This window comes from Mastigoproctus giganteus, chromosome 14 (assembly GCF_048544385.1).
Source record: "Mastigoproctus giganteus isolate SK-2022 chromosome 14, ASM4854438v1, whole genome shotgun sequence".
In the NCBI taxonomy this organism is placed as follows: domain Eukaryota; kingdom Metazoa; phylum Arthropoda; class Arachnida; order Uropygi; family Thelyphonidae; genus Mastigoproctus; species Mastigoproctus giganteus.
Window position 1 is genome coordinate 73,313,219 of NC_143588.1, and position 144,179 is coordinate 73,457,397.

The window sequence follows — 144,179 nt, forward strand, 5'->3', positions numbered from 1 at the left end:
CACTTGGCGACAACACAATTATATTAATTTATTTTATTTTTTTCCTTACTTTGGGAATAAAACAGATTAAATTAAAGAATTTTATCTTGAGAAGAAACATTACAATATAAATTCGAATGATAATATCAACGTGTCAGTATTCATAGCATAATTACAAACTACACGAAAATATATCCAATATTTTTTTCACATCATTAGCTTCTTTTCTCTTATTTTTTTCTTTACTTCTTTTAAAATAATTGGATAGCTACCAAATATTTCGTGACTAATTATGCTTCCTTGTGTGCAAATGCGGCTAATCCCTCATTAAACTGTTGGAGTAGAGAGGTGTGAAAGCGTAGAGTCAAATACATGGGTGGTGTAATTACCAGCGAGATAAAATTAGTAGTATGGTATTTGCAGCTCTCTCTCTCTCTTAGAAGAAACTACAGCTTTATTTTTTATGTTTCATTGGGCATGATTTCCAACAGGTCAATCACTGTCAATGCTCCATATATGAAAATCACCAGACAGGTCTACAGAGGATGCCCACAGGGCTCGGTTCTGGGCTCATTCTTGTGGAATCTTGTCCTTGATGAATTCCTTGGCATGGACCTGGGAGAGGTCACCTCTCAGGCCTATGCAGATGATCTTATTATCACCGTTACTGGCGATTCTGGGGCACGACTGGAGACTTTGGCGAATAATGCACTACAGAAGCTACAGGACTGGGCTAAACACCATAACCTCACAATCTCTGCCACCAAAACAGATTCTATTCTTCTCAAAGGAAGTCTCAATGAAGCCAGACCGCCACAGATAAAAATCGACAACAGGACCATAAAATTCTCCACTCAACTTAAGTATCTATTAGTTATTCTTGACAGCAAACTAAATTTCCAGCCACATCTTAAATACCTAAGAAGAAAGATACGCAATTACACCGCCCTTGTCACCAGGGTCTCCAGACGGGACTGGGGACTCAATAGGCACACTCTGTCCTTATTCTATAAAGTGGTATTTACCCCGATTATAACGTACGCAGCAGGCATCTGGTACCCGAAAGCAATCACTATTAGTGGTAGAAGAATCCTCGACTCTCTGCAAAGAAACATCCTGCTCGCTACTACCCGTGCCTGCTGCACTGTCAGTACCCATGCTCTGCAAATCCTGGCAGGCGCCATGCCACTGGACCTGGAGGTGGTCCGCCGCTGTGGACTACTCTTCCACCTCTCCAAAGCAAATTCCAAGACCATCTTCGACTTCACAACAGACCCCGTAAACGACAGAACAGCAGAAAAGAAGCGTCTCCTCACGCATCACGCGTGGCAAGCGAGATGGACTACTTCCAGCAAAGGCGAAATCACTAGAATGTTCTTCCCTTACATTAACAGGGTGTTCCCCAGGCTTCTCCCCTGGTTTTCACCTTGCCTTTATGATACATATCTGTTAACTGGCCATGGATCATTAAAAGGCAAACTGACGGCCCTGGGAATCATCGATGATCCCACTTGCACCTGTGGTGGGACTGAGAGTTGGTCGCACCTTATGTACGACTGCCCCCTGTATGAGGATCTCCGCTGCACCTTCATCACTTCCCTGACCTACATACCCAAAGACCAAGAAACACACACCTGCTTGATAGTAGGGAGGAATATACAGCTTTTACGCGTTTCGCACAAGAGCTCTTCAGCCGAAGGAAATCCTTATCTACAATTCCTGTACCAGCACCACAGCGGTCCCAAGGAAGACAACAGACGGTTTGAAACCATAATGGACTTTCATCCAGACTAGACAGTCATGAACTTGACCGTCACACCATCAAACGGACAACTATCCGACGATTGGAGTTTGAAAGCTACCATTGGATTGAATTAAACCCTTGGATTGGACACCATCCGATGTCAATGACAGAGGCACCAAATGGCGATCCTATCTGTGCTCCCTTGAACAGCCACTTTCGACCCTATTCCTTCCCCTTTCTTCGCCTTCGCCTGATGGAACTTAGTGTCCATTGATTTCTTGGGGATACCTTCGCCTATATCCTCTTACTCTTACTTTCATTCGCCCTCTTCTTCTGTACACCCTGTACTACCTCACTCTATCTAATCGCTTTTTATTTATTTATTTTATTACTATTATTTTTTTATTATTTGTATTGTTTTTTTTTAATTTATTTATTTTATTATTATTATTTATTTTATTTTTTTTATTATTTGTATATATATATATATATATATATATATATATTTTTTTTTTTTTTTTTACCTTGGTCTCCGCTCAGGAAGCTGAGGCGACCCTGACGGAGACTAGCCAGAGAATTATGGGCAGCCTGGCTACCTCCTAGTGGTGTGTGCGTGCAACGTGGGGTTCCACCAGGGGCCCTGCGGACAAATGCCAGGACACACAACAGAACCCAACACAATACTACACATCGAACATCCAACACTTTTCTGGCATCTACAGTAGTACTGTATTTCTTCACAGTGTACATATGGCGCAGATGTGGGAAACCACAGGTGGCGCCTGACCCTAACACTATGCACACTATGGGCATGTTTTCTACATCGCTTCTCGGCCTTTTGGCTAAGATTAAAGGAGGCATGATTTCCAATAATTTTGATACTATAATGTGATTTTATGCAATTTTATTATCACTCAGTATCAATATTACAAACACTGTTACTCCTCGAAATATCTCCCTCTTTATTTAAACATTTCCACACTTTTATCATGGCGCCTCCGTAGCCAGGTGGGAAGGAGCAACAGTGTGTAACACATGCTTCTTCATTAGACCGGAGTTCGAGCCCGTCACCCCCAAATACGGAGGATGCGGAAAGGTCAGGGAATGACCACCGCATATTCCAGGAGCAATATGTCCTTAGTTGCTAATGCTCCTAAAAACCAAAACAACAACTTCTATCATCTTTTTGCTAACTTCCGAATGCCTTTTTCAAAGAAGCTTTTTGGCTTGAAATTGCACGACTTCAGTGATTTTGCTCATTATTTAACAATTTGTTATTCTCTGTTATCGTTTGTTCAAACGATTAAAATTCTTCTAACAAATAATAATCAGAAATTGCTAAGTCCATATAGCAGGGAGAGACAAATGAGGATGCACCCTATTTGAGATACCTCATGGTATACAATGTTTACACCCGGATAGTGGTCATATCTGCTTATGACTTTAAACGAGTTTCTACCCTCCCGGGTTATTTACATTAAATGATAATTACAATTTAAATGACTGCTACACCACGATAATTACCTTTATAAAAAAGCATCACGTTCCGGAACCAATGATCACATGCATAACTGCTATCGATGGTCGAGATATCTCCTGGTACTTTGTGATTATGTACGTCGTACATTCAGAACGTTCTTCGAATGACTGTTTTCGGACATTTCATTTGTGGACATTTCTTTCAAAGAAATGTCCATAAATAAATGAACTGAATGGTCATACAAATGAAAAATTCCTCCCTTTTATCGCTAATTGTGCAATTATTGGTAGCCATCCATGAAGCCATTTTGTGCACTGTTTTGTGGATATTTTGTTACTGTAGTTTGTACTTCAGCAACCTCTTTGAAACGATACCCTTTCTGCAGTTAGAGTCAAAGATTTTCACTGACTTACCCTATGTTACATGTAAACGCGTAAACCAAAGCATGATATTAAAATTCGCCCATCATGGCAGGATGTTGGTGATTGAGAAATTGACAAGATCAAGAATTTCATAAGAATAATAATTTTATTATTCTTATAAAATAAGAACAAAATATTATTCCTATCAAAGAACAGTGAGACCTGAACTGTAGGAGTTGTGGAGAAGAGAAGACTGGAGGCATTTCAGATATGGTACTATAAGACAGTGGGCCATATGATTCCCTAGGGGGCGGCGAAAGTTTTTCCCAACTGACATCGACTATGAAGGGTGGGGCTACAGAGGGCCACGAGCAAAAAAAAAGTTGAGAAACACTGCGATAAGAAACTATTCCATGTATTGATAAAGTTGAAAACGAGGAAGTACGGGCTAACGAGAACTTTATGGAAAACAACAAAGAAAAGAGATGGATTAACTGGACATGAGAGTCAGCTAGGGGCAATTGTGGTGGAAAGAGTTGAGGGAAGCAGAGGTAGAGGAAAGGCCAAGGCTCGTCTATAAACCAGATCATAAACGATGCTAACGTCAATCTTTCTTTTTTCCGAAATGAAGAGAGTGGAAGAGCGCAGCTCTTCCTTTACTAAAGGTCATTCTGATGCATCTTGCTCCAAGAGGTCGTTACCTTTCCTGGCACACTTAACTGTCTTTCATAACCCCGTTTTCTTATCATCTTTGGCCTTCCCGTTACTTCCATTCTTAACTATTTTCCCTATTACTGTCTAGGCCCCTTTTTATCACTCCCTACATTTCTGCACTACCCGACTTACTTTATTTTTTTGTCTCTTCATCTTTCTTCTTTCCCCACCCCCCAAACTCCTCTCTTGTTTTTCGAGAGAGATTTCTTCTTGTTTTTCCGAGAGACGACACTTTCTGTCGTGCGCTCTCTCTTTTTGTTCCCCTGAATTCCATACCGCCCTTTTTACTGGCCCGCCTCCGTTCGGGACTTCAACCAATCTTCCCCTTTCTATTTAAATTTACGTTCCGTTTCATTCGCTAATATCATTTTCCCATGCTGTCCCTTTAGTGCGCGATCCAACCTTCTTTTTGAATATCTTTAGTTTCTTCGCAGGCTATGCCCCTTTGATGTCGACCGCCCCCTCCACAAACACTAAATTTCCATTTTCGCACCTTGTCTTCAAGACGCCAGTCTTAATTTGAAACAGAATATTTGACGTGCACCCATTTCTTGTTTAGTCTGACGGTGTCACCGATCAAAGGAAGCGCTTCGACTAATCTGGTCTCCCGTCCTATTGTTTGCTCCCGAGCAACCCTTTTCCCGCCTATTCACAAATGACTCCCGCTACCTATTCCTGCTGTCCCTGTTTGTTTTTGTGTATATTGGGAGCTGCAAGTTTATCCGTCTGCTACTAGTTACTCTCACGCTTACCCCATCCCTTCATTTAATTTTCTCCTGATTTAATCTCACCTTGCGAAAAACCCACTATCTTTATTTTATTAAATTTGTAACATTTTTCATCTTTCAATATCACTATATCTAACGTTTTTTTTCTAACTAATCTCTTAGCTTGCGAAAGACAACCCGCTATCGTCATTTAAATTAACTTGTAAGATCTTATATCTTACAGTCTCAAGGTGCTGAAACTTCTTTCAATGGTACAGGTCGTAACAGGTAATGTCATACCAATAGTTATTGCCGAATTAATAGAAGGGAAATAAACACAATGTTCCAAAACTTCTGGTAAAGTTTGGGGAATATCAGTCGATGAACAAAAAACAGGAACATATGTTTTATTGCTGCAGTAGATGAAACACGTGTTCTATGGTTACCCCGGCGAGGGCCGAAACCGGCCGATCCGTAATAAAATTTTAAGGCCGACAAAGTGTCCCATGGTCGAGGATGTAAGGTTACATATCTCAATCACTTTTACGATTATAATTTGTGGAATTTTTTACTCGATCCCAGGGAGGGGAAAGTGCCCCGTTTTCCCCCCTCTGCGGACGCCCATGTTTGCTGGATAAGTGTCCTCTCAAAGTTTCTAACCCCCGCATTACTACATTGGCTGGCTCGATTAACTGTCAGGGGCGCCTCCGTAGCCAGGTGGGAAGGAGCAGCAACAGTGCGTAGCACACGCTTCTTGATTAGACCGGGGTTCCAGCCCGTCACCACCAAATACGGAGGATGCGGAAAGGTCAGGAATGACCACCGCATATTCACGGAGCAATATGGCCTTAGTTGCTAATGCTCCTGAAAACCAAATAACAACAACAATAACAACATTAACTGCCAGGTACAATATGTACTTTTGGAATCCCTCCTTCCAAAAAAAGGGGTCTCATGCGAAGGCAGGGCAGGCCCAGGTTCTTAAACTCTTAGAGTGCAAATATTGTATGTATCCTTTGCCTGAAATTCCAGCGGATAATTTCAGGAATTTGACCAATTTGGAGGGGACCAGGGAATGCTCAACCAGACGCCGATTTAAGAAGTCGATTCTTTAAGCATTATTCAGTGCTGTCTGCGCGGTAGCACAGTGGTATCGTCACCGTCCTCCCCACACCGGGTGGAAAAGGCCTGGGTTCGAATCCCGTCGATGACGCGAGGAACTTTAATGGGCTTTTTTCACTCCGTGGCTGAGTTAGTTGATCTCAGACGTAGATAGCAAGGTTTTTCTCCCCAGTAACTGTGGTTTTTTCGTCCAGCAAAACAGGCAAATCAACCATAGAACATACGAAATTTACAGACACAAATACGGGTTAATGTATTTAATTACGGGCAACCCTATAATAATAATAATAATAATAATAATTACTCAGTGCTGTTGGAAGTAATAAAAGCTAGTTGGAATTTTCCTGGTTGATAGTCAGCCGAAAGAAATTATTCGTCCGGAACCTGTCAAATGTAAAAGTATCATTATTTTAGCTCCTGTAGTGTTATTTGAACTCTTGACCTTTACACTGCATATTCTATCTGCATCGGCAAGAAAATCAGGGATTGCATCCGTGAGAATGTGCAAATATTGCCCGACGAACAAGGCTGATAACAAGCCATTTTGTGGAAAGTCAGTGTGTGTGTGTATTGATTTGTTGATGATGAATTTTATCATCTTCGAAGGTTAGAAATCTCTTTATTAGCAGATTCCTCAGAAGCTTCAAAAATTCCTTATAAACAAAACTTCCTCAAAGATACGAGGAGGCTCAATTTGGACTGAGTCAAAAGCTGACCTCAAGTTAAGGAATGCAATGTGTAGAGCTCTCTGAGTTCCAGGCATGTAGAACATTTTTGTGTAAGTGTATGAAGGCAAGTAATGATTGTTCTCCTCTTCATTGCATAATGGGAGTAGTCGGGTCTGTTGCCAAAAATTGTCTGGAACATCCTGGAAAATTCACTTTTTCTAACATTTTAAGAACTGAGACCCAATTGACTTTAATCGAAAGGAAAGAGTAATTGGATGGTAGATAAAAGTTATTGGATCCACCTTCTTCTATAATGGCACCGCATGGCAATTGAGCCGATTGGAAAATATTTCACCTTGTTGGATGAGCCTGTTGTAGGGATTAGTAAACTCTTCTCTAACAAAAGAAGACGGTCTTGCGAGAAAATCTGAATGCCTTGCAGCCTGGCTTGAGTGTCGAAGTTTATGCCCGCTTTGAAACCAGAGCACATGTTCGCTCCATTATTCTAACTTGAAGTTTTAGGGAAAATTCTGTTGCCATCTTGAGAGAAAGTCTGCTTGCCTTACCAAAGTCTATTGTTCATATTTTCGTTAAAGTCTTAGCTTTGTGGTTACGAAAGAGCCTGGTGCACGTGCAGTTCTGGAAAAAATGAGCCGTTCAAAAAATGAGCCGTTTATTTTTTTCAGAAAAATAAAAAAAATGATGCAAAAGTGAGAAGAAGAGTCCTGGGGGCATCACATGTATGAGTGCCCTGCCTATGACAACAGTAGAATCAAATTTGTTACCGCAATTCAAAGGAATCCACGTAATCAAGAGTCCTCGCTGCTGCTCTATGAAGGACACTAACTGTGTATGCGCAGGAAATCTTCGCACTGAGGCTAGCCAAGATTGCTGAAATGAGAACAACATTGGATCATGCTGCCCAAAGCCTGAATCAGACTGGCGTGGGTTAGCTCCTTCTTTGCTAGAACACTGCCCTGACAACTTGCTAATCCTTTAAGGGTAGGAACACCGCTGGCACCATTTAGTGCGGGACTGCTGACACTTATCGAGTGCGGGATACTGCTGCAAACCCCTTATAGGATAGGATCAGCCGGCACCGTTCTGATGCGGGATTGCTGGCACTCTGGAGAACTCCTGAATGCGGGATACAGAGTCCACTGGCCTCTGGTGATCATGCAGGGGCACCTGTCCCCTGCTACTTTAACTCCCACACCCTTATTTTCACCTCACAAAGAGCGGACTGCTCCTCAACTTCAGTCCGTCCTCCTTTTCCCTCTTTCTGTTCCTTCTAACTCGTACCCCTGTTCTATGTCCCCCCCCTTTTTTTTTTCACTTAGTCTTTGTCAGGAAGCTCAGGCAACCCTGGCAAAGGCCAGCCAGAGTATAATGGGCAGCCTGGCTCACTTCCCAGTGGTGGTGGCGGGCAACGTGGGGTCCCACTATGGGCTTTGCGGCCAAGCAGCCAGAGACACAACAACAAAACATAACACTACTCTGACAGAAACCAGACATTACACTTTTTCTGGCTTTTACAGAGATTCTGTACTTCTTCACAAAGTACCATGGTGCAGATGTGGGAAACCACAGGTGGCGCCTTTCACAAAACACTATGCCACTATGATGCAAAAGTGAAAGGTAGCGTATTTAGCAGGTATCGCAGCACAAGGATCATGGGATTTTTAAAATGATAGACAGTAATTTTGCTATCACGAATAAGGAGGTGATTATCCCATTGTACATGGCAATGATCAGACCACATCTTGAGTACTGCATACAGGTCTAGGGGCCTCATTTTAGCAGGCATGTGGAGCTGCTGAAACGAGTACAGAGAAGGGCAACGACATTGGTGAGCAAAAGAACAAAGGGATGCTCTTACCAAGAAAGGCTTTAGTTGTGTAAATTGCAGTCTGGAAACTAGGTACTGCGAAGTGATATGATTGAGATGTTTAAGGCTTAGAATGACTTGAACAAACTCAGTGCTGATGGGGATTCTTCCTCTTGCTCTGAAAATGCACATGAAGGAGAATAAATTCAAATTGAAGAAGGGTGGTTGCAGAATAAATGTGCTAAAGCTTGTGTTCAGTAAATGAGTGGTTGATTGCTGGAACAAACAGGCTACTATGCAATGTGGTGGAAGTGAATAGTTTGAATAAATTCAAGGAAAAACCAGACAAGCTATTGAAACTATTGAATTAATGCTCTATTCTCTGCAGAAGTTAAACTTGTTAATAAATTTGATATAGTATTATTGAATATTTAGTTTTCTTTCATTTCTTGGCAAACCATTGATGGAATGCCAAAAATAAGGCCATATTCGAAATCAGCATACCCAAATTTATAAACACGAAGAAATATAAATAAACAGTACTTTTTTGAAAATTTGTTATAGTGTTACGCCCTCATGTTTAGCACAGTTTGTAGAATCGTTGTCCTTCCCACACACCGGGTAGAAAAGACCTAAGTTCAACTCCGTCGATGGGAGGGGGAATTTTTATGGGCCTTTTTCACAACGTGGCTGAGTTAGTCGATCTCAGGCGAGGGTAGCATGATTTTTTCTCCCGGAAACTCGGGTTTTTCGTCCAGCTAACAGAATCTGAGTTCAAATCCCGTCAATGATGCAAAGAATTTTTTGGATATTTTTCACAACGGCTGAATGGCTGAATTAGTCGGGCTCAAGGAGAGTATCATGGTTTTTCGTCCAACAAAAAAAAACAGCAAAATCGACTCCAGAACATACGCAATTTACAAACATATTATATACGGGGCAATATGGCGTAAGTTTATGATGCGCCTAAAACACTACAACAACCAACTTTTCTTGGAATAATACTACTAACAGAAAAGCTTTAATATTTTATATTGTTTTAACTGAAATGCTTTTAATGTGCGATGACCTTTCTGGTCTTAATTTACGAAAAGTAACTTACATTTTATTTTTGATGGCAATTTTTTGACATTCTTTCAGTTGAAGCATGTTTTATTGACTTTTTTTTCTAATTGAATTGACAGCAATATTAGTTTGACTGGTGATTATTGACTTTAAGCAGAACTTGTTTTCGTAGTAAATCGTGCTAGCGCGTTGAGACCTTCCAATTGAGAAAAAGAATGCTTTTAGTCTCATTATTTCACATGTGAGACAATGTGCGTGGCTACTTTTCATTGAAAGTATAAAATTCTGCATGAGTCAGGGAAAGTAGGCTAATGGACATGGTTAGATTTCCGTCTTGTGTTCATAAAAATAGGAAGTTAAAAAAAAAAAAAAAACAATTGCGTGTATGAGCCGTTCTCTGATCACTTTAACAATGACGGATTTTGAAGCAGTTTTAGTTGTAATACTAGGTCCACTGTAATGAGGCAAGTTATTTGGAGGAAAATGACATATGATTCGTACATAAAGTATGTTAAACAAAGATAGAAGAAAACAAGACAGATGAGGGAGAGAAATCATTATTATATCCTAGTAAGAGTTATGCTTGTTTTTGTGAATATTGTATTTCATTTGTCGTTGGAGATATCGTCATGAATAAAGTATACTTTCCCATAATTGAAATGGAATCGTTCAGGTACACCGAGAATTATAGAAGTGTATAGTTGTTTAATGCAATTGACTATTAATTGAATTGTTAACATATTGGCTAAATTATTTAAAAAAATACAATACATTAATTTTATAAACTTGTCTCTTTTTGACATGCAGCGATAACCGCAATATTTTGCTGTTATAAAGAGAAGAGAGATTTACAGGGGTTACTAGAAGCTACGCTGTTCGCTCATTCACTACGCTGCGTTTAGTTTTTGATTGGAATCATTAATGTTGTAAATTATATGCAAAACGTTTTATGCAAAAAGTTTTCTTAATGATATGCAACTAAAGATATGCAGTTACTGCGCAATTAATTTTCATCCTAGTCTAGTTCTCTTGTAAAATTATAAGCGTTTCTAAAAAAAGTGTTGTAGTTTATTAGTTATTTTTGTAAATGATCACAGAAAGAGCCAACCATTTCTCCTTGAGTTTTTGAGAAGGGGAGGCGCTCTTTTCTACTTTATGAGATTATCATTTAGTGGAAATTTTCTGCAATTAAACTGTAATTGTTCTGCCTTTAACGAGGAATTTCATTACATTTCCCATTTAATGTCAACATACAAAATTTCATTGCTACAGGTGCAATACCTATCGGATGAGGCATCTGATGTTGGTTTTTGTTTCAGATTTTATGCTTGTTCGCATAAAAAGCGTCTGTTAATCGACATAATCATGTATTTATGTTCGCATGCAACAACTGTATTCTTAGTGGTCAGATTTTCATAAACATTTTTATTCAAGTCTTTTTAAAAGATTTATCGAGCCATTCTAAATTGTATTGTTTTTTGTTTTTTTTATAGGCTAACTTCCCTGCTTTCCTCTTACCAAAATCTATATATATTTTCGAGTGTGCAGGCATTACTCGAAAAGAAAATGTGATTTTGAGAGAAAAATTGGCGCGTATGTTTTGTTGATCTCTGGGAAGGTTTCATGCCCAATTCTGATTCTTTAGACCGCCCCACCCTCAGTTTTATCCCATGAAATTTACATACACAAATGAAAGTGTTTTTCGGACATTATAAAATATAATAAGTATTTTTACACACAGAATGAGCTCTTTTAATATACTGGCATTATTTATTTATTTATTTTTGAAGAAGGAAAGGTCAGATCGACACAAAATTTTCAGTTTATTTTTATTATTATTATTTTTCTTTCCTGGGGCGATGTTATACTCAATGTTTCGGTAGTCTCTTCCTCGTTCACCCCGAAAAATTTTTGATATAAGTTCGATTCTTACTAAAATATCAGGACTTGAATATTCTTAGAAACCTTTGTGGACATCACATGGTGAAGATTTCGCATACACTTCTTGGATACAGAAAAGAAATTTTTAACCTCCGAGTATATATCTAATAATCGAATTGCCTGAAATGTAACTCAGGGGTTCTCAATTGTGGGTCACAAATCCCTGGAGGGATAGCGAGAAATCTAAAGGGGAATCGAATAGCATTTTTTTAAAATTTTGCCTAAGGCAGGTAGTCGAGATCGGACTTCGGATTATTACTATGCTTACGAATCGGTTTTCTCTCTGCTTACTTTCCTTACAAAGGCACAGGGTTCTGTGGACCTCCAACAAAGAATTCTTTAAAATATTCTTTACGCTATAGAATATTATTTTGAAACGAACTGTTCTTAAACTCGCATATCTATTTATTTTAAGATATCCGATAAAGTTTTGTAATTTTCCACGATTAAAGCGTAACCATTGTAATCAAAAGTAGTAGGTATATTTATTTTTTTACCCAACTCTAACAAAAATGAAATCATTAGTTTTATTCATAGGTAGGGGAAGTTGTACAAAATCATTTATCATTTTAGGAAGTTGCGAAATCATAAAGTTTGAGAACTGCTGACCTAACTTGTTTAACTTAGATACCTACACTATAGGGCGCTAGTTAAAGTCCATGCGTCAGCCACGCACCCAGAATACAATTATACAAAACGCCTGTTTTTATTTCTGTGATGTGCGTTGTAAGCATTCGAAAATCTTGTCCATTTACGTACTGTTAGCAACAAATCTTACGGTGGTTTTGTATTAACAGCACATGTGCGTGATGAACATCATCATAAAAGGAGGTCACATAGCTGCAAGTGACGAGAGAAAGCAGACCACCATAATACACTATCCTTCACATGAAGCGCTAGTTTCGAGAAAACAAGTAATATTTTACTTTCTTTGCTTGTTCCGATGGAGTAGCTATCACATCTTACTTCGCTGTATTGCTGCGTCTTAAACAGTTTAATAGCTTAGAGTTTATGGGTTGTTTCTGTATGTTACAGCCTTCCCACATATAAAGAGTACTGTGTTCGGCACGGTGTTTTGTCAAGAAAAGAGAGAGATCATACTGATAGAACGGAGGAGAAGAGCGAGAGAAATTCTTGACGTAAAGTCTTTAATGTGGTGGTGTTTAGGGGAAATGTAGGCGCTAGGAATTGCTGATTTAGAGAACAGCGAATGGAGGGGGAGACGATTAGACTGATACTTTAAGGCTATTTTCATTCTTCTGTTTGCTTGCGAACAGCAGTAAATTTAGTCTGTTAATTGCTGCCATTTTATGGACGGTTGCTTGCATTCGGGGTGAAAAATGCGTTTGTGATGATTCCATAAAAGTACCTCTCTCCAGACAGAAATCGAACTCAAACATTTCCCATGTGTCGTGGAAGAACGGTGGTCGTTTGTCAATGTGCTAGGCGCGAGAGTTTCGTTACGATTCCTAATGGACCACGGAAAGAAAATATATGTATACGAATTAACAAAGAACAGTAGAGCATATTGAAAGAAATAGAAATATACAAAGACCAACAGTACTGAAATTGTATAGAAAATACCTATCGTTACATACCTACAATCTAGCTGACGTTTTCAATGGTCAACTTCCTAGATTGAAAGGACAAAACAACGATAAGGGATTTTTCTGTGTCTCTGAAAACCAGTATGCTATAGGGTATATCAAAAAAGAATTGAAACTGTCCTAAATATTAAGAAATATTCATAAAAGTTTTATGATATTGAGATATAAATTTAATAAATTAGTTATATTAAAATGCATGCATATTGATCGTTATTGACCAAACATGGCACCAAATCAAAATATCTGATAACGAAAGCGCTTTGAAGTAGACTTACCATGCCCAAGAAAGGAACCACATGGACCGCGGCTTCGTAAGAAATAGTAAAGTGGATCCAAAATTCGTTAGCAACATCTAGGGAAAAAATTTTTTGGATAAGGGAGACCTCTGTGTCAGCTGTCACGTAGCATGATCACAAGTTTCTTTGTATCAGATAAATACCGGAGCTCATCAGTTGACTAGTCATGGGGAACACCTGTGCATCTTTCCGATTTTCAGAAAGGTGTTATTCTAGAGCACATTTAGCAGGAGTCACAATTGAGAGAACAAAGGAAATCGCCGTCGTGTCGAAAGCAGCCATTTCAACAGTATACGTTGAGTGGAAGACGAAAGGAGAATGCAGCTCTAAAAGTAAGAAATGCGGCAGAAAGTTGATACTCCAAGGAGACCGCAGGAACTTAAAGTGTAATTTTCATCAAAATAGATAGTCCAGTGTGCAAATGACTATAAATTGAATTAGACAAAGAAAGACCTATTTTCAATCGAACTATACGGCGGAGGCTGAAGAATCTCGCGGATTTGATCGGCGTGTGCCTATACGAAAGCCATTTCTTTCTGTAAAAAAATCTAAAGATTCGACTGGAGTGGTGCCGGAAACGGCAAGACTGCACTGTAGTGCAGTCTTGCGGAAAATCCTATCCATAGTTTTGCTGATTGTAGCACATTGCATTGCTGCTTGCAATTTGAGAAACATTGCCCTGCCCCAACCGCTTCAGCTTCTGGAATATCCGCTACCAATTCCTTAAATGCTGATCTCCAGTGGAGCAAATATAACATAGTTGATTTCAATCCTAAAACTCAGTGATGTCTTAAATCTCGTAAAAGGTTCTCAGTCTCGGTTGGTTTTTAGGAGCATTAGCAACTAAGGCCATATTGCTCCGAGAATATGCGGTGGTTTTCCTGACCTTTCCGCATCCTCCGTATTTGGTGGTGACGGGCTCGAACCCGGGTCTAATCAAGAAGCGTGTGTTATACACTGCTGCTCCTTCCCACCTGGCTACGGAGGCGCCTTCGCAAAAAGGATTCGTCTGGTCCTATGCTTATCTTCGATGACAGTCCGATTTCTAGGCAAGATCATATATTTCTATTGGGGATTACCCTGACTTCTAATCCCCCTTAGCATAAGCACGTTTCAAATATTGCTTCCTCTGCATCTAATAAACTAGGTTTCTCTATCGTTCTGGGCGTTAGTTTTCTTCCAAACAGCCGTTCACTCCATAAATTGAAAATCCGCCCTGCCATGGAATATTCCGACATCTGGGGCGGTGCCCACAAAACTCCCCTTAGGCTTCTAAATTCCATTCAAAAGAGGGCAGTTAGGTTAATTAATGACCCATCTCTTGCTGAGTCTCTCTACTCTCTGTCTCATAGACGTTCTGTTTCTGCTGCATGCCTTTTCTATAGATACTTCCATGGGCACTGTTCTTCTGAATTGGCTTCTATAATTCCCGCTTTCTCTTCCACAGTAGTTCGAACACGTGCCGCAACCAGTCAACATCCTTTTACTGGCCAACTTCAAAGTCACAGAACCAACTTTTCTTCTTCTTCATTTATTAATTCAACTTCCGTTTTCTGGAACAACCTTCCTTCATAAGTATTTCCTGAAAATTACAATGCAGAGAAATTCACGTCTAATATCAACAAGTATCTTCTTTCATCAACTTAACCTTCAGCTCATGCACGATACTAAGTACAACAGGTTGCAATACCTCTTGTGTTTGGGTTTTTCATAATAAAAAAGTGTACCCTTTAAAGAGTATGCGTCTGGTGTCTCTAGTAGTTCCTGCACAATTTCATTTTCAGTTAATGGTATCACTATTTGTGCCATTAGAGATCAATTCAGTTATAATAAATGCAGAGCAAAAGAATCACAAGACATGGATATGTCCAGTGCTTTTTTTGTAAAAAAATAGGTGCCGGTACTCATTCTTTACTATCAGGAAAAATTGAAAATTAAAAGGATATGAAAAGTACTCTAAAAGTGTTTTTTTCCTGATAGTTACTTTTGTAGTAATGTTTTTGGAATAAGAACAACAAATTTAGTATATTAACACAGTTTATTAAGTATAAATTTATTATTCAAATATATATAGAAAAATAAGTAAAATGTGAATAAAATAAGTAAATAAATCGGTCAACTACTGAGTGCCGGGGCACTCAGGATGACACGAATTGTCGTTAGTGTAGTATCTCAAATAGAGAGCTTTATTTTAACTGAAAAAAGTTTCTAGTACCCCGGCTTGGCCTAAAACTTAGGAAATAACGAAAACGTCTATTTGAGTCTTTCCAGTTGTTGTGAATAACAGGGGTGGGAGAAGCGACTCCGACTTCTTCCTGCAGAAGCGATTAAAGTCTTGGGGAGAAGCGACTGACAGGTGAGGTCCCTGCAAGATTCTGCGCAGGAGCCTCCCCACCACCGCCTCAACACTGGCTCTCTGCGCCGGCATTTTTAATTTTAAAAATAATTTAAAATTATATTTTAAACATACTCGTTGAGCTCTTTCCAAAGGTGTAGCTATAGGTTGTCGACAACATTTTTATCACCCCACATTTTAACCCCACTCCGTTTCTCAGACAAATTTTTTGTCAACAATGATCAATATGGCGTTATGTTGGCCCACTTGATGTGCAAACCCATGCAAAATTTCTAGTCAGTAGGTTGAGTGGTTCCAGAGATACAGTGCTGTGACAGACGGACGGACAGGCTGACAACCGAGTGACATTTTAAGGGTCCTTCGTTAAACTATGGCCCCTAAAAATAATAAGTAAAAATAAATAACATAAGTAAAAATAATTTTATAATAAAGTTTTTTGTAGAATATTCCAAATTTTTATTAAGTTCTCATCCGACACCCTATGCCGACTTCTTTTCTTCCTCTTTGTGTGTCTCTTTCTGAATGACCTTTCCGAAGCAGCCACGAATCGACATATTTTGCTGGATCGAAGCGGGTCAGCGGTGGGCCTACAATTTTAAGAAACAGTAGTGAAGAAACTGTTTTTGTCATCAACGAAGCTCTGGTTGGGCTGGCGATTAGATTCATTTGTAAAAATCCTCATTCACATTCACTCGATGAAATTGGTATTATACTCCCAGTGTCCCTCAAATTCTTCAATTCTTCCGAAACCATCTTTTCAGTTAGGTACCCTTGAAACTGTTGATATTTTAAGGAGTCCTTATGTGCTGTGATGTAATGACTAGGTCGTGGATATAGCTTAGCTTAATTTTTCCGCACTCACCTCATAGTAATCCGCTTAGTTGGTGGAAAGTTTTACCACGTACATAGTGGTTATGAGATTCTAATAACTTACTGGGATTATAAATTTTAAAAACTAAGTTATGGGCTTTAAAAATTTTTCTAAGAAAGGAAAGTGAACCTTCCATTCTATGGTTGTCTAATTAAAATAAATTAAATGAAGTGAGATAAAAACGCCATGAAATATTGTGAAATTAAGGAATTCTGCTGTGGGGTGGGGATGGGAAAGCAATAAAAGTTCCTTCCGTTCAGATGAAAGTCGAACAGTGATGTTTTCTACATTTCTTCTTGGCACAGTGATATTCATTATTATCTTTATTTATTTATTTATTTTTTTTTAAGATATAGAGTGGGTGTCACTTATTGTGATCACTTTGGGACACAGCTTGATTGATAACAATAACGGATACAACAGAAATGCAGCTAATCAAAGTTGTCTATTGATGCAGAGCGGATATGTGCGCTTAAAATAGGCGTACTGTACGTGGATCTGCCAACTTTAGTCATCAGTAAAAGTGTAACGTTCTTAATGTTTCTGGAAATCCATCAAACCATTAAAAACAAAGACAGTATTAAAATCAAGAATTTGAAAAGGGTTGAAGCTCTACTGAAAACCACTGTAAAATGCACTCTACTGTAAAGTGGTCAGTGCGCGCGAGTGTAGTAGCACGTGCATTTGAGTTGACCGTGGTTCGAGTTCATATCACTCACTGCTAAATATTATAACGATTGTATTGTTTTCAAAATGATTGATTAGTTGTGAATGTTGTCGTTGTAGGATTTTAGGCGTGTCAACCACTTAGACCATATTGCGCTGTATGTATTATGACTGTGAGTTGCGTGTGTTCTCTGGTCGAATTTATGTTTTCGGGACGGAAAACCCGAGTTTCTGGGAGAAAGAACCACTCACCATCGCCTGAGACCGACTAACTTAGCCACGTTGTTAAAAATGCCCATAAAAATTCCTCGCTTCATTGACGGAATTCGAACTCAGGTCTTTTCCACCCAGTGTGGGAAGGACGGTGATTATACCAGCTCTACTACCCACGAGGGCTGTTGTGAACTGCACTGCCCATATATGTGTTCGTGGTGGGGTATAAACCGAACATTTAATTCCGTTTCGATAATTTTGGAGATACGCACTTTGAAAACGAATTCGTATGTTAATTAAACATTCTACTAGCAAATTAAAATCCGCAGTCAAAGACATTTAATGCAGTTCCACTTTTCATTCCAAAGATTCTTTGAAAATGGCAGTCCGAGGTGAAATAGTAGCAGCAGTAGTAGTAGTAGCAATGGAGGCATGTGACGCAAGAAAGCAAGCATATGAGCTTACGTAGCATCAGCCAAAAAAAAAAAAAAAAAAAACCAATATCACTCATCCATTCCCTCTAAAAGTTTGTCCAGTTCCACTTTGAATTTATTGAAGCTATAAACTTCCACAACGACAGATGGAAGTTTGTTCCAGCAATTAACCACCCGCTGGCTAAAGGCAAATTTCCGCACATCTATTCTACATCTGTCCTTTCTTAATTTGAATTTATGACCCCTTAGGTTCGTAATCTGAGTAAGCGGAAGAATCCCATCCGAATTCAGCCTGCTCAACCCATTCAAGGTCTTATACGCCTCAATCAGATCACCTCGCAGGTGCCTAGTCTCCAGCCACTGCAATTTGCAGAACTTAAGCCTCTCTTGGTAAGAGGATCCCTTCATTCCCCTCACCAATCTTATTGCCCTTCTCTGTATTCGTTCCAGCAGGTCTACGTCCTTCCTAAAATGAGGCCTCCAGACCTGTATGCAGTATTCAAGGCGTGGCTGACCATTCCGTTATACAAAGGGACAATCACCTCCTTTTCCCTGCTAGCAAAATTCCTATATATCATTGACAAAACCCCATGATCTGCCCTGGCCGCCTGTCTGCATTGCTCAGAAAACTTCATATCTGATTGCACAATTACTCCCAGGTCTTTTTTCATTTTCTACCACCTTAAGTGTAGTACCACACAGTTGGTACTTTTCTCTGGGGTTACTTCTACCCATATGCAGTACTTTGCATTTGTCAAGGTTAAACTTCAGTTGCCACTTCTCAGCCCATCTGCCCAAATTTTCTAGATCCTGTTGCAGTAGCACACTGTCTTTACTGTCATTAACAACCCTGCTAACCTTTGAATCATCTGCAAATTTGGGCATTAAGCCTGATATACCTTCATCAATATCATTGAAAATATACAAAACAACAGTGGGCCCAAGACCGAACCCTGGGAGATTCCACTAATAACATTATTCCAGGAAGAGCAGCGTCCATTGATTACCACTCTCTGTTTTCTCCCACTCTACCACCCTTTTATCCATTGTAGCAACTTACTCTTGATACCATACTGTTCCAAATTGTACAGTAGTCTTCCATGTGCAACATTGTCAGAAGCATTTGAAAGAATTCCACATTCCTCCAATCGATTAGAACAAAATGCAGTGACTAGCTAACACTGGTTTTTGGTCCAGTTCCATAACCAATTTATGCGTATTCATCTTTATTCATCCCGCATACTTTCATTTTATGTAGGTTTGTCTTCCTGGAATAAAGCAACTCTTCTGGAAAATTATGCAGTGTAGAGAAATGCGATTATGCTGCCATCTGTTATGCTGTACGTGTACTAAGTCACCATGGCGCAAATTTGAATAATAATAATAAAAAAAAAAAAACTCTTCAACGTTTTGAAGTTATAAATAAATATATGTAAAAATATAAGCGGATAGTAATAGAAATAATTTACGTTATAGCCAGTTAAAATACCAAGGTGACTTTCTGGTGATTAGTTTTAATAAGTAGTAGTATTTTTACAAAAATCTGAAACCTTTTTGCAATTTTTATTTCAATTAGATCACATAATCGAAGTAAAGATTAGAAAAGCAAATATAATATGAAATCTGTACTGCAATAAATATAAATTTTTACTATTATTATAGTATTTTATTATATGTAATACGCTACAAAAAGTACTTAGACACACGTCGGTTTCACATTGATGTCACTGCCACTTTTCCCTAGTGAATGACAGACTGTAGCGGGTATAGTCCTCTTTTCGTTCTGTAGAACGCTGACCAGTTGAGTTTCTGATGCGAGACCTGTTGGTGTGGCCCTCACTCGATGTTCCATTTCATTTCATAGGTTTTGAAAGCCGAACTCACCACCGGTCATTCCAACTTTTGTATATTAATGTTCGTGAACCATTCTCCAACAGCACCATTGGTATGGCATGGGTATCCTATTCTATCGAAATAAACATGGTCTGTACCAAAGAGCTTTCACATCGTAAGGTATATGGAATTGTTCAAAACACAAAGATAGGCTTCGGCGTTCGTGGTTTTCGCACAAGCATCAAAGATCCTAGGGCACACTGTGAGAAACATCTCCACACTAACTCCACCTTTTCCGAACTTCATTGTTTGCACAGTGCACTCTGGCAGCAGATGTTCTTCAGCATCCTTCACATTCATACTTGTATATCCGATCGGATTAAGATTTAATGAAATTGGTCTTTCCATAGAACCGATTTACACAGCTTTGTAGACCAATGTGGTGTTCGCTTTACCATGCAAGGCGCGGCTCCTCTTTCTGGTTGGTGATGCTTGTGGCTTATGCGTCATCGTCGTTCTCTCATGAAAACAGAGACTGTAGAGCTCTGTATGTATTGTGTTCGTACAGACCTCAATCCCTGTTGACGACTTAAACTCCTGTTTACGCTTTTCAGGGATGCCTGACACGATTGTCATACCCTTCCGAGGTATGACAATCGTGTCAATGTGCCCTCCTCCTTCGAGATAATAATATCGAGATAAAAATGATTATTATCATAAAAATGATAATAATCATTTTTATCAAAACAAATTGAATTTATCTACGTAAAATAAATGAACATTTTCTTTCAAACAAACCATAAAATAAAGTACAAAATTTAAAACAAAATAACTAAAAATAAACAAGAAACACATCTGCCCATACTTTCTACTGGATATGGCATCAACTTTCATTAATCTTTGTTTTTCATTATGTAATCCAACACAGTTGAATAAAAAATTTACGGCACACGCGAGAATACTTTTCGATGTTACCATCGAAAAGTATTCTCGCGTAATAGTGGTAAGACGATTTTTTTCAATTTTCGGATCGCCGGGAAAAGAATCCGGAAACCGGGACATTCGGCAACCCTACTTTAACATCACTTGCTGATGATCTAGTAATGTGTTTTGAATATCAAGTAAAGCGTTCCAGAGGTCAAACTCTCGTGGGTAGCAAAGATTGGCTTCTCAATCATACAATGCTCCTGCACACATTACACTCTCCGTTCAAGAATTTTTTTTACCAAAAAAACATTCTTTAGAATTAGTAGTGGCAAATGATGGAAGAAAGCAAACTTAGTGGAAGTTTGTTCCAATAATCGACCACTCAATGGCTGATTGGAAACTTCTCCGCATCTGTTTTGCAGCCATCCTTATTCAATTTGAATTTATGTCCCCTCACTTGTATAGACTAAGCAAGAAGAAGAATGTCATCAGCATTGACCTTGCCCAATTCATTTAAGCCTTAAACATTTCAATCAGATCACCTCGCAGGCGCCTAGTTTCCAGACGCTGCAGTTTGCAGAACTGAAGCCTATCTTGTTAAGACCATCCTTCTGTTTCCTTTTCATTCTTATAGTACTCAATCCTCCATATTCATCTGGCCATATCCCATGCGATTTTTCCTTCTTATCCAAACTCAAGGTGAGTCTGAAAGGACAAAATTTGACGCTATTCCAACTGTTCAACGGAATCCAACAACAACAAAACACCGGAGAAGGGAACTACTTTGAAGGGTTGCATATAAAAATGTGTGTATTTTAATTTCTGTTTTTTTTTGCCCCACAGAACATTTTGATCAAACCTCGTACATCGGCGGCAGTCATTTATGGTACGCGTGCAATGATTCTGAGAGCATGATAGAGGTTCCGTTTAAAACCTAAGAAATTTCCAATGTAGAACAATAATATGGGCGTTGAGAGCGGATGCCAGTACCACTGCGACAGTTAGAATACTGACTTTTTGTGCACCAAAATTTTACGAAATGTTGAATCACTACCAATAAAACGGCAATCAGTAGAAAAAGTGTGTTCGAGCTCAGAAGGGTGGTAGGAACTGCATGAATTCAAGGGCACGCGACTCTAGTACCACATAACGCCCCAGTACTGCCCAACTAACCATTTCTGGGACACCATTCAGTTGTTATTGTTGTTGAGTTTTAGGAGCATCAGCGACTAAAGCTATGTTGCTCCGTATATACTACACAGATATATCTAAAGTCTACTTTAGATATACATAGTCTACACAAATATATCTAAAGCATTTGATAAAGTCCCGCACGAAAAACGTATGGAAAAGCTTAAGCTATATTACGCATCGTTCCTTGAGCGTTATCATCAATCAAGTGAACTCAGACCGTTTTATACCACTAAGTGGAGTACCTCAAGGCTCTCCCCTAAGCCCTCTACTTTTCATTGTTTTCATAAATGATCTTCCTTCTTTTATCTGCACCTCCAATATTCAAATTGCTCTCTATGCAGATGATCTTAAGATCTACTCAGCAGTGAAGGAGACAACGGATTCTCAACAGCTTCAGTGCGCCCTCAATAAATTCTCTCTGTGGCTATCTCTGAATGACTTGTCTGCTAACCCCTCGAAGTGCAAAGTAATCTCTTTCTCATCCTGCAGATCTCCACAACTAATAATTATGGAGTACACTATTAACTCTGTGATCATCGAAAGGTGTGACCAAGTTAACGACTTGGTGATTCTCTTCTCCAGCAGTGCTAAATTTGATGCCCATGTCCTTAAAATCACCAGAAAAGCATTCAAAACACTGGGATTTATCAAACGGAACACTACAAGTTCAAAAACTACAGATATGCTGTCATCCTTTATAAAACTATAGTTCTCCCAATACTGGAATTCAGCTCACCCATCTGGAATCCTCACACGAAAACTTTAATTAACAAAATTGAAGCAGTCCAAAAAAATTTTGCTCGTTACCTTACGTTCCGTAATCCTCTATTTCAGGGGTGGCCAACGAGTCGATCGGGAACTTAATTTCGGTCGATCAAGACGAATTTTAAATATACAGTCATCCCTCGATTTGTGCACCTTGTGCAATGTAATTTTTGAGATTGTAGATCGCGGTATATTTTGAAGGAAAAAAGCAGATCGCATCACAAATTAAGTAGGCCAATCCTGCTCTATTTTATCACACAGTGTACTATGAATCGCTGTGTGATTACTTTCATCTGAGGCCTCTGTGCAGTAGAAGAATTACTGCTGACATCACCCTTCTAGCCAAAGTAATCACTGGAACTTATGAAGCATCTGATATCCTCAATAAAATCAACTTCAATGCTCCTTGTAGACAAGTTAGGAACCTTACATTGTTTCGCCTTGACTCTGCCACTACGGACTTTATGAAGTTCAGTCCGCTGAACATAATCGGCAAATCAGCAAATGACTTTCTCATTGACTTCTTTGACAACCCTCAATCACTGATGAACTCTATCCAAACGTTTGCCTCTTCTCTTCATATGCAAAATGACTAGCTCTCATCTAATTATTGTAGTTTATTATTATCATTATTATTATTTAAATTATTTTTCTATTCTCTAACTAATTAATTTATTATTTATTTTACCGGTAACTTAACTTACTGCAAACCTCTTTTGTACATATCATTTTGATTTTTAAATATATATCAACGTTTATTTTCCTGTTGGATTTCATATTATTGTTATCAATTGTGATCATTGTTCTGCTCTTAGATACACTGTTAATGCTCACCTGTTGTGTATCTTGTTGTTAAGAAAATAAAATTACCTCTAAATGTTTGTCCAGTTCCTCCTTAAATTTATTTAACCTATCAAGTTCCACAACGACAGATGGAAGCTTGTTCCAGCGTTTAACCACCCGTTGGCTAAAGGCAAATTCCAGCACATCTATTCTACCTCTATCTTTCCTCAATTTGAATTTATGCCCCCTCAGGTTTGTAATCTGAGCAAGAGGAAGAATCCCATCAGAATTGAGCCTGCTCAACCCATTCAAGGACTTATACACCTCGGTAACATCACCTTGCAAGTGCCTAGTCTCCAGACGCTGCAATTTGCAGAACTTAGGCCTTTCTTTGTAAGAACACCCCTTCGTTCCCCCTCAGCAATCTTTTTGCCCTTCTCTGTTCACGCTCAAGCAAATCTACATCCTTACTAAAATGAGGCCTCCAGACCTGTACGCAGTACTCAAGGCGTGACCTGACCATTGCCTTATACAGAGGGACAATCACCCCCTTTTTCCTGCTAGCAAAATTCCTGTATATCATTGACAAAACACCATGACCTGCTCTGGCAGCCTGTCTGCATTGCTCAGAAAACTTCATATCAGACTGCACAATTACTCCCAGGTCTTTTTCATTTTCTACCACCTTAAGTGTAGTACCACACAGTTGGTACGTTTCTCTGGGGTTACTTCTACCCATATGCAGTACTTTGCATTTGTCAAGGTTAAACTCCAGTTGCCACTTCTTAGCCCATCAGCCCAAATTATCTAGATCCTGTTGCAGTACCACACTGCCATTACTGTCATTAACAACCCTGCCAACCTTTGTATCATCTGCAAACTTCGACACTAAGCCTGATATACCTTCATCAATATCATTGATAAATATACAAAACAACAGTGGACCCAACACCGAACCCTATAGGACTCCACTAAAAACATTAGTCCACGAAGAGCAGCACCCATTGATTACCACCCTCTGTCTTCTCCCACTTAACCATCCTTTTATCCATTGTAGCAACTTACCCTTAATACCATTCTGCTCCAATTTGTACAATAGTCTTCAGTGCGCAAAAGTGTCAAAAGCTTTCCTGAAATCCAAATATATGATATCAAAATTATTTTTTGCATTCAGTTCCTTTGTAACCACATCATAATATCCAATAAAATTTGTTAGACAAGACTTTCCCTTAACAAACCCGTGCCGTGTCTGAATTATTGCTGCACTCTTGTCTAAATGATCCTGCAATGCATCTTTAACCAGTGACTCCATTATTTTACCCGGAACAGAAGTTAAACTAACTGGTCTGTAATTACTGGTGTCACCCTTCGATCCCCCTTTGTGAATTGGGGATACATTTGCACATCTCCAATCCATGGGGACCTCACCTGTGTCCAAGGATGCTCTCATAATTATGGTTAAGGGTTTACCGCCTACTTTAATATAACTGGATAGATCCCATTCACCCCAGGTGCCTTTCTTATGTTTAACTTCAACAATTTCTTCTCCACTTTGTTCTCAGTTATTACAAAATCATTAAGCACCCTGCTACAATTTGATAACCTTCTGCCATTTTCAAACCTTAATAACTCCTCATGTGTGAATGTAGATGCAAAATACTCATTGAATTTGTTTGCTATCTGAGCAGGATCATCAACAGTTGTAACGAGGGGATTAAGCCCCATGACGTTTCGTTTTATAATATATCAATTATACTATCGCACATTGTAAAAGCTATTAATACATATCTACTACTAATAGTGTTACATATCTTTAACTGAGTGCTCTCAAAGCAGTTTTCCACACCAGTGGAAGGAATACCTAGTCAAACAAAGGCCAAAAATTTGAGTTCCATCACTTGTGAAACACTACAGACCGATTTCAAATTCATCCTGCCTATTGAAACTGCTAGAAAAAATACTGCTGCCGATCCTCACTAAGCAAATCCTGCCAGACAATTCTCCAAAAATCCACTATGCACTCTCACACAGATCAACTATGACCAACCTTCTAGCAACAACTAACAGAATCCTCACAGCTTTTGAGAATAGAGACGAGCTGGCAGCCACCTATGTAGACATTGAATCTACATTTGATGCCGTGCATATCCCGTCTCTCCTAAAACTACTATAAAAGCACTATCGGATAGGAGGCGACATCTTAGCTTTCCTCATATCTCTGCTGAATAACCGAATAGTCAAATTATCTGTAGATCATTCACGATACTGCAAAGTAATCTCAGTTGGAGTCCCGCAAGTGGCAGCGCTATCTGGCCTCCTCTTCACCGCCCCTATTGCTCAACTGGTAATCCAAAAGTTAAATATCCTGGTATATGCTGACGATCTGAAGGTACTCACGCCAATAAAGGCAAGCCAAGACCCTCACCAAATCTCAGAAGAGCTAACCTTCACTCTCTCCTCGATACGTATCTACCTCAAACAATTTGGTCTGCGTATCAATCCCGAGAAGTCAGAAATCATGGTCTTCTCGTTAAAGAAACAGCCAACGAAAATCTATCCAACCCTCAATGGAGCTTCCATCGCTCTTGTCCAACATCACATCGACCTAGGAATCAGATTCAACCCAAAGCTTCTTTTCGGCCAGCATGTAGACCTACTCCTCACAAAATTCGCCAGACTGAGATGGATATGTAAGCAACATCTGCACCATGTAACACAAATCCACCATGGTGAGATCATTTCAACAATAGTGTATCCGCCACTTCTCTATGCTGCAGAGATTTGGGCATCTCCCTCTACCATCAAACCAGTTTTCTCATCGGAGTACTGGCTTCTCAAGTGGGCGTGCCACAAACTTAGCCTGCCTCCCCAGCTCAGGACCACCGATATGGCCAATGCACTTAACATTCCAAGGCTCATGTCCCTCATTAATGAAAGGAGGCTCGTCACAACCGTCAAACTGATAAACGGTCTCGTCTCCCCCCCTCCTTCTGGGAAAACTGTGCATGGAGGATCCCAGCGGCACGTCTACGAGCAATCCCCCAGTTATGTCCTTTGCAAAGACTCCTTCATCTGTCGGACTGGTTTCTTCCTCAGCAGATGCTATCTCGAGTCCTGGACTTAGATGTCGACTTCAAAAAGTTCTGCCGAAATCGACAATATAGGAAAGGAATACTCAGTGGGGTGGCCAAGGCTACTACTATTGTAATTTGAGTCTTGAGCAATATATATTCTTAACCAAAACAACTATGTATATATTTATGCATTTCAATGTATACCCTTATACTATGTATTTTGAAACAAATGGTTGTACATTCACTTAATGTTCTATACAGGGTGTTTCAGTTAAACGTTTCAGAACTTCTAAGAGGGGTAGGGTACATCCTGACAACTCGAAATCATATAGCAATGTGGGGTCGGAAATGCTTTCCTGAAGCGGTGTTGTACACAGAAGCACCATAAAGAAAAGAGACCGTAAGTGAGAAATCGTTTTAATAATACATGAAAAGAAGCAAAAGGTACATGGATTAAAGTAAGTGTTCGAAGTTTCTTCCACGGGCTACAATGCACGCCTCACATCTCCGACGCATGGACATCCGAACATTCTGGAATACTCCAGGCGAATTTCGAATTTCTTCGGCAGCTACTGCGATTCTTGCAACCAGCTCCTCAGCATTGTCAACAGGGTGTCATAAACTAGCGATTTCATATGACCCCAGAAATAAAAATCAAGACATGATAGGTTGGGTGACCGAGCAGGCCAACGCACGGGACCACCACGTCCGATCCACTGTTGACCAAATGTGACATCCAGGTAGTTACGAACATCTCCACTATAATGGGCAGGGGCTCCATTGTGTTGGAACCACATTGTCTGTTGCGTCGATGCAGAAATCTGTTCATCTCTCAAAAGTTGTGGCAATACTTGCTGCAGAAAGATCAAGTAGATAGGTCCGGTTAGACGACACGGTAACAGGTAAGGTCCGATGAGGGGATCTCCCATAATACCGGCCCATACATTGACCGAAAATCGAATCTGCTGCACGACGTCGTATTGCATGCGGGTTCTCAACCCCCCAGATATGGTCGTTATGCGTGTTGAAAATTCCTTCCCTTGTGAAGGATGCCTCATCGGAAAACAACACTTCAGCAGGAAAAAGGGGATTTGTAGCACATTTTCCAAGGTACCACTGTGCGAAAGCAATACGAGGTTGAAGAAACTTCGAACACTTACTTTAATCCATGTACCTTTTGCTTCTTTTCATGTATTATTAAAACGATTTCTCACTTACGGTCTCTTTTCTTTTTATGGTGCTTCTGTGTACAACACCGCTTCAGGAAAGCATTTCCGACCCCACATTGCTATATTATTTCGAGTTGTCAGGATGTACCCTACCCCTCTTAGAAGTTCTGAAACGTTTAACTGAAACACCCTGTATATGTAATACATTCAAGTCATTTCTACATTTTACCTTACTTTATGTCACTTATTTACCATTCTATTATTTATTTATGTATTTTGGCTTTTGAGACAATGTGTCCGTAGTACAATGTTAACCCCTGGCCACTGTGCCGTGACGAGCTGTTGCAACTACTATTATGTAAATTATCATTCTAAGCGTTGCAATAAAGATTCTTCTTCTTCTTAATATGGAACTTACCGTCCCCTCCCCCAAACAAGAAATTTGTTTGGGAGGGAGTTGCGCTACTTGTGAAAGAGAGCGACAAACCTTTTTTAACTTGCCTCAAACTCCCAGTTTGTTGTGGACAGACAATTTGAAATCCTGCTTAATATCAAAATAATAATAATGACACATTTTCTATTGATACTATGGCTACCTCCAAAGATTTTTCTTTCTCTGATTGAAGGTTTCTTCTGCTGGAAGCTCGAAGTAGCTGCATTTAATACTGAACGTTGCCTACTGTGAAATTAAGCCGGTATATCCTATGAACTGTAAAAATAAAGTGACTGCTAATAATAATTTTGCCATTTCTCTCCTTAGCCATTATTATGACAGCATCCTCGAATTCAGGGGAGGGAGACTTCTGTAGACTGAAGATATGCAAATATGTCTCCTAATTTACAAAATGGGATCGAAGGTCTTTGTGGCATCGGAGCAAGTTACTGCTATGGATTAAGGGATGGTTGAGTGGCAGAAGACAACGGATGGTTATAAATAGCGCTGCGCTTCTTGGACTAATGTTCGTTATTAGTAGAGTCTCAGAGGACTCCACTAATAATAATGTTGTCGTTTACAACATATACAAAATATTGTTTACAATATTTATTAACGATATTGATGAAGGAATATCAAGCTTATTGTCTAAGTTTACAGATGTTACTAAAGTTGGTACGGGGTGGTAACTGATAGGAATCAAGGCATATCACTGAAGCAAGATCTAGAAAAATTAGGTAGGCTGAGAAGCGGCAATTGGGGTTTAACATTGGTAAATGCAAGGTACTGACATATGGGCAGCTAATTCAAGAATAACATATCAGTTTGGTGGTATCACCTTCAAGGTGGCGAAGAATGAAAGAGACCTAAGGACAGTTGTACAGTCCGACATGTACTTCGGTTAATGATATACAGGAACTTTGCCAGAAGGGCTAAGGAAGTGATTAAACCATTGTATAGGACAATGGTTAGGCCACATCTTGAGTACTGCATAGCGAGCTGGTAACCCCATTTTAAGATGTAGATTTCTTGGAACCGATGCAGAGAAGAGGAACTGGATTAGTCAGCATCACAAAGGGGCTCTCTTACCACAAAAGACTTCATTTTTGCAAATTGCAGTGCTTGGAAACTAAACACTTGCAAGGCGAACTGATTGAAATTTTTAAGGCTTTAAATGGATTGAGTAAACTTAATGATGATGGTGTTATAACTCTTTCTCAACACCCACAAGAAAACATAAATTGAAAAAGGATGGCTGCAGGGCAGATGTGCAAAACATTTTCTTTCAGCCAGAGAGTATTTAAATTTGCCATATGGTGTTGTGGAAATAGTTTTTTTTTGAACAAATTTAGGGAAGAAGTCGACATATTATTAGAAGGGATGGAGAGATGAGGAGTAGGTTTTTCTCCTTTTGGTTGATGCTGTATAAGCTTGCTTCCTAACATCATAATTTGCCACTACTACTATTCTTAATACTAATAAGAGTTGTGGAACAGTTCGTGGCGGAAGAATTCACATTGAAATAGGCAAATATGGATGAAACTCATGTCACGTTCAAGAGCAGATTCTTATAAGTTCTGTTGCCGTAATTTTTATCTTCACTCAAGACAGATTTTGTGTTTACTGAAAGTCTTTCCAAACAGTGTAAAGGAATAATTAGAAGAGAAACAATTGCTAAAACTGTAAGGAGAAATTGGAATAGTCAGAAAGACATTTCTTGGCACACAAATGATGTGTGTGCGTTAGCCCATGCATAAGTAAACGCCTTTAGAAATTGGTCCGAAATCGTGTTGTCTAGTTAAGAAACCAATGATCACTAAAAAGTGAAAAGAACACATTATGTGGACCATACAGCACCAGCATTGGTCTCCAGAAGAATGGCAGAAAGTGTTGTTTAATGATGAAACAAAACTTAAATTGAATGGCAACAGTGTTTGTTGAGTCAATTTCAGTTGCAGTGAAGCTTTACATACTTCCTATACGATCAAGACTGTGAAGGAGGCAGCAAAGGAAGTAAGCAAACCCTTAGCCATAATTATGAGAGCTTCCTTGGACTCAGGGGAGGTACCCATAGACTGGAAATGTGCAAATGTGACCCCAATTCACAAAGGAGGATCAAAGGCTGACACAAGTAATTATAGACCTGTGAGCTTAACTTCTGTTCCAGGAAAATTAATGGAGGCACTGGTTAAAGACGCACTGCAGGATCATTTAGACAAGACTTCAGTTATAGCTCAGACGCAGCATGGTTTTGTTAAGGGGAAGTCTTGCCTGACCAACTTGATTGGATACTATGATGCAGTCACAAAAGAACTGGATGCAGGGAATAACTTTGATATTATATACTTGGATCTTAGAAAGGCTTTTGATACTGTTGCACATGGAAGACTGCTACACAAATTGGAGCAGTGTGACATTGGAGGCAAATTGCTGCTATGGATAAAGGGGTGGTTGAGGGGGAGAAGACAGAGAGTGGTAATCAATGGACACTGCTCATCGTGGACTGATGTTATTAGTGGAGTCCCTCAGGGCTCAGTGTTGGGTCCATTATTGTTTTCTGTATTTATAAACGATATTGATGATGGTATATCGGGATTAATGTCCAAGTTTGCAGACGATACAAAGGTTGGCAGGGTTGTCAAGGACACTACTGACACTATGCTGCTGCAACAGGATCTGGAAAGGTTGAGCAGATGGGCTGAGAGGTGGCAAATGAAGTTTAACATTGACAAATGTAAAGTACTACACATGGGAAACAGCAACCCCAGAGCAACGTATCAACTCTGTGGTACAACACTGACAGTGGTAGAGAATGAAAGGGACTTGGGGGTGGTTGTGCAGGCAGATATGAAGTTCTCTGAGCAGTGCAGACGGGCTGCAAGAGTAGCTCATGGAGTATTGTCAATGATATACAGGAATTTTTCCAGCAGGGATAAGGAGGTGATTATTCCATTGTATAAGGCGATGGTCAGGCCACACCTAGAGTACTGTATACAGGTCTGGAGGCCTCATTTCAAGAAGGATGTAGAGCTGCTGGAACGAGTACAGAGAAGGGCAACAAGATTAGTGAATGGAACAAAGGGGTGCTCTTACGAAGAAAGGCTTAAGTTTTGCAAATTACAGTGTCTGGAGACTAGGCACCAGCGAGGTGATCTGATAGAGGTGTATAAAGCCTTGAATGGTTTAAGCATGCTCAATGCTGATGGGATTCTTCCTCTAGCTCAGAATAATCACCTGAGAGGGCATAAATTCAAATTGAGGAAAGACAGATGTAGGATAGACGTGCGGAAATTTGTCTTTAGCCAGCGGGTGGTTGGTTGGTGGAACAGACTTCCATCCCTTGTGGTGGAGGTTGATAGCCTAAATAAGTTTAAGGCTCAGCTGGACAGGTATTTTGAACGAACAGAGGGGTGAAGTGGAAGTGGTTTTTTTTTTTTTTTTTTTGGCTGATGCTGCATAAGCTTGCTTTCTTGCATCAAATGCCTCTACTAATGCTAATGCTAATGCTAAAGATTCACAACCAGTGTGTTGATCAGATGTGTCTCAGCCACCGGTGTTGTGGAAAGATTAAAGTTGTTTCATAGTACTGTGAATGCCATAATATACAAAGATGTAAAGAATGTTAAGAAAATTTTTGTCTTCTAAAAATGCGGAATGAAATACCTCAAGAAAAACCTCGTGTGCTCTATATTGACTCGTAACATTTACCAGCATACATTCTCAAATATCTTTACGAAAAAATCTTTGCTCTCAAATATCTTTACAAATATGAAAGATTAAATATAAGAATCCAATTTAACGTTCAGTAATTTGTTTATTTATATTTCGTTGTTCAATTATTCTGACAAAAATTCACAGAATAGTTAATAGAGATTGATAGCAATAAAAAAAACTTCTGTTTAATGTGCAAGTTGATTTATTAAGAACGCTTATGAAACTAGTCTAGCCATTACATCCATGGTTCATCTCTCGTCGTGATGCTTATAATAACCAGATTTACAATGTCAGTTACTTAATATCATATTTAAAAATTAACTCATGAAATTCTGATTAATATCAAACTTGATTCCTGATTGAGACTTTTCGAATGATATCTGGTTCATTTTTGTAGATGCAGAACTCGAGGCCAATATCGTGAACAAAGATGTATTCAAGAGAATGGTTTTCGTAATATGGGTAATAGAAGATTGCGTCGGTAAGTTTATATAATTTCTCTTCTCTCTGTTGCACGCATTCACTATTATGAGGCGTGCATATTTATTATGCATGAATAATATTTGTGCGTGTATTATTATTTTGATCTGCAACAGTAATTTTTCCTTTGTTATTCAATATATACTGTCTTGTTCCTGGCCATATGTAACTATGCCAAACTTGCAACTTATTTATGGAAAGGTCAGTTTATTGATCAAGTCTGTTTAACATAAATACAAAGATCACCATTGCCCTGATTGAGTTTCATTACCAAAACTTCTGTACAGCTAATGTGGCATATAAATAATTTAATTAATATGACACTGCTCATTAGAAAGCTCTGAGAGGGTATCCTACCTTCTAAATACAGTGTACGCCACTTATTGTAATCGGTAATTCGATTTATGTTATCGCGGTTTACGCATGTGCAGTGGAAGCAATTTAAATTAACATTCCGATTTGTTCATGAGCTCCGGCACGTTGCGTGGCTATTTACTGATTTTGCTTTGTACAGTTGGTATGGTTGTTAGTGTCGTTACTCCGTGGAAGAGAGTACTCGATCTGTACTACAAATCTGATTGTTTTGCAGTAGAGCCTTATCCATTTTCTAACCATTTATTAATTTTAATATTCTATTTGTTTTTAATGATTTGTATGGATTTCCAGAAAGATTATGATAGTTTCGTTTTTAGTGATGACTTTCTCGAAGAAATTAGTGGATAGTCAAATTAAAGTACAGTATTTTATATTGCGTCATTTGCATGTTTTCTTTGTGTCCATCAGCTAATGTTATCACTTTAGCTGAGTCCCGAAGTGATCACAATAATCGCGTCCAATGTAAATAGTAAAATAACAACACTTATGTACTTTATGGTGTTCTGTCGCTTTCGTGATACAGTACTGACTTACAATTGATTCATTATGCGAGGGTCGCTCAAAAATAATCTCTCTTTATTTTTGCTTTTCTCAGCGAACGTCTTGGTCTGAATCTCTAAGTTGCTTTCTAAGCTCACCACCAACCATTATTTGTAACTTTTCAACGGTGGGCGGCATTTTGCAGATCTCCGTAGGCGGTTAAGTTCTCCTGCAGAAGCAGGTGATGAAGACGACGGATAGGTTGGATGCTGTTGCTGGTATTAAGACGAGAGATTATGGTATTTACAGGACATACAGCCATCCTAGGAGTTTTGATGAAGTTGAGGCAGTTCTTCCACAGTATGATCTGCTACCAGCCACGTTGTGAAAAATACCCATAAAATTCCTCTCGTCATCGACAGGTTTTGAACTCAGGCGTGTTCCATCCGGTATGGAGTGGACGGCGATCCTACCAACTGTGTTACTCATGAGGGATCCGTGTGTTGTCTGATATTCGCTGTTGGTTACCTGAACAGTCAGGAATCGTTCCAACCATTTTGTGTGTAGTTTCGTCCTGTATATTGTCATGTCCGTTTCTAGTTTTGTTACTTCGTAGTATGCTCGCATGATGAACGTATTCATTTTGATGCTCCACTTCATGCGTTAGCGTCTTCTTCCCTTCTCGGTGGTCACTAGCGCAGTTGTACAGGAAGCACTTTTAGTAGTTTGGACTGAGTGGACTTACCCTTCAGTTGTGTTAGCCATACGGGAGATCGCGCCACTCGCTCCAGTGTCGTCCGTGGGAGACTGTCTCAGACTTTTCGAAACGATCTCTCTGCCTAAGGCCTGAACGAGAGTGACTTTATCCGCGCCACACTTAGTATGTTCAATATTTCTACTTCTCATCTACATCCAGCTGTGGAGTTGGACCTTTTTTGCTTTGGCATCCAGTGGTAGGTGGTAGTGGTACCAGATGGCGGCACTCTCTGCTTCAACCTTGACCTTGGGGATGGTATGTCCAATTAAGCAACTTTCGCGATTTTTTCCCTTCCTCCTTTATTGTTATTATTGTTTCTTTATTATTGTTTGCGGTTGCCTTTCACTATAGCCTTTCATCCCAAGATAATTTTCTAGGAGTTTGACCTTTCAACATGTTCGTTAATACGCTCTATCCTACGATCGTCTTTTCGGAAATCGCGAAGAATATAATGTTATTGGCATATGAGTAGAAATCATGATATGTTTTCAGTAGCGATTCCAAGGCAGCTACGAATAGCACGGCTGATAAAACCCCCATCTTTAGCCCACCCTGCCTTAGCTTAATAGTTTTTCATATGGTTTTATCGGGAAATAATCAGGTGTCTTTGAGGGAGAGTAGAATTCAGGAAGTTAAGTGTGTTATCCGTTAGTTTAAAGCACACTTTCAATAGCAATAGAAATGCTTGAAAGAATATGTTGTAAGCTGGCGTGATTTCAAAATATATTATGTCTGTCTGTTCTGTTGTTAATGGTTTACTGAATCATAATGGAAGCGTTCAGGTGATTAGTAGTTGTGGATCTTTGATGAACTATAGCGTGTACATGTGCAGATGGATGAACGATGGTGCTCCGCGATTACTGACTTTATTAATTTCTCATAAAATTTTCAGCAGGAGCGTCTAATCGGAATTGGCCCTAAAATCCTTAGTGGAGAATAATTTGCTTTCTGCTTCTTCACTTTTTTGAATAAGCTGTTAAGTTGTTTGAATAAGGTGTTAAATGGAAATTAACGGTGTCATGGTGAGTGTTCTTCCAGCTCCATAATTGTTGAGTTACTGTTCATAGTCTTTTCCATTCTCTTAACCCGTGGAATAAGCTTCCGTTTACCATCATACTGCATAAGGCAGAACGTAGTGTGATTCATCAGTTCAGAAATGTTCTCCAATCGTTAGTGATATACCCTCAGTCTCCTTTTTGTCGTGTGTGTGATTGCTACAAGTTTTTTCTCAATAGTTTGCCAGTGCTTGTAACCCTGTGCAAAACTTATGCCGGAAGTAAATGTCACTTGATAAGTTCTTTTGATTTTTTCGCCAAGGAAACGAAGGCCACGAGGCGTGGCGTACTCTTCTGTGAATTGCTTATCCTTACGCGGTCTGTTTGATGGACAATCGCCCATGCAACCATCATATGTACTTGTGCATATGTCCATTCTGATATTCCCTGTCAGAGACTTTACAATTTTCAATCTCCGCTCCTCGATCTTCTCTCGCTTAAAATTTCTCTGCCACATTCTCTCAAATCCTTCTGTTGCCTCTATCGTTCTCCCAACTCCACTAATCACTTGGAACACTTTTACTTCTTCCTTTCATTGAAACTTGACTTTCTCTGGTCCACCTTTCCTAGCTGGTCGAGATGCTGAGGCTTTTGCAATTACTTATGACCTGCGCACATATTGTTCATTACCTTCTAGAAAATCATAACCTCGCAGTCAACAAGCTTGATATTTTTCTGACAAGCAACCATTCTAAGTAAACGGTCGAGGTGAGTGGGCCTCTAGGCACCTCAGATCGCAATTTGGTGATGGTCTCTTTTCCAGTGGTGCCTTTCTCTCGTGGCCATTCTCAACCTTGTGTTTTTTTAGGACGATCTGCAAGATTTATTTTCTTTTCTTCTTTTCCTTTCCCGGATTACTGTTTCAAATCTACTGATGTCAACGTTTGCTCAGATCGTGTCTGTAATATTTTTCTTATAGGGATCAATTCCTTTATTCCACACTACACCTTAAAATCTCATCCTTTATTAAAACCTTGGTTTTCCAATAAATGTGCTAAGGCTGTTCCAGCGAAGAATGTTTTATATATCGTAATTGGCTTGTTTCCAAATGTTCAGGTTCATTTTCTGTTTACACCAAAGCTCTCAACAATTGTAACGCAGTTACCGATCAGTTCAAACTAGATTCCAAACAGGCTAAGAGTAGAAAACTTGCTTCTAATGCAAATAGTAGTCGAGCATTCTGGTCTCTTGCTAAAGCTACTGGCCGCAACTGTTGCCCATCTCTGTTTCCACCTCTGTAAAAACCAGATGGTTCTATTGTCACTTCAGCCAAAGATAAAGCTGATCTGCTCGCACCCTGCTTTTCTTCCAACCCGTGTATTGATGATTTTGGTAAACCACCTCTTAGCATTCCCAGTACACTACATTCAATTCCTCCTGTGGTCCTCCGTCAAAAGGATGTCAGAAGGAATCTGAACAATCGTGATGCTAAGAAAGCTCCAGGTTTTGATGGCATTTCTCCACTTGCTCTCAAAACCTTTGCTCCTGAAGTTATTCCTGTTCTGTGTTGCCTTTTTTCTCTTTCTTATTCCAAAGATGCTTTCTCTTCTGCTTGGAAATTTGCTCATATCCAGCCAGTTTCTAAAGAGGATGAAAAATTCGACTCATTCAATTATGGTCTCATTGCGCTTCTACTCTTTCTAAAGTAATGGAGAAACCAATTAACCGCCAACTCTTAAACCATCTAGAAACCTTCCATGTGATCAACGATCGCCATTATGGATTCCGTCAGTGTCGATCCACTGGTGATATGGCATATATTACTCATCTGTGGACAAATTCAGTGGAAACGTTTGGTGAAACTCAAGCAGTTGCTTCTGGCATTTCAAAGGGTTTCGATCGTATTTGATATAAAGGTGTTCTATATAAGCCTCCTATGTTTGCCAAGTGTTTTTTGTAATTGGGTATCCAGTTTTCTCTCTGACCACTCCCTGCGTGTGATGGGATGGCTCTCTGTCTTCTGACTTCTCCACTAATGCTGGTGGTCCCCCAAGGTTCAGTTCTTTCTCCCACTCTTTTCCTCTTGTATATTAATGACCTTCTTTCATTGACCGGAGATCCTATCCATAATTTTGCTGACGATAGCACATTGCATTCCACATTTCAGTTTGGGAAACGTTGCCCTGCACGCACAGCTTCAACTTCTCGACTATCTACCACCAATTTCTTAAATGCTGATCTCCAGGTAATTCTCCAATGTGGTAAAAACAATTTAGTTGATTTCAATCCTTTTAAAACTTCGTCCTGTCTTATATCTTACAAAACGATTCTCCTGCTCCAATGCTTATCTTCGATGATACTGATTTCTAGGCAAGATAATATATTTGTATTGGGTATTACTGACTTCTAATCTCTCTTGGCATAAGCACGTTACAAATATTGCTTCCTCTGCATCTAAAAAACTGAGTTTTCTCTTTCGCTCTCGGCTTTACTTTTCTTCCAAACAGCTGTTCATTCTGTACAAATCGCAAATCCTGACTACCATGGAACATTGCACCCTCATCTTAGTCTCTCAGGCTTTTAAATTCCATTCAAAAGACAGCAGTTAGACTAATGAATACTCATCTTTAATAGAGTCTCCTTCTGCTCTCCGTCTCATAGACATTCTGTTTCTGCTGGATGTCTTTTCTATAGTTACTGCCATGGGCACTGTTCTTCTGAATTGGCTTCTATAATTCCCACTCTTTCTTCAAAAGCAAATAAATTGTGTAACAAAATCAACGAAATAATCAAAAGCAATTTCATTATAGCGCATTATTTATTTACAGTAGTAGTACAGAAGAAAGATGCTCGTTCTGATAAAAGCCAGTGAGATGATACATTAAAAATGAATTAGAAGACGAAATGCACAAGGCATAATTTCTTATGGGTTTAGGTAATTAACTATTTTTTTTTTGTAACTAAATTTAGGCAAAAGTTATTAACTGCTTAAAGAATCTAAGTTAAAACAGGCAGCATTAATTTAGCAATACATACGAATATAATGTTTTTCTTAGTATATTATAAAGAATTTTTGTTTTCATATTTATTTATTTACACAACACATTGCAGGATTGCCCTAACAAAATGCGTTATAACGAAAGACATAATAGTTGTGATTATCGCACAAGTAAATGCGCAAAAAATAAAGTGTGAACGACAATCACATTGGGTAACAAGACAGTCATGTGTGGTGATGTTTTTGACGTTAAAAACGTTTTTATTGGCGTTATTCCAAAAATTTCGTAACGAAAAACCGTCATGCGAAAAGCGTTACGAAAATTTATTCCAGTTTAATTTATCTCCTACTGGACCAAATTTATTGAATTTTGCACGGAGCTTCATCCTAGCTGTATTCTACAGGAAATATTTTCAAACCTCTGAAAATTGTAGTAGTTTATCCAGGATAGTGGAAAATATGAACATGTGATCAAGGAAATTTTCTCACGTAATAAACGGGATAATGTGGACGTATAGCATATCGTTGGAAAGCTAAGGAATTTAGAAACAGAAATATTAAGGTTTTAAGATAAAAAAAAAAAAAAAAAACCCAAAAAACTTTCGGAAACTCATGTGGTTTCAAGTCACCTGGTGTTTTCAGACTGAATGTAGTTTTTTTTTCTTTACAATTAAACTCTGAGGCTGAAAAAGAGTTGTGCAGATTTATGAAAACATCCTTCAACTTGGACATGCCATCAGATCTTTCGATAAATACCACACGTAATGGAAAAACTATAGTGGTGTATTTAGTCGTGAACTCTTCACTGTAGAAATTATATAACCTACTTTAGTCATCGCAGACCAATACTTTCAGTAACCGATATGTAATTATTATTAATAAAATAAAAACATTGTTATATTATTATCCATCAATTTTATTAATATCTGAAAATTAAAATGTTTTGAACGCCTGCCGATAACTCTTAAATGTAAAACACGTTAAATATGCTAGTGGCAAGACACATTATGTACCTGGTACAGAATTTTATTTCTTCCTTATTTGCTGTAAGGTAGTAATAATAAAGTGGGGGATATAAAAATGACATGAGGGGAGATGCAATGAAGCTGTGAGGAAAGTTATATATTAAATCAATTTATAGCTTTCCTCACTCAGTGTTACTAATGTTTTTGCTATGGCTTAAAATAAAACTCTAGTTCTCCTTAAATCCGTACAAACAACAACAACAAAAAACACGCCTTAATTTTTTTCAACCTATGTAAATTTATTTTAATTTTTTTCATCAATTAATGTTCTTGGAGCATCCGCCGTCCTTGCACCCCTCTCCTTACTCTCGCTCTCTCTCTGGCATCCTCCTCCTTTCCCAGATGCTCTGTTAAAATCGGTTATCTAATATCGTTTCATGTATTGTACTCAAGTGATACTTTGCATCCTTCATATTTATACTGCAGATCAATGAGTTTAAAGCGAGGATCATCAAGATGTTTCATTCCATAATCTTAACAATAACACCAGAATATAAAAAATGCGGTAATTTATATAATTATAGTTGAAAATGATTTTTCTCATCTTTTCGGGAGTCAGTTCTTCCATGCTGTAGATATACTAACAGTGAGAAATTCTTTCATCAAAGCATCTTCCCGGATATTAGCCTTATACAAAATTAAATGTGAGTCCATTGGTAGTGAGAGTGTTATCTGTTTGTTTGTGTATTTGAGTTAATCAATATCACACTTTACTCGGTGATGCAATTGTCACTGCTGCAGCAGCGTCTTTTTTCTGCCACCAGATGTCGCAGCTGCGTAGGTTGGCAAACGTATGTGTACGGATCCAGGAAAAATCGATTAGCAGCAATAGCTCTACGTGGTGTCCTGGAAGTGAGGGTTGAGACAGAGAGCAGCCACAAGATAGGTAATGTTTCTTTCTTTTTTTTGGCACACACAAACATAACACACACTGGTTTAGGTTAACTTTGGGCACTCTGTGACTGGAATATGAATACCTCTAACGTCACTCCACTTATTCTTAAGCGCGGGTCTCAGAGAAAATCTCCCGTTGATAGTGGAACGGTCTAGCAAGAGAGTTACTGACGAGCTATGGCAGAGGTGTTTATTTTTCTTTTATCCACTTCACAGATGATATGCTCATACCAGGGTCTGTTTCGGTATTTTTAGTAACAACAGATTCCCGTCATTGGGAATTTGTGAATTGGAAAGGTAACAGCTTTTCATCGACCTGCGCGTTAGAATAATGAGATGTTAATAACGTATATTCACTCTCAAGAGGTACCATTAAGGTAAGGGAAAATACTGACCCTCTCTTGTGTACAAATGTAAGTTTTTGTGGCTATTCTTTTAGTGCTATGTAAAAGCTAGTTAATCTACTTATCAGTGTTCATTTTCCACTTACTGATATGCGTTTCAAAATATATTTTTCTGATACATATTGCTTTACTTTAAGCTAATTGGTGTGATAGTACTGATGAAGTATTTTTTTTCCAGAGTGTAAAAATTCTCCTCAACATTGTCAGATCAGTCGAGAGATAAACAGCTGTTTTATTAGCTATAGAATGACCAATTTCCTGTTTATTAAAAAACTATGAAATCACTTGGTGCGATATGCATTCTGGAAAATAATAAAAAATGGATTGGAATTCCATTGTACGAGTCGAACAATACCAGTGCATGCAGTGTCACTGGCAGCACACCATGTATTGCAATATGAACATTACACAGACCTGTAAAGGAAGGGTCTTAATCTAAAGATTTGTATAATTACGGGCACATGTTGGTATTGTCAACGAAAGGTCCATTCCAGAACCTTATTATTCAACGAGAATCATTATTCAATGACGATTCCTCTCTCTCTCTTTCTCTCATTTATTTCTCATTGAAAATTATTATATAGCTAATTAATGCGCTTTGATAATTATGTAAATATGAATTTATTTGCATTATGCCATTCTGGCATATATCTTTATCAGTTATTTCTCCTTCACTATAGTTTGTTGTTAAGAAACAAATATCACCGTCACAATTAAAAGCAATATAAATATATATTCCCAGAGGACTCTGCTTTTTTCTTTAGTTTATTTTTTTCTCTCTCTCTCTCTCTCCCTTTCATTTATGGAATCGATTAAATTTCTACGCTAATAAGAAGCCATTAGTACCCTTTTATTATTTATTTTTAACAAAAATATTCGGTGTGTGTGTGTGTGTGTGTAAAGGATTGACATTTCCATCCCATTGTACGAAGAAATGGTATGATGTGTCTGATGTGTAGTGGCCGTTAACATTACACAAGTAATTGATTGAATGAAGCCTTATACACAGTACGGCCATAAATTTGATGAAATACCTAGCACAGTTAAATCCCAAGCCTTAGTATTTAGTATATTCTTTAATTCATATCAATATAATTAGTAGTAATCGTTTTCTTTGTACAGATCAGCATGAAGTGGGGTAACAGAAAGTAGCTGTTATAATTTTTGTAGCCCTATACAAAGTAGGGCGCTCTATGTCCAACATTTTAAGATTTCTCCGTTCATTAGAAATTAGCAGAAAATTTGTTTATAGTGCGATTAAAATAAAGGAATAATCTGAGAACAGATACTCCCATCGCCTCTAGATCAGGTCTTCTGTGCACAGATGATCAAAGCCGTTAGTAACCTAATTGAATGATATCCCCTCTGTAAACGAAAGGCCGTGATCAGGGGAGTAGAATATCACCAGAATGGTGATGTTCTACTAAGGAATATTGTAATATTCCACTGTGGGGAATATTACGTTGAACAAAAAAAAAAAAAAAAAAAAAAAAAAACAACACCATTTTTCCGAGAGAATAAACCATGCTACCCTCTGCACTTTTGAAGAAAACATTACGGTAATCAACAAAATTATAAAACGTATATCCACTGATTCAAGGAGGTTGGTAGACCTCTCCGTGTTGTTATTTTGTTATACATTACCAGTATGTTACTGTTACAATAACATTTTATATTAATTATTATTGGGTCTGCCTGTTGCGATGTATACCGATTAAGTTCCCACCTCTCCTTTGATATCAGGAAAAGAAACAAGGTCCGTTAATATCCAAGGTGTCTTAAATTTTGTATGACAGTTTTCACTGGAGCTGGTGAAAACCATAGAGCAAAGTGCGATTTAATTCATGTGATTGTATAAGGAGGAAGTTGTTTATTTATTACTACAGTATACTTGGTTAATTGTATAGTAAAGCATATGCAGTAATAGATCAGAAGCATTAATAGTAAGGTATGAGAACAATCCACACTATTAATTTATAGTCATTCTGTCTCATTTTAACTTTGTGATCACTTTTTTGTGAACAGAGAAAGAGGGTGATAGCATTAGTGTTAACGATTTGAGGAATATAGGTCAGTTGTCAATTAAATGATTGTTTAAGTAGGCTAATGGATGGGAGGACCTGCACAATTCAAAATAGAATGAACCAAAAAAGAAAGTTAAGATACGAGCAAGTCCAAGTCTACTTTTAACAGCTTATGAATATCCTGAGAAGCGCTCAGTGATAAAATAAATAAAAAATAAATAAATATTCTGTTTATACTCCGGAGCGACCACATGCGATGAAGCTATTATTATTAAAAGTAGATGGGTTTTCTACTGGCTTAAAATGTTATTGTTGTTAAAGCGCATGAATTTGAATTAAACGTGTGCATTATATTATTATGATATTCTAATAGACGTATACCCGATAATGAAATACAGGATGTCCACAAAAGGAGGATCCGATTTCAAACTTTATTATAATTGCTCTTATATTATTTCTCCCTGATTGGGGAATTAGACCTTGTGACGGGTATTGTTGCCAAGTACACAGGGTGGTTGTTGTTATGTCTGGTGTTACTGTTGGTCGAGGAACTCTCTGACAATCCTACAGGTGTTCAGGATTGCGACATTCTGGAGTTCCTTGTAGGTGTTCGCTGGCAGACCTATTGCTGCTAGGCTGTTATGTAGGGTCTTTGGCACCATACCTGTGGTTGACACGATGATCGGGATGGTCGTAACTTGTTCCATATGCCACATCTCTTTGATCTCCTGTCTTAGGTTCGTGTACTTCCTGATTTTTCCCCATAGGTTTTCTGCAGGTTGCCAGTGTTGGGTACCGCTATGTCAGTCAGATAGGTAGCCTTTTCTATCTTGTCCACAAGAGTTATATCCGGTCTGTTGTGCGGGATTGTCCTATCCGTTATTATGGCGTGGTCCCAGTGCAGCTTGTGGATTGGCGTCTCTAGTGCTGCCTGGGGTTCGTACTTGTAGTACGGTGCACTTTCTTCGATCAACTGGTATTTCCTTGCTAGCTTCTGATGTATTATCCTGGCTACCTGGTCGTGTCTATGAGTGTACTCAGTCTAGGTGATCACTTTGCATCCCGCGGTGGTGTGTTGGATCGCTTCTGAGGCCAGGTGGCATCGTCGACATGTGTCATCGGACACTCCGGGCTCCTTGGCGATATATTTTCTATAGTTCGTGGTGTTGATTACCTGGTCTTGGATGGCGAGCATGAATCCTTCAGTCTCGGGGAAGAGCGTCCTGCTCGTGAGCCATCCATTGGAAGCAGTTTTATCTGTGTGATCTTGATGGAGATCACTGTAGTGTCTGCCATGGAGTGGCTTCTCTTCCCATCTTTCTAGCTTCGTTTGTACCTCCTGGTTGGGAGGGGACTCCTCGCTTAGGTTGAGTGGGGTATAGCGCTTGTCTATCTTCCTTGTGGCCTGCTGGAGTCCTGCTGGAGTCCTGCTGTGTGTTTCTGGAAGTAATCCTTCAATTTAGCAATCGCTGTCTTCTGTTGCTCAATGAGGTCTATCAGGCCCCTTCTTCCTTCTTTTCGGGCAATTGTCAGTCTCTCCACGACTGAGTTCCGGTGGTGTTGGCTGCTCTTGATCATCATTGTCCTTGTCTTTCTCATGATATCCTCCAGCTCGGTGTTAGTCCAATCTGTGACCCCGAAGGAGTATGTTAACACTGGGACTGCATAGGTGTTTATGGCTTTAACTGTGTTCCCTCCGTTCAGCTTTCCTTTCAGCAGGCTTCTGAGTCTCTGATTTTTCGGTCAGGCAGACCTTAATTTCCTTGTGCTGTAACTTCTGAGCCTGCATCATCCCCAAGTATTTGTAGGCCTCTCCCTCTCCCTCTGCCATGGCTTCGATCTCTTTACCAGTCTGCAGCTGGTAGTTTCGGTTGACTAATTTTCCCGGGTGCAGTCCGTGTGTCTTTCATTTGTCAAGCCAAATTTCACCCTAATATCATTGCTGAATTTTTTGGTGATCTGGAGAAGTTGCTGGAGGTGCTTCTCGGTTCCCGCGTAGAGCTTGATGTCATCCATGTACATCAGGTGGGCGAAGGTGTACAGATTCTTCCCTCTTTCTTTGAGGTTATATCCGTACTTGCTACTGTTAAGCCTGGTGGATAGCGGGTTAAGTGCTAGACACAACCACAATGGGCTCATGGCATCTCCCTGAAAGATTCCTCTCCTGATGGAAATTGGCCTGGTTGTGTTGTTGTTTTCGACCTTAATGGTGGTACTCCATTTCGCCGTCGTTTCTCCTAAGGATTTTGTCACTATCGGATTGACTTTGTAGATGTTCAGTACCTCTATGAGGCACGCAGTCGAAGGCCTTGCGGTAATCGATGTAGGCTGTGTAAATGTTGCGGCGCTTCTTGTGGGCTTGCTCCATAACCGAGGTATTTATGGTTAATTGCTCCTTGCATCCTTTGCTCAGCCGCTTGCATTCATTATGCAGCTGGTCTGGATCTTGTACATTGTTGGGAGGCAAGTGATTGGCCTATATTTCCCCGGGTTTCTTGTATCTTTGTCTTTAGGCTTCAGATATATGATTCCTTGAGTGAGAAACTTCGGGATTGTCTCTGAGTGCCTTATCATTCGGGTGAACTGCTCTGCCAGGTGCTTGTGTGTACAAGTGAGCTTCTTGTACCAGTAGATGTGGACGTTATCTATTCCTGGAGTTCGCCAGTCGTGAGAGTTCTTGATCGTCTGTTTTACTTCTTCTTCCCGAATATCCCACTCTCTCATTTCTTATACGTCCTTGGTTTTCTTGCATTCTAGTTCTATCCAGGTGGCTCGGCCGTTGTCTTACTTCCCTGCTCCATATGTTTCCCCAGAACTCCTCAATCGTTTTCTGCTCAGGTGGTCCGTTCCATTCTTTCTGTAGAAGCCCCTTTGGTCCTCATCGAAGATTCGGTTGTTTATTTTCCTCTGGGAGCTCTCTTTGTATCGGCGTAGTCTCTTACTGAGTGCAAGGAGGTTCTGCTTCAATGTGTCCAAGTACTTTCCTATTCTCTGATTTTTTTGTCTCATGTATGCTGTGGACGCTGTCTCTCTTGAGGATGCTCTTCACTTTTCCAAATAATTTCTTACTCCTATTGTCCCGTTGGTACTGGGTCAGTTGGCCTATCTTGACTCTTAATTCTTCTATCTTCTGCTGAAGTCTTCTTTCCCAAGCTGGCGGTTCCTTTTGTTTTCGGTTCTTCTGCTGCTGTCTCTCTTTTCTCTTCCATTAATCCTAGAGGCTGCTACGGCAGCACAATAAACGGCTGTGTGGATGGCCTCCAGTGTTGCATCATTGTTGTCGAGGTAATGAGGTATTATTTGCCGATTGAGGTGGTCTGTGACTCTTCACAAGGTTCTGTTCGGTCTCTGCTTCGGTATCACGTGAGTCTTTGTGGAATCCATTCCTTCGAATTCTGCTAGGGCCTTCTTCCACTCGCCCTCTATTCTGGATATCATGACCTTGTCTCTTTCCACTTCAGCTGCTGTGGATTGTATTTCTTCTTGCTCTTCCTCCTCTGGTTCCGTATTCTTTATCCTGTATTATTATTAACAATAGCCTATGGATAACGTGTTAAATATTTCAATAGAGTTAAATGGAAACATATAGTCCAGGGAGGTCATATTACGCAGCTTAGATCTGTATGGGAGTGCATTGGTAAGGTTTCTATTCTGACCTGACAGTCTGTCAACGAACTCCCAGATATCAGGCGAGTTTAGTTTTCCGGCCGCTAAGAGAAGATAAAGAAGTTCCTAGAGATGATGTGAGACTTCCATGGTAGCCAATTTAGATTGGAGAGCATGACAGATTTTGATATATTAGGTAGTAATCCTGCAATCTTATCGAGCCATTTTAAAATCCAGTATTCAAGGGATAAAAACGTGGTTTAGTATGATGGCGATGCCGAGGACCATATAGTAGAGGCATATAAGGGAATTGGGCTTATGCAGTGAAGAATATAGTTGCTGATAAGATGCAGATTATGAAAGTTTAACAGTTCCAGAACATGGAAAATAGACATATGTAAATTTAATCACGTGATGTACACTGCCTAGCCACTTTATTAAGGCAATGGAAGTTGGGCTATATGATTAAGCAAAGATGTTAACCAATCTATGCAAAAATATGTAAATAGAAGAAATCATATGTTGTAAGACGTGCAAGGAAGCGTTATAAAGTTATCATGTTACCCAACTAGTGCCCAAATGAGTTCAGTTCACCAGCAGTGTGTACAATGCACAGAATCTCGCGGACTTTCAAAGAGATATGATTGTTGATGCGCACTTATTAGATGCAACGGCATGGAGGATGGTTCCGCATAATTACACTTCTTCCAGCAGCCTGTACCATCGGTTGTGTACCGATAGTACAGGCTGCTGGAGGAGTTGTAATGAAGTGGGACATGCTTTCGTGACATATTCTTAATCTTCTAAGGGCACTGTGAATGCGAGAACATGCGGATTAGTTATATCGGGTATAACTAATGCATATTTACAATATTGCATATTTACGCCTATGCACAGGGGTGCTCTCAAGGAAACACTATAACCATCCACCATGCGAAATGTGTGATAGAGTGGTTGAGGAACAGAGACTTAAAGCATCTTCCTTTGCTAGTCAATCTCCGGATCTCATTTCCATTGAGAATCTGTGGAATGAACTTTAAAGGTATATTCGTCATCACAATGTTCTGTCCATGTCATTCCAGGGATTGAGGATAGTTTTGTTATACGAATAGCCAAGTGTTCCTCATGTCGCTTTTCAACGCCTTGATGACTCTATGCCATGCCATAGAGCAGTATTTCAGATCAACACGCTATTAGCTCATGGTTCTAACAAAGTGGCTAGGCAGTGCAGAATGTTTTTATATGCAATATTTTTTTCCCCAACGCACCAGTATAAATACAGCATGAAGTGAACAAGAGATATATAGGTTAATTCACACTCATTCATTTCCGAATTATCATAAAAGCTGTGACCTGTTCAACTGAGCGGCTGTGTGTTGCGTGCGTTGGCTGTGTATTGCGATAGATAATTAAAATTATTTTATTATAATTTCATACACAGTACAAATATATATTTTGTACTGAAATTATGAAATTATTATTTTTATAATTTCAATGAAATACAATACAAATATTATTTTATTGTTTATTACATCATAAAATAAAGTAACAGCACATTATTAATAACAAGACAGAATTAAAAGATGCCTTTAAGTACAAAGAAACAGTTATTCTTTGTAACAGTATTTGTTTTTATTTTGCTTTATACTGGCATAACCTTGACCATTAGAAAGAGGCAGCCTGATTTCTCTATCATAATGACTTTAATTTTAGTCGAACATTATTAATGAAAATAAAGGGATGAGAACGCTGCATTGATTTCTTAAGAACAAATGACTAATTGGTGTCACTTGATTATTCACTTTATAAAACAATTAATGTACAAATGAAAGAATAATACGAGGGGAACGCAAACTTTATTTTTCACCTTCATTGCTAAATTAAACAGAAGTAAGGAATAAATGTTGAAAAACGTTTTGTTCCATTCTTTAAGTAAATTCAAACATCAGTCTTATTCGCGTACCGAAACTGGTGCCCATGAGATTCGAAATAACAATTGGCGAAAATGTCGGTGCGTGAGAAGCTGTATTCGAATTCGTAGCAGTTTTGTGATATTCAAGTTCAAAGAAACTTTAAAATAACCTACAAGAAAGGACTATCATCAATCCGTGTTTGGAATAAACTTTTTAAAGAGATAATGTAATGTCCTTTACCAGAAAGATGGAACATGTCTTGAAAGAACTTATTGAGCTTGTACAACGATGATTCTCCCCTAGTCTATACAATGCCAAAAAGGGCATAGTCCGTCAGTTACAAATGTCACAAAGCTAGCTTTAATTTTGTCTAGTTAGGCGAATAGATAGGCAAAGATTCAGAGATAAAAAAAAATCCCCTTCCGCAGTTTAAGAAAATGCAATATAAGATAGTCCAAAAAGTGATTGTCTGATGTGAACTGTTTCCTGATGACTAATTGGTCTCACTGCAGCAAAATGGCTACTCGGCTTTGTGCCTGTGAATTCCAACAATTACGTGGCTACAATGATCCCCTTCGTGCTGGGGTTTCAGTTGCACGTTTCTCTCGACTTTGATTCTTTGGTTCTTGGATTCCTTGGCCACTACAACATTCACCTAACATTCTATTACTGGATTTACTTTTGTGCGACGACTTTAAGTACGTGAATTTTCTAAATTCCAGTAGTGACCCATCAATGGCTTTACGACATCGGCTATTACAGCAGTTGAAACCATCGATGCTGGAATGTTGAAATGCAGTTGGTTTGAAATCGATCATCCATTAGACGTGTTACGCATAACTCAAGGTGCCCATGCATATTGCTCTTATCATGTTAATAAAATCTTTTTGAGTTTAACTAATAATCGGACAACCCTTTTTACTCTACTTCACATACTTTTCAAATTTAAATTTAGCAATGAAGTTGTAAAGGCAATTTGTTTTCACCCTGTGTATTTCTAGGTCATCCCCTCTATTTTCACCTGATAAAAGAATTTAGACAGAGTCGCCCAATTTTGTAGCTGGAAATGTTTGTTTCAGGCAAGTTCATTTTTTAGTATGAAGAATTGAAGCATTCCCTGCTTTCTTTTTATTTTCTGCAACAGTTTTTATTCTAATTGCACAGAATACAGTAAATTATGAGCTCCACTTGTTCACGACTTTGGTTTTATATACCACAAAAATATGCGTTAATTTCGCAGTATTCACATTTATACAGTATCTTTCGTTAAATGAATCTTTCATTTTCTGGATCTCCAGTCAGTATTTACGAGTGAATAAAAACACACAGATGAGCTTTTTTGCGAACTGGCCGACTTAATTTTTAAACTGCGAAACTTGTGCCCAATAGGTAAGTATGGGGTATATATCACTTCGCATCCTTTCTCTGTAAGGATTGTTATCGCATTTCTTATAAAGATCGATCTTTATTTTTTTGCAGAAGGACAATTGCTAGCTCATATGCTTACATTCCATGTTTCCACAAATGTCCTCGACTTTATCAAGAAATTAAGGATTAATCGTAGTATTAGTATTAGCAATGGCCACATGGTGCAAGCAATCCTATGGCTTATGCTGCACCAGCCAAAAAAAAAAAAAGAAAAAAGAAGAATATAATAATAATAATAATAATAAAATATACAGTGGCGGACAAAAAAACTGCATTACTTTTTAAAAAAAAGGTACATTTATAGTGAATCGTATAAGATATTGTTTGATTAGTCATTTTTTTGTAGCAAAACAAAGGTATTGTGTCATATAACGCTTCTATTGCATAAGACAGCAATCGCAAGGTATTGCATCAGCCGTTTCTATAAATATGGCGTTGGAAGGGTATACACGTTCATTAGTATCCTGTTTTGCGGAGGTGTAAGCATGGCTCCATATGTTCAGTTGACACCAAGAAAAAAAAAGTGTAGCTGTTGCTCTGCCCCAGGAAGGGCTTTCTACGCGTGCTATCACTGATAAAATAGGCTGCCACCAATCAACAGTATCTCGGGTGCTGAAATTAAAGCGTGAACCCGGTAATGTGAAGAGAAGACCTGGATTAGGCCGTACGAGAGTGGCTGTGCCTTCTCAAGATCGATATTTGAAACGGCTGTGTCTTCGTAATCGCCATGGTAGTGCTCCTGATCTAAAACTGGATTTTGAGATGGCCTCTGGTGTTGAAACAAGTGCACGATCTATCCAAAGACGGTTTTCGGAATGTGGTCTTCATACCTATCCGCCCAAGAAGCCTTTGTTGACTCAACAAATGAGGAAGAAGCGACTTGCTTGTGCTAAAAAGCATGTTTAATGGACAAAAGAGCAATGGGACACCGTCATCTTTTCTGACGAATCGAAATTCAACCTGTAAAGTAAAGTGTAAAGTGTATTGATGTCTAACGGCACCAGGGGTTCCCCCCATCTCCGCGTTGCTTTCATTGTGGGTGTACCAGTTCACTGGGAAGGCCAGAGATTTAAAAGTGTATGGATTTTGTATAAGTGTAATGTTATGTATCGTTGTTCATCTGGCCATTTAGCCGCTGGACCCCTACTGAGGCCCAACGTTGCCCACACTTGGCCCCGTGGAGGCAGACCAGGTACACAGTAGTATGGAGCTTTACTCTGGCAGGCCTTGCCACCTAGTTTCCTAAGATTTCAGTGGCTAGGGCCTATGTAAAAAAAAAAAAAAAAAAAATTGAAATGCAACACGCGGCGATTTTCAGGGTAAGACGCTAAGAGATTATTAGAGGCCAAAAGGGCATGCGTGACTTGATTTGAACAATTAAAATTTTGGTAGTGTGGGGCATACGCTATGATATTTAGTCAGAGTGGGGAGGAGACTGAAGGCTGGGGGGAAAAAGTCAGAAATATGGGGTCAATAGGGAAGACGGCCCCAGAGAAGGTCAGTGGGGCATGCCCATGCTCCACCAGGAGGAAAAGAGGGGTGGGCGAGGGGAAGAGAAAAACAGCAGAGCCGTCCCCTCTCTCTCTCCCCCGCCCAGGAATTGGAGTAAAAGCCCTGTGCAAGTGAGCACAGGTGTAGGATAGCCTTGTGGCGTCGGCAGCAAAGCTGTGTGTAGTCCCAGTAGTTGAAGTGTCCAAGCCGTGAAAGTTCGTCATTCCTGGGACAGTCCCGACCTGTCTAGTAGTAGTACTGTATATCCATTTTTGTGCAGGCGATGCATGAGCGGTTATCCTCACACTCGTCATTCATATTTCCGCGTCTCTATCAGATAGGTTGTTGTGCTAAGAGTCCGCGAGGTCCCTCCTTATTGAAGTTTCTTATATTCAGAAGTTGTGTTTTGCGCTGGAGGGGTAAGCAACTCTTGCACAAGTTTCTCCTTATTATTATGGTTCCCTGTGAACAGCAATTCGTGTTTTTCGCCGGGTGAACAACTCCTGCGCGAATTTGGCTAGTGCCCTGTACTCTTCGCATGAATCTAGTAGGTGCGACTCGAGATGTCTTGGGAAGTATGTGGTTGCTGTCATAAGTCTGCAGCGTAGGTCTTCATAGCTGGTACATTCATACATTATGTGTGTCCAGGTTTCTGGCTCCCCACAAGAGCAACGTGGGTCCTCTAGGATTCTGAAAGATGCTAATTTCGCGTTGAACGCTCCGTGGCCTGTCAGCAAATAGGTTGTGAAAAGACCGGGTTGAAACCAGGGTGGGGGCTTGGGGCACACCCTGTCTATGGTGGGCAGAAATTTCTTTGTAATTTCGCCTTTGGTTGTGGCAGTCCATCGATCCTGCCATACCTGCTGTAAGTGCCTTTGTAGTCTGATTTTTTCTTCTTTCTGATTCGCAGCTGTGTTTACTGTAAAGCCAAGGAAGGTGCAGGGTTGTCCTTTTGCAATGCTGTGAGTGATGCCGCAGCGAATAGCCTCTAAGTCCAGAGGAAGGGCCCCCGTTAATACCTGTAGGGCGGGAGTGCTGGTGGTACAACAGGCACGGGTGATTGTTAGCAGTACTGTCCGTTGAGTGACGTCCAGTGTCCGTCGATTTACGCCGGTTACGGCTTTTTGAAACCAGGCTGGAGAGGCGTAGGTTATTGCTGGTAGGAAGGTTGTTTTATAATACAGGGACAGGGTGCGTTTGTTGAGCCCCCAATCTCGTCTTGTGATTCTGGCCACAAGTGCAGAGTATTTCTTAATCTTTGCTCTGATGTATGTCAGAAGGTGCTGGAATGACAGTTTAGAGTCAAGTATAAGGCCGAGGTGTTTTAGTCGGTCCACTAGTTTGATTGTCTTATTTTCCACTTTGATTTGTGGTGGCCTGCGTAGGTCTAATGTTCCTTTGAGCAAAATCGAGGAAGTTTTGGTCGGTGATATCTTCAGTAGATGAGTCTGTGTCCACTCCTGAAGTATCCTCAGGGCCTGGTTCGCCTTGTATTCCAGTTGGGCCCTGCTGTCTGCAGCGACCGTCAAGATTAAGTCATCCGCGAAGGCCTGGGAGTGGACTTCGCCCAGGTCCATGGCCAGGAACTCATCAAGAATCATGTTCCATAGGAGCGGACCAAGAACAGAGCCCTGGGGGCAGCCCATGTGAACAGGTCGATCTAGTTTTCCATAAGGTGCGATGACGCTTATTATCCTCTGTGAAAGATATGATTTGATAGTCTTGTAGAGATTTTCTGGCACGTGGGCCCGCCGTAGTCTCGCCAGGACGCTCGGCCACCAAATGGTGTCGAATTCCCCAGCAAAATCGATTGATATGACAAGAAAGTATTTGCTGCTGCATGAGGTTGCGGAGCTTAGTAGATTTCTTAGGGCTTCCACAGTAGATGATTGTGGTTTAAAGCCAAATTGGGTTGCCATGTCAAGTCCAGCTGTTTGGTAGTGTTGGCTAATTCTTGTATATAGTAGTCTCTCAAATAGTTTACTTATAACTGGTAGCAGTGCGATCGGTCGATACGATTTCGGCGAGTCAGGTGACTTCGCCGGATTTTTCAAGACTAGTTTTACATTCGCTTGCTTCCATTGTGTTGGGAAGGTGCCAGATTCAAGGCAGCGGTTATACAGATTGAGTAGTAGTTCCGGTGCAATTTCCGTTACCTTTTTAATAATTTCCGGCTCCAGTAAGTCTGGGCCAGGACATTTATTGTTTCGTATGAGGGTTGAAGCCTGTCGGAGTTCCTCCAGGGTAAATGGTGGTTCACATCGGTCTGTAGTATATTCATTGTTCTCAGCACAGATTTGCAGTTGTTCTGGTAAGGTCGGGATGGCTGGTTCTGGGAAGATAGTGTCCAGTATATTGTTTATTGATTGGTGCCATGTGGTAGTCGGGGTGCCCTGCGGTGTCCTTGTTGTCATGATGACCTCCTCTCTGGGGAGCTTGTTTGTCGCTATCTTGTACACCACTCCCCAGGGTTGAGTGTTTCCGGTTGTGCCTACAAACATCTCCCAGGCCTTACGCTTGCTTCTAGTTATTAGGTTTGTGTACCTGTTTCTTGCGTCTTTATAGCTTTCCCTCAAAACTGCAATTTCTGCGGCCGGCCATGAGCTCCTCGCTCTCTGAAACTGTTTTCTTTTTTTAATCACCTCGCGCCGTAGGTTTTGGATATCTGCAGTCCACCAAGGAACCGCACCCGGTGTTGGATTTTTTCGTTTCATTGCAGCTTCGCTAATGCTGGTTAAGATCTTGGTGACTCTCACTTAGGTGTCATTCGGGTCAGATTGCGGGTTCATATTGGCGAGGTGCTCGGCCACAGCAGGTGCAAGCAGCTCCCCAAAGAGATCATGTTGGCTTTTCGAACCGCGAAGCGGTTTAGCATCTGCTTGGGTACTGATGTCCTGTCTAGTGATTGCTCGGATGGGAAGCGATATGTCAGAAGACGAAAATCGAAGGCATACCATCCTGACTGCATAACACCAACTGTAAAGTTCCCCGCTGGTCAGATGGTCTGGAAATGCATAACAAGCAAAGGGGGTGTGGCGAATTAAGTTTATTAACCGAACGGTGAATGCAGAAATCTACACTACAATCTTGGAGTAGTGCCTGAAACCCGTTATTAGGGATCACCACACAGATGTCCAAAACTGCATTTTTCAACAGGACTCAGCAACTTGCCACAGAGCAAACTTGGTAAGTTTTATTCTGTTTATATTTAATGATGAGTTTATCTTCTTGTCTCACAAGGCTTAAAACATAATTACACCAATATTTTCCTCGTTTTTCTCCATGAAGGTGCAGTCATACCTCAAAAATGCTGGCATTACAGTGTTGGACTGGCCAGGCCAAAGAACAGTCCATATTTCAACCCTATTGCAAATTGCTGGTACGTAATGTCGCTAAAATTGCTCAGAAGAACCTTGAGTACTGTATACAGGTCTGGAGGCCTCATTTCAAGAAGGATGTAGAGCTGCTGGAACGAGTACAGAGAAGGGCAACAAGGTTAGTGAACGGAACGAAGGGTTGCTCTTACGAAGAAAGAGAAAGGCTTAAGTTTTGCAAATTACAATGTCTGGAGACTAGGCACCGGCGAGGTGATCTAATAGAGGTGTACAAAGCCTTGAATGGTTTGAGCATGCTCAATGCTGATGGGATACTGCCTCTTGCTCAGAATAATCACCTGAGAGGGCATCAATTCAAATTGAGGAAAGACAGATGTAGGATAGATGTGCGGAAATTTGCCTTTAGCCAGCGGGTAGTTGGTTGGTGGAACAGACTTCCATCACTTGTTGTGGAAGTTGATAGCCTAAATAAATTTAAGGCTCAGCTGGACAGGTATTACGAACGAACGGAGGGGTGAAGTGGAAAGGTGTTTTTTTTTTTTTTTTTTTTTTTTGGCTGATGCTGCATAAGCTTGCTTTCTTGCATCATATGCCTCTACTAATGCTCTACTAAGAAGCCAACAAGTACGATTCAGCTGCAGAAGTGCATTGTAAGGGTGTGGTACCACGAAATTGGGCAACCCGTATATCCAGAAGTTGATTAATTCTATGCCAGATCGTTGGAAGGCTGTAATTGCGGCTCGAGGAGGAACAACAAAATATTTAGCAATTATTGCGCTGATTTACAGTACATAATACTATTAGGTTGTCTTATCATTTCAGTTTGTACACGTAAATGCAATAAAATGTATGTTTGGTTGTCATGATTGCAATGTGCATGATTTCTAATATTTCCATTAATAACACATTTTACCTTTTTCAAAGATATTAATGGCAATTAGGTACATCAGATGGAGTCTTTTTATTGGACTTCATTCACAGAAATATATATCCCATCTAATAAATTCATTTCGAACATTTCTGAAAACCGCAATGCAACGCAAAACACATTATTTGCAAAATTCATTTGCCCGCCACCCACTGTATAATAATTAATAAAAGAAAAAAAATAGACAATCTATGCGTTTCCCTCCTCCCCTAGGTAACTATCCAGCTGACCTCTAAATTTCCCCAAACTGACTGCCTCTACCACCAATGTAGGTAACTTATTCCAGTAATTTATAACTCGCTGGCTAAAATAAAACGTCCTGCAAGCTAGTCTAAACATCTCCCACCTTTATTTGAATTTATGACCCCTAGTTCTAAAATCATTTATAACCGTGAAAATTTCGTCCTCATTCACTTTACTGATGCCTCTCTTTCCTCATATGGATCCCCCGCCCTTTGCCAATCTCACCAGGCGAGTTGCCCGTCTTTGGACCCTCGAAGAATCTCAATGTCTTTCTTTAGGTGCGGTCTTCCTACTTGAGCACAGTGTTCCAAGTGTGGTCTAACAATAGCCTGAGATAATGGGATTATGACATCCTTATCTCTACTAGCAATTGTTCGATAAATCATTGATTGGACACCATCGGTCTTTCTTGCAACCTGTCTGCAATGCTCGGAGAACTTCATGTCTGACTGTATCGTAACATCCAAGTCCTTTTCCTCCACTACTGGCTTTAGTTCAACTCCACCAAGTGTATAAGTTATTTTGGGGTTACTGTTTCCCAAGTGTAATATCTTACACTTTGCTGGATTAAAGCGTAGCTACCATTTTTCTGACCGTCCCTGAAGTCTATTAAGGTCTTAAGAAGCTCTGCTTGACGCTGATCATTAACTACTCTACCAATCTTTGCTCATCTGCACATTCAGACATCGCGCTCTCTATCCCTTCATTGATGTCATTTATGAAAATCAAAATCAACAGTGGTCCTAATAATGATCCTTGGAGAACACCACTTATAACATCAGCCCAATCTGAGGAATAACCACTAATAATAATTTGCTTATATAAGGAATAACCATTTATCCCAACCCTCTGCCTCCTGCCCTGAAGCCATCCTACTGTCCCTCTGTGGAATTTCTCTGTGATTCCAACACGATCCAGCTTATAAAGTAACGGCTCATGTGGGACTGAGTCAAATGCTTTGCTGAAATCCAAAGTAACAATGTCGAAATTATTCCCTAAATCCAGCTCATGAGTGATCCTGTCGAAATAGCGAACCAGATTTGTTAAATATGATTTTCCCTTTACAAAACCATATTGCGTATCCTTCAGAATTCCATTTCTATCTAAATGATCCCGAATTCCACACTTCATCGTTTCCTTGATTTTTCCTACTACTGAAGTTAGACTAATCGGCCGAAATTTCCCACTTCACTCTTAGAACCGCCCTTATGTATTGGAGATAATTGGCACTTTTCCAGTCCAAGGGAATCACTCCCGAGTCTAGTGATGCTCTCATAATTAGCCTCAATGGTTCAATTCACTCACTTGCCTTCTCCTCCTCCTTACGATTATAGGATATATGCCGTCAACCCCAGGAGCCTTACTGACCTATAGGCTCCAAAGTTTTTTCATTAAATAAACGTGTGAAATTTCAACATCATTAATTATATATTTTTCAACTTCACTCCTATAATTTCTCTTTGACGTAAAGGATTTTTCTTCTGCAAATATCAATGCAAAGTAAATGTTGAGTTCATCTGCAACATCAGCTGGGGTATCTAATACTGTCCCACGTCCATTACATAATGGTCCGATTTGGTTTGCCCTCTTCTCTTCTTTGCATGTGAAAAATTCCTGAAACCCCCTCTTTGCTGCCTTTTCCAGCGATTTCTCGTAATCTGCCTTTGCCAGCCTAACCTTTTCTGTGGCACTATTACAGATCAATTTGTAGCTGTTATAGGCTTCAGTACTTTTTATTGGTCTGTTACTTTTCCATGCCTTCTTTTTCTGCTCAAGTAATCTGGCAACTTCACTATTCATCCAACTTGGAATCTTTCTGATGGAGTATTTGTTTAATGGTATATAAGGCTTCTATGATTAATGTTTTAAAGGTATACCTTAATTCAATTGTATTTGCTCTCTGTGCGATATTTACCCAGTTAATAGAGGACATCTTGACATATACTCTGATGACAAACCTTACAGGGAAAAAATACTAGGTAATATGCACTCGCATACTTGCGTATGTAGGAAGCGTGAGGGAACATTTGATATTGTCATACTCAAAGGCCTTGGTTCCATTTTTGTCAAGATGGAAAAAAAACTTTTATTTTATTTTCATACTGTGGCGTATGAAATATTGTGGATATAAGGCGAGTTTTATTTTTTCGTTGTTTTCCTCCCAGAAATCTAAATGTCCACACTATATTCTAGAGCAGTGTTTCTCAACCTTTTTTTAATTATTGCCCCCTAAAGGGCTTTTTTTCGACAATTTTTTTTCATAATTGCCCCCAATGAAATTTTAAACAAGAAAATACTTTATACTTACTCCTTTTATTCAATGGGATCCCCGAGCCCGATGCTTCTTAGCTGAAAGTTCAATGTTCAGTATGATGTTAGTAAGTTTAATTCTAATGTCTCCTCTCGAACATATGTCAATTCTGTTTCTTTCCTTTGTTAATATTTTATTATTGAACTAAAACAACTTTCAACCGTATAAGACTTTGGAAAACAACGAAGTACTTTGGCCATTTCAGACCACATTGTTGGATAAAGAAGTTTAGTTGCTTTTGATCCCCACATCTCAGCCATTCCACCTTTTTCGAATTTATATTTGCATTCTTCGTTATATTTTAATTCAACGAGTTCTTCTTGAATTTCTTCACTAGCAGACCGAAAATCACATCCAATTGGATCTAACATCCATAGCTTCACTTCAAAAGAAAAAATTGAAAATCTGTTTTTCATTTCATCTTTTAAAGAACACAAATGATCTGAATGATTCTTAAGATCATTCTCGGTGAGAGATTCATTGATTTCAGCTAACCCTTGCATACCATAAACTTTTTTCAAACATTTCTAGTTTTCAGTGAAGGCTTTTAATACGCATTTGCAGTCTGTCACTGTATTAATTTCCCTTGAAGTTAAAGTGATACTTAATTAAGTTTTCGAAAAATCCAAGCCATATAGTATAAGCTGTTTTGTGTTTGCTGAACTCCCTTGCTAAATCCTTGTTTCCTTCGCTTCCTAAAAAACTAATTATCGTATCCAAAAAGTTTACGAATCTTGTTAGACACTTTCCTTTACAAAGCCATCTGACTGCTATATGTAAAAGAAGCCTCACATACTGTTCTTCATTATCAACACAAATATTAATGAAAAGGCGATCATATTGCTATGTGACTTTATTTTATTGATGGTTTTAATAATTATACTGAGAGATTGATAAAGAACTGGACTAATAATGTTTGCAACCAGATGACGTCGGCTCACAATGCAGTGTATTGCAATAACTTCACTTTGGGACATATTTCGTTTAGGTGGGCTATAAAACCTTTGTCTTCCAACCATGGAGGTAGCACCATCAGTGGAACACGATACCAAATTTTCCAATGGTACTTGTTTTTCATCAAACCATGCTTTTACAGCAGCAAAAATGGATGCTACAGTACAATCAGTTTCTATAGTTTTACAAACACCTCTTCTTGCAATTAACAATCACCATCGAAATAACGAACGTATGCCATTAGAAGAGCCTTATTGTCAGTAACTGTGGATTCATCAATCCGAATAGAAAATTTTCTCGTTTTCAGTTTGTCTACTAGCTGCTCTTCAATGTTAACTGACGTCTTATTGATTCGATTTCGAATTGATTCGTTGCTCAATGGCAATGCTTTTACAATACTGGAAGGATTTTGATGCATCGCTGTTATATATTGACCAATGGAACAAAAGAATAAATAAATAAACCATGCCTACCACACCGCCGCCAAGATCGCAGCTGTCGGAAAAGCTCTAACGGCAATGATTTCGGAGACATGACCTCTGAAAGCACTTAGGCATTTAATGCCTACGAAAAGCAAAGGTGGTTGAATTAAATCACGCTGACTATCTTCCTTTTATCAAAATTTCTAACTCACTCCTAGTATATAGGGTGATTCACTACCAGTGCGACAAACTTGCAGGAGGTGTAGGGGGCACAAAGACGAATCGGAATCGCACAGCATTGCAGGGTCCGAAATTCCTTCGTCATGCGGTAGAGGACGTTGAACGGGAGGTCGCGTGAACAGCGATCCCGCTGGAAATCAGCATTTGCGAACCGTTTCTGTTGGAGAAACCAAGTAGCAAAAGTCCTCCGGAGTGGATAATCCGCAGGCTCCAATGATTGGACGCATTGCAGATGGTATGAACTCATTTGGTTTGTTGACAGTATCCTCCATACAGTGGATTGGGAAATACCCAATCGTTGGCCTATCGCTCGAGTACTCGTACTCGGATTGCCTTCTGTAAGACGTAGGACATTCTCCTCATTGTTTGGCGTCCTCGTCGTTCGCTCTCGATTCATGGTACCTCTCGTGAAACAAGCAGTCTCACGTAACCTTCTCTGCACACGTGCGAAAATCGTATGATGAGGAGCACGCCTGTGCGGGAAACGTTCCTGGTACAAGCGCAGAGCGGCGCACCCGTTACAGTCCGCAGCTCCATACGCGAGCTGCATGTCGCGGCCAGTTCAACGTTTGAATACTCGTCCATCCTACTGCCTCGGGAACCGGTTCGCAAATGCAGACTTCCAGCGGAATCCCTGTTCAACGTCCTCTACCGCATGACGAAGGCATTTCGGACCCTGCAATGCTATGTGATTCCGATTCGTCTTTGTGCCCCCTACACCTCCTGCAAGTTTGTCGCGCTGGTAGTGAATCACCCTGTATATACTTATATGTTAAAAATCAGTTGTCTTAGGGGAAAAGAAAACCCAATGAGAGAAATTAAATATTAAGGAATAAGATGTCGTCGGATAGGATTGAACTTGAGGGCCACAAACCATCGAAATACCCATTATTTTTTCGCCCACCAAAAGCCCATTTTCGCCCCCGTTGAGAATCCATGTTCTAGAAAACGAGAAAATCTAATCAGATGGTCTGTACCCCTTTGAAATAGGATTCTCTTAATGATATACGGGAGTTTTGTAGGTGAAAGTAAACAGGTAGTTATTCCATTCATCAGGTCAGGTCACATCTTGAGTACAGTACTGCACAGGCCGGAAGCGTCGTTTTGGGGAATATATCGACTTTCTTGAAAGATACAACGGTGAACAACTAGTCTAGTTGTGGATGCTAAAATATATTCTTGCATGAAACCACTACAGTTCTGCAAGCTAGGTGTGGAACTAAGAATTTCACTCCCGAAAACTAGGTTTTCATTCAGCAAAACTGAAAAACTCATTGTAGAATACAAATATTTGCAGGTTTACTGATAGTAACTGCATTTACGCAAAGTTTCCGGCACTGCCCCACTTCCCCCCCATACTTTTCCTTCAATTCATGCACGGTACCAAGTACTATAGGTTTTAATACCTTTCGTGTTTGGGGTTTTCATAAAAAAAAAAAAAAAAAGATAACGTGGAAAATCAGTAGGGCGTGCAATTTAAGTTATCTATCTCATAAACATTTAGGTAGGCCTGTAATCTCGATTCTCTGACAAAACTCTGTGCATGTTAACACATGATAAGCTATCGAACGTTCTGTGTACGCATGCGCTTATTTATCTATGACTCACACACGCTATAATTAAATTTTTATATTAAAATTCTCATCTCATAATTGTATTGTAATATTTTACTGTCAGAAATTCTAGTAAAAAAGGCCTACGTGCTCTGGATTCATTACGAAAATTTTTTATTTTGTTTCTCAGAGCAAAACTGGAAATTACAATTAATAAGCTTTCGGCTGGGAGGCAGCCTTCCTCAGATTGAATACATGAATTCATGTATTCAATCTGAGGAAGGCTGCCTCCCAGCCGAATGCTTATTAATTGTAATTTCCAGTTTTGCTCTGAGAAACAAAATAAAATTTTCGTCAGAAATTCTGTTCTGTTACGTTATAAGAAACAAGTGAGAACTTGTTTCTCAGATGGGCCAGTGTGAATGTTTGACAGCCTATTCTCAGATCTACACTGCTCGACAAAATTCACAGAACAAAATATTTTTCATGAATATTTTATTGTGAACACTGTCGCCGAAGGCGAATATTTGATATAAAAGCGTCGTGGCATGCAAATTCCGAGTATCCAATAGGAATTGATCCACCCCTTACAGAATCGCCCATTATGGAAATCATTCATGCCTACAAAAACACAGGTTGCTACTACATCACGTCATTCCCGTTTTTTTTTTTTTTTGGCTTGCTCAGTGGGATAGCAACATCTCCAGTACTCGGGATGGCGAGTCACCATCGTTTAGATGATTCTTTGAAATGGCGAGTCGTCGGACGACTTGAAGCTGGGCAGTTGCAGGCCGAGGTGGCATGTTGGCTTAATGTGTCACAGTGTCGTCGTGGCATTATGGGAGCAGTTTCAGGAGAGAGGAACTATTTCAAGAAGATCTGGTCAGGGTTTCCCGAGGGCTAAATAAACCAGAACAGGCCACTATCTGGCTCTAACAGCAAGACGGAAACCTGCGATGTCCTGTCTCTTGAGATTGCTGCAGCCACAGGTGAAAGCATTTCCAACCGAACTGTGTTAAGAAGGCTCAGTTCAAGTGGACTCTACGCAAGGAAGCCATTGAATTTTATCACATTAACCCCAAACCATCGCAGAGTTCGTCGAAACTGGTGCCATGAATATGTGACTTGGAGCCCTGACAAATGGGTACAGTTCTGTTCTCTGATGAATCCCGTTTTAGTCTACAAACAGAGTCTGGACCTTATTTCATTTGGAGACAAAGGCGCCTCCATAGCCAGGTGGGAAGGAGCAGCAGTGCGTAGCACACGCTTCTTGATTAGACCGGGGTTCGAGCCCGTCACCACCAAATACGGAGGATGCGGAAAGGTTCAGAGAATGACCACCGCATATCCCGGAGCAATATGGCCTTAGTTGCAAATGCTCCTAAAAACCAAAAAACAAACAAACAATTTGGAGACAAAGAGAAATGCGGTTCCGTCCCTCCAACATCAGAGAAAGGGACACGTGGAATAATGATCAACGGCCGCACCCTCTTCGTGTTTTTCATAGGGATACCATAACTGCACAGATGTACCGAGAACATATCCTCGAACCCTATGTGCCACTTTTTTAGAGGTGTGGTTGACCCAGATTTTCTTTTCATGCCATCGCACTTAGAACTCAAGTGGTGGAGGAATATCTTGAAACTTAAGATATCTAAGGACTGCCGTGGCCAGCACGATCACAGACTTAAATCCGATCGAACATGTGTGGGACGCCCACAGCCAACTCCTCGGTCACTTGGAAAGCTAAAGTCGGCTCTGGTGGAAGAATGGAATTTGTCGGCTCTGGTGGAAGAATGGAATTTGTTGCCACAGAATCTTGTAGACACCCTTATATCGAGCATGGTTCATCGCTATCAGGCCTGTTTAGCTGTTGGAAGGGGTCATACGTCGTCCTAATGTCATATGACCATATTTCCGAGTATCTTGTATCGACTTCTGTAATGTGACTCCTATAAATGTCCTTTATAACTGTCAGAAGTTTCTTGCTGTCTTCTCGTTACATTTTTATTCTGTGGTACACCATCATACCAAATTTTGTCCCGCTTCATCGCAAGCTGCATGAGTTACACCACGTTTTCTAAGTGTTCCGTTAATTTTGTCAAGCAGTGTAGATATTAAATTCAAACCGTAGCCTTCCCGCAAATTTGACAAGACAGAATTTAAATAGCATTTCTAAGCCAACTTAAAACTTTAAATAGCATTTGTAAGCATTATTTCTAAATTTAATATTGATTTTTACCTATTTGACAATGATAAGGTTTGCCCACAATAGATTTAAAAACATCTTGCTTATTGGTATCTACATCATTAAATGCATAAGCCAACTGCAAGCGTAAATCACGTACACTACTGCACTGTTATCTCGCGTTAATTTTACATTTTATCTCTAGTATGAATTAAAGTATTGTATTATGCAACCTATGGCTTTAGGAAACATTAAAAACTAACCAGCATCTTTAATGATTTTTGCACATTCCATTATAAATGCAAATGCCTATGTACCCTTGTGTTTACTTGTGCTACGTCATCATAGACAGAGCTTTTCCGTTTTTCCCAAAGTTTCCTTTTATCGGAATTCGTTGCCATGGTTATTAGGAAAACTAAATTGCAAACCGAGTTTTCTTACTCGAAAACTGTAGCTGCCAAAAATTTTTAAATGCATTCCTATCGCGTGTCGTCCTCGTTTGGATCTAGAGTATTTTTAAATGCCGAATGGCTATCCATTTCCATTTGATAATGGCGACTACAAGGACACTGATAAACAACGATGCCGTGATCTGTGTCATTACATCAGGCTGCTGTGGCAGATACCATAACCAGATCAATATCAGATAGACGTGCCTAGTGCACTCCCTACACGTACTTTACCTGTGTTTCTAACGCAAACAGCTTGCTCCCAGATAAAATACAAGTAAATGATAAGAGACACCTTTCCATTCATTCAAACCAGGAGGCGAAATCGTGTATGCGTTAGGATTAACCCACACATCGAAAGTAAAGCTAGTTGCACTTCTCCCGTGGTTCCTGATCTGGACTAGAACTGTTGTTGCTTTTCTTGGAAGGGTCTATACTCCAATTCCAAAAAACTACTGATTAAACATCCGGTGTATAAACTAAAGCAAAAGAAATCCAATACATTTTTCTACCATCATTGTTGAATGGAGTGATTTAGAACTGCTGCACCTACAAATTTATATATTTCTTTTAAACATATATTTACTGTGGTAGTGCGTATAATTCTTCTATATCATAGATTAATGGCTTAACAATACAGCTAGTTGCTTATTCTTTCAGCAAAGTGACTAGTATGTAAGTATCGTGTAATCTCTTTGATTCTCTAAACATTTTCTCAAAATCCACCATCGTCCTGATTCCGTCTTCGTAGACCATATTCAGTTGCTTCTGAAGCCAAGTATGCACTATGCACCACGTCTTTTACTCCTCCATCAATTAAAACTCGGTACCCTCTTAACTTACAATTTTTTTCTTTGAGAGAATCAGATGGGGCAAGATCAGAACTGTTTGCGGTGAGGGAGAAGCTCAAACGATGAAGGCAATGGACTTCGTCGAAAACACTTGTTCTATCACATTTGTTAATTTAAATACAGAATGGTCATACAGAATCCTTTGCCATTTCTAAAAATTAAAAATTCGAAAACTTTAGGTTGTTCTGTACAACGATTTTTTGCATTTCAATTAGTATATGTGGGGGTTCTTTAAGCAATAAAAATATTTGAAATTTAACCACCAGAGGGCTCAGCGATTTATTCCCTAAATAAATTAGCGTTTGCATTTTATAAAAATAAATGACTCATTGGAGAATCCTAGTGTTTGCTCGTCGTGGTCTTATTCTTTTTCGTCAAGACAAAAAGCTTGAAGTTATCGCCATAACTTCAGTAGTGAGGTTTGATTTAAAGAACGCTACCTAACTTTGAAGAACGCTACCTAACTCATAAGCCTAGACGTGGTCATCGGCATCACAAGAAGCAATTCGAAGACTTGGTGAGGTGCGTCAACAAGCCCGATTAATTATAAATAAATAAATATAATTGTTATTGTGGTAAGATAAATTACACACAAATTCCTTCACAGCTAAGGAATGCCAGGGGTTTGCAATTTGAGTGATGCAGTATAAACATAATAATTAGCTTAATAGAACAATTCAACAAAAGGATAATGCGTAATTATAATATAAGTAACAAATATCACGCGTCTTAATAAGATAATGACATGTGAAACTTATAACAATGGATTCTGACTTGGATATATGTTGACCATGGGTCAACATAGACTACTGTTTACAGTCTCATGGAGGAGGCTCATTGGAAGATGTTAGAAGGCATATACAGGAGTCATCAGAAATGAAAGACAGGTTACTGTGAAGTGCCTGAAGTACTTTAAGCTGCTTCAGGTTGCTGTTTAAAGTTCTTCAAGGACTTCTTCATGCAAAACAGACGGATTCAAAAAATCTCAGTGTTGTTGGTGTGGGTACTGTAACGTTGATCTTGGGGGAGGGGTATTCTCTGTGGTGAGGAGAAATGGGCTTTCCGTACTTTTTCTCTTTCAGAAACTTGTCAGCATCTTCAGCATCTGTTTTACTGAGCATGTCGAGCATTTGGTTCGGAAAGAATCTATCAGCCAGGACAAGTGCGTTGGTATGGCTCACGAGCATTGGAGTTGATCTGAGCCGAGGTTGTGGGATTCTTCAGGAGTACGGGTCCCAGATGTTATGCTGGATGTAGCGATGGAGTTTGGTATTGACCGACTTCAGTATCCACTGCTCTATGGCGTAAATTCTCTTCAGGTTAGCGAGAGATGCTGAGGTCCAATTTTCGAAACCGTACAGGATTGCTGGATGAATTGAAGTAGTAGTAGTAGTGGCATGTGATGATGCAAGAAAGCAAGTGTTATGAGCTTATGCAGCATCAGCCAAAAAAAAAAAAAAATTAAAAAACAATTCCCTCTAAATGTTTCTTCAGTTCCTTCTTAAATTTATTTAACCTATCAATCTTCCACAACGGATAGATGGAAGTTTGTTCCTCAATTTGAATTTATGCCCCCTTAGGTTCGTAGTCTGACAGGTGGAAGAATCCCATCAGAATTCAGCTGCTCAACCCATTCAAGACCTTATACACCTCAATCAGATCACCTTTCAGGTGCCTAGTCTCTAGTGACTACGAACCGTGTGAGAATGGAGAAGTTCCGATCGCTAAGCAGTTTTTGCTTGGTGGGGTGTATATCTAAACCGAGAGCCAGGTAGCTGTCATATCAATGTAGTTGTCGAATGTCATTTTGGCATCAAAAACCACTCCGTGGTCAGTGTAGGTTTGCACATTTGGAATTCCTGTTTCTCCGAGAGAGAGAGAGAGAGAGAGAGATTTGATTTTTTTTTTTTTTTTTTTTGATTTGGTAGTTGTTGGCGCATCGGCTTCTGTGGCCATATTGCACCTCCCAAGGTTTTTGCAGTACTTTGATCCAAGCCCGAGGCGGGAATCGAACCCGCGACCTTTGGGTTGCCGGGCAGGTACTTTACCCACTCGGCTAGCCCGGTCGGCGAGAGAGAGAGAGAGAGAGAGAGAGAGAGAGAGAGAGAGAGAGATATTAAGTAGTGAAGGGCTGTGTTTTAATGAGAAGTCCGTTTGTCACTTTAGAGTGGATTTATGTGTAGGAGTTAAAACATGACAGTTACGCTTCATTGTCTTTGACTGTTGTGTTTATGATATTCGTGACCTGTAAGGGACTAATTATAGGACGCGAGTGTGTGTGTGTGTGTGTGTGTGTGTGTGTGTGTGTGTGTGTGTGTGTGTGTGTGTGTGTGTGTGTGTGTGTGTGTGTGTGTGTGTGTGTGTGTTGGCTTGTAGCACAAGCACCCTTTCACAGAGCAATCAACCTGGGAACCAAAGGATATCTCCCCATATATTGCATAGTGTGTATCTGCCAGCGGTACCAGTGGTCCCCCACAAAACCGCATAAAAGCGTCACTGTGAAATAGCAAAATCTACCAAGGCTAGATGAAGGTGTGAGTACTGTTAGTATTGTGAGGTGTCTGCGCGGGTAGCACAGTGGTATCGTCACCGTCCTCCCCATACCGGGCGGAAAAGGCCTGGGTTCGAATCCCGTCGATGACGCGAGGAACTTTAATGGGCTTTTTTCACTCCGTGGCTGAGTTAGTTGGTCTCAGGCGTAGATAGCAAGGTTTTTCTCCCCAGTAACTGGGGTTTTTTCGTCCAGCAAAACAGGCAAATCAACCATAGAACATACGCAATTTACAGACACAAATACGGGTTAATGTATTTAATTACGGGCAACCCTAAAATAATAATAATTTGTTAGTATTGTGAATATAGTGTTGTTGTGTTGTTTATTTCTTGAGCTTGTAGGAGCGGTCTTCTCTGTTGGTGAGGAGAATTGGTTTTCCATACTTTTTCTCTTTCTGGAATGGAATAGCATCAAAAGCTACATGGATGTCCATATAGGTGATGGCCATGGTTGGTTGGTTGTTTTAGGGTTTTAGCCTCATCAGCAACTTACGCCATACTGCTCCACATATAATACGTCTGTAAATTGCTGTTTTCTGTTTAACTTGGCGCAATATAGCCTCAGATTCTGATGCGCCGTAAAACCCCTAAATAAACAAACAAACAAACTGTTTTCTGGACGAAAAACCCGAGTTTCCGGGAGAAAACATCATGCTACCATCGATACTGATTGACTTAGCCTCCTTGTGAAAAAGGCCCATCAGGATTCCTTGTGTCAATGATGGGATTCGAACGGGTATTTTTTACTCAATGTGTGAAGGATAGTGGTTATACCAACTGTGCTACTCATGAGGACGTGATGGCCATTTCTGCTTTTTATTCAAGTGCTTGAAGCATGAACTGGGATTGTTATGTTTGTGTTGATTGATTTGCCAGGGATAAAAATGGTCCAGATTATCTAGTGTCCACCATACATCTAGTGTGATTGGTACTCCTTCGTGCATGATACGTATAGGCTTAAAGGCGGCTTTGGCCTCCACATATTTCTCTATAAAATCAAACATTGCATTATTTGGAATTAGAAGGCTATCAAAGCGAATTTTGTCCTGAACACTCTACCTATATCGCCAGCGAAAAGCGAATGCCCCACACAACGTAAAAATTTTAAATGCCAAATTCGACACTCTTGCAACCTCTTTCGGCCTAATTAAATTCAAGCCTTTATCCCCCCCCCCTTTTTTTTTTATAGGTCCTAGCCACTGAAATCTCAGGAAATTAGGTGGCAGGACCTGCCAGAGTACTTATCTAAAAATACTGGTGTACCTGGTCTGCCTCCACGGGGCTAAGTGTGGGCAACGTTGGGCCTCAGTAGGGGTCCAGCGGCTAAACGGCCAGATGAACAACAGAACACAACACTACACATGTACAATATCCATACACTTTTAAATCTTTGGCCTTCCCAGTGAACTGGTACACCCACAATGAAAGCAACGCGGAGATGGGGGAAACCCCTGGTGCCGTTAGACACTAAATACACTTTACACTTATGGTGGACTCCCATAATGTACTCGAAAATTTTGGTAGGTGATTTGATCAATTTACCACGTCCAGCCCACTGTTTGTCAGAAACTCCTCCATCCTTGCACCATTTCCAGCACCCCTGCGCCTCACTGAACCAACAGGCTGAGCGGCAATTGAGATCGGCTGAAATAACAATCCTTGCTCCCTCAAGCTCCCTCAACACTTGTTGAAGATACTGTATTCCTGGTAGAATGTCCTCCCCGGGCCTGCAATAAACGGATATCGCATAGAGCTCACCCAGAGAGGAAATGATGTGGACGCAAGCAGCCCATGGGGAGCAGAGATGTGAAATCTGTGTCACTGTAAGAGTCGGGTTTCTGACTACACCCGCTGCCCAGGGTGCGGCGCCAGGGGCCTGAACAATTTTATACATCAGGGGATAACCCCTAGCTTTATTCAGATAGGTGTAGGGCTCTTGAATGAGTAAGGCATCGATGTTTTCCTCTTCTGCAATCTTTGTAAGTTGGGCAGCAACAGCTTTAGCCCGTTGAGCGTTGATCTGTAAGAATTTTAGTTTGTCTACGTTATATTTTTTAGGGAGAGTACCCATAATTGATACGTTGTTGGTACATACTCTTCATTTTAATATAAACAGGGCATTTGTTGTCTCTTATTGAGTGTGTGTGAGGAAGCTTCTGGCTCCTGCAGTTAACACAGATGGGTTGGTTGGCCTTGTTAGGGCAGGACTCAAAGCCATGTCCCTTCTCGGCACAGTGTCCACATATTTGCTCCTTCAGGGATAGGTATGACCGAGTTTACAGCAGCGGAAGCACTTTGGCACCGCTACGTGCTCCCTGAAGCGGTGTGAGCCTCAGTGTATATATGTACGATTTTGGTGTGTGAGCACCTGCCAGGCTGTTGGAGTGAGTTACACCACCCAGTTGGCGGAGTTGCCCGATCTGGACGTAGTTTGGAACTTGGGAGTTATGAACTCTGTTGGATCAGTATCCGGGAACGCACGTTGTAGGTTGCGCCTGTAAATTTAATCCCTTACGGAGATTGGCTCCAGATCTTTCTGCACATCAAAAATTACGATCGATGGTCCTCTTTTTCGTGGGGGGGGGGAATGGTTGGTTGTTGTTGAGTTTTATTGGCGCATTCGGGAGGGCTGAGAAAGTAAGCCCATGGTAGGTATTTTGGCATTTGTTATGATTTTTTCTGCATCCTCTTTTGTATCAGTTTCAATTATTCCAGTATTGTGGGTCTTTCTTATTGATTTGATTCTGGTATGCTTCAGGTCATCTGAAAGAGTGGTCATTATCGTCCTCTTTATTTCTTCACTTGACTTGGGTGCCTCAACTGTTACAGGCTTGAGTATCACTAGATTTGGAGTGGGCAGCAGAGTCTTCCGTCTCTGTGGCTGTAGTTTCTTAGGGCTTGGTTTGGTCATCTTCAGCGCGTCAGCAAAAGATGGGGTGCGATGTGGCATTTTATTTCTCCCATCAAGGTTTAGAGCCTCAATTGTTGCGACCGCTTTCTGGTGCTTGAAGTGAGTCTGGAGGAGTATGGTCTCCACCTTTGACCAGAGACTTACGATGTCAGCTCTCAGATTTGCAGTGACTCTATTATTTGAGTCCTTCATTAAGTTTTCTAGGGCTGTGCGCAGGGTAAGGGTCTGCTCCAGCACAGACACATCCGTTAGCATCCGATCCAATTGGGCTGGTTCATTAGGTTTTGGCTGTTGTTCTATCTTGTCCTGGCGCGTAGCTGGCAGCTCCTGTAGGACCTTGCCTTCACTGGCACTCCTCATGCTCCTGTCAGATCTAGGAACAAGTAACTTACCTTTCTTCTTACTCGTGGAGGTGAGTTCCTGGTCCCCGGTCGATCCTTTATTTGTCACGTCCGTCCTTTGATCACACTGCGTGACTTCTATTTGACTCTGTAGTTCAGTTGCAGTACGTTCTGAATCAGTAGTTTCTAATTTCGACATATTCGGTTTATCGGGGTTATCCCCCAAGTTGGGGTAGTTTCTCACATGTAGGTAATTTAAGAACGATCGGTGTTTGCCACAAGTCCGTAGCACAATTGCACGTCACTAAATACACTATCAAAATTTGGGCTGTGCACCACTAAATGCAGGGGGGGAGCAATACACTGTGCGTCCGCGCTAGAAGGTTTGGGCTATCCTCCGCTGGTAATGCGGGGGGGGGGGGACAGAAGCAATAAAACGTGCGTCCGCGCTGGAAAGCAGCCATCTTTTCCTCCTATAATTTACCATATTGAACATTAATTATTTATAAAATTATACGATATTGGATGTGTATCGATGGCCAGACTTAGTTGCCCTCCACCACCAATCCGGCACGCTGCTACTGTCACGTGATCAAAACAAGACGAACAAAAGCCTTTGTTCGCCTTGCTGGGGAAGAAGCAATAGCAGTTAGTTACGAACGTAATTAATACACAACATTGATTCACAGTATAACTAAGGCTGGTCGGAAACCTCAAGGAATATTCAAAAATTTTTAAAAGTTATACCAATCTTCTGTACTACTAGTTCGATAGTTCAACTGTTGATGATCCTGCTCAGGTAGCTAACAAACTAAATGAATATTTTGCATCGACATTCACACATGAGGAGTTATTCAGCGAGGGGAATACCAGAGGTGTATTCAACTTTGGCAGTAAGCTAGATAATCCTGTGATAACTGAGAGTAAAGTGGAGGAGAAATTGTTGAAGATAAACACAAGAAATGCACCTGGGGTGGATGGGATCTATCCAGTTATATTAAAGGAGGCAGCAAAGTAAGTAAGCAAACCCTTAGCCATAATTATGAGAGCTTCCTTGGACTCAGGGGAGGTACCCATGGACTGCAGATGTGCAAATGTGACCCCAATTCACAAAGGAGGATCAAAGCCTGACACAAGTAATTATAGACCTGTGAGTTTAACTTCTGTTCCAGGAAAATTAATGGAGGTACTGGTTAAAGAAGCACTGCAGGATCATCTAGACAAGACTTCAGTTATAGCTTGGACACAGCTATAACTGAAGATAACAAATCGTCTTATGGGCCAGAAAATATGTAAATACATAACAAAGAATGAAGCTTAAATAATAATAAATAAAAAGTATACAAATGAGCTAAAGATGATAAATATAATTTACAAAATTTTGTTAAGGGGAAGTCTTGCCTGACCAATTTGATTGGATACTATGATGCAGTCACAAAAGAACTGGATGCACGGAATAACTTTGATATTATATACTTGGACCTTAGAAAGGCTTTTGATACTGTTGCACATGGAAGACTGCTGCACAAATTGGAGCAGTGTGGCATTGGAAGCAAATTGCTGCTATGGATAAAGGGGTGGTTGAGGGGGAGAAGACAGAGAGTGGTAATCAATGGACACTGCTCATCGTGGACTAATGTTATTAGTGGAGTCCCTCAGGGTTCAGTATTGGGTCCATTATTGTTTTCTGTATTTATAAATAATATTGATGATGGTATATCAAGCTGAATGTCCAAGTTTGCATACGATACAAAGATTGGCAGGGTTGTTAAGGACACTACTAACGCTATGCTGCTGCAACAGGATTTGGAAAGGTTGAGCAGATGAGCTGAGAGGTGGCAAATGAAGTTTAAGATTGACAAATATAAAGTACTACATATGGGAAACAGCAACCCCAGAGCAACGTATCAACTCTGTGGTACTACACTGACAGTGGTAGAGAATGAAAAGGACCTGGGGATGGTTGTGCAGGCAGATATGAAGTTTTCTGAGCAGTGCAGACCGGCTGCAAGAGTAGCTCATGGTGTCTTATCAATGATATACAGGAATTTTTCTAGCAGGGATAAGGAGGTGATTATTCCCTTGTATAAGGCAATGGTCAGGCCACACCTAGAGTACGGTATACAGGTCTGGAGGTTTCATTTCAAGAAGGATGTAGAGCTGCTGGAATGAGTACAGAGAAGGGCAACAAGATTAGTGACTTGAACAAAGGGTTGCTCTTACGAAGAAAGGCTTAAGTTTTGGAAATTACAGTGTCTGGTGACTAGGCACCGGCGAGGTGATCTGATAGAGGTGTATAAAGCCTTGAATGGTTTGAGCATGCTCAGTGCTGATGGAATTCTGCCTCTTGCTGAGAATAATCACCTGAGAGGGCATAAATTCAGATTGAGGAAAGACAGATGTAGGATATATGTGCGGAAATTTGCCTTTAGCCAGTGGGTAGTTGGTTGGTGGAACAGACTTCCATCCCTTGTTGTGGAAGTTGATAGCCTAAATAAATTTAAGGCTCAGCTGAACAGGTATTTCGAACGAACGGAGGGGTGAAGTGGAAGTTTTTTTTTTTTTTTTTTTTTGGCTGATGCTGCATAAGCTTGCTTTCTTGCGTCATATGCTTCTACTAATGCTAATGCTATTCTGGAGTCTAACTAAGTAAATCATATGTATTTATGTTGCAGTTTTAACAGTATAAACACTAGATAAATTTGAAACAATGTATCTCTATGCAATCCTGACTACCGGCGGAGCACGCCAGTATCGGTAAAACGAAAAATGGTCATGAATTTCCATTACCTTTGCCGATTTTCAAACCTTTAACATCGGTAGACTCCATTCGGTTATGGGAACACAGTAGACTCAAATTTAATCCAATCTGAGAACTTTGGAGCACTAAAACTGTTCAAAAAGGAGCACCAAGGATACGAGCCGACATGAAGAATAATTGGAAGTGTAAAGTCTCATTAGAAAATAATGGTAGACACTTGGAGATTTCATCATTAATAAAGTTTATTGAAAAATTTACCTTTGTGTTATTTTTCGGAATGAATTGCTTTGCGCCCTGCTAGTGGTTAAATTTCGAACTAATTTTTATTGTTTAAAAATCTCACATATACTTATTATAATGCAGTAAAATCGTTTTTCGATGCGGCCTATATTTTTAAAGTTATTCAATTTCAAAAGTCGGAAAGGACATTGCAGGCATCCTGTATAATCGAAATCTATATACTCACTTAAGTAGAAATGTTACCCCTCTCCCAATAGGGTCATGATTAGCTTGCTGTATAATGAAATTGGCAACAGTAATTACTTCCAGTATGTGTCGTGCTTGTGAAGAGTAACGTATCATTTCGACCTTGTGCTCTGATGCAACACCACCTTCGTCATAGAATGATATGCCGCTGCTCATGAGCATCCACGCACGATCAGGGAATCTTGTAGTTACCCATTTTTCATTCTTCAACTAGCGAATGGATGCAGTTACTCTGAGAAGCTAAATTAAATCATAGGCTTAATATATCTTTCAGAATGGTTTGGTTCCTAGCAATATACATGTAAGTCGTATTACTCTATTAGTCATGGCGAATTTGTTTCCTTGTGTTTCTTATCTGTTCATTAATTTATATTGGAATCATATCGTTTATGCCGCTTCAGTTGTTTGGTGTGATATGAGAACGCGATAATGTTATGTGATAAAGAATTTGTCTCACTAGTTGACTTACTCGAAATATATCTCTTATGTAGCCTTCTGTTTTTTTACCATATGTGACATCTAGTAAAACCTTACTTTGTATCTTTCCTGTAGAGTGTCCATCTCTTTTAGAGATGCCCCACGTAGTTCATCGTATAGTGTCTCGAATCGCTACCCTGCGTCTTCAAAGAGAAGGAAGTGGTTTCTTAGTGCGAAAGGTCATAGGCGGTGTCATTGAAAATTGCGATCCATTTTTACTGTTGGACCACATCGGTAAGTCAGAAACATTTCTAGATTTTAAAATACTTTTATTTGAGCTACTTTTCTTTCGTAATATTTCTTAAAAAATTTTTTGTTCCAGTATATGACGGTTCGACAATTTTTATATGTATATTTAGAGAAAAAGTATTATATTTTCCGGACCATGCACCCATGTTTCAGATGGAAAATTTTGGTAAAAAAATCATATATTTCGTGAAACACAAATTCGCAGATTCTTTCAAAACAAAAATTAGTGTATAAGGAATTTTAAAATCTCAAAAACTAGATATCACTGAAGAGAATGAACTTCATTGTCTTCAGTGCTATTTAGGGCATTTAGGGCATTGCTATTTCACGTTTTTAGAAAGAGTTGAGATTTTTAGATGACAGTAAAATTTTATTGATCGTTTCCTTGGAAATAAATACGAGTTTTAGTATGCATACGTAGCCCCTCCCTTGGATATGCAAATCTACGAACAGTTTGATCTTATAATAAAAAAAAATCATTGCATGCGCCTAGTATACCTTCCTGCCTTAAGGCGCAATGGAATTTTAGACAACATTTTTTAGATAACAGATCGTCTTATGGGCCAGAAAATATGTAAATACATAACAAAGAATGAAGCTTAAATAATAATAAATAAAAAGTATACAAATGAGCTAAAGATGATAAATATAATTTACGAAAAATATAAATTAGAAAACAGGCCTTGTGCGTCGGGTTGCATTATATCATCAAAGTTTCTTGCGACGACCGACTAAACGGTTAAAATAAATTTATTAAAATAAAAATGATATATACATAAGATAAAATAAGATAAAAGCGTTAAAATACAACAAGAGAAAAGAGTTAAAATATATATAATAAAAGAGTTAAAATACATAGATAGTAGCTTTCGAAGCGAAGTGACTCTTCATCAGCTAGTCTGTGAATGGTGTACTTCAGTATATACTGAATAATACAGTATATACTGTACTTCAGTATAGACATGTATCACGAGTCTGGTGTCGGTAAAGCAGAATTATGTACGTGTGATGATGGCCAGCGCTCATTGCACTGCAATACAGTACATTCTATAATATGGTGTAAGTGTACTCCCCTCGTCCGATTCATAGTACTATTATTGGTGGCTATGTGTAGTGCTTCAAGCCATGCGCGACACCAGACTCGTGATACATGATCATGCCCAGCTGACTTGTGCTATTGTAACTATCAATATATAATGAAGTACACCATTCACAGACACTGATGAAGAGGCACTTCGCTCCGAAAGTTACTATCTATGTATTTTAACGCTTTTATTATATATATTTTAACTCTTTTATCTTGTTATATTTTAACACTTTTATCTTATGTATATATCATTTTTATTTTAATAAATTTATTTTAACTTGTTAGTCGGTCGTCGCAAGAAACGTTGATGATAAAAATATAAATGCCAATAAGATAAACATTTGCAATATTAAAATCGTTGTGGCATCCAAAAAATGTAATGCATTGATTTCTATCAAAGTGCTTATAAGGGGATTGTATTTGTGAACGGAAGAATTCATTCGGAATCTTCCACGTTAAATATAACCTGTACAATATCAATTACATGACTGCATTTGGTTATGGAAAAGTTTATAGACAAAATATGGGTTCATAACTAAACGCCTATTGATGTTTATTAGGTAAACAGGGTCTATTTTATCGCAGAGAATTATATGGTTGATGTTCTGCCATACTTGGCATTTACTTTGCCTTGACCCTCCGTGTCACCATTCCCCCCCCCCCCAATTCAGTTTCACACAACTGGCTTTAGCGCAGCAAACGGTGCCTTTTTTGCTCGAGCAGGTTTCATCTCAACAGTCGTAGCAGAGATGTTGGATTACTTCTGTGATTACTTCTGACTTGGGTTAGCCCTAAAACCAAAAGATTGGTTGGTGATAAGTCTGAAGATCGAGGAGCCATTCATGTGGACAATATCTGCCAAGCAGAGACGATCTGAACCAACGTTTAACATATGTAATTGATACTGGGCATGAAGTAGGGAGGCTGTGCAGCATGGTGCTTAAACGCTATGGTTTCGGTTGTGTTTCTTTCCCGAAGGCTAGGTATATCTGTGTGGCCTAAAATTTCGACATTTTGTCGGCCTGTGACTATCTCACTTTGAAGGAAGTCACCTACTTGTCGCGTCCTCTCCTCCACCCCCCATCAAAGTTTCCACAGAGCCATTTAATACATTGAAGCAGTTTTCAAAGCTTTTATCATACAGAAACCTATCTGATTTGAAGCCCCAAAATCCACTAATGGAATATACTGCACACTACTTGTTCTTGGCTCCTCTCATGTCACGTCTAATGTAATAATAGGTGGTAGAACGGCTATCTCACAGGCCTAGGAAATAACAATATTTGTGAACCCTCCTTGCATGTCTATTAACATGCCACTGAATTTGAGGTCAATCCAGATATTCCACTGATGAGTGCTGTTTTGAATTGCTTCACTATTAGGTAAACAGAGAATTCACCTTTAGGTAAACAGAGCAGGCAGTGGGAATGGATGGCTTTAAATGGCTGTTATCCCAGAGAATAGCTTTCAAACTTCTCCGTGAGGAGTAGATGAAGGGGCATCAGTCAGATAATAATATTAATAATTATTGTTATTATTATTTTAGCGGTCTCCGGGACGTAATCTTTATCTGTTTGCGTGTATTGTGTCTATAGAAGCGTGTGTCCATGGACTCAGTTGTATGTTGTGTGGACTGAAAAACACAGAATAACTGACGGGGAAGAACTCTACTTCCTCCGCTTCAGATCGACTAACTACAATCTCCATTGAAGAGGACTTTAGGAATTCCTCCAGTTGTAGACAGGAATCGCACCCAGATCTTTTCAGATGAGTGACAAGTTTGTTTGTTTGTTTGTTATTTGGTTTTTAGGAGCATTAGCAACTAAGGCCATATTGCTCCGGGATATGCGGTGGTCATTCCCTGACCTTTCCGCATCCTCCGTATTTGGTGGTGAGGGGCTCGAACCCCGGTCTAATCAAGAAGCCTGTGCTACGCACTGCTGCTCCTTCCCACCTGGCTATGGAGGCGCCTGAGTGACAAGTGGTGAAACTACTATACTATCACGGAGGACTGTCATTCAGATGTAATATGTACGTGTGGCAATTTCCTAAAAAACTCCGTTGATATAGTGGCAATTGCAGAGCAGACCGTTTAGATTGTCGACTAAACTTTGTTTTTTTCCATAGTGAGACACTTTGGCTTCTTCTTAACCAAGTGTTCCTGCTGCAGTATTGAGGCGGGAAGGTCGGCTTTATCTTTGAAGAGCGCTAGACCTGTAATGGATCATTCAACTCATCTTGGATAAACAGCTCTGGCTCCGATGTCTCTTCTTTGGGTGTATATTCAAGATGGGCTGAAACTTCTCAGGTCTCCGCCAATCGCTCCTTAAAAATTGCATTCTATTTCTTCTCAAGAATGTAGTCCATGCTGTGGAAGTACTGGAATTGACATACTGTCATTCTGAGGGATTTGTCTCTTCCTCCGAATTCATAAACAGTCTCGTGCTAGTCATCGCTGATTTTGTTGTTATAGGATTTTAGGCACATCAGCGACTTCGACTATATCGCGCCATATATATTGTCTGTAAATTGCGAGTATTCTGTGACTGACTTGCCTCTTTTCTGTACGAATAACCCTAGTTTGAAAAAATGTTACCTTCGCCTGAACCAAAGCACTAACTCAGTCAAGTTGTGAAAAAGGCCCATAAAAATTACTTTCGTCATAATGGGGATTCGAAATCAGATCCTTCAGATACATCACAGATTGGGGGAGGACGGTGATGACATCAACTATGCTGCCTGTGAGGACTATTAATCGCTGAGAACAGTTACATTTGCCTTACAGAAAGAACTATCACCATTTTGCTCTTTTGGCTCCTATCATGGGCATGCCAGACGGCGTCAACTTCTTTCTTTTGTTTAACCAGTTACGAAATCCATTCGAACAAACAGTACAAATAACATGTCGAGCTCACGGTCATTCTGGTCACCTAGAGGACAGCCAGATCACAACTGGTAAATTTTCCGAATAACGTCGTGATTATATGCTGTTTTGATTTAGTAAGGAAAGGGCCGCACAAAGACCAGAATTTGGTCTTTATTTATGTAATTCTTTATATTCAAAGAATTACATAAATATGAATGTATAAAAATAATAATAAATGAAGGGTGATTATTTTCATGTAGGTTGTCTGAATAGGTATCAGAGTGGTATTATCGCTGACATCATGTTCGTGTAATAGATTTAATCACAAAACTAGACGTAATAGAGAAAAATCAGAAATAAATTTGGAATCAGCGTGCAAAGATTTATTTAATTCACAACTTTTTTTCGATGAAAAATACTCGTAGACCTGTGTTATCAATTGCAGGTTATCAATTTGTAAATTATTGATTACCAATTTTCGGTATTAATTGGTTTATCGATTAATACCCAGCAGTAGAAAATCAAATTTCTGCACAAATTTAGCTAACCAAATAAAATGACAGTCGATGTTAACGTCATCATACAATTTTCTAGCAACGACCGACTTCGACACATTCGGTCGTCGCTGGAAAATTGTATGATATTGTGTGTGTGTGGGGGTGATCTTTCTTTATTATATTATTTTATTTATACTTATTATTTGCAATTCTCTGAACGCGCTACTGACGTCTTTAATACCCCCACATACGCAAACCTGACTACAAATTTCAGAAAATTCCAATTTCTAGGGTGTGTAAAGCGGTTGTTAGCAGAAAATTAAAGCCACATATTTGTTTACAAAAATTAGCACTCTGGGCATTCTGATTTTCCTTCGAGACTGACAGGCATGCTTTCTCTTCTGGGGCACTCTGGTTTTCCTTCGAGACTGACAGGCATGCTTTTTCTTCTGGGGCACTCTTGACATGACGCACCTTCTTGTGTAGACGATATGTTTACAGGTGTACATACCTGGCTCATTCTCTTTACAAGGGCCTACATTACCAAACTCGCCTACCTCCACTTCAACCTGCACTCACGACCTTCTCCCATTTGACCACACCACACAGAAAGCTCCTTCTTCCAATTTTTCTCTCCCCGAACTTCACTCTTCCCTTCAAGTTTGGCACGCCTCCTCCAAGGACTCCAACCAATCTTCTTTTTACTGTTTAAATTTCCGTTCCTTCCTATTTGCTAACACAATTCTCCTAAGCTGTCTCCCCAGCGCACAAACCAACCCTTTTCTAGAACTTTCTTATTTTTTTTCTCACAGGCAGCATGACTCTTTCATGTCCACCGGCAACCTCCATCCAAAAACACTCATTTTTGTTTCACACCTTAATCTCTAAAAGTATCCGAACACCCTAATATCAGTCAGCCTGACGCCGTTTCATTTTGAAGGGAACACTGGACGTCCACTCATTTCATGTTTTGGTTCTAATGGTGTCATAGATCAAAGGAGGCGCTTCGTATAATCCCGTTTCACGTCCTATTGTTCTTCCTTAAGCAACCCATTCACGCCTGTTTTCAAATGGCGCCCCCTTACCTAGTCCTGCTGTCCCTGTTTGCTCTCTCGTATTATTTGAATTACTTGTTTACCTCTTTGCTACTATTCTTAATTCACACGCTTAAAACTGTCCATTACTAAATCTAGTGTTCTTCAAACTTTAACCTTACTTTTAGCAAAAACAAATATTCTTATTTAAATTTGTAAGATCTATATCTTAAAATATGCAACCCGAAGCTCAAGGCTTGTTTTCCAAAGTCGATGTTAACTTTTTGAATTCGCCCTGAAAATGTGTTCTCAAGAATATTGATATACGGTGGTGACGATTGCACTCTTCTGAATTTTGCAAATAGCAACTGGAATGCAAAAGGCGACTGGATTCTTTCGCGGTCTCAGAAGAATCTATCAGCTTGCTTTGAGGATCAAATTCCAGAGGGGATCTGAAACGCTGACACTAGTTTAAATTTTATGTTGTTACTTGTGTACGCAATCCTTTTACATAGAGTCTGTGTTTTGTCATTCCGTCACGGACTGGAGGAATTTCTAAAGGCATCTTCAATCCGAACTGTAGTTAGACGATTTCAGGCTGAGGTAGTAGGGTTTATCTCTTGAGTTATCCGAATTTTTCTGTCTGCACAACATGCAAGTCCACTTGAAAATTTAACTTTTTATTTTCTTTTTTTAATTTCCATCCACTACATTAGTTAATTTTTATCGTTTTATTTTAACAGTACCTTCATAGAGCATAATTGTAATATATTATATTTTTCGAATTCTTCTGAAAATACAATATTTTCAAGTAATATTTGGTTATATTCGTTGTTATTACCTTGGTTACTAAATGCTTAACACGAAATGTATTTCTTTGTTCCTTAAAAATAAAAATTCCTCTGGAAATAATATTTAGGCCCACCCATCATGCATCTCTCTAAATTGCTAATGCATGGTGGAAGTTTTACAGATAATGTCTTATTGTGAATTTTTGCTCTCATTCAGGTCCAATCACATACAAGCCTGGAGAAGCTGTCGGAGCGCCTGACCATCCACATAGAGGTTTTGAAACGGTTACATATGTTATTGAAGGTGGGGTAAAACACGAAGACTCGGCAGGAAACAGAGGTAAGAGTTTAAACTTTTGATATTTGATACTTTTTTATTTTCTGTGTTAAAATGTATTTTTAATTATTATTATTATTAATACTGCCCATAAATTATGATTACAAATAAGGTTTAAAATATCCATTAAGTCAATGGCATCTAAATTCACTGCTGAATCAGTAAAACTATCTATCATGTCTGTAGCTCACATTCAAAAAAATTCATGTAAGATGGATTTCCTATAAGATTTCATTTAAGATGAATTTCTTAAAGTGCAAAGAGTAAATAACAAAATGTATTTGTGAATTACGTAGCTAATTAAACAAACGTTCCAGAAGTTCCATGAAATTCGAACGAAACTATTTTTTAAATTTCTTTGCCGGTGAATTGCTAAACGCTTTGCTACTTTCCACATGAGATGGTACCATGCTTTCCATTTTACCATATGTTGAATGATACTTTCAGGAGAGCTCCGTAGTGGTTGGGTTCAGTGGATGCGAGCGGGCCACGGAGTTGTTCATAGTGAAATGCCAACCGATGACCTTGTGCAAGAAGGTGGCACCTGGGAAGGATTCCAGCTGTGGATTAACTTACCTGCAAAGGTAAATGTACTTTGAGTTGTTTTACTGTTCTAAATGTTCTGAAATAGATTGTTTTAATTTCGTTAAAAGTCTTATTTCTTTACTGTTCTGATAAATTGAGAATCACTCTGAAATGCATGATGTTTAATTTATCATTCAGTATCATTTAAGAATGATGAATACTTATGACATATATTGTATACTGTACACGTCATCAGGGGCGCGCCGCGTAGCCAGGTGGGAAGGAGCAGCAGTGCGTAGCACACGCTTCTTGATTAGGCCGGGGTTAGAGCCCGTCACCACCAAATACGGAGGATGCGGAAAGGTTAGGGAATGACCACCGCATATCCCGGAGCAATATGGCCTTAGTTGCTAATGCTCCTAAAAACCAAATAACAAACAAACATAACAAACACGTCAGCAGCAGCACCCAAATAAACTGGATAAAACAATGTTGGCCCATTATTTCAGAATTGTCAGAGGTTAACAGAAACTAAATAGGTTGAGTGGAAAAGGGATAATATAAAGTGTTCAGTATTGGCGTCCAAATGATATTCACTTAAGATTACGGCAATTAGATAACTAAATTAAAAGCAATTGAGTCAGCAAACAGTTAATTTTTTTAAAATATACAAGATTTAGATTGCATTGGAATAGGAGTTTCCAGCCTGTATATCTATTTTATAATTTTTTTTTTCATTTTAACATTTAATCCGCCAACTGTATACACATTTAACCTTCTAACACACCCCTCGTTTATAAGTAATTATTTTTGTTCCGTAGGCGCTAAATTATATATTTAGACGTATTATTTTCCAGACCATATCTGCCACCCAACCATGTTATTTTGAAGTAACAAGGTCTGATTCCATACCTTGTTACTTAAAAATAATTTCTTACCTTGAAATCATCAGAGAACCCCTTGTTAGCATTAGCATTAGTAGAGGCATACAATGCAAGAAAGCAAGCTTATACAGCATCAACCAAAACAAAAAAAAAAAAAAAAAAAAAACCGCTCCCATTTCACCCATCCGTTCGTTTCAAATACCTGTCCAGCTCAGCCTTGATCAATTTAGGCTATCAACTTCCACAACAAAGGATGGAAGTCTGTTCCACCAACCAACTACCCGCTGGCTAAAGGCAAACTTCCGCACTCTATCCTACATCTGTCTTTCCTCAATTTGAATTTATGTCCTCTCAGGCGATTATTCTGAACAAGAGGAAGAATCCCATCAGCATTGAGCATGCTCAAACCATTCAAGGCGTTATACACCTCAATCAGATCACCTCGCAGGTGCCTAGGCTCCAAACACTGTAATCTGCAAAACTTAAGCCTTTCTTCGTAAGAGCAACACTTTATTCCATTCACTAATCTTGTTGCCCTTCTCTGTACTCGTTCCAGCAGCTCTACATCCTTCTTGTTACACGCGTTAAGGGAGATTATAAACAGAAAGAAGACCCCTAGATATGATCTCTGAGGAGAATCGACTTGCTGCACTGGTCTATCCCGAAGCCAATCCCTGATCCGATGAAGGATCTTACCAGTAGTCCCAATTTGCCCTTGTTTATATTTTTTTATTTTATTTTTATTTTTATTTTATTAATAACAAGATACACAACAGGTAACCATTAACAGTGTATCTGAGATCAGATCAATAAACATAATAACAATAATGTGAAATCCTATAGGACGATAAACATTGATATAGATTCAAACAATAAAAGCATATGTACAAAAGAGGATTGTATTAAGTTAAGTTACCGGTAAAACAAGTAATAATTAATCCGTTAGAGAACAGAAAAATAATATAACAAATAATAATAAACTACAATAATTAGATGTGAGCTAGTCACTTTGCAGTTTAAGTGAAGAGGCAAACTTGTGGATGGAGTTCATCAGTGATTGGGAGTTGTCAAAGAAGTCAATGCGAGAGTCGTTTGCTGATTTGCTGATTCTGTTCAGTGGACTGAACTTCATAAAGTCCGTGTTGGCAGAGTCAAGGCGAAACGGTGTATGGTTCCTGACTTGTCTACAAGGAGCATTGAAGTTTATTTTACTCAGGATATCAGATGCTTCGTAAATTCCAGTGATTACTTTGGCTAGAAGGGCGATGTCAGCAGTAACTCTTCTAGTGCACAGAGGCCTCAGATGAAAGTAATCACACAGCGATTCATAATACACTGAGTGATAGAATAGAGGATTGCGGTACGTGAGGTAACGGACAAAGTTTTTTTGGACTGCTTCAATTTTGTTAGTTAAAGTCTTTGTGTGAGGATTCCAGATGGGTGAACTGAATTCAAGGATTGGCAGAACAATAGTTTTATAAAGGATAACCGCATATCTGTAGTTTTTGAACTTGTGTGTGTTCCGTTTGATGAATCCCAGTGTTTTGAATGCTTTGCTGGTGATTTTAAGGACATGGGCATCGAATTTAGCACTGCTGGAAAAGAGAATCCCTAAGTCGTTAACTTGGTCACACCTTTCGATGATCGCAGAGTTAATACTGTACTCCGTATTCATTAGTTGTGGAGATCTGCAAGATGAGAAAGAGATAACTTTGCACTTCGAGGGGTTAGCAGACAAGCCATTCAGAGATAGCCACAGAGAGAATTTATTGAGAGCACATTGAAGTTGTTGAGAATCGGTAGTCTCCTTCACTGCTGAGTAGATCTTAAGATCATCTGCATAGAGAGCAACTTGAACATTGGAGGTGTACATGAAAGAAGGAAGATCATTTACGAAAACAATGAAGAGAAGAGGACCTAAGGGAGAGCCTTGTGGTACTCCGCTTAGTGGTATAAAACAGTCTGAGTTCACTTGATCGATGATAACGCTCAAGGAACGATGCGTAATATAGCTGCGTAGCCATGAGAGCAAAGGGTCACGGATACCATATAGCTTAAGTTTTTCCAGAAGTTGTTCGTGCGGGACTTTATCAAATGCCTTGGATATATCTGTGTAGACCGCATCAACTTGTAGGTGGTTATCAAGAGCTTCAGAGGTGTATTGCCAGAAAGGAAGTAAATTTGTGACTACTGACTTGCCACTGCAGAAACCATGTTGATTCTGATCGATAAAAGGCTTGAAGAATTCGAAGAGATGTTTGTGCACTGCTGTGTCGAAGAGTTTAGCCAGGCTGTTTTGCAAGGTTATGGGTCTGTAATCAATCGCATACGTCATTTTTATCACCTTTTTTGAAAATAGGAACTATATTGACCTGCTTAAAGTGCTTAGGATACTTCCCCAGCCTGAGAGAGAGGTTGAAGATCCGCAGTATGAGGGGTTTCAATGTAGTGACAGTCCTTTTCCAAAATAAGCCTGGAATGTCATCTGGGCCTCTAGTATAGTCATTTCTCGTGCTTTTTAATGCCGAATTTAAATCTTCATCAGTGATAAAGAGATTAATGAGGATATCATCTTTAACAGGTGTGAAGTCAGGAAATGAGGCAGATCTCAATGTATCATTTGTTTGAATTCTAGAAAAGTGTTTGGCAAACTCTTGAGCAATACTGAATTCGTCAGATAAGAGAATTCCATCTGCGTTTCGGAGTTGTAACTTTCTACTGGTTATGTTCTTATGCTTCATGAAATTCCAGAATGGTTTGATATCTCTGTGAGTAAGCAGACTATCCTGAACTGACTCTGTATACATGTTGTAGGAGTTTAATATGAGAGTTTTCACTTCTTTGCGGAGTTGGCTGAATATTTCATAGTATTGACTGTCACATGTTTGCTTATACTTGTTTCTGTAGAATTCTTTGGATTTAATTTTACGTATTAGTTCACTGTTATACCAGTGCGGGTAGGTAGAGCGTGCGGTAAGATGGGATTGAGGAACAATGTCAGATATAACTGAATGGACACAGTTAATCAGGTTGTTGGTGAGCACATCGATGTCATCCATAGCGTCAGCGAGCTGCTTGTCTACGTTTCTTAGAGCTAGGTTGAGCAGAGGCCAGTCAGCCTTTCTGAAATTGAATCGAGGAGTACGGGAGCTGCATTTGAAGTTATGAGAAGTCACTGTGATGTCAAAAGTAATTGGTGAATGATCCGAGTGAAATATGGGGTTGTCGGTGTGAACATCTATATGAGTAGAGGAAAATATTAGGTCGAGGTAGGCATTTTCTCTGGTTGGAAAGTTGCAAATTTGTTCCAGACCATAGCTGTGAAGCATATTAAAGAGAGCCCTAGTCTGCAGTGATGGAGAAGAAGATCCTAAATTGGCCATTTGACAGTTAAAGTCACCCAAAACCATTGCTATGTCGGCAGATTGAATTAGTGGGAAGATTGATTCCAGCGAGCTTTCTAAGTACTGGAGGTCTATATTAGTTATGGGAGGTGGAAAATAAAGCAATACTATTAAAACCTTTAGCTTGCCAAGATGAAGAAGGCAGTATACTGATTCAATATTTGTGAAATTTGATGTAGTTTCACAGAGTATATGGTTAGAATGTATAATAGCTACTCCGCCTCCACGAGATCCTCTGTCCTTTCTATGGATTGTATATTGTCCATCTATAATCTCCTGATCATCAATATCAATGGAGAGCCAGGTTTCAGTGAGCAGGTAAATGTCGTAAATATGTGAGCCTTGGATTGCTCTGAAGTGGTTTAGGTTGCTAATTATACTCCTGCAATTCTGAAGGTAAACACTGAACAGTTGGGATCTGGGGATTCTATGACGAGAGGAGAACGTAGTATGTGTAGATAGCAGGGTATCTGATTGCTATGCCGGTGGAGAGGATATTTTGGACTCCCTTGATGGTCTGTCCGTGAAGCGTTTTACTAGAGCCCCTGATAAAAGGGATCTTAGATTCAGCACTTTTTCTGTTTGTGATGGAAGGCATGTTATTATAAAAGATGAGTAGCCGGGACATCGTGTCTTCAGAGAACGGATATCTACTCCGAAACCATATTCTTCTTTAATTAGGTTGATAAGATCTTCAGATTTAGTGGAGGGTCCAAGTCTAGAAAGAAAAATTCGGTCTTTTGTGGGAATAATTGTGATATTATACTTGTGTTTGAGTAACTGAGATTTTTCTGCAGTAGTTACATTCTGTGTTTGATGAGGTATGGCTGGAAGCTTGGAGAAAGTACCTTGAGATATAGATGCTTTAATATTTTCTGACGGTTTGTTCTGTTTTGATCTTTGGTGTGATATTTGAGACTGGCAATCAGAAACAGGTTTGCTCACTGTGGCGGCAGATCTACAGACAGGTTTGCAGACCTCATTAGATGTGGCAGCAGTTATTTTTGCATATGTTGCCTTAACTGATGTTGAAGAGGATTCCGCTTGGTGACTCTGAGCTTGTGAAATAGAAGTACATACAGAACTGTTCCGCAGAGGAGAGTAGGTGGGAGGAGTGGTTCTATTTACATCAGAAGAATCATCTAACAGAGTCTGTTTGGCAATAAATTGCTCAGTTGAATGACTTGAGTCATGAATGTTGGCAGGCTTGGGCAAATTAATATTTGCAGCAGTAGAAGTATTGAGGCCGGTGGAAGGTGAAGATCTGGTCTCAATACTGAGGGCATCGTCAGTTAATGAAGAATTCGTATTCACTTTGAGCCCATTGGTGTCGAGAGTAGGTTCAGAATTCTTCCTAGCTTCCCTTAAGTGGCAAGACATAACTGATGTGAGATTTTTAATTTGGGCGTTAATGTCAGAAATTTCAGCCTGTTGATTAGTTAATATTGTTTTTATACCACAGATCTCCGTGTATAGCTCGCTGTTTCCTTCATTAAGTGTATTATAATCCAGGAGAATTTCAGAGTTTGCAGTATGAGGTGCGCTGATTAGATGAGTTTGAATGAGGATTTTCTGCATAGTGTTAAAGAGTAGTTCCTGGAATTCAGTTGATTGCAGAATACCAAAGGTTGGATTCAGAGTTTCCGTAGGGAACGAGTTAGCGCTGAGATCTTCTGACAGCACAGATATATTTGTTTGAGTTGATGCATCTGAGATTTGATGCGACCCCAAAGACAACAAAGAAGGATTAGAGGCTTCATCCATGTACGATTCAGAGTCGGTATTTCTAGTTATTGGCATGATATTTGTCTCAAATGTACTAGAGTACGGCATTTCAACTTTGTTAGCGGAAGAGGAGGAAAGTGACTCAGGTTCCGTGCTGTTTGGCGTTGCAACAGTTATAGGGCTTTTCTGAGAATTTCTGAGTCGACATCTGTCACAACAGTATGATTTCCGCCGACTTTTATTTAATTTTTTCAGGTCAGAATGGGTACAGTCATTGCATATTAATTGTTTGCACTCAATACATTGGACAATGGGGTCAGAGCTGGTCCCACAGATGGTGCAGACGTTAGAATTTTGACAGGAGGTAGTATTTGTCATATTGAATTCAGTTACTGTAGTTTTACTAGATAATTTAATATCACCACAGTTGTGGTTTAGCAAGCAATAGGCACTGTGACCAGCCGGTCGCCTTAGTTGCCCTGCAGTGAAATCCACAGGGAGCAGGGGTCTAAGTAGGGAGGGAAGAACAGAGCGGCTAGGCAAAACTAATGCCTGGTCAAGGTCAAGTGTCTGTTGGACACATGTATAAGTTGAACAAGATAATGGCTGAAAGCGCTTGTATGGAGTAGCGGAATGAACATGCAGAAATTCATTTAATACTTATCTGTTGTCCGTTCAAATAATACAGTACTTGCACCTGTCAATCCAAGGGCTCTATCCTTATGTGATGGCACTAATAGGAACTTAATACTTTAAATAAAAGACACACAAAACCAGAAAAGTTTACGGAGCATATCATACAGACAGCCGGACACAAGCATCCCCCTAGCGGTCATATGGTAGTCTTTCATGCAGAACTATATCAAAATATTTATTAAAAATAAGATAAATAGTCTTTTTGTTCCTTTTAAATTTTAATGTTTTATGACTTATTCATATTAACTTTTTAATTATTTGTAGAGATCTCGTCCATTTATTAATTTACTAGATCTCGATACCATTCCTATCGAGATGTCCTTAACCACAGACTGCACGATGTTGTCTATTTTTGAATGTAATATGTAATAAATAAATTAATGAAAATGGTTTAACAACTCTGTAATAATAATTGATTATTTGATCGGAGTAAATGGGAAGGAAACTTGACATGGGGAACAAAATTTTTAAATCAACTAGATGACTGTTATTTGTATCAACATGTCAGGGAATGTACTAGAGAAAAGAATATCCTAGACCTCATCATCACCCATGAATCAGATGACATAACAGGGCTGACAGTAGAGGAACCAGTAGCAGGAAGTGATCACGGATTTTAGAAAAGGAAATTACGATGCCTTAAGGTACTACATGGCCTCTATTAACTGGGTGGATATCGCACAGAGAATGAATACAATTGAACTGTGGTATGCTTTTAAAACATTAATCACAGATACCTTGAATGCGTATTTACCATTAAAAAAGTACTCCACGAGGAAGGTTCCAAGTAGGATGAATATTGAAGTTGCCACATTACTTGAGCAGAAAAGGGTGGCATGGAAAGGTTACAGAGCAATAAAAAGTACTGAAGCCTATAACAGCTACAATATGGTCTGTGATAGAGCCACAGAAAAGGTTCGACAGGCAAAGGCAGTTTATGAGAGACCACTAGCAAACAGAGCAAAGCGGGGGGGGGAGGATAAGGAATTATTTACATATATAAATGCCAAGAAGAGCAGGACAAACCAGATCGGACCTTTACGTAAGGGAAAGTGGTTAGTATTAAATACACCAGCTGCCATTGCAGATGAACTCAACAGTTCTGCATCGATATTTACAAATAAATAAACATTTTGTGGCAAGTGTAAAGTGTAAAGTGTAAAGTGTATTCGTGTCAAACGGCACCAGGGGTTTTCCCCCATCTCCGCGTAGTATACATTGTCATGTGAAACAGAACACTGTTGAGGCCAGAGATTTAAAAGTGTGTGGATATTGTACATGTGTACTGTCGTGTACCGTTGTTCATCTGGTCATTTAGCCGCTGGACCCCTACTGAGGCCCAACGTTGCCCACACTTGGCCCCGTGGAGGCAGACCAGGTACACCAGTTTTACAATTATTTACTCTGGCAGGCCCTGCCACCTAATTTCCTGAGATTTCAGTGGCTAGGACCTATGTAAAAAAAAAAAAAAAAAAAAAAAAAATGGGGTAGACGCTAGAGGTTTAGGTAAGGCCGAGATAATAGGTTTTAAATGAAGGTTAGGTTAATTTTTTACATTGAAATTTAGCAGCATGCAGTGGGACATTCACGGTCGGTAAAGGTAGAGTGGGGGAAGACTGAAGATTGGGGGGAACAGATAGAAGTATGGGAACGAAAGAGAAGGCGATCCCAGGAGTGTCAGTGGAGCAAGCCCCACCAGGGAGGAAAGGGGGGGACAGGGGAGGGGATGAGACAGAGGCCTATCTCTTCCCCTTCCCTGCCTAGGGATGGGGTTTTAAAAGTGAACTGGGCAAAGGTGCCTAGTTTAGAACGCCAGGCGGCGTGCTGAAGCAGAGCTGCTGTGGTCATGTGGTCCAGTCATTGCGTCGCACATGGGAGAAAGAGTCCCGTCCAGAGAGAGATCATTGTCTAGTAGGAGTCCGCATATATGGTGTCGGATCGTCTATCATTTGCAATGGATGTTCAATCCTAGGAGACAGGGAGAGTGAGGTCCCACCATAACGGCCATAGTCTGGTTCAGTTTGGATGCTCATCTGCAGGGAGCCCTGGGCTAATGGCGTGCATTATTGATTGCAATTTGTGTTCTCCTTCTTGCAAATAAGTCTTGTGCAAATTTGGCGAGCGCACTATATTCATCGAAGCTGTCCAGGAGATGGTGTTCCTGGTCCTGAGGTAAGTAAGTTAGTCTGGTGATTAAGATTCCGCGTAGGTCGTCGTACAGTGGACATTGGTGCATCAAATGTTGCCAGCTCTCGCGTTCCCCACATGGACAATGTGGGTCCTCCACAAGCCGAAAGGCTGCAAGTTTTTCATTGAAAGGGCCGTGACCCGTCAGGAGGTAAGTGGAGTGCAGTCCTGGGTGGAGCCAAGGCGGTGATTTAGGGTACACTTTGTGTATTTCCGGAAAAAATTTCCTTGTCACTTCTCCTTTGGTACTGTTTGTCCAGCGGGTTTGCCACTCTTGCTTTAGATGCCCTAATAATCGGGTTTTTTCTGTCTTTCTGTCATTTGTAAGTTCGATGGTGTACCCCATGAATGTGACGGGCATCCCTTTAGATAGGTAGTATGACAGGCCACACCTGACAATCTCCAGGTCCAGCGGGAGAACCCCCGCCAGCACCTGGAGCGCATGCGTACTGACAGTCCTGCATGCGCGGGTTATTGTTAGAAGGATTGATCTCTGGATTGAATCAAGAATTCTTTTATTTACGGCCATGGCTGTCTTGTGGAACCAGATTGGAGCAGCATATGAGATTGCTGGTATAAATGTAGCCTTATAGTAGAGAGAGAGTGTTCGCTTTTTCAGGCCCCAGTCACGCCTTGTAACACGGGCTACCAGTGCAGAGTAGTTTCTAATTTTTATTCTTAGTTGCTTGAGATGAGGTTGGAAGGAGAGATTGTTGTCAAGGATGACACCTAGATATTTCATTTGGGTGGTAAACTTTATCGTTTTTCCTTTTATTTTAATTTGCGGGGGTCTTCTGATATTTAATGATCCTTTGAGAAGGATCGACGTTGTTTTTGTCGGTTCAATTTGTAGCAAGTTTTCTTCCGCCCATTGTTGTAGGATCTCTAGGGCATGGTTTGCCTGTATCTCCAGTTGGGCCCTGGAGTCTGCAGCCACCATCAGTGCAAGGTCATCTGCGAAGGCTTGACACTTTACTTCCCCCAAGTTGGTGTCAAGGAAGTCGTCGAAGACTATATTCCAAAGCAGGGGGCCAAGAACGGACCCCTGCGGGCATCCTCTATGGATATTTCTTGTTATCCTTTGGAAGGGCGCTATGACTTCAATTCTTCTTTGGGACAGGTAAGCTTTGATAGTATTGTAAAGGTTTATGGGCGTATGAGCTTTGCGGAGTCTGCCAAGGACGCTTGGCCACCAGAGAGAGTCAAACGCCCTAGCAAAATCCACAGCGATCACCAGGAAATATTTACTTTGGCATGAATTGGCAGTATTTATAAGGTTCCTGATGGCTTCGATTGTTGACAGTCCCGGCCTGAAGCCATATTGGTTTGCTGCCTCTAGGTTTGCTATGGAGTAATACTGTTGAATCCGCTTGTATAAAAGTCTTTCATAGAGCTTGCTCAAGACCGACAGCAAAGCAATGGGCCGATAGGAGGTCGGAAGAGTTGGGTTTCTGTTAGGATTTTTTAGGATTAATTTTGTATTGGCAATTTTCCAGTCCTTGGGGAAGTACCCCTGTTTCAGACAACAGTTATAGAGTCGAAGTAGGAGTCCTGGTGTTAAATCCACAACACGCTTAATGATTTCCGGTTCAAGCATATCCTTGCCCGGGCATTTTCTAGTTTTTATCTGCGCAGCAGCGCTCTGAAGCTCTTCCTGTGTGAACGGCTGTTCCTGGTTGTCAGTGGCGTAGTCATCGTTTTCTTTACAAAGCCTGCATTGTGCTTGGGACTGCGGGTAAACCTGCTCCTTGAAGATCGAGTTGAGGATGTTTTCAATCGACTGCTCCCACGATGTTGTAAGCAGTCCCTGCGGTGTTCTGGTAGTAGTAAGGATTTCCCCCCTGGGGAGTTTGTTGGTGGTAACTTTATATACCACCCCCCAGGGATCTGTGTTTCCCATGTTGGAGACGAGTTGCTCCCAGGAGTTTCGTTTGCTTCTTCTGATCGAGTCCGTATACAAGTTTCTGGCAGCCTTGTAGCGCTGTCTCATGACTTCTACTTCAGCTTCTGGCCAAGAGCGCCGGGCTCTTTGAAATTCTTTCCTGCGCATGATGACTTCCTTCCGCAGTGACTGCAGATCCCGATTCCACCAAGGCACTGCCCCTGGGGATGGAATTTTCTTCTTAATTGCTATCTTGCTGACTTTGGTGATGAGTTCCGTAATCTTTCGTTGAAGGAGGTCCGGATCCTCTTCCAGCATCAGGTCCTGCTCTCCAGCATTTACTGCTGTGAGGAGCTTCTCAGCAAACAGATTCCAGTCTGCCTTGTTTATTGCATATCGGTTGTCCAGTTGTCTTGGGATCTGAGTTCTGGTTAGTGTCCTAGAGATTTTCAGCGTGATGACACGGTGATCGGAGGTTGTCCAGGAGTTTTCTACCCTCCAGTCAGAGACGTGGGCGGCCGTGTTGGTGGACGCAAGTGAGATATCAATTGTTGCTTCCCACAGTGTATTGCAAAAGGTGGGGAGTTGGTGCGGCTGGTTGAGTATGGCTAGGGGTGACCCCGCAAGGAAGTTTTCCAAGAGCTGGCCATTATTTGTTCCTCTTCTATCTTCGGTTGCACTATGCCAGGCAGGCGAGCGGCAATTGACATCTGCTCCGACGATGATTTTCTGGTTTGGAAGGACATCCAAGAGGTGTTGAAGGTAGTTTATGGCAAAAGTGATTTCTACCCCCGGTCTACAATATAAGGAGACCACATAGAAGGAACCTATGGGTGTGATTACGTGGGCGCAAGCTGCCCAGGTCGTACATAACTGTGTCACTTTGGTGGCTGTTATATTAGGATTCCTGATGAGCACCGCCGCCCAGGGAGTGTCTTCATCACACTGAATGGTCTTGTAAGTCAAAGGGTACCCCTTTACCTTTTTTGCGTTGGAATATGGCTCTTGGACAATAATTATATCGGCATTTTCCTCGTCGGCCTTCACTCTGAGCTGGTCAGCCACTGCTCTGGCCCGCTGTGCGTTGTGCTGAAAGATTTTGATTTCCGTGGTATTGAATTGTTTTGGCCTAGTTCCCATAATCGGTCCTGCTCTGGTACATACTCTTGGCTTTTGTATACGACGGGCACTTAGGATCTCTTATGGAATGATTGCTATTCATTTTCGCTGCCTTGCAGTTCGCACAGACGGGTTCTTTGGACTTGTTTGGGCAGCTATTAAAGTTGTGCCCTTTGTCGGAGCAGTGGCCGCATGTTGTTGTTGTTTGAACACAGGTGTGGGAAGTGTGGCCGAACCTGCAGCATTTAAAGCATTTGGGAACGATCACATGTTCCCTGAAGCGGTGACAGCTCCACTCGATGTATATTCTCGTTTGGGTTTTTATCGCTTGCCAGGCCTCCGGGGAGAACTCCACAATCCAGTTATTGGCGTTTCTGTCTTTAGGCTTGGTCGCATATTTTGGAATTACTGACCTTTGCGGGTTTTGGTCGGGGAGCCGATCCCGAAGGTTCCTTGTAAAGATTTCCTCTGTTAGTTGTTGTGGGGTAATATTTTTTCCAACGTCAAAAATAATAGCAGTTGGTCCCCTTCTCTTTGGCAGCTCTGCAGTTAAGCCTAAAGTCGCGATTTTAGGATTCCCTATTATACCTTGTATTTCTTCTCTCGTCTCAGTTTCTATCGCTATTCCCGTACTTCTAATCTTCCTTATTGACTTGATTCGTGTTGTCTTGAAGTCGTCTTTCATTGATTCCATTACTTTAGTTTTAATTTCCTCACTGGTGGTTGCTGGTTCACTCTCCTTCGGTCTTAGGATGATCAAATTTGGCCGCTGGACAGGTGGTTTCTTTTTTGTTTGCGCTACATCTGCCGAGGGAGAGGGAGCGGCGGGTGTCCTCAGCGCAGCAGAGTAAGAGAGAGAGCGCTGTGGCATTTGCTTTTCTCTCCCTTCCATGAAAGCTTCAAGCTTAGCTTTCGCCCTTTCTTGTTGGAGGTGTTCGTTCATTGCGATGGTTTCCAGTTTGTTCCAAAGGATTACTATGTCTCCTCTGACGGCCGTAGTGATCCTATTGTTGTTGTCTTTCATTATATTTTCCAGCTTGGTTCGAAGTATCGAGACCTGATCCAACACAGTATTTTTGTCAGTAGTGGGAGCTGGGAGAGGGCGAGCTGGAGTAGCAGGGGAGGTCTGCACATATCCGTCCAAGGATTCATTTGCAGCAGACGGGACACGGAGAACTGGAGTGGCAGTTTTTAAGCTAGAGGAGATAGCTGCAGTAGTCGAGTGAGCTGGTGTTGCGGGTGGGAGCTGAAAAACTGGAGTTGATGCAGGTGGAGCATTAGCAAGGGACTCCAGGATGGAAGCAGCCACTGGTGTGGACATGATAAAGTCCAGTTCACCCGTGAAGGACTGGTCCGGTTGAGTAGCACAAGGGCTGCTGTTTCTCTGTCTTGTCAAGGGATTATTAGTAAGTTCTCCTAGGTTAGTAACAGCTTCAGAATGGCTTCGTTTATCGAGCTCGGTGGAATACACCTGGCTGTTACTGACATGACGCCTTCTACTATTCTGCAGTGGGCAAGGTGGCGTCAAGTGGGAGTCAAGCAGCAGTTTGGGAGGGGAATCCACGGCTGAGTGGGAAGGGATCCCTTGCCCATTCGCCGGCTTTTTTTCTCGGCAACAGCATGCAATGAATTTCGCGCGAGCTGCGCTTGATAATTTTTTCAGGCTTATATAAGAGAGACCCGAGCAGCTCTGGCAAATTTGGAATTTGCATTTGGAGCATTTGATGTATGCACCTTTGTTTTCTTCGTTGGTTTCTTTTTTGCAAATTCTGCAGATATTTGCATTTTTAAAACTATTCGCCCCTTCCATAATAAACAAAACAACTGTACGTGAAGACTACGATTTGGTAGTCACACAAAACTTAAGCCTGTTAGTCACTGCAGCAAAACAAAGCTTTCTCCAATTGTGAACGGGACCTCCTGCTGTAGAGTATTGCCGCAGGCAGGGAGGTGACACGAAACGGAGAGAGAGCGAAGGGAAAATGTTATTGGTCAGCAAAGCTAGTGTCCACTAACTGCAAATTATGCTATACAGTACAAGAATAACTACAAGCTAGCGTCCATCTTGAAGAAGTGCATTGTCCCAAGCCAAAAGGAGAAATATACAAAATACTTAACTTTTGCTGGAGCAACGCAGCTGAAACTTCATACACGAGTAGACGGGCGTTCATCAATGGTTACTGGATCACTTGAATGGTTGAGCATTTAATATAATTCACTTAAGTTACTGTTTATTAAGAGCGCTAAACACACACGGTATACTAATAGGCGCCACCTGGCGGACACCACATTTTGTGGCAATGGGAAATTGTGGGAGCGAATTTGAAACATATGTAATTAATGATATTGAAATTTCGCAAGATTATTTAATGAAAATACTTTCGAGCCTACAGGCCAGTAAGGTTTCTGGAGTTGATGGAATATACCCTATAATCTTAAGGGAGGCGGCAAAGTGAGTGCATTGAACCATTGAGGCTAATTATGCGAGCATCACTAGACTCTGGGGAGATTCCCTTGGATTGGAAAAGTGCCAATGTATCTCCCATACATAAGGGTGGCTCTAAGAGTGAAGTGGGAAATTATCGACCTGTCAGTCTGACTTCAGTGGTAGGGAAAATCATGGAGGCAATGATCAAGGGTGGAATTCAGGATCATTTGGATTGAATTGAAACGCTCAAGGATACTCAGCATGGTTTTGTAAAGATAAAATCATGTTTAACAAATCTGGTTCGCTATTTTGAAAGGGGCACTCACGAGCTGGATTTAGGGAATAATTTCGACATTGTTTATTTAGGTTTCAGCAAAGCTTTTGGCTCAGTCCCACATGAGAGATTGCTTTATAAGCTGGAACAGGTTGGAATCACTGGGAAAATCCTTAGATGGATAGAAGGATGGCTTCAGGGCAGGAGGCAGAGGGTTGTGATAAATGGCTGTTCCTCAGATTCGGTTGATGTAAGTGGGTTGTGATAAATGGCTGTTCCTCAGATTCGGTTGATGTAAGAAGTGTGGACCCCCAAGGATCAGTATTAGGACCACTGTTGTTTTTAATTTTCATAAACGACATCGATGAAGGGATAGAGGGCGTGATGTCTAAATTTGCAGATGATGTTAAAATTGGTAGAGTAGTTAATGATCACTGTCAAGCTGAGCCTCTTCAGAGAGACCTAGATAGACTTCAGGAATGGTCAGAAAAATGGCAGCTATGCTTTAATCCAACAAAGTGTAAGGTATTACACCTGGGGAACATAAATCTTAAAATAACTTATTCACTTGGTGGAGTTCAACTAAACCCAGTACTGGAGGGAAGGGACTTGGGTGTTACGATACGGTCAGACATGAAATTCTCTGAGCATTGTAAACAGGTTGCAAGGAAGACCCATGGTGTCCTATCTATGATCTATAGAACTTTTGCAAGTAGAGATAGGGACGTGATAATCCCATTATATAAGGCTTTTGTTAGACCACACTTGGAATACTGTGTTCGAGTATGGAGACCGCACTCAAAGAAAGACATCGAGCTTCTTGAAAGAGTGCAAAGACGGGTAACTCGGCCGGTGAGATCGGCAGAAGGGTCTCCTTATGAAGAAAGACTTCGAATATGTGGGTTGCAGAGTTTGGAATCTAGGCACCTTAGAGGAGATTTGATTGAGGTGTTTAAGGCTCTGAGAGGCATCAGTAAAACGAATGAGGACGAAATTTTCAAGATTATAAATGATGATAGAACTAGGGGACATAAATTCAAGTTACGGGGGGGAGGAATTACTGGAATAAGTTGCCGACATCGGTGTTAGAGGCTGACAGTTTGGGGAAATTTAGAGGTCATCTGGATAGTGCCTTCAGGTGGGGGAAGCGCATAGGATGATAGGTTTAATTTCCTTTTCTTTTATTAATTTTTTTATCATTGTTTTATTCCTTTTTTTTTTTTTTTTTGGCTGGTGCAGCATAAGTCATAGGCTTTCTTGCACCATGCGGCCATTACTAATAATAATAATAAACATTATAACAACTCCCAAATAATAATAAAAAGAACAAAATAGCTCTCTGTTCTATTAATTGTTTTTGCACTATCTCTGGGTGTTGGAGCATCGTCACCATTTCTAGTCCGAGTAAACATGAACACAGTTAATAACCAGAAAAATTAGCATTTCGTTAGGAAAGAAATTTACTTATTAAATAAACAAACCACTAAAACACTAAACTAGAACTTTATTTTTAACCTGTAGAACCAACTTCCATAGGATTTACTTGGATCACGAATATGAGAGACAATTTGATTTAATCACAGAATTCGGCATTCCTCCAGGTAAAAGTAAAGAAAAGAGAAAAATGACCACTTTGCATATGTGCGGTAGAAGTTACTAAACATGTAATCATAGTACTAACTCTTAACATTTTTACCATGCAATCTCAATACCTTTTGAATGCTGTAGACTTTTCGCAAACATTTATTATCAAATTAAATTATCACACAAAGAAGTACTTTTCCAGATCCTTGCTGTGTCAACTGGTATTAATATAGTTTTGTTTTCAGTATACACCAAATCATATTAAATTTGTTGTTAGGATTTTAGTCACATCAGCAACTTAAGCCATATTGCTCTGTATGTATTTTGACTGTAAATTGCGTGTGTCGTTCCATGGTCAATTTGTCTGTTCTGGATGAAAAACCAGAGTTTCCGGAAAGAAACAAACACCATGGTACCCTCGCCCGAGACCACCTGACCCAGCGAAGTTGTGAAAAAAGGCTCATAAAAATTCCACACATCATCGACGGGGTCTTTTCCACCCGGTGTAGGGCGGATGGCGATTGTACCCGTTAAGGCTATCAATGTGAGAAGCGATTCACAAAAGGAATATATTTGTTCAAGTCCTTAATTATAAGATCTTTAAGGGAAAAGAAACGCTTATTAGGCTTCGTTACAGTCTTAATGATGTTTTGGTATAGTAGTTCGAACAGTAAGGAAAAAAGTGACATTCAGAAAAACGAAAATGGAAAAAAGAAACGGTATTGCTAATGGTTGTAATTAATGTGTTCATCCATAGATAAATTTTTGCAACATTTAACTTCCCTTTTTTTGTGTCCCCTCCAAGCAGAGTGACACATCCATTAATCATATCTCTCATCAAAATCACTTCTATAGACATCATCTCTTAATCCTTTTCGTATTACTTTTAGTTATACTCATGAAATAATGAAGTTACTACTCGTATGTAAGGTAGGTCTACCTTTTCAATTTCAATTTTCACAAAGTTAATATTTCATTTCTAGGATAAAATGTTGGAGCCTTGCTACCAAGATATCCCTCCAGAAGACATCCCTGTGGTGACGGACGAAGAAAGCGGCGCTGTTATAAAAGTCATAGCAGGAGAATGCAGAGGTGAGAGTCTTATCCAAACATTTACTTTCATATCTACCAGTGAGTAGTTTTTAAATTTAGCCAAAAATGGTCATCTTGAGCACCTATTTTTATTTTTCTATTTTATTGTCCTATAGGATGCAAAGCAACTATAGCAACAAGGATACCTATCCTACTGTTAGATGTACAGCTACCACCAGGACAGTGCTTCACCCACGAAATCCACCCTTCTTATAATGGTTTTGCGTATGTTTGGAGAGGATCTGGATTTTTAGGGCATGACTTAAAGTCTGCTGAAACAGGAACAGTTGGCGTTTTAGGTCCTGAAGGACATTCGTTTTTTGTTAAAGCCGGCGACAAAGAAGTTAAGTAACTCTTGCTTTTTATCCCCTTCCGTTATAAGACACTAAAAATAATGAATGCTGACTGTTATTTCCCGTGTATTGCCGAAAGCATTTTTATCTTATGAAGATTCATTTTGAATTACGTTATCACACTTATATAAACTTAGTTGGGAAAACTTTTCGGCTTAGTTAATATATTATAAAAAAATTATGGGTTGGTAGATTTGGAAATTGTACATAATAAAGCATATTAACGAAGATTTAGTTTACCTTCAATTTTTGTGATCTACATTGATATCGGGATTCCGAAAATTTGAAAAGTAGCGTACAGATTTATATCTAATTCCTTTAAGGATTTTGGTTTAAACTTGTATGTGGCGGAATACAGTCTCTGAGTTTAGAAGTAGAAATAGTTTTGTGACTTCTCAAAGCATCCTAGGAGAAGTATAGGGGTTTCGCAGCTTGCCACTCGTTTGCAGAGGACTGGGTTCGAATCCCGTCAATGTCTGGAGGAATTTCTAAAGTCCTCTTCAGTCAAGGCTGTAATTGTCCCATATTAATATTGTAATTGAATTATAGGTGAGAATAGCGTGCTAACACAAGTACTCTGTAGTAATAATGTATTGTATTCATTCAATGTAGTAATAATCAATTGTATTCAGCGATCTAATAACGTTTTTCCGTACACTTTCAGGATTTTTAACTTTTTTCCTTCTCTAACAGACTGTAGCATACTTGTTGGAGCTGGATTGCCAATTAATGAGCCAATAGTCAAATACGGTCCCTTTGTGATGAATTCAGAAGAGGAAATCCAACAAGTAAGATCTTTCTGCCATTTATTTTTTGATAAATTTTACTGCGTTTAAATTTCTTGATTGTTTTTTTCTGATTGGACTGTGATTTGTTTTTGAATTAGATAATTTTATTTATTTATTTTATCAGTTTATTACAAATCACCCCGGCACAGCCACAAGGGCTAGGAGGGTGGATTACTAATAAATGAAATGCTGTACTTAGCTCTTGATACAATATCAGAAAACCTTGGTTATGAGTGAATCGTTAAAGAATTCGTGAATTCCTGGACCGAGGCCTAGGCTTGTTGTCTAAACCTTTAATTTAAAAAAAAGGCATGTTGTCAGTTTGTCTTGATTTCTCTTGATTGCTAGACGAACTAAACACGATATCCCATTTTTAAATAAACACATATGGTGTTAAGTGATATTCATAACTTCCTAGTAGGTATTTATTTGTATTCACTCTCCATCTTGTGAACTCTTCTGACCGTGTGGTCGTCCCGCAGTTTAAAGAGAAAATTTATTTTATTTTATTATGCGAATATGCTAAGTATAACAGCATGTTGATTAAAATTTATAAAAATAATTAATTGGTAAGATATTAGAGTTCAACAATCATTGCTTAAAATAGCATTTGAGCTCACTCGTTAATGATTTTATTGACAGTACGAGGGGGTATCAAAAACTTCGTACCCTTACCTAGAAATAATAGCGCTAGAAAGGTGAAACTTCACAGCAACTTTAATCGTTTTCTATGTACTCTCCATGTATAGTAACACATTTCTCCCATCTATGGATCAGTTGTTTAATGCCTTGATCATAGAAGCCCGCACTTTTTGCCTGAAACCACGATTCCACTTCATTGATGACTTCCTGAGACAAATCAAAGCGGCGTCTACGCAATGGTTTCTTCATTTCTCGAAACAAGAAGTCTGACGGTGCTAGGTCAGGAGAATAGGGTGGGTGCTGCAGTAGTTGGAAGCCGCACTGGGCAAAAAAGTTGGTAGTGGTAACGGCTTCTGTAAAGCGTCAGCAATCTTGGAACTCCTCGCGCACATGTGCAGATGGTCATGCAAAATGCTGTGGGCAGACCCATAACTAATTCCCACTGCATTGCATTTGCGATGAAATGAATTGTCAAACGTCTGTCACTCAGCACCAGCTGCTCAACCTTGCAACCGTCTCACTGTCTGTGGATGTTGATGGCCTTCCTTCTCTTGGCTCCTCAAAGACACTGGTACGACCGCACTGGAACTCCCGTTTCCACTTTTTTACAGTGTCATAGGACGGACAATTCTGCCCATACACAGCTTTCATTTCTTCCTCAATTTCCTGAGCTTTCTTGCCCTGCAAATGCAGGAACTTGATCATTGCTCGATACTCCACTTTATCAGCCATAACATCCTTCCTCAGATTCCGGGCGCCACCTCTGGTGTACGATCACCTACCCGAATGTAATTTCACATGTTAGTTATTGAATATGTAGACAACATATATTAAAAACATTTTGATACCCCCTCGTATATAAGGCTTTCTATGAATTTATTAAGTAATTAAAATAATCTTAATAAACATTTTTATTTAAATAGGAATAATTTTTATTCGTATGCCAATTACAAATCACTGTGTTTTGTTTATTTTTCAGGCAATCGATGATTATCGTAATGGTCGATTAGGTTTCGTTCCTTCTACACCAGACGGTGAAAGTAGCGGCAGCCTTCTCCCATCTGCGTCAGAATTGGCGAATCACGACAGTTGTGCAATGACTAGCAGTACCAACAGCCATCTGGATAACAGTGACGATGAACTGCAGCAGTGAAGGTACTCAGCGTAGTTGGAACCTCAAAGTGGCACACTCATCTACCGATTATTATGTTTTTTCATCGTTTGCCGAGTTGCCGCTGGAATGAAGTGCGAAAACCTTAGGGATCTAGAACAGCTTATTTCTACCCGCTGTTGTAACCACCCGTTATGATTTTTTTTAAATCTGCAAGTTACTTCATCATGTTACATACGCAGCTCGGTAATACTAGGCCGTTGTTTTCCACACGAGGTATTATCTCGTCTTATACTTGTTCAATTCAAAACTCCCTGGAAAGTTTATGCAAGACGTTGACTTGTTAGAGATTAATGCGAATAGTTCAACGAACGACCTGTTAAGAGACGATTATTGTATGAAGAGATTAATTAAATCCTGTTGAATATTTCGACTCTATTTCGTTTACATATTGCAGTTTCAAACATTTTTTCCCCCATTACTTTCTCTACAATATCATTACAACATGAAATCTGTTGCATCTGTGATAGATGCCCTGTTTCAGTGATCTTCCAAGTAGCCGATTTAATGCAGTCTATAACGAACAGACACATCGCCTCAGTTGAAATCAGAAATCGAATTTCTATTAAGTGAAAAATCTTACATCGTTTGAATTTTGAACTAAAATAGTATTTGAGGTTGGAAATAACAGTCCGTGAATTCTAGCTTCAGTATGAATACAACAGTTGCATGTGCACAAAATGCAAACCGAAACACTTCATTTAATGTTATTGAGATGTGGCATCCGTAGCCGAGTGGGCAGGAGCGGGAGTGCAGTAGCACACGCTCTTTGAGTAGACCGGGGTTCAAGCCCCTGCCTGCTGAATACGGTCGATCTGCCAACCCGCACTGGACCAGCGTGGCAGATTATGGTCCAGTTCCCTCAGCATGAATTGTTGAGGAGGCTTCCACCCTGCAGTGGGTTGATAATGGCTGCACTTTACTTTTTTTTTTTTATTAATAGATGTATTCATAATATCTGGAGTACATCGGTCCAGGAGAGAGGCGTTTAGTTTTTTCTCCATCCTATGAGGATTAGAATAGTAGTCGAGATTTAGTTTAAGGACTTCAAAGAAAGTACTGGATCTATTGCAGCTTTGGTAGGTAGTCAGTGCTCAGGGAATGTACTGTTATCACCAGATATGAGACACATCGAGATTAGCCTTGAAGAAGGGAATATGCAGTTCATAAGTGGACAACGATGTGCCCAACTAAAAAAATGTCCGAGTCAATTTTCATATGAAGTCGAAAGATTGTAGAGAGCATTCGCCCAGAGAAGAACTGATTGGAAAGCTTGAAGCGATTTTTTATTAGATGAAACTCTGGTTCTGTCCTGAGATCGGGGAGGGGGTGTGTAGAGTGTGCCACTTGCATATATCCAAGAGGTTTGAGAAAGTGATCTAGCTTAAGAAACGTCTTGACCGGGATTATGATTATACTTCTTCTTGAAGTTGATTATATCGGAGAACCGACAGTTGACTAGCTGATCAGTCGTGGTGTCCTTAGCTGCGCAAGGTGGCGGCGTTTATGCGTGACTCACTTTAGAAGAATTCTCATGCCGCGAATTAGTTTTTGAAGCCGGGAAGTAGCAGAGGCTAATAATTCAGATTATATGATTGCCGACTGTGCAACAGAGTAAATGTTGAACTATTTTGACGTGATCCTTGCGTCTTGAATATACAGACGTTGCTTAATCTGCCAACATAAAGCACCAAGCACTTGAGGACAATCACCGTGTTGGAGCCAAATCTTAATTTTCACAGATAATTACGAGGTCTTTGTGGGTTGTCACGCTTGATGTCATTATTCTTGCGAGGGCAGTTTGGATGACAGATAGAAATTGGTTGGCTATTATAAGGTTTTAGGCGCATCAGCGATAAGACCATATTGCGCCGTATGTATTGTCTATAAATTGTCTGTATTTAGTCAGACTAACTAAATTGTGGCCGATTTAGTCGGTCTGAGACCGACTAAATCGGCCACAATCGGCCAGATTGACGAAGGATAGAAGCTTAACCTCATGTACATAGGCTGATATGTCCGTTTTCGAATGAATGAAAGGATTCTGTTGCAAGACAGTTCGTTGTAGTACAGTTTGGTGCATATCAATTCGCTGTATGCTACAATTCGGTGCATATGACAATTCGATGAGTACGCCAATTGGAGGCTACGACAGTTCTGTGAGAACGACAGTTTAATGTATGCGCGAAAAGTCGTTGGATTACATAGAGATCAGAAATGAACAAAATCAAGCAAGTAAGAGGTTTAAGAAAGAATTCAAATTTTGGCTATTTAGAAAAGCAGGAATGTAGAAGTATTGAGAAAAATATATTTTTTATCCATTTATTTTTACACCTATATAATATAGGTGTGAAAACACCATAGACAACTCTTAATGGAAAAAACTACGATAGTAGTGTAAAGGGCATCATTTCAACTGTATCTCATATTGTGCTCTTCCTTCACAACAAGTTACCATGTATTGCCTACCTCCAGTAAGTAACACTTCACTAATAGAGAAGATAACACTTCACTATTGTTACTTATTATCAGTAGGCACCGTTTCAAGGCTTGTTGGCCTTTTATCGGTGCGTGGGCAGGCACCCTGGTATTGTGAAGGATGAGCACAATATAAATGATGCCCTTTATACTACTATCGTAGTTTTTTTTAAGATTTCTCTATGGTGTTTTCACACCTATTTTATATAGATAATTATAACTCCTAAAAATATTATGCCCAGTTGCATTTAGTCTTACTTAAACATTATTTATTTACATGGAGACATCTCACCCACAGGGCACACAGACCATAGAATATAGAAAACAGCAATGAAGACAACAAGGAACCTGGGGAAATTCACTAATCATATTAGTTCACGAAAAGCAATGTCCATTGGTTACCACTCTCTCTCACTCAACCAACCCCTTAAGCCATAGCAGCAACTTACCCTTAATTCCACAAAAAAATTCATTCCACATAGGAATGTCCCATGCTGGATGAAGATAGATGAAAAGGAAGGCAAGAGAGAGAGAGAAAAAAAAGTTTAAAAGTTTTTCATCCCACACGGGAGAAAGTGATAGGAAAGAAAAATTGTGTTTGTGAGCTTGTGTGTGTTCTGTAGTGTGATGTTGTGTTTTGGCCTTTTGGCTACCTGGAAGCAGGTAGCCGGAAGCATCACCTGGACGACTTCCTCCAGGTACTCGTCCCTAGCAGAAGGAGGGCAAGGCCTCCCCTACTATCTGCACGCCCTCCTCCCTGGGAAACTCTTTCCCCAGGGAGGAAAGAAAAACTTCTATATAAGATGAAGAGAGGGAAGGGGAAAAGAGAAGAAGGACTGTCTCGGCCCACAGAAATCCCAATCCAGGATGCATTGCTAGGACAACAACGCAAAAAAAAAAATAAATAAAAATAAAAATAAATAAATAAATAAAATAAATAAATAAAACATATAGGGTGAGACCTCTCTCAGCTTTCCTGGTCTGGGGAGCCCCAGCCCAGAAAATCCCGAAGGTCTACTCCAGGTCAGGGAACACCCCCACTCAGAGCAGATCGCGAGAAGGGGATGAGAGAGAAAAAAGAAAAAAAACCTAATTTCTTTCCGTTCGAGACGAAAGAAGTAAGTCGGCGTTAAGCCAAACAGCCACTAGTTATTGATTTGCAGAAGCTGATAGGATGATCCTCCTTCTACGCTTGAATACCTCTGCCGTAAAGTGCTGTAGCGCACCTAAGTTCTTTTGGGATTGTACCAGGAGTTCTACTTGGTCAGGAGAAAATCCCGAAATTGCTGCCTGGAATTTTTGTGTAGGGTCTTCGTAGATAGTACATTCAAAAAGTAGATGTGCCCAACTCTCGAGAGACCCACAGAAACAGGATGAAGCCTGTTTCTGTGGGTCTGTCGAGAGTTTAGTATTATCTATTACTAAATAGGTCTACTAAATATCTGTCGGTATTTAGTAGACCTAGTTGGTGGAGTTTCTGGTTGAGGCATCCATGTCCAGTGACCAGAAAGGAGGTTTCCATGCTGATTGAGAACCACTTGTTGACCGCTTTGCTGGTTGCGAATGTGACATCCGGTATAAATGTTCTCGTTACAAGCCCTTTTGTGGTCGTGTCCCATTTTGTCTGCCAGAAATTGATTAGCTCGTTATAGCAACGAACCCTTTCCTGTTTGGTGTCACTGTCCAGGTTGAGTTCAATATCCAGTATTTCAGTTAGGATTCTTTTCTTCAGGCGGTAGGCAAGTCCTCTATAGATGAGGAAGAGATCCAGGGGGATCTCTTTCCAGATATTACTTGCAATGCTGCAGTTGACACTCATCTACAACCGCGATGGGCAGCAAGAATAATGGTTCTCTAGACGGAGTTAGGCTTCTCTTTGATTTTTCAATTGGTCACTCGGTAAACCACGCACCTACAGCATAGGTGGTGATAGGTAAGAAAACAGCTTTATAGTATAACTGTAAGGTACGCTTAGAGAGACCCCAGTCGCTTCTGGAGATTCTGACAATTGAGGCAGAGAATTTTCTGATTTTCGCATATAAATGTTGCAAGTGTGGTAAGAAGGATAACCGGTGATGAATGACGACCCCAAGGACCCTGGCCTCTCACCAGGGTATTCCGTGTGTCTTGACCTGAGGGGGCCGCCGAAGATCCAGTTTAGTTTTAAAGATCATATTTGTCTTTTGAGGATTGATCTGAAGTTTGTTAGTCTAAGCCCAGTTGGTATGGCTAGTTAGTACTAGGGTAGCAGTATCTTCCAGAGCAAGTCTTGAGTCTCCGGAGACAACAATAGTAAGGTCATCAGCAAATGTAATGACCTTGGTGCGTTCAAAGGATCTGCTCAACTAATCTTGTAAAACTACGTTCCAGATCAGGGGTCCTAGAACAGATCCTTGGGGACACTCCCGAAAGATTGGTCTCGTGACGTGCCGATGCTTTGTTTTGACCATAACTGACCTTTCAGAAAAGTAGTTTCTCCAAATGTTTGTCTAGTTCAGCCTTAAAAATTTATTTAAACTATCAACTTACAGAACAACAGATAGAAGTCTGTTCCAGTAATCAATTACCCGCTGACTTAAGGCAAACTTCCGCACATCTATTCCAGAATTGTCTTTCCTCAATTTGAATCTATGCCCCCTCAGGTTCTTAATATGAGCAAGCGGAAGTGTCCCGTCAGCATTGAGCCTGCTCAAACCATACAAGGCCTTATACACTTCAATCAGATCACTTCGCCGGTGCCTAGGCTCCACATGTTGCAACTTGCAGAATTTAAGCCTTTCTCCCACCAGTCCCTGAAACCCCCCAGAACTTCGCCCTTCAGGCTGCTGCTCATTCTAATAGAAGCAGTGCAAGAATCACTTTCACCTCTGCCTCAGGCAGAGGTGAAAGTGATTCTGCTGCTCTTGCCTGCGGTTACTATTAACCTTTTAGTCTGTGAATCCCCAAGCTAACAGTTTTTGGACCCACCTAACGCTGTCTCGATAGCATCGGCAAACACTCTTGCACACCTTCTATTGAAGTGTATCTCATCCATGTAGAAGCAGTCTGTCCAGTTAACAAGCACAGACCACGCTGAGAAAAATTGTACCCCATGAGCCTTGCACAGTTCCACCAGGGCTGAATTGATTGACAATGCGCTCATCATATACTCCTTCCTATCGTTTCTGGGCAGAATTGCAGACACTTGCAAATTTTACCCTAATTCAAGACTTTTTTCAGCATTGACCTACACTGTTAAGCAAATCTGCAGGTCTACTGCTCTTAATGTCATTAGTGCCAACGTGTACAACAATATCACCCTCTGTGCCCTTAAAAGATGATATCTGTTCTGTTGTTTGTTTGTTTGTTATTTGGTTTTGAGGAGCATTAGCAACTAAGGTCATATCGCTCCGAGGATATGCGGTGGTCATTCCCTGACCTTTCCGCATCCTCCGTATTTGGTGGTCACCGGCTCGAACCCCGGTCTAATCAAGAAGCGTGTGTTACGCACTGCTACTCCTGCCCACCTGGCTACGGAGGCGCCGATATCTGTTCTACAACATCATCAACGTTTGCACCTGGCAGACATACTCTGGTCCTATTCCACCTATCTTTTTTACACAATATATTACCCGTCTCCCTGACAATAGAGTTACCGACAATAACTAACTAACACGTCTGTAATTACTGGTGTCACTCTTTGATCCTCCTTCGTGAATTGGAAATACATTCTCCCATCTCCAGTTTGTGGGGACCTCCCTTGAATCTAAGGATGATCTCAAATTATAGTTAAGCGTTTGTTTACTTCCTTCGCTGCTTCCCTTAATATAATTGAATAGAACAAGGCGTTCTACCCACAATTATTCACCAAATCCTCCAGACGAAACCACCTGAAATTCACTACGCCATCCCAGTAAAATCATAAATTACTAATTTGGCAGCTACGACAGAATGCATCCTCTCAGCATTAGAACAAAGAGCTGAGCTTGTAACTATATGCTATGTCGATCCCGGCCTTGCTCCTGCTACTTAAGTAGAAATTTCATATTTGAAGTGATATGCTGTGCTTTTTCAAATCTCTGCTCTGTCACAGAACACTTATTCTCCATCGGGAATAACACACCCTATCCTGTGACATTACTGCTGGAGTACCGCAGGGGAGGGGGATGCCCTATCTTGTGTCCTCTTCACGGCTATCATCGTGCCCATTATTGCCTCCATGAACGGTGTCTTATGCTATGCTGATGACCTGAAACTGCTGACGCAAGTTAACCCTGGCGAAAACCCAATTCAGCTCAGCAACAGGATCAATTCCCAAGTTAAGATTCTTGAATTGTAGCTGGCAAGTTTCAATCTAAAAATCAACCCACAGAAGTCTGCTCAGGTTATATTTTCCCTTAAATCCGTGCCAACACTACTAAACTTGTGACAATACATGACGTACTCTCGCACACAGACAGAATATCTTTGTGTGCTCCATGTAAGGAGTGTGAGGAAATGAGGCAGCAACTCAGCGCTGTTGTGTGCCTTTATGAGAGCTTGAAGAACAGGATAGATGTCCTCAAAGGACTTAAATTGAGGGGCCCATCAAGCTCTCACCTCCAAAAGCCCACACACTTTAAATCTCTGGCCTCAATAGTGTACTGTTTCACATGACAACGTTTATTACGCGTGGATGGGGGAAACACCTTGTGCCTTTAGACACGAGCACACTATACAAGCTCTCAGCTGCCAACATCAACGCCAGAGCTAGTACTTGAACATCAGGCAACACAGCGGCAATCCCCAAGGCAGAATGCGTAGCCTGTACAGGAACTAGTTGTTGTCGGTGACTCTATTGTCAGGGAAATGGAGGAATATATATTGTGCAAAAAGGATAGGTGGAACAGGACCAGGGTATGTCTGCCAGGCATAAAAGTTGATGACGTTGCAGAGCAAAAATCATCTTTTAAGGGTACAAAAGGTGATATTGTTGTACACGTTGGCACCAATGATATTAAGAGTAGGAGAACGGCAGAATTACTTAGCAAGTACAGATCAATGTTGAAAAAAAAAAAACCGCGAGTTATGGTTGAATTTGAAAGTGTCTGCAATTCTGCCCAGACACGATGATGAGAGCCTTGTCAATCAATTCGGCCCTGGAGAGATTGTGCAAGGCTAATGGGGTAGCATGTTTTCAGCCTGGCCTGTGCTTGTTAACAGGAGAGAAACATCCTGTTTCTACAGGGATGGGATACACTTAACTCTGATGCTATCGAGACAGTGTTAGTGGATCGGAAAACTGATAGCTTGGGGGATACACGGATTAATAGATTAACAGTAGCCACTGGCAGAAGTGAAAGTGATTCTTGCACCGCTTCTATTGCAATGAGCAGCAGCTCATTGCAATAGGCTTCTCAATGACTCCCAGCAGCTCTGAGGTCCCCGGACCTCAGAGCTGCTGGAAGTCATTGAGGAACAAGTAAACCGAACCAGGCTGTTCCAGGGGTGCCCACTGATGTGGAAATAAAATATTAATAATAATAATAAATACATGGACTGTGTTAGGGTAGCTAAGAATAAGAACAGGTGCATGTATACTTGCATATACACCAATGCTAGGAGTGTAGTAAATAAATTTGATGAATTTGTGGTGTTGGTCAAAACATCAAAGGCATATATTATTGGGATATCAGAGACCTGGTTTCATACAGATATAAGCAGTGCAGAATTGAAATTTGGGGAGTAGAATGTGTACGGGTAGGATAGACAGGATAGGAAGGGAGGAGGGGTTATGCTGTTAATTAATAAAAACAAAATCTAAGGAAGTGCATTCAGTTGATGTGGGTGGACAGTGCAGTGTTGAGTCAATTTGGTGTGACATAAGTCCCAGGAAAGCAAAATTGAAGGTAGGAGTGTGTTATAGACCTAACGACTCTGATGAGTATAATGAACAGTTGTACAGAGAAATAGAGTGGGCCATTAAATCAGATTGTCTTATAATGGGGGATTTTAATTTCCCAGATATTGACTGGAATTTGTGGGTTGGTCACTCACACACTAGCAAGGCTTTTGTGAATTTATTGGATGATTGTTTTCTACCTCAGCATGTTCGGGGGGCAACTAGAGGGAGTAATACTCTTGATCTGATTATCAGTAGTGATTATTCGTGCATTAAGAATCCGCAGATAAAGAACCACTAGATGGCAGTGATCACGGTGTGCTGAAGTTTGATTTATTCAAAGAGTGAACTGCCATCAAAGGTAAAGGGAAGGGTTTTTGCTTTCGTAAAGGTGACTGCGGAGGTCCCTGACAAATTTTAAAGTCTATATTCGAACTAATGATGTTACCAACAGCAAATTCTAAATGGGAAGCATTCAAAGAATTAAATCTTAGAAACTACTAGGCTTTTCATACAAACTAAGAAATATTGTACAAGATTTAGGCCGAAAAGGATGTCAGATGAACTAATTAGACATATGGCAGAGAAGAAAAATGCATGGGATACACATAAATTAACAGGTGACACTGAAGCGTATGGAATATATAAGCAGGTCTGTAATCAAATCATAAAGGAGGTTAGGCAGGCAAAGGCAGATTAAGAGAAATCTTTGGCAAAGGATGCAAAGAAAACAGCAAAGAGTTCTTTACTCTAGACTGTAAACTGTAGAAGGAAGGGATGAATCAGATTGGTCCACTGGATATCGCCGTTCAACTGTTAATGATACTGGTCAGGTTGCTAACAACCAGATTGAGTATTTTGCATCAACATTTTTTTTTTGAATAATTTAACCAAGCTGTACCGATTTTAATTTAATTTGATTTTCTTTAGTTGGAATAGGGTTCCCTCCCACTTCGAGTGAAAGGGGAACGCTTCTCCAACTAAAGAAATTCAAGTTTAAAATTGGATGCGCATATTTAAAATTTTCACAATGTATTCAAAATGTGTTGAATAACTGAATCTACTGAAATAACGAATACCATTTATACAGCACATAAAATGATAAAATCAAATAATGAAGATGGTAAAATCAGATCATGAAGCTCAGAAATTAACCATTGGAATTTAAGACAATTGGAATTTATGATTTATATTATTGGTTTTAGTAACTCATACGGACGAATATAAATCTACTTTAAAGATGCAAAATTGAACTTTGGCCAGTTTTAATACAGATTTCTTAGTTCTCAGTGATTAAGGTTTCTAATATCGTCTAACAGATGGCAGCACTTGAAAAACAAACGCTTGTGCGAGCCATCCAACAACAGTATATGCAAGCCATAAAATGCATTTTGTTTGTTAAGCAGTTCAAGCCATAATAAAATTATTTGCTCTACAAATATTTATCTTTTTTTTGTTTTGTTTAATCTTTTTTTATTTTTTATGCTATGGTACAGTCTCAAGTTGTCAAAGAAGTTTAAGGCTTAATTGTCATTGTTTTCGATAGGCAATACAGTTATCCAAGAATTGTGCACTTTTTTGAGGAAACGCACGAGCTCGACCTCTTAAAGTGAGAATTTACTTCTCCCTAAGTCTCAACTTCAGAGTCGTTGCTGTTGTACTTGTAAGGGTTTGACGAATGAGCAACTTAAGCTATTTTCCATCATATAGGTCTATAAATTGCATGTGTTCTGTGGTCAATTTATTGTACGAAAACCTCGAGTTTCCAGGAAAAAACACCACATTACCTACACCTGAGACTATCTAACTCAGCTCTATTGTTGAGCAGGCTCAATGCTGATGGGATTCTTCCTCTTGCTCATATTACTCACCTGAGGGGGCATAAATTCAAATTGAGGAAGGACATTTGTTGTAACAACAGTCTTCTCCACTGGTGAAACGTTGCTTATTCGAGGTAGTGCAATATCAAGCAACTCTTGAAGGTATTCACAATATGAGATATGATAAGCCGGTGCCATTTTCACCATTTCAGTGATTCACTTACGTATACCACAGGTTATTTGGAAATCGTTTTCGATCAGGCGCATCCGTTCGTGGTTGCGGTGTATCCATCTGCGAATGGGCTCTTCCAGCAGGACAACTATCTGCCATATCATAAGGCAAGAATTGCGCAGAACTAGTTTCAGGAGCTTGAGAGTGAATTTAGCCTACTGGGTGGCTTCTGCAATTTAAAGATCTCAGTCCAATTGAATATTGTGGGATGAGACGGATCGAATCCTTCTCTGTAGAGAGCCTCAATCATCTAATTTGTATCAATTGTAGGAAGCAGTTGAGTCAACGTGGGTCATCATCATCATCATCACTGTGGCACGCTGTTTACACCTCGTTGAACCAACCCATGCTACGACGGTTTCAGACTGTTCTGATGTCTAAAAGGGAACTACTAGCTATTGTATTTAATAAAATAATCACTCAGAGAATTATTGATTTTTAATCCTTTTTATCACTCTTTAAATCAATCTTTAAAGATTATTAAAGATTTCTCTCTTCTCTCTCTTTTTTGTCTCTCAAAAACGATCTATGACCACGCATGCGAGAAAGATTCGAATATTTATTTATTTTTATCCTAATAAAATCTAAATAGATAAATGCTGTCGATAATTTAGCGTCCGTAATGAGTCTATCTTACTATATAGTTATCGAAAGTCGCGGCAATTCCAGAAGGGAAAAAAAACCTTCCGTTTGTCATAGAGAGTACATTAACTTCTAGAACACCAGTCTCCAGGTTGAATTTCTTAATCGCCAGTGATGACCAGGCAACCGGATTTGCCGATCCCTCATTATTATTATGAATAATATGCACTACCGGTCACCAAAACAGCACAGATAGGTATTCATAAGTTTTTACAAAACAGAAAAGACAAGTATGAACCTCATACAATGTACTGTAATGTGAAGAGAACGTTATATTACCACATACTTCTTTCCTTCTGGGAACTTAATCTATTAAACATAAACTGAGTCAAATAAAAAGATATACACAGTATTTAAACTGTACGAGGACAAAAAATTGCAGTATACTCATGAGCCAAAACCTTATGACCACCCCTGTCTCCACGTATCCCACAGCACCTAGAAGTGGTGACAGCGAGAAGCGCAGCATATATGGTGACGGCACGAATAGTGCCCTCTCAAACTGTGAGTATGAAGTCCGTGCAATGGGGAAAGCGAATGCGAACGAAGAGATTTGCGACCCAAGAAAGGCGAGCACCAGCATCTCAGCCACCCCAGGCATTGTTCCTGTAGCGAAGGTGTGACGGGAATGGTCCAAACAGGGATACGCAACCACCCAACATGTTGGGACGGGGGAGACCAATATTAGTTGACACATCTAGATGAACGGAGTTTGGCACCTGCTGTCCGGAGCAAGGCTCACAGTCCCTCAGTAAATAGCAGGCTATAACCAAGACGCATAGAGAAAAGTTCCCTATCATATCATTCAGCGGACGCTCTTGCGGATAGGCCTACGGAGTAGGCAAACTGTTCATGTATCTGTGTCAACCGACCATCATCGACATCTCCGCCTGTATTGGACACGAAAGCACTATTTTACCAATTCTGGACATTGGACATCTTGAAAAGAGTCTCCTGATTTGACGAATCAAGGGACCAGCTCCATAATGCCGATGGACTTAGTCTACTTCGAGGTGAAAAGCTGCAATCAGACTGGATGGTGGGATGGAAATAGGCCGGCGGTTGTGGTATGGATATCATTGGGTCTCCTCATCTCTATTGAACACGCACTCACTGCGAGATAATTCCTCGGTAATAACACGCTTTACCACTCGGTCTGCGCGGGTAGTACACTGATATCGTCGCCGTCCTCTCCACACCTGGTGGAAAAGGCCCGGGTTCGAATCCCGTCGATGATGCGAAGAACTTTAATTGGTTTTTTTCACTTCGTGTCTGAGTTATTCGGTCTCAGGAGTAGATAGCAAGGTCCCTCCCCTAGAAACTGGGGTTTTTCGTCCAGAAAAACAGACAAAAGACACCCAGCTCGGCATATGAATTTAAATATTCGGGTGGCCTAAAGAATAGTTTTTTTTTTTTTGCATCACCACTCAACCGCAAACGTCGGTCACACTCAGCACTCGCACTGTGTGGCTTTTCCTCTCCTCCCTGGGATTATCCCCCTTCCCCTGTTTACCTGGTGGGGCAACCACTCCACTGTCAACTTAGGCGATGCTTTCCATCTACATTCCCTTAGCCTTACTTTCACCCTCCCTTCTTCTTCTTCTTCCCCACACCCTGTACTACCGCACTCTACCACCCCTCTTTTTTTTTACTTAGTGTCCGTTCAGGAAGTTCAGACGACCCTGACGAAGACCAGCCAGAGATCAATGGACAGGTCTGGCTACCTCCTAGCGGTGTGTGCAGGCAACGTGGAGTCCCACCAAGGGTTCTTGCATCCAAATTCTAGAACACAACAGAAACCCAAACAATACTACACATAATACAACTCACAAAACCTTTCTGGAATTTATAGTTGTACCGTATTTCTTCACGTCGTACATGTGGTGGCGCAGATGTGGGAAACACAGGTAGTGTGGTGCCTGAACTAGGCGCAGTTGAACTAGCGTTCCGGAGCCGCTCTACGTAAGGTACTATATTATTATTATCCGTTTATCAACACACGAAATTGTGGGTCACCCCGGGACGGCAGTGTGCCAGGAGGGCGAGAAATTTACATACTGAGGTGCGAGGAACCACATGTATTGTGTTCAAGAGTACATGCGTGCTCGACCCGAGATATTTACATAATTGAACTTGCATACTCTTCAAATAAAACAAAGTTTATAGCAATTAACATCTGAATTTTAAAAATATATAAAAAATAAACAAATAAATAGAAAAAAATAAAAATAAAAATGCAGCAGGCAAAGAGTCCAGGTGTAGGCGGTCGTCACAGGTTCCATAGTTGGTAACAGTTCTTGAGGCATTCCTTTCTGTAGAGCTTGTCCTCACAGAACTTATCAGGGTTGATGACTAGTTTATTATAGATTTAGAGGCAGTTGGCCGGAAACATGCCCCTAAGGGAATCGATGTTTGTTAGTGTAAACCGGAGAGGGTGGCAGGAGTCGCGGCGTTCACCTCTTGTCTACTTTGTGCCAGAGATTAACGTGGATACAGATGGAGCATCTATTCGGCCTGTGATAAGCCGAGCTAGCATGAGTATGTTTCTTGTGGTAATGAGAAGCCTCCAGGGAGTGGTCCCTAGATTAGCTTGGAGGATGGATCTAGAGATAGTAAAAGGGTGACCCACCACCCTGTTCATCCATCTGAGCAACCAATGTTCCAGACTGAGGTGCTTTTTTAGGTGGGAGGCAGGAGCAGATGATCAAATTTCAGATGCGTAGGGAGGGACAGGGGTAATGCACCTCAGGATGTACCGACAAAGCAGCGCTGGCTGATTCACACCAACGAGCTCCTGACGCCCTGCCCAAAGTGCCGCGTATGTCTTCTGTCTCATCCTGACAAAGTGAGGCTGGGAGGTGAGGCCTAGGTCTGTGTGGGAAGTTACCCTTTGCAACCTTTCCCCGCCAACGAAGATTTGAACATCATTTTTAACTCTTTTTTTTTTTTTTTTTTGGTTATCGGTAGTTGAGTAGATTTGGAAGGGTTCAGATGCAACCCAATTATGGATAGATAGTTTTCCAGTTTCATTATCTGCGTAGAGACCTGTTGGTTAATATCCAGGATCTGATCAGTATAGTTTGAACTCACGTAGAACTTCAGATCATCGGCATAGGAGACAAAGTTAGGATTACATGCTAGGAAAGGTTCCAAACTGCTGCGAAGAGAATTGTTGAAAGCACACTTCCTTGCGGGATGCCTCTTGTGACGTCGAAAGTTACCGGGAAATCGTTAACAGTAACAGACAGATGTCTGAGGAGTAGGATGGACTTCAAGATTTGTAGCAAGGTATCAGCCAGGGCGAGCTAGTGCTTCAGAATAGTAAAGAGAGCTAGTAGGTATAACCTATCGTATGCCGATTTAATGTTCAGGAAGATGATGTCAATCTGGGATTTGTTGTTGATGGCCTGTTGGACTCTGAAGAGGGTATCCAGAAGATTTGTAGTTTTTGATCTCTTGTGCAGAACGGTATGAAGGTACTCTGCCCTGTGACCAAAGCAGTGCTGGGCAATTGCTGGCTGAATAGCTTTTTCAAAGGTTTTAAGTAAAGCGCAACTGTTGGAAATTGGTCGCAGATCTTTCGAAGATTTAGGATTCCTAATCTTTGGAATGGGCTTGACATGGTAAGATCTCCAAATTGATGGAACTCTTCTAGATTGTAAGATTTGGCTGAAAATGTGGAGTAGATGGTCAACAATGTACGTGCTGCATATTTTTACTATGAATTTTACTAGGAAACCGTCTGGTCCTACAGTAGCTTTGTTAGGTAATTTGTTGATGACATCAATCAGGGTCTCCCTAGATATTTCTATATCATTCATCTGTGTCCTAGGTAACCAGTCCTCCTGTGAGGGAGGGGAATCTGGATCTGGAAAAATCTGCCTGCAGGAGGTTGCACTGTACCCATTCCTGGACAAGCTTTTGATCAATGATATGATGGTTTGTTTGGTGTGATAGAATCCTCCTACCCCTCTTCAACCTATGAAGAGCAGCTTGGTTTACGACTTGTCTTTTCTTTTTTAGGAAGTAAGCTCTTTCTTTCTTAAATATAGTGAGGTCTGAGGAAAGTTGAGATTTCTGCCATTTCCGGTAGGCCTTCTGCTTCCTGATGAAGGCCAATTTGATTTCCTTATTAAAACACCGATTCGACTTGCTACAAATCCTAATTTTCTTGGATGCACCAGGGGTGCAATTAACTTCATTTGTTTGGACAAAGCCATAGTGGCATTCTCTATCGATTCAGAATAGAGGCATCCCCAATCAAATCCGCTAAAACACTGTAAAATGATGTTTGGCTTGAGATATTTCGTAGAGAAGGCAACCCTAGGCAGTTCAGCAGCATACTCCTCAGGTAACTCAGAGGAATCGCCATGCATGGATAACTGGCAGGCAATTGGCAGGTGATCCGATTGAAATTGGAAATTGCTGGGCAGGATCTTGATGTCTGGTAGGTTATGGAATATTTGGTCGAACGCTTGGCCTCCTCTAGTAGCTAGCGCTAAGAACCGTGTAAGGTCAAGGGTCTTAAGAGTGACCTTAAGGCCCACAAGGGCATCTTCGCGCTTAGGGATCGGCAAGTTGAAATCGCCCGCAATTATACTTGGAGTTTTAGGTACTAAATTTGTTGCCAACCAGGTGAGCAGCTCAGATCTAGAGTCTTCATTGTGATCTGGGGGAGGGGATGAAAACCAGGCAGCACTGAATTTGAATAAGAGAACTCCTTAGCTTTGTACAGATTGCATCAAAGTTGTTCGACTGGCTTACTCTTGTCCTTATTGGCTGAAAACGACCATTAAAAAAGATTTCTACACCGCCACCACCTCGTCTGGTGTTTCTTGAATTCCCAATATGCTTGTAGGGAGTGTTAAGAGGAACATGATCAAGCTGCCTATCCGCCGATAGCCATGTTTCAGTAAGCCAAATGATGTCAAACTTGTCAAGAAAAAGAAGGGTCTGGAGGGAGTGAAGCTTGTGTTTTATGCTGCGTACATTCTGCATGAACCACAAAAGCTTTCCGCCTTGTGAACCTAGTTGCATATGGCCCTTTTTCTGCTATGCCTGTATGTCCTGTCTGGGTCCGTTGTACGCGCTCGGTCTACTCCTCTCTTAATACAGCTTAATGAGGGTATGAGGGTGCCTAGGGGCCAGCAGCTAGAATCCAAGACGATATGCTTCACATTCGCTGGTCAGGAGATGATAAAGGAAGAGTAGGTCGGAAACCTTGTTGTGATAGCCTTTGCATCAATCTTAATTCCATGTTCATGGGCAAAGAGGGCCTTGATACTTTCTGCTTGCGTTGAAGGACCCAGTTTCGAAACAAATATTCTTTCTCTGGTCTGTACAGCTGATATATTATAAATCTCTTCCAGTCTTCTCGACTGACTGGAAGAAACCAGTTGGCGAGGGGCAGAAACTTGTGTCTCCTGTATTGGGAATCTGTTCCCTTAGGGTTCCACTGTCAAAATGTCTTGGATGGAAATAGCCATTTGGGTGTTATGGCTATAAGATTGCGTTTGAGGGTTCAATTGATGAAGATGACTCGAGGCAACCACCTGAGCAAAGGTCCGTCCGTTCCTGTTTTGGCGTGGGGGTTCTCTCATCTCCATCATGTTATTACCATGGTTGGGCTGATTCGAAACCAGGTGACCATGCTTCTTCTGTTGTATGCAGGGTTGATACGAGTTAGGATATTCACCCAGATTCCAACATTCATCCTGGGTACGTTGACTATCAGCAACCATGGGCAGATCAAGCTCAACAGGGTCAGAATGCGAGGGATGCGTATCCAGTGGGTTCAGTTGAACGGCAGGAGTGAAGATCTGCTGGGTCAACCTCTCTGTAGCTAGAGGTGAGCTCAGTAGTTTTTTTGGATCAGTTGTCCGTCTCTGGGATAGAACAGTTTGGGCTGAGGATCGCGGGGGGGGGGCTTCATCCACTTCACTTAAACGCTCGTGGTGTTTCCGATGGTTCATCACTGACGTCTGACTAGAAGGAAGACAGCATTCACTAACAAAGATTTTCAAATCTCTGAGTTGATCGTTCAGCAAGAGAACTTGATCCAGGATTTCTGTATTTTGGGCTCTGAGCCTTCTATTCTCAGCCTTAAGGCAAGCAAGAGAGTCCATTATTGGAGACAGGATCTCCCCTAAGCTGATCTTGAAACCCCCAGGGAGAGCATTGAGTGTAGTGGTGTTGTCATTTAAAACGTTTTTTATTTCCAAAATTTTTAGGGGGATATTCACCGGGGAGTCCGTCGCGGAGACGACAGGAGCGAAATCGTATTCCCGTTCCAAAAAGGCATCATCTGTCCCAACCGGTAAGCTTGCATCACGAGGCGTTCTCGATGCAGGCGATGATGTAGAGCTTCCGACATTCGAACATAGCTCCTGAAACAACCCCGAGGACGCGGAAGGGCTTGCCTCGTTAAGGGTGATAGAGGGTATCTCTTCCTCCGAGATATCCGCCGGTTTTGAGTTACTTGCACAGAGGTGGCAAAGCCATTATTTTCTTCTCCTTTGTTTGCTCAACCGTTTAACTTTAGGTGTTTGGCAATTACGGCAGAAGATTCTCCGGCACGAAAAGCAACGTATCGTCGGGGCCTCCGGCTTACCCTCACAATCGGCACAGGACATTTGCTGAACACCCGTTCTATCCTTCATTGTATGTATGTGTCGACATATCTACCTCCGCATTGTTTCGGACCAAGTTTCGCTCTACATGGTGACCTTTGTATCCAAATGACATTGGTGTCTTTCAACAAGACAAGTTCCGTATATTTCAGGAATGATTCGAGGATCATATCCAAGCTTTTCATGTGCTTCCCCAGTTGTCAAATTCCCCTAGCCATCAATCCCATCGAACATTTGTGGGATGTGGTGGAATGCAGCATTCGCTAGTCAACGGCAGTGCCGGGCTCCATTGCCGAACTCTAGAACGTCCTTCTGCCCAGCTGGTCTAGGACACCTGAGGACACCTTCCGCGGTCTTGTGGAATTGATGATGGCACCTGAACGAAAATTAAACTCCGCCTTTGTACACTGTGATGAATACAGATCTCTCTGTACAAGGCCAGAAATTGTGTGTAATGTTATATTTGTTCAATGTTGCGCTGTTAAGTAGTTTCTGGCCGTTTTGTCACAAGGCAGGCGACCACCTGGAAAGCTGCAAATATTAAGGTTAAAAAATATTAAATAAATAAATCTTTATTGCAAAATACAGAATTACAACAGAATATCCCATTACGGCAACGAGCGGCAGGGGTTCACGCGTGGTAGCTTGAAAAAACAATAAAAAAAACGGCATGCAAGTACAAAATCAGGTTGAAAAATACAGAATACAAATAGAGCATACAAATACAAAAAAAATAGAAAGCAGCCTAGCAGTGGTTCAACAGGGCTCCAGTGATGACAGATTTGACTGGGGATGGGAAACTGATTGGTTGGTTGACAAATATTTCAGGTTGGTTAACAAATATTATAATTCGGCAGTGCTTCGTTACACTTAACCTACCCTTCTAATATGTACTGAGTTAAATAAAATGGGAGATAAAGAAATGAAATAAAAAGAAATAAAGAAAGCTATCACCTATGAAAAAGTGCACTTCTCGCAAGGGTTTTGAATTCAAAATACGTGGAAATGGTGACGTCAGACGTGCAGGTGGCGCGGACAAAGCACAGGTATATAAGAGCTGCGCTTTAAATTTTTATTTATTGGTTGTGTTTGTTCGTTATTCAGCGTGGTCGTATACTTTTGTAGTGAATTATGTGAAGCATCATGTTGGAATTAACTCTGTCCAGATTTCGAATGTGGAACTTAAAACTTTTGGAATTTTACATAGGCATCATAGCGGTAAACATGGCTCAGTTAAGTCGTTCTATTGCAGCTTTGCTAGATATCACTCTTGCAGACATCTTATGAAAATGTACGGTATCTGAAGAATCAGGGCAAATTGAGTTGTTTTCCTCTAATCACTGACCAATGTTACAGAACGGTGAACATCTATTTCCTGGATCTACTTAAGAGCACCTTCCAGTGGACTATGCCGATTTTTGCTTCTCTAAATGGCTTTCCGTTACTGATGTTATGTCTTGAGTCTGGTGAGATCTGAATTCTCGAAACCTCTGAGGTTGCAAGATTTGGGTATCTCAAAATTGAACAAAAATTTAAGTCTACATGCATCCATTTTCAGACTACTTAATTCGTACTATCCAGCTCCTGAAAAAAATTTTAGAACTAAGTTGCTGAATTTGTTAAAAGGATTTTACGGCTTGAATCTTCTATCCTAGACTGAGAGACCCGTATAAATTTTCTCCGCTTTTAATATTCCTCTGATACTGTTCTTTTTCACACCGGCTCCTTTAAGTAATTCTTGTTTTGCTGAGGAATTAAGACAATGTTAATTCCATTGGTTTATCAGCTATTGGATTTTATGTAATTCGCAATTTGTTTTTAAGTCTAATTTTAAATATTTTGTATTAACAAAATACTTCCGTTATTTCCCTAATCATGAAGTTTTGGGTTAATTTATAAAATTGACAGGTCGAAGTCTTTAGCATTTCAGTTTGTTTCCCACCTATTTTCTTTAGAAAATTGTCTTCAGACGTTTCATTATGCAAATAATGGAACTCCACGCCACCCGTTTGCAACACTCAATCGCTCGTACCTGTTTGGAATGCCGGAAGGAACTTTCATCCTTTACACTTACGTCCTCATCTGTCGTATGGATATTGCATGCATAAATTGAAATAAGCAATTCTGATTTTGATCTTTTAGCGGATATACTTCAGCGAAGGAATTTGATTCTGTAATGATGAGTTAGCTATGATCTATTCAGTATTCCTCAAGGTAGCATTCTTTAATTTTCACTACTTTTCTTTTTCCTCTAAGGAATTGCCGAATTTGTTATGCTAATGATATTGCCGTGATAATTCCAAGTTCTGCAAGCCGATGGATTTGTATTCCTGGATAGTATTTATAGTTTTTATTCCTCTTTCGTTTTTTCAGTTTGGACTAACTAGGTATATGAATTTAGTTTTTCTGTACCGTGTGAGCTGCAGCCTGGTCCTTAACTCTAATTTAAGGGTGATTTTAGTGCTACAAGATTTGCAAAGCCTTTCAAAACTTAAATTGGAAGTGAGTCTCGGATCGTTTGTCGTAAAGTTTGTTTCTTTATAAACATCCTCTCGTGGAGTTGTCTGGTCTTCTCATATGCCATTTTCAAGTTTTGCGTTTGCTGTGAGACAAGTTAAATCAGCCAGTGTTGCAGACTTGACCCTTTTTTTCGTCACATTCAAAACAATTTGGGATACAAGGCTGATAAAAACAGTAGCTACTTAAGTGTCGACGACAATATCAACTTTCTGGATTAAAAACTTGGAAGTTCCTTTCGGACTAGGAAATTTGCCACCTTATGTGCTAGCCTCAATGGAACAAAGTATAACTGTTGGACAATTCATTTAATCATCTTTCCGAATAATTTAATATAGATCCTTATTTCAAGACATGAACTGAAATATCGACTTAACATCAAGAACAGTATTTATATTCTCTTCAAGTGTTTAGAGCCATTTGGCTCAGACTAAGTATGATTGTTACTTCTGTGAAATGCCATCCGCTAGGCATCGTGAATTGCTCCTGTGATAACTTCAGCCTGCTTTCTTCGAGTGGATTCTCTAGATCTTGCTGCGGAAGCCGAGTGGACAACCTTCCTTCGAGACAAGAACGCTGCTTTTCCCCCGATTTCAGTGGAATTTCTGTTAGTCACGATAAGTTTGGAATTTTGCTGGTAAACATCTTAATTGTTAATATTTTTATTGATCCAACAGCTGTGTTAATTTAAATATTTAGGTTTTTTGTACCGGGATGTCGCTGCTTGTATTTGAAGCTTTGATCCTTTGTGTTATAAAAATGTATTGAGGGTGTAATACCATCCTAGGATGATATTACACCCTCAATTCATTTTTTACATTTTTATTTCACAACACCCCTCACGTACGAAACTGTATCCGATGAGGGTGTAATACCATCCTAGGATGGTATTACACCCTCATGCTATTACAGGTGTAATACCATCCTAGGATGGTATTACACCTGTTTACATTTTTAAAATAATTTAAATAAAAATGTAAACAGGTGTAACGAAAAACTTTGATATTCAGAGGGGAAAAAAACGCTCACTAGGAAAAGCGAATTTTAGTGTTCGTTTTGTAAGATGTAAATTTCTGAACAGCCAGTGTTTTCTTTATACTTAGTTCATAACCGCTTGAAAACTGAATTAAAATACCAGCACTGCCCGAGTCGGGTCTACCAAGAAATTTATCTATGTAATGATAATTCCACTTTAGTAACTCTTATGGCGAGAGTAAGTGTATTTCGTGCAGGAACCACCACACACCAACAGAACTAGAAACTATCTAGTTGGGCAACCTTCGAATAGGTATATTGTAAGTAGCTTTACTTAAAATATTTTCATTCAGATTTTAAGAGCTTATTTTAGAACAATTTTTAAAAGCGTCATTAATTTTGCCGTTTTGCAATATTTATTTTTAAGTGCTAGTTAAGATTCAGAATTTTTCTGAAAGTGCCGAAAACCCGTATTTTTATTAGTGCTATGCGGAGGATAAATTAACTTTATGGTACAGTTAATCAACGATACGCGGTAGGATATTTTAAGGAACTTTAGCTTCCATTCTGTATTGAATGTTGCAGTATCCAATAAATAACGGTACGTTATATCCGTCAAGGCCAGAACCTAGGAAACGGTTTTTACATTAGTCTTATACGTAGTATAAGTATTATACTTCCTCTATATTTTACATTATAGAGGTGTTTTTGTATTACTAACTTTTTTATTGAGTGATTGTAATTTTTTAATTGGGAAAACCGAATGAACTTGATTGCCTCTTAATTATTTTTATTTAAAATGCCCACTAATCATTACGTTAATATAGCAATATTTAAATTTAGGAAGTTTTTTTAGAATTCGTTTTTCATAGGCTGTTAGGTGAGTACCTTTATAATACGTATTGTGCTTACCCATGGATACTAGCTACTAGAAATGATCGGCACATCTTAATACTTAGCCATGATTGGCTGCTAGTCACTGCGACTTTAGAGTGAAAGCATTTGCGTTCTGAAAATGCGTAGAGCCGGCAGGAATAAGCATAAGCTGGGAAACCTGACTATTTTGTCTACTTTTTTAAGTAGACGTTTTTGGCTAGTGAGAAAATTAGGTTAGTTTACGCTAGCAAATCGAGATGGGATTCATGGGAAAACCGCTGTCCGTAATCTAGTGTAAAGTACTAGTACATTCCGAATTGCTGGTGTAAACTTTTTCACTAGCCGAAGTCTACTTAAAACTACGATAATACTTCATAAGTGTGCTCATTCAAAATGGCGGCGAGCAGAAGAGTGGGAAGCAGTGGTAGTCAAGTTGACTCGGCCCACTCACTGCGTTCCTCTCCACATGTCACGTGACATATCGGTACGTCGAAGCTGAAAATTCAAACTAACAAAGATTACACATGAGCTAGTGATGAAATAGCTTTCTCAATCCACAAACTCGAAATACCTTTCAAAACAATATTCAGGGATCCTGCCCCAAACCCCCGCTTTTGCAACCCACCGTTCTGACTATGCCACGTGCCTCTACAATGAAATTACTCTTTCTACACATGTACAAATTTCTTTCGTTTAACTCCAGAATCTGAGCCCTCCTTACTCCGGCTATAAAATGGCTTCTCTTGCTTCAATCCATCCCGAACCTCAGCATGTGTTAGTAATTATTACCTAACACAAAAAACCCACTTGTTTTGATTGAATATGGTCACACAAGTCACCTCGTGTCCTACCTCCAACCAACAACCGGGTTTTTGCTTGAATCCCACGCGAAGTCTCGTAAAACCTCGATTTTTTTTTCTCAAAATTAAACTCCTCGTCAGTCCTGGCTTGAAGGCAGATATACTTTCCGAACTGCGTTCAAGAAATCCATTAGATTTTCGCGGTCAGTGCTGATACTGCCACGTTCTGCAATGTAGGAGTCAATCTGACCATCTACAGTCCTCTATGGTGAAACCAGGCTTAACAGGAAACTCACGGCCAGCGCTCCTAGCAAGATTGACTTGCTGAACATTTTTGTTTACGTAACGTTCTGAAACTATCGAAACAGTTCGTTTTAAACAATTGATGCAGCTGAATATATACTGCTCCATATCTAAAATTTTTGTGTAACACTGAGTGAAGCGGAACCGTATAGTAGCAAGGAAGAAAACGATACAGTATCAGTAATAAAGAAAAAGCCACTCCAAATCTGTCCATCCACTTAACTCGTTAATTTGCGTATAATGAACATGTCGCTGATGCTTTCCTACTTTTGCTTCGATTTAGCTCACAAAGTTCATTTCGACCTAGTTTTATGGGAGCGAAGCGCAAAAATAGCAAGTTAATCGAGAAACTTATCCTCTTCGAATTAACAGGATCGTTATTGCTGCGGTGGCATTCAGAATGTCGAAGTTCCAGATATCGATGAATTCAACTTATTCATTCAATTTTTCGAGAGTCTTGTACAACTGTTAGAAGGTATGCTCGTTTATCCATCAAATCGTGATTTTTCGTAGTGTTACATTTTCGACTTGTTTGACAGGAAACATCTTGTATTCCAATTGTAGCTGGGTTTCTTTTCGAATTCCCTCTAACGTATTGTAGAGCTAATCAGTTAGCAGCCACTGATTGGATTCCTGACGGAGAATGTGGAAGACTACTATTATTTGACCCACTGTTGGAAAACAGTCAATCCCCAGTTCTGGAGCTGCACGGTTTTCCGATAATTCTTATTAGATCGAAACAATGCACACCAAACACGCACAAATCCTTCGCCATTGGTTGCATTTCTTGATACCCAATTATGCCTTTCATTACCTCGCTGGCGTGTAGATTTTTTCCTATGCAGAGCATTAATGGGGTAGCCAGGCTATGTAACTCATTGTACAGTTTATTTCAACAATTTCTGAAGGATAATGTTCCAAATGAATGCCCACGGTAGTTTAGATTGAGTAGGGGCAGCCTTGTGATTTTCCAATCCGTAGGATACAGTTCAGAATTCAGACATGTGAATCATCCAAATTGTTAATTAAAATTTACCTTGTCCTTGCAAAAGATCCGGGAGTGCGATATGAGCAAATAGATTACTACTCTTAGTGTGGGAACATCGGTTCTTACTAATAGTAAATCGTATTAAAAATAGTTATGAGAAGTAGAACACTAGGCTTCTAATCTTCGAAATGATTATTCGAAAGATCCAATTGTAAAAGTGGGAGAAATTCTAGGGAGCTAGCTTCCATAGTTTCTCCGATTATAGTTACCAAGGAAGGGTCTTCAGAAAAAGCCGCAGCATTGTCCAATTCTTTTCATAGCAAGAACTTCATCGTACATAGCCATATTTCCAGCGGCGTCATCAATCTCAAATCACCCCAGTCTGTAGCTCGGTGTAGCAATAATTACATTTCCAAAAGCGCATATGATTCTTCTAACATAAATCTATGGAAGAACCTGCATCAAACTGCTCTGTACAAACAAATCCTGAATGTCATTGTTTTAATGCCGTTTCATCTGAATTCAGGTTAGGAGCAGTCATTTGCCTTTCTCGTGTTTAAAGTGGAACCCTAAACTCAATCTGGAAACAAGGTGATTGAATAGTCTCAGTATGATATACGGCGTAACCGGCCATGCATTTTTGAAACCTTTTCTAGTAGAATATTTGCCCACGATACAGTAGATGGAAAAGAAACCAAAAATTCAAAATTCATATCTTATACCATTCCTTTAATTTCTGCGTTGTCCGTCAACGCAAGGATGCAATAAATTGGTACAAATAACTATTTCATTTGGACCTTTAAATGATACCACGGCACATTTTTCATTTTGCCAGAATTTCCTAGCCAGAAATGAGAATGGTCAGATAAGCCAGAAATGAAAGCCGTTTAGCTGCACAATTCAGAACTTGTTTTCTTTTTACTGGACTTTAATTTAATGCAACCTGCTAGGAAACAGTTCATAATTGTCATATGAATCATCCAAATTGTTTTAATTAACAATCCAAAATTTACCATGTCCTTGCAAAAGAGATCCGGGAGTGCGATATGAGAATACACTATTACTCTTAGTAGTGTGGAAACATCGGTTCTTCCTAATAGGAAGTCGAAGTAAAACACTAGGCTTCTAATCTTAAATGATTATTGGAAAGATCCAATTGTAATAGTGGGGAGAAATCCCAGGTAGTTAGCTTCCATACTTTCTTCAATTATAGTTATCAAGGAAGGGTCTTCAGAAAAAGCCGCAGCATTGTACAATCCATCTTATAGTAAGAAAGTGATCGTACATAGCCATATTTTCAGGGGTGTCATTAAAGAATCTCAAATAAACCCCAGTCTGTAGCTCGGTGTAGCAATAATTACATTTCCAAAAGCGCATATGATTCTTCCAACATACATCCATGGAAGAATCTGCATCAAACCGCCTTGTACAACCAAATCCTGAATGTCATTGTTTTAATGCCAGTTCATCTGAATTCAGGTTAGGAATAGTCTTCATTTGCCTTTCTCGTCTTTAAAGAGGAACCCTAAATTCCGTCTGGAAACAAGGTGATCGAATAGTCTCAGCATTATATACGTCATAACCGGCTATATATTTTTGAAACCTTTTCTAGTAGAATATTTGCATTATAAATGTCTGGGAAAACTAATGTATCTTCCCATTAAGTTTAATCCTTTTGCTTTTAACAGCCCCTGTAGACGATTTAACTATAGAAGCATTGCAATCCTCGAAGGGCACTAAATTCATTACAGCGAAATAGATAAATCGGACTGCTTTCCCAATCCATTATCTGAATCAGCCAATTTCCATTTTTCCCTTTTCGTAAAAAATGGATTTGCTGATATCCGAGAGATAAATCTTCATTGGTGTTGAATTGTAGGTTACTAAGTGGAAACCCGAAATAGAACCTCTTCAAAATCATTTCATCTATTCAGTCTCGGTACGATGCATTTTGTTTCTTGGTAAGGTCTGGCGATGCCTCTAAAAAATAGACTTATAGGCATTAGTAAAAAGGTATTTTTACTAAGTTGTAAAAATACAGCTTTTGTGTAGAGAATCTTAGCTCTTAATGTCTAGTTTAAAGATGAACATTAGCTATAGAACTTGTCATTCCTACAAGTCTAAATGACTAAAGAGTTCTACAAATTTATAACTGTTTACATAAATTAAGTCACTGAACACTTTAGCAGAAAATGTTCATTTATGAAATGGCACATTCAATTTTATATAAATATATTGAATGACAAAATGCACTTTGTAGTATATTAATTTCAGTGCTACCTAATCCATGAATTTGTTATGGTAGTCTTACGAGTATTTTTAAGCTATAAATACAAGGCGGACTGGTATTTTTAAAATGTTCCTCTAAACATCTTCGCCCGCTTAATTAAACACTGATCTTTTGATCAGCATTTCAAAATCGCAGTCATTTATCGATTAATCACTATCTCAAGCACTTCCCTCATTATCGCAGTTTAAACAAGTCAATTTGTCACTGATTCTACATCTACCTTAAGAGAAGCTGGAAAGTAACAGCTTTCTCAATTATTTCTTAACATAAACCAAAGAACAATGGCAGTGAAAACAATAGCTAAGTTAGGCTATCATGAAGCCTAGTTTCAGATTCAGGGTGAAATAGGCCCCTGGCCATATTTAAATTTGAAGCCCCTTTAATGTATATAAATATTACGTGCAGTCATTGTTAATGGCAGATAGGGAGAAGGCAACAGCGCGTGAAATTCCTGATGGAAAATAAACCAAAAATTCAAAGAATTGATATCTTCCCCCATTCCTTCGTTACAACTTCTTGGATGATGGAAAACTTTAGTTTTATTGATACTTCCGTCATCCGTAAACTGATTTTATCACTACTTTAGAAAATATTTACACTGAAAATGAGGGCCATTTGGCCGTAGCGTTAATGCGGCCTTTAAGCTCTAATTTCAAATCAGCAGAGCCAATTGCAGGAAATGGTTCTAAATCGTTTGATATCTTCCTCTTTATATCTTCACGAAGCTTTGATTCTCTTGAAGTCTCATTTCTCAAAGGCTTGCATCTTCCAAAAATTGATGGTTCCATTCCTTGCTGGAAACATCTTTATTCTTTCCTCGTCAACGCAAGAATGCAATAAATTGGTACAAATAACTATTTCATTTGGACTTAAATATGATACCACTGCAATTTTTTCATTTCGCTAGAATTTCCTACCCGGAATGGAGAAACGTTTTACTGACCTTTAATTTAATACAACCTGCTCTTCTAGACTTGAAGAATCTTCAGAAGAGTTGCTTGGTGATGGAATTGGAACCCTGCTTTGAGGTACAGAAAAGCTGGAACATTCACTAGGCCATTTTCAACTGTTTTATCATCTGACAAACACATGGACTAGATCTTTTACTTTCAATAGGTATTTTGGGTTTATGCTTCTAAGCCTGTTTCACATTTGTTTGTTTTATTAATCTACCTAGTTCCAGGTCCTGCACGATCATGTCAATCCCTATTTGTTCTAGGAGGAATCTTTCATCTATTCACCAATAATACACAGGCACTGCAGATCTCACCAGGACGTTATTCTGTAATACGGAAACGCCTTTCGAATTGTGGTTGATATTTTTTACTATCGTTAAACCTTGAAGTGGATGACAGCTTTACATATACATGACCCATTTACTAAAATACTTATTTTGAGTTTGTTACAAGCTGAACATGACAACTGCTCAAAATAATTACACCCAAAATCCTGCACTTTCCTTTGATATAGATTTTACGGTTACCAATTTATTAAGCAATATCACTTTCTCTACGTTTTTGAAGAATCACTTTCATTACTGCTACATACACGTCAGCAAAGCATGGCATTTTTGAAAATGCCAGTCTAGTTATCAGACGTAGAAGGAAACGAGACTTCCACTAATGAATTATTATTCGAAACATCCATTTTTAACTGGTCAGATAAGAAATGAAGAAAAATATGCATTAGGAATGCCTATCAAAATTCGAATCTAGGTTTCAATTAAGTTAATACTTTGCTTTTAACAGCTGCTGTAGACATTTGATCTGTGGCGGGTTTACGTTCTTCGAAGAGCGTTAAATTCATTACAGCGAAATAGATGAATCGGAAACTGTTTTCCATTCCTTAATCCGAATCAGTCAAGTACAATTAATGTTTCAATTTTCCCTCTTCGTAAAAAGAATCGATTTGTTTGAGTGATTGTATGCTCTTGACTGGTGTTGAAATACAGATTATTCCTAAGTGGAAACCCGAAAACTAACCGAATCTCTTCAAAATGCGTTTTATCAATTCAGTCTCGGTACAGTCTCGGTACAATGTATTTGTTTCTGACCAAGCCGTATGGGTTTGCGAATGGTATAAAAATAGGCTTAATGCTTTTTCTAAGATTTGTGTGAAGTACACAGCTGGAAAAATACAAAGCTCTGGAGCTTTTATTTGTTGTCTCTAGTACAGTTTAAGACAAGAAATTGAATTTCTGAAAATAATTCTATCTTTTCAATGAAGACTTGGCAAAGCCTCGAAGATATTACATGTAAGTTCCATTTCTTTTTGTTTGAAGTGTTTTATTAGGAAAGGTCTTTTTCATTACGTAATTGAGAAGTCTGCTTTCATCTTCATTTCACAAAGATTTCAATGGTTGGAACTTCGAAGAATATTTAGCTCTTGTAGAATTTTGAGTTTCTGGGTATCGAGTACTTTCCCCGGTTTTGTTTTACGTTAATCCATTCGGCGGAATCTTTTTCTTAAGCAATCTACCACTTTAAATTTATAAACAACTATCATTACTGCTACATCCACACATCTCAATCATTTTGTAAATGCCTACCTACTTATCAGAACTGGAAGGAAACCAGACTTCCACTCAAATTCAAAAGATCCATTGTAAGTGATGGGATAAGATAGCCCACAGCGTTAGCTTCCGTACTTTGTTCGAATATAGTTATCAAAATCTCCAGAAAAAGTCGCTGCATTGTGTAAAATCACTCGTAGCAAGAACTTTTCTCGTACATAATATACCACCAAATCATTGACTAGCTTTATTTTAATGCTGTTTCATCTGAAGTCACATTACGGAACCCAAAGATTGATTCAAACAGTCCACATTTGACTGTCTTGTTTCAAAAGAGGATCCCTTCTTTCCAGACAGAAAGGTGATCGTAGTTTCAGCATTGTATGCCATTCCAGTGTTACTGCTCAAGTTTTTGAAACTTCCTGTTCCAGTAGGAATATTTGCATTAGGCATGTCTATCAAAGCTCTAATTCGGTTTTCAATTACTTTTAATACTTTAGCTTTTAACAGCTGCTATAGACGTTCGAACTATAGGGTTGCATTCCTGGAAGGTCACGAAATTCATTTCAGCAAAATGAATCGGAAGCTTTGCTATTCAGTCATCTGAATCAGTTAATTGCTATTAATATTTCGAAGTGCCTTTGATCATATCCGGGACTGAGCATGCTCTGCTCAGTGGTGTTGAAATATAGGTTTTTAAGTGGAACCGAATCTCTTCAAAAATGCATCGTAATCCTTCATTCAAGCCAAGGAAGGCTTTATAGGTATGCTATTGCCTATAAAAAATAATAGGCCTCTTTAATGATTTTCCCAGACTTCTGAAGTACAGTTGGAAAAATAAACACTGCTAAGAAGTTTATTTTCTTTAGTTACTATTTAAGACAGAAGCCTTGACTTTCTGAAAATACTTTCATTTCGGTGGGAATGTGGCAAAGCCTGGAAGATATTGCATGTCAGTTTCATTCCTGTTTGTTGCGAAATGGTGTGGCATTATTAGGGAAGGATCGCCTTAACTGACGAAAAGTACTTGCATTTTCCAGAAAGATTTCAATGGTTGGAAACTTGTCCGAATTTATAGATTTTGTACGATTTTGAGGTAATGCTGTGTATGATGAAAGAATACTTTCCATCAGTTTGGATTTCACATTAACCAATTGAGCAGGATCTTTTTCTTAAGCAATTGAAAATTGCTTAAAAAGGCATTTGAATGTATTTACTTTTGATAATTTAAACTGCCAGGAGATTTAGTATGCTTTTGATCAGTCGATCAAGCTACACACTTCGTATTCAAAAGAATATTTTCAGTGTAGTTTCGATGCCGTCCATTGCAGGTGCACTGAATGGCAAATAACAGTGGCCTGTAAAGGGCTGTCAGTTCGTTGCACTAAAATAGTAAATCAATCATGGACGTGAAGAGGCACTTTCATTTAATGAAAATAGGTTTCAAATTCAAAAAATTGATAAAAGTAAAATCTGGAGAGCAGGCTTTTTGTACAATCACAAGGGTACTAGTAAAGAGGAAAGTTCATTAATCCACTCTTTCGTTTCTTCCTCATGGGTAAGCTGCCTTCTGCTCACTTAGCATTCATTAAAAACTGCTCACGAACAAATCGGAACAGAGAAGACTTCTAAACGTATCATTCTGCAAAGGCTAAAAGAACAACAAATATAATTAATGAAAATACTCCCAACACTTCTAATATTCTTCATTCCATTTCAACCCCTTTCCAGCTTGCATCAAAACTGCTCCCAAAATCATTTTTCCTGTATCGTGTTTCCAAGACTGATCCTAAATTCAGTCAGGAACCAAGGTGATTGTCATTCCAGGGAGTTTTCTCAAACTTTTCTGTTCAAACAGGAATACTTGCATTAGGGTTGCCTATCAAAACTAACTTTCCAATTACTTTTAATACTCTTGCTTTTAACAGCTCCTAAATGTTAGAACTACAGAAGGTTTAAATTCCTCAAGGGTACTAAATTTATTACAGCGAAATAGAGAATAAGGAATTGCTTTGCTATTCAGTTAATTTGTTTCTATTAACATTCAATTTTCGCTGTTTAAGAGATGAGTTTGAGCATATCCGAGTATGCTTTCAGTGGTGTGGAAACCCGAAAACAAACCAGACTTCAAAATGGATCGCATCTACTCATTTTGGCCATGGAATAGAAGTCCGCTGATGGGTATAAATTAGGCCTCTTTATTGTTTTTACAAAGACTTCTATAAAGTACAGTAGAAAATAAACAGGGCTTCTCCGGAATAACCTGTCATTGCTAAATAAAATCACTCTCTGAAAATTCTTTTCAATGGGAATTTGGCAACGTCTCGAAGGCAGTGTTAATTCAATTCTCGTTGCGAAATGGTGAGCTGTTAAGGGGATTTCGTATTACGTAACCGAGGAGAAATTATTTTCCAGACATTTCATGGTTGGAAACTTGGTAGAATTTATACCTTCTGTAGGATTTTTGAGGTAGATGCTGTATATAAACTACTTTCCGTCAGTTTGGATTTTACGTTAACCAATTGAGTAGTATCTTTTTCTTAAGCAGTCTTTCACCTAAGTTTTCAAAACTTTCATTACTGGTACATCTCAAAAGAATCTCATTTTAAAATGCCAGTCCACTACTTATCAGAAGTGGAAGGAAAGTGGGCTTCCACTCAAATCACTATTTGAAAGATCCAGGTGGTGATGAGATGAGAAGCTCACTGCTTTAGTTTCCATAATTTTCATTAAATATAGTTATCATTGAACAGTCTACGGAATACACCGGAGCATTGTGTATAATCCATCTAGTAGCAAGAACTTCATCCTACATAGCCATATTTCCAGGGAAGTCTTTAAACATCTCAAAACAAATCGACCCCAGTCTGCAGCTGTTCAACAATAATTACATTGCCAAAAGCTGGTATGGTTCTGTGGTCATAAATTGAACCTGCATAACCAGATTGAGTACCATTTGTTTGAATTCTGTTCCTAAATTCAGGTTTGGAATCCAAAGATCGATACATTTGCCGGTTTCGTGTTTCCAAAGAGGAACCCTAAATTCTGTAAACAAGGTAGATTGTTTCTACACATCATTCGATATATAGGATGTCCGTAAATGTTTCTTATCTCGATACTTTTCAGAATAACTTCAAGCTACGCGTGAAATACCAGCTGAAACTTGATTAAGTTTTATGAAGGTACATAGTCATTGGTAAAATTCAACATGGGCACCATGAGAACTCGAACGATATCATAGCGATATTCCATCTCCTGCCACAGTGCTTCATTTCGCGATCATTTTACCAAAGGCTTCTGATCCATGCTTTCAGCTCCTGTGGTATCGTTGGCAGTGGAGTGAGGTGAGGTACACATTGTCCTTCACATAACTCCACTAAAATCCAGATGTGTTTGCATGAAATGCTAACACGAAACGCTTTCTCCGGCCCGGTCGCCTTTTGCCATTCTGGCGAATCTAGTGCTGCGTAGCAAGTAGAATGCAAAACTGGCAGTAGAGTGAAAATTTAAAGAACTTGTTGAGTTGATCTTTCAACTAAGTTTCCTGAGTGTAGCTAGATATTTCTGAATAAATATCAAAATCTGAAACATTTACATACCCTGTATACATCATTCCACGGCGTTAATGGTCATGTATTTTTGAAGCCTCTTCCAGTAGGAGATTTGCGTTAGAAATGCCTACAAAAACTCAGTTAATTACGTTAAATATCTTGCTTCTAACGGCTGTAGACGTTTCAATTAGTTCATTACTCGAAAGGCACTGATTTCGTTACAGCGAAATAGATGAATCTGAGACTTGTTATTCAGTCTTAACAGTGAATTAATTTTCGATTAATATTTCAATTTTCCCATTTAGTGGGAAAAGGAATATTCCTTTTCCCACTGAAGTAGGAGTTATGGTGGTTGAAAGATTGTCTTCCATGATCTTTGTCACTGACATCAGGAGCGATGAGGTGACCTGCCACTCTAGTGTTAGAACAGTTTTCCATTTTTATCTTGTTAAAACAGCACTCTCCATTCAATGCCTTCTGGGACCTTCCGTCAAAAGGATGTCAGAATTTTGATGCTAAGAAAGCTCCAGGTCCTGATGGATTTCTCAACCTGCTCTCTGAACTTACTCCTGTTCTTTGCCGCCTTTTTCACTTATTCCAAAGATGTTTTGCTTCCGCTTGGAAATTTGCTCATATCGACCAAGTTCCTAAAAAGGTGACAAATCCCTCTCGTCCAGTTATCGTCCCGTTGCAATTATTTCCAGTCTTTCGAAAGTAATGGAGAAATCAATGAACCTCCAACTCTTAATCTATCTAGAAAACTTCAGTGTGATTGACGATCACCAGTATCGATTTCGCCAATGTCGATCCACTGGCGATATTCTGGCTTGTTACCCATTTATGGACAAATTCAATGGAAAAGTTGGGCGAAACACAAGCAGTTGCTCTTCACATCTCAAACTCTTTCGATCGTGTTTGGCATAAAGTTCTTCAAAAAAAGCTTCCATCTTATGGTTTGCCAACTGGTTTTTTCGTAATTGGTTATCCAGTTTTCATCTCTCGCCCCTCACTGAGGGTGATGGTAGACTGTCTTCACTTCTCCACTAATGCTGGTGTCTCCTAAGGTTCAGTTCTTTCCATCACTCTTTTTCTCTGTCATATTGACATTCCATTGACCGGAAATCCTATCAGTAGTTTTGTTGATGACTGCCCATTGTATTCTAGTTTGAGAAACCTCGCCCTGTTCAATCAGTTTAACTTCTCGAATATCTGCTACCAATTCCTTAAATGCCGATCTCCAGTGGGTCAGACAGCTTAGTTTATTTTAATCCTGAAACTGTCCAGTCTTATCTAGCAAAAAGGATTATTCTGCTCTTATGCCTATCTTTGGTGACACTTCGATTTCTAGGCAAGCTAATCTTTCAATGATTACCCTGACTTCTAGTCTCTTGGGCAAAAGCACAATTTAAATTGTTTCGTCCTCTGCATCTATAAACTTCTATTTCTCTCGGCGTTTTCTTCCAAACAGCTGTTCACTCTGTACTACAATGGAATATTGTTCCCACATCAGGGGCGGTGCCCCTGAAACCTCAGATTTCTAGATTCCATTCGGAGGGCAATTGTGTTAATGACTCATCTTTAAGTCTGCACTCTCATAGGTGTTCTGTTTCTGCTGCCTGCATTTTCTAGATACTTCCAGGGGCACTTCTGAATTGGCTTCTGTAATTCCTGCTCTTTCAAAACATTCCGAACACCTGCTACCAACATTCACTACCTTAACTCACAGAACGAACTTTTCATCTTCCTCGTTTATTCATTCATCTGCCGTTTTCTGGAACAACCTTCCTTCATACAAATTTCCTTAAATTAGTCTACAGAAGTCAGTCAACAAATCTTTAAATCTCTAAGACATGCGTTAGATTTAAAGTTCTCCACAATAAACTGATCTTAAATCCAATGTGGTTCAAATCTACCACAGGGAAATCGCTTTAACACACCACATGACAGTTAAATGATATCCTGTTTCATCGGAAGAAAAACAATTAGGAACAGCTCCAAGGGTTTTTAAACAACTTAATTACAAGCATAAATACGTTTACCACACCAGAGTAGAGTGGACACTTGCTCAATTACTCCCAGCGCCATCATTGTATGAGCATGGAACTAACTCGGCCATACGTCCAGAGGACTAATGCGCATGCCCAATGCTAATAAAGCCGTTACTGTATTTGAATTTTAGTGTTAACGGAGCGTAGAAAGCTCGATTTACGTTGCTTTTATAGTTATAATTATTTGTAGTTGCCTCTGACATCGTGGACAAAAGTATTTCTGTAACAAAGCTGGAGTGCGATTCCCCCGTTTTACGAAAGAAAATTAAGGTAATTTATCGTAATAATTGATACAACTAAGGAAATATTTAACGAAATATTAAACATTTGTTAATAACTAATTCATAACATTACATTAATGAATAATGTATTGATATTAATCGAAGTAATAGTTAAATAATTTAAATCTAGACATCTCTAGATGTCACTCCCACTTGTTTTAGTCTAGTGAAATTATCTGAATTTTGATGCTAGACTTGTAAGAAATGCTAATTTGTATTAGCAAAGCTTCTCTCAGTGACAGCATGGAATATGTCATAGCATCTTTAGTTTATGAAATCAGGTTGTATTAAAGATTAACACTGCTTTATTATTAATTTAGTTTTGCTGCTTGTACTGGAAAAGTCTTGTTTTTAATTTTGATTTAAATATGTCACAAAGTGCCAGTAACTAGAAGGGTGAGGATAGTTGAAAGTGTAGATAGGGAAAATGTTAATATCTCAAATTTATGAATTAAGGAAACTATTGGCTGAGTTTCTAAGCCAAAAGAAGGTGGCAAAACTGCAAAGTAAAATTGGTACAGCAAAATACCAATGAAATAAAAGTATTAAGTGGATCTGTCATGTATCAATGTTTCAGCTGACATCAGATCAAGCACATTTGCCTTACCCGTATTCGACCATGATCTAAATATCATCCCCCATATCTGATGAGAGCTGTACCACTTATTTTTGGTTTATTGTTAGTTTTCTGTAGTAATCTTTAGTTCTCCAACTTCCTATTGACTTAGTAATTAAGCCCATAATTTTCTTAATTCATCTTAACTTTTAGGACATTAACATTCTTTCACATATTCACAATTTTTCAGCTATCCTCACCCTTCTAGTTACTGGGGCTGTGACATACATTTAAATCATAAAATTAAAAGCAAGCCTGAAGACTTGTCCAGTACAAGCAACAAAACTAAATAAATTAAAGCAGTGTTAATCTTATTGTCATGGTGCTCTTCACATCCATTTATGCAAAATTAATTCAATACAACTTTATATATACTCTTGCATCCTGTAATGCTTCTTTGCACTTTTAGGTGCATCTGTCATACCTGAACTAGTAATCTTTCATTTACTGAAACCATTTTAACTAATTATATGCTATAGTTTTTACTCATTAACCTTTAATGAGTTAATATTCGTTTATACATAAGAAAAATGCTATATCTTTAAAGATTGCCTCAGTAATAAGGCAGTCAATTTAGTCAGATAATTTTCCCAAATTTTTCATTGATTCCAGATTTGTATTTTTAGTGTAGTATACTAAAATATATTAGTGGCTCTGGTTAGCAGCTAAATGATGCAGTTTTTCATAGGATGCCGGGCCTAAAATAAAGGAAAATTAAATAAACCAAAGTCAAGTTTAGTTCATTAAGTCGAAACTCAACTCAAGAGTTGAGGTTGGTCAGTGACCAGATGTATAGTTAAGATGAAATAAGTAATATCTTGATTAGGCTAAAATGCAGTCTAGGAGAACAAGATGACAGTGTGCCAGTTGCAATAAACATTAATAAATAATTGTGGGTAATTATAACAGGTTTCAGTGGGTAATTATAGCAGGATTTGAACTGAGTAAGGAGGGAACTGTCCACACTACAGCATTCTCACACGGCTGTCATAACCGTTGCTGCTTTATTCTCGAAATATTTACTTATGTTTCTTTCATTATTCAGCCGTCTTTCATAGCCTCTTTTAGTATAGAAATAGTATCTCATACTAATAAGTGAATCGATAGTATTCATCACAACTACAAAACTAGTTTCTCCAGAAACTCTTCGCAATGTTTCGGCCTGTTTCCATGTTCATACAATGATGGCTCCACTATGCGCTTTACCATGTAAAAGGAATTAACATAGCATGCATATGAGTGTCCACTATTTCTTACTAGTGTGTAACACTGCCAAATGAAAGGAGACAAAGCGACACCTGAAGGAAAAAATACGCAATGTATTTTATTAAAGTACAATTGTGGAAACCAAATTTGTACTCCAATCCAAACACGTTTAAGAAAGCTAGCGTACGTTACTAGTGTGAAGTTATTTCCTGAGATTTCAGTGGCTAGGATCTAATAAATAAAATAAGGGTTAAAACGCTAGAAACTGGGTCAGGCCGAAAGATGTGGAGTACAGTTAAATTGAGTGTGGGGCTTGTGTAGTTTGACAAGGTCAAACGCTAGTTATGAGAGACGGAGGTGAGACATCTCCCTCCCAAATTTTCAGTGGGACAGACTCATGCCCCAACAGGAAAGGAAGAGGAGACTGACCCTCGGTCTCCCCCACTGCTGGGGAAGAGAAGATAAAACCACTCAATGGAGTTTGGAAAGCCAAGATGGCCAACAGAAGAGCTGTACTGAGTCTTTGTGGTAATATCATTCAAGATTCAGGAAGTCGCTCATGGGACCAGTCGGTTTCCGTCTGGTAAGGTCCTTGTCATAGGTATGTGGTTTGGTTACACTTGGGACGCACGTCCCATCCAGTTGTCAATTGACCATCGGTAAAATCCAGTCCGGGATATGCAACTTAGTCAGTTGGTAAAAGTTTTCCGTCTCGTCTCTTGGTGGAATGGATTCAAGGATGGTCGATGCTTTGTGACCACTTGACGTTAGTAGTATTTGGGAGGTTGTGGCTCTAATGGGTCCACGTGGTTGAGATACTGTCCATTAGTCTCTTGGTAGTCAAGGGTTAATGGCTTGTGGTCGCATGTTGGTGGTATCAGTTGGGTTGCAGCTATGTTGGAACCACTTGGTTGTGATTACCAGGGTGTGGGAGGGTCGTACGTCCGGCAAAGACTCTGAACGTATTTGGAGGAAGCCCTGTAAGATTCGTTTTGTAGGAGGTACTGTTCCTGATTGTTTGGGATGAAGTGCAGTTGGATTACGAAGAGGCCATTGTGCTCTTCATAGAGCTCGCATTCGTGCATCAGGTGGTCCCGTGTTTTAGGGGAACCGCATGTACCCGCTGGATTATCTATTATTGCCAACATGGTCAGTTTGCTGTGGATTTCAATGTCCAGTGAGGAGTTAAGTGGTGTACTGGCCTGGGGAGGACCACAATAGTATATTGTGGATATACTACCAGGATATTTGGCTGGAACTTCCATGTGATGTCTCCATTTGTGGAGTCTGCCCAGCACTGTTGTCAGATGGCCTACAGATGGGTTTATAGCAGTCTTCTCAAAAGAACGCTTGTTGTCCGGGTTTGACATGATCCATGTAGGGGATTGTTCCCACAACTCAGCTGGCATAGCAAGCCACCTTAAGGTCAAGAGGCAGGACTCCTATGTGTAGTGCGTGCGTCGATAGTATTGCATTCCAGTGTTATTGTCAGTAGAATTGGTCTTTGGATAATGTCCAATATCCATCGATTTATTGCCGTGGAAGCTATTCTGAACCACTCGCCAGAGGCATACATGACAGCCACTGAAGACTTGTAAAAGCGCCAAGGAGTCTCTTCAAACTCCCATCACATCACCCTGGCCACCACAGCTGTATATTTTGTTTTGGATTGGATATAGAGCAGGTGGGGCACAAAGGACAGTTTCCTTTCCAAAACGACTCCCAAGTACTTCGTTTTAGCTTGATTTCCCGTTGTACACTTCGATATTTGGCGGTCTTGTCGGGGTTTAAGTATCCTTTAACAAAATTAATTCAGATTTATCAGGGAGATAGTGAGATGGTGCTTTCCAGCCCGTCCTGGAGGTTTCAAGGGCCCTATGTGCATGATTTTCCAATTGCGATCTAGAGTCGCTGGCGAGGATCACGGTTAGATTGTCCATGTAGGCCTGTAACTGGATTCTCTCCAGATCCATGGAAAGAACCTCTTCAAATAAAATTCCAGAAGAGTAGGCAGAGCACCAAGCCCTGTGGACAGCCCCAGTATATCTGCTGCTCCCATCCTTGACAGGGAGCCTGGACGACAATCATTGTCACTGACGATTGCTCTTAAGGCAATCGTAGCAGTTTCCTGCCAGCTTTGCTCTTCTCAGTCGTGTGAGGACATTACTGCCAACAGAGGGCAGTAAAGGTCCTCACTAAGTCGATTGAGATTACGAGGTGTTTGGTGACGGGTGTCAGCTGAGCTTATTTTCCAATGCATCTATGGTAGATTTTGTGGTTCGAATTTTTCATGGGTGGAGAGGTGTGCCGAGGCATAGTGCGTTTCAATCCTGGGTTGGAGCAGATGCTGCAGCACTTTGCTGAGAAAAGGAGTGCTATGGATCTGTAGGAGTAAGGTTGGTGTGGTGATTTAGAATTCTTTTCAAGAATCAGCTTGATATTGGCCATCTTCCAGTCAGTTGGAAACTCGCCCCTGCAGAGTCAATGGTTAGAGGTCAAGCATGTTTGGGGTGAATTCCACCACTTGACTTATCTTCGGTTCAAGCACGTCATTCCCAGAGGCCACTTATTTTGTTGACTGCTATTGAAAGTTCCATGTGGTGAATGGTTCTTCTGTCAGAGCGGATCCATACTTCTCACTGTCGTAGGAGAGCTGTTCCAGGCTATTTTGATAGGGTTGATGATATCAGACTCTCCCAAGCTTTATCATTTCCCCTTGGGGTTACTGTGGAGAGTAACCTCTTGGTAGTTTGTTTGTTGTGAACTTACCCATGCCATGGGTCAGTTGCCCACTGTATAGACCAGATGCTCCCAGGACAGCTTTTTTGCTGTCTAGCCATTCCTGGCTTTCCTATATTGCTGCTTCACTTGAGGAAGGCCCCATGATTGCCTGGCTCTGGGAAGTTTCAAGTTTACTTGGTGTCCAATTCTTGGCACCACCAAATTGCTCTAATTTGTACAGTAGTCTTCCATGTGCAACAGTATCAAAAACTTTCCTGAAATCAAAGTATAATATCAGTTATTTTTCGCATTCAGTTCCTTTATGACCAGTATCCAATAAAATTAGTCATACTTCCCCTTGACAAACCCATGTGTCTGAATTATTGCTGGCCTTGTCTCGACCCTGCAATGCTTCTTTAACCAGTGACTCCATTATGTTCCCTGGAACAACTCCAACTAACAGGCCTGTAATTACTCATGCTGCCCTTGTTATCCCCTTTATGAATTAGATACATCTGCAGTTCGCGATGTATCTAATTCATACATCTAAGACTCAGGGAGACTTTCCATGAGTCCAAAGATGCTCGTAATTATGACTAAGGGTCTGCTTACTTCCTTTGGCACCTTTAATTTAACTCTAGAGATCCCATCTATCCCAGGTGCCTTGTGTAACTTCAACAATTGCTCCCCTTTGCTTTTAGTTATTACAAAATCATTTTACTCCTTTTTAGTTTGATAAAAAATCGGGCCCTCTCCTTGAATAACTCAGTGTGAATATAGATGCAAAATACTCATTTAGTTCATTCAGCTATATGAGAATGATCAGTTTCAGTGAAACGATCGATATCAAGGGAAGCAATCTGATTCACCCCATTCAGCTAAGCTATACCTACGATCGAGTTTTTATAAATAAAGACGTCTTTGCTGGTTTTTTGTAACCTTTGCCAAAGATTTTCATAATCTGCTTTCAGTTGCCCAACCTATGACTTGATTACCGACTAGCTTGTATCTACCATAGGCTTCTGTGTCGCGAGACAACTTATGTGCATCCCATGCATTTTTCATCTGACATTCATTGGGGCCTAAACCTAGACTAACTTTTAGTTGGAAAAATTAGTAGCTTCTAAAATTACTTCCTTGAATACTTCCCACTTATAACTTGCTATTGGTAACATCAGATGGTCTCACTGTATAGAACTTAATCTGTGACCAGTGTAGTAGTTGTCTTTACAAAAGCAAAAACTCTTCCCTTTACACTTGATAGTTGCACCTTGATGTAAATTCCAAATCAGAACAGTGATTGTCAGCAGTGAATAATCACTGCTGGCAATCATCAAGAGTTACTCCCTCTTGTTTTCTCACTTGCTGCTGTAGAAAACAATCATCCGATAAATCCACAAGTACTCTCACTAGCAATCCTTGCTAGTGAGTGACCAATCCAAAAGTTCAACATCCCATATCTGGGAAGTTAATCCCCCATTATAAGACTAATTTACTGGCCCAAAAATTCTATATAATTGATCATTGTACTCGTCAGTCATTAGGCCTATAACAAACTCCTACCCTCATTTTTGCTTTCAGAATGCTTACATCACACCAGATTGACTCAACATTGCACTGTCCATCTATGTCAACTGGACGCACACTCCCTTAGATTTAGCTGCTTAACTAACAGCATAACTCCCGTGCTTATCCTTTCTGTACACACTCCTAAATTCGAATTCTGCATCCCTTATATCAGATATTCCAACAATATCCACCTTTGATGTCTTAACCAGCACTTCAAATTGATTTGCTATACTTCTAGCATTGGTAAACGTGCATTTGTTTTTACTCTTAGCTACTCTAACCCAGCCCATGTATTTATTTGTTTCATGATTCCAGCATTTGCTGAAATCCCCAGCAATTTTCTTCCAATAGAAGCAGTGCAAGAACTATTTGTCTGTGGCTTCTATTAGTCTGAATCTCCCTAGTTTTCTAACCCATCTAACATTGCCTCAATGTCATAAGCAAATATTCTTGCACCGCTTCTATTTAAGCGTATCCCATCCCTGTAGAAGCACTCTCTTGTTAACAAGCACAGACCACTTCTGAGAAAGTCCACCCCATGAGCCCTGCACAATCTCGCCAGGGCCGAATTGATTGAAAAGGCTCATCATACTCTCCTATCGTGTCTGGGCAAGATTGCAGGCACTCAAATTTAACCGTAACTCGCGACTTCAACTTTGACCTGCATTTGCTAAGTAAATCAGCAGATCTGCTACATAATGTCATTATGGCCAGCCTGTACAACGATATCACTTTTTGTGCCCTTAAAAGATATCTGCTCTGCAATGTCAGCAACTTTCGCTGCTGGCAGACATACCCTGGTCCTGTTCCACCTATTCATTTTGCATAACATTCCCTGCTCCCTGACAATAGTCAATAACTCCGGTGGGACCAGCGCTTTCTCCCCTGTAGGTTGTCGCTGCTTTGTTTAGTGCACAAGAGTGAGCTCTGGCGTTAATGTGGGCAGATGAGAGCTTGATGGGCCCCTTTTAAATTCCTGCGAGGGATTTACCCGACTCTTCATGCTCTCAGACGCCCATCATAGAACGCTGAGTTGGCGCCTAATTTCTTCATTCTGCACCTAGGACAAACAGCCATCCTCCATGGCTAGACCACGTCCTGTTCGAGAGATCCGCAAACATGTCTCACTTTCAACATTTTTTTAGACTGCGTTGGAGAATCATCCCCTATGGTTCTCCCGCGAACCATAGCACTTTCGTTGATTTGGGGACGTTGGTTTGCTGTGGGCATCATTTCCGTTTAAAGAATTTAGTTAATAAATTAAAGGATTTATAAATTTAATTGGCAATTAATACTATACTAAGCTAACAGTTCCTACTACAGTATTACGCTATTTAGTTTTACGTTACCTCTTATGCTATCAAGTTCGAGATGTGTAATGCTATTCCGTATCGATATTACACAATGGAGTTTCGAACTGTAAAAGTTTTTTACCGATACTAACTGATAACCCACAATCTAAGTTCAAAATAAACCAATTATCGTAATTAGGAATATAAAACTATTTCTAGAAAATATGCCAATTTAGTCAAAATGGTAAATTTAAGAGAAGCTTCTATTAGCTTCAGATGTAAACTTCGCCCGCACCGAGCTATGTACATCCCCCTATAAGGATTTCAATCGATTTTTGCTTTGAATACGTATTTGAAGCCAATCTTTCCATTTTCTTTATTATAATCGCCAGTATCAGAAACATTGTTTGCTTACCCAACTTATTTCCGGGCTTTCTTTTCTATGAACCTTCTGGGACTCCTGAGGAGGACCCCATAAGATGACCTGGCTTTAACTAGGGTTCTTTGTAAAGTTCTCTCAGCGAACTTCTGTTTGTGCTT

The 144,179-nt window shown here is 39.9% G+C and overlaps 1 protein-coding gene across 1 annotated transcript; it reads left to right on the forward strand.

Annotated features, from left to right (window-relative positions):
• The first annotated feature begins 39,849 nt into the window (after nt 1-39,849).
• LOC150075241 (uncharacterized) lies at nt 39,850-101,806 on the forward strand. The gene is made up of 8 exons (XM_090388352.1): nt 39,850-39,941; nt 73,894-74,052; nt 80,560-80,682; nt 81,127-81,263; nt 98,371-98,479; nt 98,596-98,821; nt 99,524-99,620; nt 101,242-101,806. Exons 2-8 carry the CDS (start codon nt 73,914-73,916, stop codon nt 101,413-101,415), a joined length of 1,005 nt encoding a protein of 334 aa, XP_090244478.1. The 5' UTR covers nt 39,850-39,941; nt 73,894-73,913; the 3' UTR covers nt 101,416-101,806.
• The last annotated feature ends 42,373 nt before the right edge of the window (nt 101,807-144,179 follow it).

Excerpts from the sequence above, each read along its gene's own strand:
- LOC150075241 (XM_090388352.1), top strand. The coding sequence starts at position 73,914 with ATGCCCCACGTAGTTCATCGTATAGTGTCTCGAATCGCTACCCTGCGT. Across the intron at positions 80,683-81,126 it reads AGACTCGGCAGGAAACAGAG|GAGAGCTCCGTAGTGGTTGG; the intron begins GTAAGAGTTTAA and ends TGATACTTTCAG. Across the intron at positions 81,264-98,370 it reads GGATTAACTTACCTGCAAAG|GATAAAATGTTGGAGCCTTG; the intron begins GTAAATGTACTT and ends TTTCATTTCTAG.